Source organism: Oratosquilla oratoria, chromosome 39 (genome assembly GCF_046742065.1).
Source record: "Oratosquilla oratoria isolate Oo_2021 chromosome 39, ASM4674206v1, whole genome shotgun sequence".
Classification (NCBI taxonomy): Eukaryota; Metazoa; Arthropoda; class Malacostraca; order Stomatopoda; family Squillidae; genus Oratosquilla; species Oratosquilla oratoria.
The window spans coordinates 32,078,051-32,198,050 of NC_134815.1; the positions used below are offsets into that span (position 1 = coordinate 32,078,051).

At 38.9% G+C, this 120,000-nt stretch overlaps 3 protein-coding genes across 12 annotated transcripts in view; 1 reads left to right on the forward strand and 2 right to left on the reverse strand.

The window, feature by feature from the left end:
- The first annotated feature begins 17,077 nt into the window (after positions 1-17,077).
- LOC143020335 (uncharacterized) lies at positions 17,078-49,613 on the forward strand. Of its 2 annotated transcripts, XM_076176657.1 has the most exons (8): positions 17,078-17,440; positions 21,612-22,784; positions 24,175-24,362; positions 28,611-28,715; positions 30,658-30,810; positions 31,029-31,241; positions 33,650-33,846; positions 44,790-49,613. In XM_076176657.1, exons 2-8 carry the CDS (start codon positions 21,674-21,676, stop codon positions 45,055-45,057), a joined length of 2,235 nt encoding a protein of 744 aa, XP_076032772.1. In that variant the 5' UTR covers positions 17,078-17,440; positions 21,612-21,673; the 3' UTR covers positions 45,058-49,613. The 2 variants fall into 2 exon arrangements, with proteins under 2 accessions (XP_076032772.1, XP_076032773.1); XM_076176658.1 differs by lacking the exon at positions 33,650-33,846.
- Positions 49,614-51,539: 1,926 nt separating this feature from the next.
- On the reverse strand, positions 51,540-77,812 carry LOC143020336 (hydroxyacyl-coenzyme A dehydrogenase, mitochondrial-like). Of its 2 annotated transcripts, XM_076176660.1 has the most exons (8): positions 77,610-77,812; positions 68,821-69,096; positions 67,256-67,393; positions 58,766-58,928; positions 57,218-57,334; positions 56,802-56,919; positions 51,901-51,925; positions 51,540-51,864 (listed from the first exon to the last, which is right to left on the reverse strand). In XM_076176660.1, the coding sequence occupies exons 1-7, from the start codon at positions 77,724-77,726 to the stop codon at positions 51,916-51,918; spliced, it is 939 nt and encodes a 312-aa protein (XP_076032775.1). In that variant the 5' UTR covers positions 77,727-77,812; the 3' UTR covers positions 51,540-51,864; positions 51,901-51,915. The 2 variants fall into 2 exon arrangements, with proteins under 2 accessions (XP_076032775.1, XP_076032774.1); XM_076176659.1 differs by having other exon boundaries at positions 51,540-51,925.
- Positions 77,813-108,594: 30,782 nt separating this feature from the next.
- LOC143020338 (uncharacterized) overlaps positions 108,595-120,000 on the reverse strand; it is a 98,084-nt gene continuing 86,678 nt past the window's right edge. For all 8 annotated transcript variants that reach the window (XM_076176669.1, XM_076176670.1, XM_076176665.1 and 5 more), the window contains 5 exons: positions 119,403-119,729; positions 114,929-115,004; positions 114,529-114,611; positions 112,024-112,275; positions 108,595-109,306 (listed from right to left, as the gene is read on the reverse strand). In XM_076176669.1, coding sequence (XP_076032784.1) covers positions 109,142-109,306; positions 112,024-112,275; positions 114,529-114,611; positions 114,929-115,004; positions 119,403-119,729 — 903 coding nt within the window. In that variant the 3' untranslated portion in view covers positions 108,595-109,141. The remainder of the gene's footprint in view (positions 109,307-112,023; positions 112,276-114,528; positions 114,612-114,928; positions 115,005-119,402; positions 119,730-120,000) is intronic.

A 120,000-nucleotide genomic window follows, 5' to 3' on the forward strand; every position in this document is an offset into this window, starting at 1 on the left:
TTGTCTCCGTATTTATTTGCATTTATATTGTATCCCTCATATTTTACTTGCACACAATTATCATTTTTACTATATTTATGTAATTTTTTTTATTTTTGTCACCATTATTGTAACTATATAATTTTTGTTATTTCAGTTTACTCTTGAAAATGTCTTCTTCAAGACGAAACGTTGAGCTCAAATAAGAAAAAATGGAAGAATATAGAGATTTCGTTTCAATTCACCCGGTTAATGGTAAATCTCTAATCAGGAAAATCGAGAATACCAAGAAAAAACTGAATAACTACAACAATGCTGTCGTTTTTAACTCCACGTGTATTACTGAGAACCTGCTCCCCTCCTTTACTAATATATATATATATATATATATATATATATATATATATATGTGTGTGTGTGTGTGTGTGTGTGTGTGTGTGTGTGTGTGTGTGTGTGTGTGTATGTGTATGTGTGTGTGTATGTGTGTGTGTGTGTGTGTGTGTGTGTGTGTGTGTGTGTGTGTGTGTGTGTGTGTGTGTGTGTGTGTGTGTGTGTGTGTATACTTTTTCCAAATAAATTATGCTACATTTTTTTTTATGTTGAAGTCCCCTTCCCACTTCTGACTCCATTTCCAAACCTTGTTCAGATCTCTCTGCAGTGATTCACAATCCGTTTCAGTATTCATTTTCCTCGGTAATTTTGCGTCATCTGCAAAGAAGATCATGTAACATTCTATATCTTCATCCATATCATTCACATAAATAACAAATATTATTGGAGCCAATACTGATCCCTGTGGAACTCCACTAATCACCTCTTCCCAGGTTAAACTCTTTTCTCTGAGCACTACCCTCATTTTCCTTCCATGCAGAAATCCTCCATCCAGTTCAGTAGTTTACCTTGTATCCCTCCTATGGTTTCCAGTTTTCTCAATAGAATTTTATGTGGTACTTTGTCGAAGGCTTTTTCTAAGTCTAGGAAATCACAATCAGCCCATCCATTCCTTTCTTGCATTATATCTATCATTCTTGAGTAGAAACAAATCATATATGTGGCAGATGATCTTCCCTGTCTAAATCCAAATTGTCTCGGGTTTAGTATATTGTTTTCTTCCAGATGTTTTATCTATCTACTCTTAATAGCTTTTTCACAAATTTTGGCTACAGTGCTTGTAAGGGAAACCGGTCTGTAATTTGTTGGGTCTTCATTGTTTCCTCCTATACATATTGGTGTTTTTCCTTCTTTGAGTGAGAAACTTATTATATTATATATTTTGTCCATTAGCTCTTTTTACATTCTTTTAATATCCAATTTGCAATTCCGTCTGGGCCGTGTAGTTCTCTGACGTCAAGGTTCTTTAATTGATCCATTATTTCTTTTTGTGTTATTATGATTTCCTTCGTGGGGAGGGGGGGGGTCCCACTTCACGCCCTTCATCCCAATGCTGTACGTGTGTGTGTGAGTGTGTGTGTGTGTGTGTGTGTGTGTGTGTGTGTGTGTGTGTGTGTGTGTGTGTGTGTGTGTGTGTGTGTATGTGTGTGTGTGTGTGTGATTCACCATGGTCTTGGATCACGTGTTGGACTCATGATCGACAGCTATTTCCCTCCCGGAAGAGAGCTCAAAGCTCATATATGACCAATCTATATATGACACACACACACATATACACACACAACTCCCCGCCCACGAGAGTTGGAGTAACAACTCGCAGCGGAAGGGTACTGAAATTATTTCAGCCCTAGGCGGAATTCGAGCCCGGACCGCCGTATTGGCGGCCGGGAACTCTACCGCTGCTCCATCTAGTAGAGTGTCTGTGTGTGTGTGTGTGTGTGTGTGTGTGTGTGTGTGTGTGTGTGTGTGTGTGTGTGTGTGTGTGTGTGTGTGTGTGTGTGTGTGTGTGTGTGTGTGTGTGTGTGTGTGTGTGTGTGTGTGTATTTACCTAGTTGTATTTTACGGGAAGGGGAGCTATGCTCATGGTGTCCCGTCTTCATATCTCATTTTATCTAGACTGTTTTTAAATTCGTGTATCGTTTTTGCACACACCTCATTTTCATCAAACTTATTCCAAACGTCTATTACCCTGTGGGGGAAGCTGTTCTTTTTCAGGTCTCTTCTATAACTATCTTGATATTTTTTCCGTGTCCTCTTGTATCTCTACTATCCCATTTTATTAGATCCTCTCTATCAATAGTTTCTATGCCTTTCATAAATATATAAATAGTTATCAAGTCTCCTATCTCTCTCTTCTTAGCTCTAATGTCTGTGGCTCAAGTTTTGCTAGTCTCTCTTCATATGATAGTTTTGAGAGTGTTGGTGCCAATTTCGTAATTACTCTTTGCATTCTTTCAAGTTTTGTTATACTTTTTTTTTTTCTTTTTTTTTACTTGGTGACCACGTCGTCGCTGCATACTCCAATCTTGGTCTTATCAAAGTGATTAGTATTTTCTTCACCATTTCTTCGTCCAGGTATGTAAATGCCACTTTGATTGTTCTTATTAAATTATAAGTTTCTCCAAAAATTTTGTTTCTATGTTTCTCAGGTGACATATTATTCATAATAATGACGCCCAGGTCCTTCTCATTTTCTACTTTTTTAATTTCTTCCTCTCCCAATTTATATGATCCCACTATTCTTTTTTGCTTCTTCCAAATTCCATTATACTACACTTCTTAGTATTGAATTCTATCTCCCACTTCCTACTCCATTCCCATACTTTATTGAGATTACTCTGCAGCGACTCATAATCTTCTACAGTGTTCACTTTTTCAACAGTTTTGCATCATCCGCAAAGAAGTTCATATAACTCTCAATTCCTTTATCCATATCATTGATATATATAGCAAACATTATTGGGGCCAGAATTGTTCCTTGTGGAACTCCACTTATCACTTTCTCCCATTTTGAGTGTTTGTCTCTTATCACCTCTCTCATTTTTCTTTCAAGCAGAAAGCCTTCCATCCACTTCAGCAGTTTGCCCTATATTCCTCCTGCAGTTTCTAATTTCTTTAGCAATTTCTTATGTGGCACCTTATCAAAAGTTATTTCAGGTCTAGAAGTGCACAATCAGCCCATCCATCTCTTTCTTGTATTACATCTATTAGCCTTGAATAGAAACACATTAAGTTTGTGACGCATGATCTCCCTTGTCTAAATCCAAATTGTCTTGGATTTAGTACTTTTTTTTTTTTTTTTTTTAATACCTTACCCATCTAATTTTGATCATTCTTTCACAAATTTTTGCTATCGTACTTGTAAGAGAGACTGGTCTATAATTAGTAGGGTCTTCCTTGTTTTCCCCTTTATATATTGGTACTATATTTGTTCTTTTCCAATCTTCAGGAACTTTTCCTTCTTTCAATGAACTACTTATTAGACTATGTATTTTGTATGTTAGTTTATTCCTGCATTCTCTCAAAACCCAGTTTGTCATTCCATCTGGTCCATGCGATTTTCTGACATCGAGATTACTCAAGTGATTCATTATTTCTTTCCTTGTTACTTCTATCTCTTTCATAGGGGGGACTTTCTCCTCCCACTTGACATCTCTAAGTTGTATGTTCTCCCTCATAAACACCGATTTATTATGCTTATTCATAATTTCTGCCATTTCTATTTCATTTGTGTATTCAACTCCTCCCTGTCGTAGTTTCTCTAATTCTTGTTTGTTTTTCAGTTTGTTGTTTACAAATCTGTGAAATAGTTTTGGTTGATCTTTATATTTTTCTCTGACATGTTTTTCGTATTTTCTCTTTTCTTCTCTGCACACTTGTACATATTGATTTTTATAACTAGTATATATTTTCCATTTTTCAGGCGTTTTGTCTTTTTTTCCATTTTATCCAAGCTTTATCCCTTTTGTCTTTTCACTCCCTACAACTTTTGTTGTACAAACACTTTACATATCCATTTTTTTTTTTTCTTGGAACATACTTTTTCACTCTTTTTTTATTCTTGTCAAAATATTCCATTTCTCTTCTACTGTTGTTTCCTCCTTGTGTATCCTTTCCCAGTCTGCTTTTTGAAAGAATTCTCTTATTTTATAAAAAAAAAAAAAAAATCCATACATCAATCTTCCCTTTCTATATTGTTCGTTTTTTCCATGTATTTTTCCTCATTTAGTTCCAGTTCAACCAATATGTGGTCACTTTTACTTATTGGTGTCTTATATTCAATCTTGTCCATTGTTTCAGGTTCTGATGTGATTATTAAGTCCAGTCTCGATGGTTCTTCCTCATTTCTATACCTAGTACTCTCTTGTGTTCATCTCGTCATTGTATGTTCTATAATCATATCAAGTAGTACATTTCCCCATAGATCGTCTCCACCCTTCACTGTCATCTCTTCCCAACAGACTCCTTTACAATTAAAGTCACCCATTATAACTATTCTTCTTCCATCTTCCATTATCTTATTTAGTGTTATCTTTGTGTCTTCTAACATATTTTTGTGTTCTCTCTCTTCCCATGAAACTGTTTTAGGAGGCACATAATTTACTACAAACTTCCTGCTCTTCCCATCCTTGTCCTCCACTTCCATCATAATCATCTCTACTCTATTCTGTCCGTATGTGATATTCCTCACGTTTATATCCTTTTTGGTCAGGAACATAGCTCCACTCCCTTTTTTTACCTCTCTGTTTCTAATCCAATGATTATATGCACCATGTCCTACACTGTTGGGTGGTAGTGGACCTTTCAATTTTGTCTCTACACTTCCCATTATGTCCGGTTCTTTTTCCTTCAGGTAATCATTCAGTTCGTTCAAGCCTGTTATTAAGCCATCTATATTTGTGTAAGACACTTAATAATTTGCTACTTCCATCGTGTTTTCTGTTCCCCTTCCGTTTTCCTCTGCTATGAACTATTTCCTCACTTTCATATCCACTACTCTCCAATAGAATTTCTCTTTGTCTAACTCTGTTCTGTTCTCGTTTTTTTTCCTTGGTTTCTATTCTTTTTGTTTTCTTCCTCCGTCTTCCATTATCTTATTTAGTGTTATCCTTGTGTCTTCCAACATATTTTGTGTTCTCTCTCTTCCCACGAAGCCCTTTTTAGGAGGCACATAATTTACTACAAACTTCCTGCTCTCCCCATCCTTGTCCTCCACTTCCTTCATAATCATCTCTACTCTATTCTTTCCATATGTAACATTCCTCACATTTATATCCTTCTTAGTCAGGAACATAGCTTCACTCCCTTGTTTTACTTCTCTTATTCTAATCCAATAAATATATGCACTATGTCCTATGCTGTTGGGTGGTAGTGGACCTTTCAATTTTGTCTCTATACTTCCCATTATGTCCGGTTCCTTTTTCCTTCAGGTAATCATTCAGTTCATTCAAGCCTGTTATTAAGCTATCTATATTTGTGTAAGACACTTTTAATTTTCTGCTACCTCCATCGCGTTTTCTGTTTCCTTCCGTTTTCCTCTGCTATGAACTATTTCCTCACTTTCATATCCACTACTCTCCAATAGAATTTCTCTTTTTCTGACTCTGTTCTGTTCTCGTTTTTTTTCCCTTAGCTTCTATTATTTTTGTTTTCTCTTCCTCTCTTTCCTCTTTATTTATCTCTCTTTTTATCTATACCTATTTATATAGATCACTTTTTGCTAGTTTCCCTGTTTTTTATAAAATAATCTCTGTTGCTGTTTTTTACCTGAATTTAACCTTAATTGGTCTGGTCTTATCTATATCGTATTTCCTTAGTCTATATATTTCTTCAATTTCTTTTCCTGTTTCTTGATCATCTTCTTGAACTATTTTTAATATCTTGTTTGCTTTTTCCTTCTCCTCCTTTCCTCGTGTAGTCATATTTGGATTATGCTTCTATTCCATCCCTAATATAATTATAATTTTTTTATCCGCTAAGTCTCTTACTATATTATCCTTCTCTCTCATCACTTTAATAACTGTGTCCTTAGTTTGTTCTTTCATCTGTTGTTTCACCATATCTCTAATTCAGTTTTGTTGTTCTCTTGGACTTTTCTCTCAACTCTGTACCTCTTTTGCTATGGACTCTTTATTCTTTTTATTATTATTCTTTAATTCCTCATTCTCATCCCTTACTTCTTTTAACTATCTTTTTAATTCTTCTTTTTTTTTAGGTTTTGGTTCTTCTTCTTTAGTTCTTCCAATTTATCAACTCCTTGTGTAATCCATGTAAGTTAACTGAACCTATCCTCACACTGTTCGTTAATTTACGCTATTTTTTCCTCTAGACTTGCTAATCGGGGGAGGTTGTCATCTCCTCCCTCATTAAATCTATGGAAATAATTATCTTCACTTTCCATTGCTCTGTTTTTATATATATTTCTATTTTTTACATTTTTACTAATCTCTTCGACTTCACCTCTGTCGTCTACGCATCTCTTGTTGACATTCCTTCTGACTGCCGGGGCCCGTTCGTCCCCTTCCTCATTTCCCTCTATTTTCCTCAGTAATCCCTCCCCTTCTCCTTTTCTTCACCTTCCCACTACACCACGAGCTTTCCCCTTCCCTACTAATACAACACAGGTACTCCCTCGTCGTTGGTATCCACGAAATTTGTAGTTTTTTTCTGGAGCCCAATCTTCGCTGTCACTTCGACTGTCGTCTGTGTGTGTGTGTATTTACCTAGTTGTATTTTACGGGAAGGGGAGCTATGCTCGTGATGTGTCCCGTCTTCATATCTCATTTTATCTAAACTGTTTTTAGATTCATGTATTGTTTTTGCACACACCACTTTCTCATCTAACTTGTTCCAAATGTCTATTACTCTGTGGGGAAAGCTGTTCTTTTTCAGATCTCTTCTATAACTGTCTTGATTTTCTTTCCATGTCCTCTTGTATTTCTACTATCCCATTTTATTAGATCCTCTCTATCAATAGTTTCTATGCCTTTTATGATTCTATAAATAGTTATGAAATCTCCTCTCTCTCTTCTTTGCTCTAATGTCTGTAGCTCAAGTTTTGCTAGTCTCTCTTCATATGATAGTTCTGAGGGTGTTGGTGCCAATTTTGTAATTGCTCCTTGTATTCTTTCAAGTTTTGTTATACATTTTTTTTGTACTTGGTGACCACATTGTCGCTGCATATTCCAATCTTGGTCTTATCAAAATGATCAGTATCTTCTTCACAATTTCTTCATCCAGGTATTTAGATGTCACTTTGATTGTTCTTATCAAATTATAAGTTTCTCCAAAAATTTTGTTTATATGTTTCTCAGGTGACATTTTATTCATAATAATGACTCCCAAGTCCTTCTCATTTTCTACTTATTTATTCCTTCTTCTCCCAAATTTTATGATCATATTATTCTTTTTTTGCTTCTCCCAAATTCCATTATACTACACTTCTTAGTATTGAAATCCATCTCCCACTTCCTACTCCATTCCCATACTTTATTGAGATCACTCTGTAGTGACTCACAATCTTCTTCAGTGTTCACTTTTTTCAACAGTTTTGCATCATCCGCAAAGAAGCTCATATAACTTTCAATTCCTTCATCCATATCATTAATATATACATAGCAAACATTATTGGGGCCAGAACTGTTCCTTGTGGAACACCACTTATTACTTCATCCCAATTAGAGTGTTTGTCTCTTATCACCACTCTCATTTTTTTTTCATGCAAAAAGTCTTCCATTCATTTAAGCAGTTTGCCCTGTATTCCTCCTGTAGTTTCTAAATTCTTAAGCAACTTCATATGTGGTACTTTGTCAAAAGCTTAAAAGGTCTAGAAATGCACAGTCAGCCCATCCATCTCTTTCTTGTATTATATATATTAGCCTTGAATAGAAACATATTAAGTTTGTGACGCATGATCGTCCTTGTCTGAATCTAAATTGCCTTGGATTTAGTACGTTTACGTTTACGTTTTTTTTTTTTTTTTTAATGCCTTACCCATCTACTTTTGATAATTCTTTCACAAATGTTTGCTGTCGTGCTTGTTAGAGAGACTGGTCTATAGTTTGTAAGGTCTTTTTTGTTTCCCCTTTTATATATAGGTACTATATATGCTCTTCTCCACTCTTTTGGAACTTTTCCTTCTTTCAATGAATTGATTATTAGGCTATGTATTTTGTCTGTCAGTTCATTCCTGCATTCCGTCAAAATCCAGTTTGCTATTTCATCTGGACCATGCGATTTTCTGACATCATGATTACTCAAGTGTTTCATTATTTCATTCCTTGTTACTTTTATTTCTTTCATAGGGGGCACTTTCTCCTCCCATTCGATATCACTAGGTTGTATGTTCTCCCTTGTAAAAACTGATTTAAAATGCTTGTTCATAATTTCTGCCATTTCTATTTCCTCTGTGCATCCAACTCCTCCTTGTCGTAGTTTCTCTAAATCTTGTTTGTTTTTCACTTTGTTATTTACAAATCTGTAAAATAGTTTTGGTTGGTCTTTACATTTTTCTATGACATCTTTTTTGTATTTTCTTTTTTCTTCTCTGCACACTTGTACATATTCATTTCTATAACTAGTATATATTTTCCATTTTTCAGGCCTTTTGTCTTTTTTCAATTTTTTCCAAGCTTTATCTCTTTTGTCTTTTAACTCCCTACAACTTTTGTTGTACCAGCACTTTACATATTCTTTTTCTTGCTTTTGTCTTGGGACATACTTTTCCACTCCTTCTTTATAAATTCTTGTCAAAATATTCCATTTCTCTTCCACTGTTGTTTCCTCTTTGTATATTCTTTCCCAGTCTTCTTTTTGAAAGAATTCTCTTATTCTATCAAAGTTTGTTTTTTCATACATCAATCTTCCTTTTCAATTAATTTCTTTTTATGTATTTTCATCATTTAGTTCCATTTCAACCAATATGTGGTCACTTTTACTTATTGGTGTCTTATATTCAATCTTTCCACTATTTCAGGTTCTGATGTGACTATTAGGTCCAGTCTCGATGGTTCTTCTTCATTTCTATACCTAGTGTTCTCTTGAATCCATTGCGTCATTGTATGGTCAACAATCATATCAAGTAGTACATTTCCCCATGAGTTGTCTCCACCCTTCACTGTCATCTCTTCCCAGCAGACTTCTTTACAATTAAAGTCACCCATTATAACTATTCTTCCTCCATCTTCCATTATCTTATTTAATGTTATCCTTGTGTCTTCTAACATACTTTTATGTTCTATATCTTCCCACGAGGCTGTTTTAGGAGGCACATAATTTATTACAAACTTTCTGCTCTTCCTATCTTTGTCCTCCACTTCCATCATAATCATCTCTACTCTATTCTTTCCATATGTGACCTTCCTCACGTTTATATCCTTCTTAGTCATGAGCATAACTCCACCCCCTTGTTTTGCCTCTCTGTTTCTAATCCAATAAATATATGCACCATGTCCTACACTGTTGGGTGGTAGTGGACCTTTCAATTTTGTCTCTACACTTCCCATTATGTCCGGTTCTTTTTCCCTCAGGTAATCATTCAGTTCATTCAAGCCTGTTATTAAGCCATCTATATTTGTGTAAGACATTTTCAATTTTCTGTTACTTCCATCGTGTTTCTGTTCCCCTTCCGTTTTCCTCTGCTATGTACCATTTCCTCACTTTCATATCCACTACTCTCCAATAGAATTTATTTTTCTGCCTCTGTTCTTTTCTCGTTTTTTCCTTAGCTTCTTGTCTTTTTGCTTTCTCATCCTCTCTTTCCTCTTTATTCATTTATCTTTGTATCCATATCTGTTTAAATTGTTCACTGTTTGCTAGTTTCCCTGTTTTTGATAGGATATTCTCTGCTGCTGTTTGTGACCTGAATTTGATCTTAATTGGTCTGGTCTTATCTGTATTGTATTTCCCTAGTCTATATCTTCTTCTATTTCTTTCCCTGTTTCTGTTCCGTCTTCTTGAACTACTTCCAATATCTTATTTACATTCTCCTTCTCCTCCTTTATTCTTGTAGTCCAATTTGTATTATACTTCTCTTCCATCCCCAATATAATTATACATTTCTTTTTATCCGCTAAGTCTCTCACTATATTCTCTTCTACCCTCATCACTTTAATAATTGTGTCTTTATTTTTATCTTTCATCTGTTGTGCCACTATATCCTTAAATACAGTTTTATCATTCTCTTGGATTTTTTCCAACCCTGTACTTCTTTTGTTATGGACTCTTTATTCTCTTTATTATTCCTCTTTATTTCTTCATTCTCATCCTTTACTTCTTTTAACTGTCTTTTTAATTCTTCTATTTCTTTAGTTAGGGTTTGGTTCTCCTTCTTTAACTCTTCCAATTCATCAACTCTCTATGCTATCCGTGTAAGTTGACCGAACCTACTCTCCCAGTGTTCGGTCATTTTCTCTAGTTTTTCTTCTAGACTTGCTAATCGTGGTAGGTTGGCATCCCCTCCTCATTAAATCCATGGAAATTATCATTTTCACTTACCATTGTGTTGCTCTTATCTATATTTCTAGCCTTAATGCTTTTACTGATATTTTCGATTTCCTCTGTGTCGTCAGCAGACCTCTTGTTTATATTTTTTCTGCTGTCAGGGGGAGCCCGTTCGTCTCCCTCCTCATTTCCTTCCATTTCCCTCAGTTATCCCTCCCCTTCTCCCCTCTCATCACCTTTCTACTACACCACGAGCTTTCCCCTTCCCTACTAATACAAAAAAGTACTCCCTCTTAGTTGAAATCCACGAAAATTGCGTTTTTTCCGGAGTTCCAATCTTCGCCGTCAATCCGACGATTATGTGTATTTACCTAGTTGTATTTTACGGGAAGGGGAGCTATGCTCGTAGTGTCCCGTCTTCATATCTCATTTTATCTAAACTGCTTTTAAATTCGTGTATTGTTTTTGCACACACCATTTTCTCATCTAACTTGTTCCAAACGTCTATTACCCTGTGAGGAAAGCTGCTCTTTTTCAGGTCTCTTCTATTACTGTCTTTTTTTTATTTTCTTTCCGTGTCCTCTTGTATTTCTACTATCCCATTTTATTAGATCTTCTCTATCAATAGTTTCTATGCCTTTCATGATTCTATAGATATTTATCAAGTCTCCTCTCTCTCTTCTTTGCTCTAATGTCTGTAGTTCAAGTTTTGCTAGTCTCTCTTCATATGATAGTTCTGAGAGTGTTGGTGCCAATTTCGTAATTGCTACTTGTATTCTTTCAAGTTTTGTTATACATTTTTTTTTTTTTTTTTGTACTTGGTGACCACGTCGTCGCTGCATACTCCAATCTTGGTCTTATCAAAGTGACTAGTATTTTCTTCACCATTTCTTCATCCAGGTATGTAAATGCCACTTTGATTGTTCTTATTAAATAATGAGTTTCTCCAAAAATCTTGTTTATATGTTTCTCAGGTGACATAGTATTAATAATGACTCCCAGGTCCTTCTCATTTCCTACTTTTTTAATTTCTTCTTCTCCCAATTTATATGATCCTATTATTCTTTTTTTGCTTCTTCCAAATCCCTTTATACTACACTTCTTAATATTGAATTCCATCTCCCACTTCCTACTCCATTCCCATACTTTATTGAGATTACACTGTAACGACTCACAATCTTCAATGTTCACTTTTTTCAACAATTTTGCATCATCCGCAAAGAAGCTCATATAACTTTCAATTCCTTTATCCATATCATTAATTTATATAGCAAACATTATTGGGGCCAGAACTGTTCCTTGTGGAACTCCACTTATCACTTTCTCCCAATTTGAGTGTTTGTCTCTAATCACCACTCTCATTTTTCTTTCATGCAAGAAGTCTTCCATCCACTTTAGTACTTTGCCCTGTATTCCTCCTGCAATTTCTAATTTCTTAAGCAACTTCTTATGTGTCACCTTATCAAAAGCTTTTTTCAAGTCTAGAAATGCACAATCAGCCCATCCATCTCTTTCTTGCATTACATCTATTAGCCTTGAATAGAAACACATTAAGTTTGTGACGCATGATCGTCCTTGTCTAAATCCAAATTGCCTTGGATTTAGTACGCTTTTTCTCGAATGCCTTACCCATCTAATTTTGACCATTCTTTCACAAATTTTAGCTATCGTACGTGTAAGAAAGACCGGTCTATAGTTAGTAGGGTCTTCCTTGTTTCCCCCTTTATATATTGGTACTATATTTCTTCTTTTCCAATATTCTGGAACTTTTCCTTCTTTCAGTGAACTGTTTATTAGACTATGTATTTTGTCTGTTAGTTCATTCCTGTATTCTCTCAAAATCCAGTTTGCCATTTCATCTGGACCATACGATTTTCTGACATCATGATTACTCAAGTGTTTCATTATTTCATTCCTTGATACTTCTATCTCTTTCATAGGGGGGACTTTCTCCTCCCATTCGATATCTCTAGGTTGTATATTCTCCCTTGTAAACACCGATTTAAAATGCTTGTTCATAATTTCTGTCATTTCTATTTCCTCTGTGCATTCAATTGCTCCTTATCGTAGTTTATCTAATTCTTTTTTGTTTTTCAGTTTGTTGTTTACAAATCTATGAAATAGTTTTTGTTGATCTTTACATTTTCTATGACATCTTTTTCGTATTTTTTCTTTTCTTCTCTGTACACTTGTACATATTGATTTCTATAACTAGTATATATTTTCCATTTTTCAGGTCTTTTGTGTTTTTTTTTTTTTTTCATTTTATCCAAGCTTTATCCCTTTTGTCTTTTAACTCCCCACAACTTTTGTCGTACCAGCACTTTACATACTCTTTTTCTTGTTTTTGTCTTGGGACATACTTTTCAACTCCTTCTTCATAAATATTTGTCAAAATATTCCATTTCTCTTCCACTGTTGTTTCCTCTTTGTGTATTTTTCCAGTCAGCTTTTTGAAAGAATTCTCTTATCTTATCAATCTTTTTCATGCATCAGGGGTGAATGGAGAATGGTTGTATATGGATGATGTTGTGATAGCATGAGGTGGAATGGGCGGGTGGATGGGAGGTGAGGTAGTATGTGTGAGCAAAATTTGACGCAGCCCGAAGGGATTTCTCCCCGTCCTCTCATTTTATGCAATGGGGGGACGGAGGGGGGGGGGGTCGCCGATTTAATGAAGCGGCCTTGCTGTGGATGTGCTGTGTCTTGCGACACTGCTTCTGACCCAGGGCAGTGGACAAGGTGCAGGGATGACCCGTCATTCAGGAGGTGCTAAGATAAGAGGGAGGGTGGAGGGGTGTGGAGTGTATTCAGGGGTGGAATGGGTGGGATTGATTTTGTGCCTTTTTCTTTTTGGCTACCACCCTTGTAAGGGGGAAAAAGCCTTGGTATATGTATGTATGTAGTTCCATTTCAACCAATATGTGGTCACTTTTACTTATTGGTGTCTTATATTCAATCTTGTCCACTATTTCGGATTCTGATGTGATTATTAAGTCCAGTCTCGATGGTTCTTCTTCATTTCTATACCTAGTATTCTCTTGTGTCCATTGCGTCATTGTATGTTCTATAACCATATCAAGTAATATATTTCCCCATAGGTCGTCTCCACCCTTTACTGTCATCTCTTCCCAGCAGATTTCTTTACAATTAAAGTCACCCATTATAACTATTCTTCCTCCATCTTCCATTATCTTATTTAGTGTTATCTTTGTGTCTTTTAACATATATTTGTGTTCTCTCTCTTCCCACGAAGTCGTTTTAGGAGGCACATAATTCACTACAATCTTCCTGCTCTTCCTATCCTTGTCCTCCACTTCCATCATAATCATCTCTATTCTTTCCATATGTGACATTCCTCAGATTTATATCCTTCTTAGTCATGAGCATAACTCCTCCCCCTTGTTTTACCTCTCTGTTTCCAATCCAATGATTATATGCACCATGTCCTACACTGTTGGGTGGTAGTTGACCTTTCAGTTTTGTCTCTACAATTACCATTATGTCCGGTTCTTTTTCTTTCCGGTAATCATTCAATTCGTTCAACCCTGTTATTAAGCCATATATATTTGTGGAAGACTATTTCAATTTTCTGATACTTCCATTGTGTTTTCTATTTCCCTTCTGTTTTTCTCTGTTATGAACCATTTCCTCACTTTCATATTCACTACTCTCCAATAGAATTTCTCTTTTTCTGACTGTTCTTTTCTTGTTTTTTTCCTTAGCTTCTATTCTTGTTTGTTTTTTCTCCTCTCTAACTCTATTTCCTCTTTATTCATTTCTCTTTTTATCTATACCTGTTTGTATCGATCACTATCTGATAGTTTCCCTGTTTTTGCTAAGATATTCTCTGCTGTCGTTTGTGACCTGAATTTAACCTTAATTGGTCTGGTCTTATCTGCATTGTACTTCCCTAGTCTATAAAATTCTTCTATTTGTTTCCCTGTTTCTGGTTCATCTTCTTGAACTACTTCTAATATCTTATTCACTTTTTCCTTTTCCTCCTCTATTCTTGTAGTCCTTTTTAGATTATACTTCTCTTCCACCCCTACATTTCTTTTTATCTGCTAAGTCTCTTACTATATTTTCCTTCTCCCTCATCACTTTAATAATTGTCTCCTTAGTTTGTTTTTTCATCTGCTGTTCCATTATTCCTCTAAATTCCATTTTATTGTTCTCTTGTACTTTTTCCAACCACTTACCTCTTTTGCTATGGACTCTTTATTACTCCTCTTCAATTCCTTATTTTCATTCATTACTTCTATTAACTGTCGTTTTAATTCTACTGTTTCTTTAGTTAGGTTTTGATTTTCCTTCTTTAGCTCTTCCAGTTTATCAACTCTTTGAGTAATCGACTTTATTTGGTTAAACTTAGCTTCCCAATTTTCATTCATTTCTTTTAGTTTCTCCTCTAGATTTACTAGTCGGGGGAGGTTGTCATTTCCTCCCTCACTAAATCCATGGAAATAGTTATCTTCACCTTCCATTGCGCTGTTCTTATCTATATTTCTAATTTTTACATTTTTACTAATCACATCGACTTCACCATTATCGTCAGGCCGTCTTTTGATGACATGCCGTCTGACTTCCTGTGCCCTATCTCCCCCTTCCTCATTTCCTTCCATTTTCCTCAGTAATCCCTCCCCTTCTCCTTTTTCTTCACCTTCACACTACACCACGAGCTTTCCCCTTTCCTATTAATACAACACAGGTACTTCCTTCTCGTTGTGATCCTCGAAATTTGAAAATATCACCGGAGTCCAGACTTCGCTGCCACCCCGACCGACGTGTGTGTGTGTGCGTGTGTAGTGTACATGAAAGGAGCAAAGCTCGTTGAGTCCCGTCTCCTGTTCTCTGTTCTTTATCATACCTAGCCTCAAATTCATATACAGTTTCAACTTAATATATATTCTTGATTTCCAATTATCACACGATAGATCAGGGAACTGCTTCAAGGTGAAAAGTTTGATGAAAAAAATAAATGTAGTTGCAATAGAAATAAATGCATGACTGTCATTTGAGTGTGCAAAGATGCCCTTGGATGTTAAAAGATAGAACGACTGATATTGCAAAATGTTCATATCAAATAAAATTGTGACTTTGTGGGTTGTAATACGAATCTATTTTTTTTTACTCACATAGACATGAGAAAGCGATACCAAGGAAAGTTGATCTTATTTATTTACCTAACTGTAGTTTTCAGATTCTTGCTAAATAAAAAGGCGAGAATATGCCTAAGGCCGAATGTAATCTAGAATTATAGGCTACAGTTCTGTATCTTAAATATACATTTTATGTGCAGTCCCATAATAGCCTTATTTGCCAATGAATAGTATGACCTATGAAATAAAACACTACAAAAGTTGTAGTGACGACTTTTAGTTTTCAAATATAGCAGACTGGAGATCGTGGGTTCCAGGGTCGGCGACTGCTGGATTTGATTACTAATTTGAAATAGTATAAATTTATTGTAATTTTTTGCCTCTTATTACTTAATAAACAAAACTGGTAAAATATCTTAGATACATATGAATTATCGTAAGGCAAAAGAAAAGAATAAGAAAAAAATGTTTGATAATTAACTATTGAACGCGAAGTCGCAGTCATTGACAGAAAACAGGATTCGGAAAAGTGCAGTATTTGTTTACTAATGACAAGGTAAGGAAGCATCGACAACATTTTATAAATATAATGAAAAATACATAATTCAGCAACTTGTCAATATTACATGTTATTAACTTTTTGGTAGATAAGCCCACATTGATTTCAAAACTCGTGTTCAATTTTACAAACATATTTCTATAGCAGAGAATTGCAATAGAATAGGCTCCCCACAACTTGTGGCACAAGATAAGTTAAGTAAATGGTAGATAGATAGATAGACTTTATTTGGCAAAGAATCAATATACATGAAGTGCAGATAATGACAAGAACACATAGTTCGAAATAATAATTGCAAATTGCTGAGGATAACACAAAAACCATGTACGCTTATTTCCATTGTGGTCCTCATTAGATTGTTATTCTACACAAGTCACACAGACAACATTATTATACATACGTAGGGGGTTAAGGGGACCAGAGACAATCATGAGTAATACCAGTCAGTACACATATGACACATAAACATTGTTATAGTTTTGCTAGTATTACTAAATGTTCGTAACACATAGGATATTCATATTGATTATTGAGACCAAAAATTGAGCACCATCACAATAAGGAACATTGCATTAAGTAAAGGAACAACAAAATAACATTAAATTGTAACAAAACAGTATGAGTGAGTACTATATCAGAGTAGTACCATTAATGATATACTACATTATTCTACAGCTGTATCAACATGTTATAGTGAATGCTACATTGCAGCTAGGGTCACCTATTAATTAATTCTAAAATTTTACCTGAATCTTAGGATGGAGTGGGCAATTAGTATGAGCACTAGGAAGTAGTACATTATAACCTGAAGCACCAGAAGTAGGGTGCTGGGGACCAGTACTCGTATGAGTAAAACAACAAGGAGAAAGAGGAAAAAGTCCAATTATCTCGTTGCCTGGTGCCCTTATTCACCAGGCTTGTATTATGGTCAGATCATAACTGTTCTCAGACCCTACTTAAGACATATGCCATACTATGACCGGCAAAACAAAGTTGGAAACCAATTTGTAATATCAAACATTGTTATACTAAACTAAATTTCTGAAGGACAAAAAAAAAAAAAAAAAAAAAAGGGAGGGAGGTCAGAACAGTTATGAGTGAACACAGATTTGGATGGTATTACTCATGGAGTCAGGTATCCCTCACTAAGCTAGTAGTACATAAAATCAAGGCTGTTCTCTGCCCATAGCTGAGACATATAGTAACCCTTGACTTTTTTCATGAAAGTAACCTTGCTATTTGACTTCTTAATGGACACAGGTAGTGAGTTCCATAGTTGAGCACCTGTGAAGTGAAAGCTGTTTTTGGTGAAGAGACCTGCATAAGATACAATAAAAGACCCTTGACTGTTCCAGATTCGGTTCTCAGCCGATAACATAGAATTACAGCTCACATATATGGGAGCAGAATTATGAACGACATTTGTAAACCTGGTTTAGTTTCAGCTGCTGGACACAATATTTTACAGGTAACATTCCTACCTTGCTAAATTCTTCTATACCAATATGACTACGTTGAGGTAAATTTAGCATGAATCTAATGATCTTATTTTGTGCAACCTGTAGCCGAGACTGTTTTTTTCTGCTCAGACTACTGTACCAAGAGCTACAAGCGTAATCAAAGTGATGCTGTAACAAGGCTGAGACCAGAAGCTTCTTTGTTTCCAAATCCAAATTTCTTGCTTTTCTGTACAAAAATTTGACTTTATGTGAACACTTGGATACAGTCTTATCCGTTATGGCATTCCCTGAGTCACTAGTGCTAGTCATATATTTATTTTTGATTATATATAATTTCACATTTTATTTCTATTTCTTGTTTCATGGGTGATAGAAAATTCAAGTAGTTTTATTAACCTAAACTTACAGCTGCTGATTTTAATGATTTATTCAGGGTGATTGAGGATGGTAGATGATAACATATCATGATTAGGGTATCAAAATAATTTTTTCATCCATAATAAAGCAAGTTTGATTACAGCAAGTTATATAATGAGTACTTTAACTCATAACTCAAGGACATCAGTGTGTCTACTTTTTCTGATCATTTTAGTGTTCATAATTTGAAAGTTCATTTACCTGAAAGATACTGGTGAATTTTTATATCCATCAATCATAATACTTAATGACTTTAGACCATGGTGTAATCCCAATTGTTCTGATATTTGTTTCTAGTAGAATCCAGAATTTCCAGGTTATAGGATTTTGGACCATAGTCAGTGTCGTGTGTACAAAAAAAAAAAATTCACACAGGTCCCAAGATAAGCACTCAACAGTGTAGGGTCAGCTTGGCCTATCTACTTGACCAAGTTGGCCCACCACAGTGAGGTTAGGTTAGAATAGATGAAGTTATCATAATTCCATTTCTTCAACCTCCACATCTATCAAAACAAAGATGGGTGTCTCAAGCAGCCACTGGGCTGATTTGGTGATGTGCTGAGCTGGCCAGCAAGTCGCTCAACATATTTACTTGATATTTGATCATTCTTATTCTAGCTGAGGTAAATCCCTATATTGGAGTGCCATCATACCTTCACTTGATTGTATCCTTCATTCTTGATGTGAGAATTTTTTTTATCAATCAGTAGATCCGTTTTAGTAGGTCTCTTCGAGAAGACCCACAGCCTTCAGATAATTGCTGGGAACAGTTTCCAGGAAGGTCCATAAATCATTCTAGGAAGATATATTATGTTTTTATGTTGTTATCTAGAGATAGTATGGGGCACTGTAGTAGGCATTTGTATTTTTTGTGTGAATGTTGGATCTGGGCCAGTTTGAATCTATGGCAAGGCCTATTCTATGTAGGTACAGTTACAATGCTAGATGGTGTCCTAAGTGCAATTGTGCCAGTGTGGTTCTTACTAGATGTGGGAGGGTTTTGATTGTGATTATATTGGGGTTGTTGGAGTATTGAGTTTGGTGGTCTGTCTTGAAGGGCTTGTTTAGTGATGTGAGTGCATGTGTTTTTGTATGACACAGGTGGTAGATTGGATTGTTATAAGTGTATGGATAGTGTGGTGCTGATATAGTTTATTTTGTTGTGTTCAGTTGGTAGTGTTTGTGATATGTAGTGTGATAAATATTGAGGGTTCTCGCATAGAGTTGTGCTCCTGTTGTCTTCTTGTGGTGTAATATAAGGAGTATTTTGTTTTCTATATGCAGATGTCCAAAAATTTCAATAGCCCTCCCCCCCCCCAAACTCTCAAGCTCATGAATTTGGATTTTTTACAATGATTGTCAGAACAACACTGCAAATTAGTTTGCAGTTTGATGGAAACTGATGGGTTTTGAAAATATTATTTGCTGCAAACATACCTCCTTAATTTATTATCTTGCAACTTGGCACCACTTGCACATATTCGTACTGCATGACCCATTTGTGATGTACAGTGCACTGTTGGCCCTGACTGATGATCATAGTCAGTGTCTGAAGGTTCAGCATTGGTGTCACAACACTGCTGTGTTACTGTTTCCATATGTCCTATACAAGGTTAGTCATTGTTATTATGTTCAGCCCCCCAAATGATATATTCACCCCCCCACCCCCCCAATATGCAGGAAGCCCCTCACCCTTTTCAAAAGTTCTGGCTACAGGCCTGCTCTGGAGTAAGTCTATTCTGTTATTTTTGAGCCACTTTTTCTAGTTTATTCATGTTACTGTTGATTTCTAGAATGAGACTTACAATCTATCATTTCTGAAAGTACATTGAGTTCTAGTTCAGGGGTTGGGAGATCTTTTGTGAAGAAATTGAATGGCATAGGTGAGAGTATTGTTCCCTGGATGACTCTGGTATAATGTCTTTTTGTCCCCAAGATTTTTTTTTATTTTGGGATACTTTGTACTATCTTCCTACCACAAAGTTGGTTAATCACTTCTTGTCATTGTTATGAATGTGTCTCGTGACCTTATCAAATACTTTGTTTACGCCAATGGACACCATGACCTGTTTTCTGGTGGTGCTTTCTTGTTGAAGCTTTCCAGCACTTATTTGTGAGTAGTATTTACCTAGTTGTATTATACGGGAAGGGGAGCTATGCTCGTGGTGACCCTTTTTTGTATCTCGCAAGATCAAGTTTGCTCTTAAGTTGTTGTATTGTGTTTGCACACACTATTTCTTCATCCAATTTGTTCCATACATCTATCACTCTATGTGGGAAGCTGTTTTTTTCAGGTCTCTTCTATAGTTATCCTTCTTGAGTTTCATTGCATGTCCTCTTGTTTTTCCTCTGTGTGTGGTAGTGGATTAGCTTTCCTTGCAACTTTTTATTCTTCATGCTACTAATCTTTCCCTCATCTTGAATATTGTGGATAGTAATGAGAATGGTCTGTATGATGCAGGGTTTTCAAGAGGTTTGTTTTTAATATAGGAATTATGTGACCTTTTCGAAATGGTTAGTATTTTGTAGTGCTGCCAGTAGTTGAAAAAGTTAAGGATCTTATAGCTGTTGGGCCAAGGTGTTTGAGGTGAATGTTTAAATTCTATTTTGGCCCTTCAGCAGAGTGATTTATGGGCTGACCTGGTGGTCATGGCTAGCTTCCTTTGGGCTGTGGGCATTTTGCAAGAGAGAACAAGGCCAACAGATTGATGGCCTAAGTAAGATGCTGTAATGATTATAATTTATCTTATATTATTTGTTTTTGTTTTGTTATAATTTGCCTGTCTGATTTTCATTTATTATTAGTTATATGTCAATTTATTATTGTTTACTATTTACCTGTTTGTTTATTATTTGAATATACCTATGCATTTATTTATGTATTTTATTTGTTATTTACATTATTATAGTTTTTATTTAATATTTTATTATTAATATGATTTTTTTTTTTCGCATCCGACCTAGATATGGATCAAAAGGTCTCCTGTCGGCATGCTCCGCCTTTGTAATCCTTTGTAATCCTTTGGATTGATAAAATCATATTGTTGCCAAAACCACTTGATTGATTCAGTTTAATGTCGCAAACTCCCCCTATCAGGAAGCTAGGACAGTGCTCCATTATGGAGAATTTGTAGTGTGGAATTTAATACACAATACCCTTGGTCCAACTTGCTGGTGGCAGTGTTCGAACTGCCATTACTCTGACCTACGCTGCAAGTAGTGACACTCCAACCCTTTTTATTTTGACTAATGCCAGGTAATGGGCATACATAATTTTTACACCAATTCATCCCAGTATTTTATTATCTAATATACATACATATACCAAAGGCTTTTTCCCCTTTATAAAGGAGGTAGCCAAAAAACAAAGGCATAAAATCCACTCCCACCCATTCCATTCTTACTTACTCCACTCCCATTTACCCCCCTCCCTCCCTCTTATCTTGGCTCCTCTTGGAGGATGGGTCATCCCTGCATCTTGCCCACTGCCCTGAGTCAGAAGCAGTGACGCAAGACACAGCACATCCACAGCAATGCCGCTTCATTAAATCAGTGACCCCCTCCCTGTCCCCTCATTACCTGATATAAGAAGCTGAATTTCTTAGCATCCATCTTTTCTGTTTTCTTTCAGGAGGGATTATTTATTTATCATGTAATACCTCCTTACAAGGGCGAATAATCTTTTGGTATATAAATAGTAATACACAAACCTGCCTGCAGTTAGTTTGCAAATATTACCCACTTTTTCTTTTCTTTTTTCAGGTTCAATAGGAAGAAACTGCTACCACATTTATTGAAAATATGTTGATGTATTAATATTAACTATGTATCAGTGCTCAAAGAGTGAATCACTGAACCCTGATGTTTTAGCTGAGGCAATTGTCCAAACTGGAGTATCAGAAAACGTTACCATTAATACTTCAGAAGGCAATAGAAATGCATCCAACTCACAGCCTTTACTTGCCTCGGTGCAATCACCAGTAAAAAATATCAAGATTATAAAACTGAAAGAAGAACCTCATACTGGCAAACTGATATTAACTCCAGAATTACAACAGTTGTTGAAGCCCAACATAAAATGTGTAGGATCCCCTGTATTTGAAAAAAGCTCATTGAAGGGAGAAACTGAAATCTCAGAAAATGATCATCAGGATGAGTGTTCTAAAGGCATTCCAAAGCCAAGTGATCTGTCAGACTCACAGACGAACTTAAGTTGTGGTTTTGCTGTGAATGAGTGTAAAAAAACAGTGGATGATGAAAATACATATGTACAAAGTTGTATAAGTGATGGAAAAGAAGTGTGGATTGAGAATAGATATGCAGGAGAAAGTAGTAATAGTTGTAGTACCAGAGAAAATTCAAGTGTTACAGAAAAAAAGGAAGACAAGCAATATTCAAGCGTATATGAAAAGAAAAGTGGACAGAAAAGGAAAGAAAGATTATCTGTTGTTGAAGATGGCATTACACATATTTGTGAAAGAGTTGTGAAAACAAAAACACGGACAGTGCTCCTCAAAGGGGAATGTGAATGCATCCCTCTGGAGTCCGAGGATGAAGGCAGTGATGTGTTTATGGAGGATAGAGAAGGCGAGGAAATTCCCAAAAAGAAGAAGAGACCTATTACCATAAGAAGAGTTGGAAAGAGAAAGCCTTATGAAGGTAACATGGACATGATCGATGATTATGTGACACAGTCATGTCGAATCCGTAATCGATACAAGCGGTGGAGGAAAAATCGGGTTGTCGATGGCAAAGAAGTTCTGCCAGATTACAAAGTGAAAGAAAAAGAAAGAAGAAAACAGCAGAAACAGTTGCGTGAAAAACAGTTTCGTTGCACTTTTCGCTCCTGGGATGATGTAATGAATTGCAAAGAACAAGTGGAAGTTGAAACAAGAACAAAGTTTATTTTATACTCACGAAGCCCAGGGTTTAATGGTATGTTGTGTTACGACATTTTGCAAAAGTGGTTATTTGTTTGAACATAGAAGTAGAGTACAGCTTTACTTTTTCATGGTCCTGTATTTGACTCAGTGACCTATTTGTTATGTAGTGTTTATATGCTCAAAATTGTTTTACCAAAGATACATGCTTGTTGTAGTGGTATCTCAATATTTAATTTAATTCCTGGAGGCCATTCAAGTTCTAAAATGTTTCATTTATAATATAATAATACAGGTATCATAGTAATACACCAACAAAAAAGTAGTTACCTAATATAGATTCCTAAAAACTTTAATTGTTTAAAACCTATGGGGTTCCTCAAAGCTTACGCATTAACTAGAACAAAATCTGTAAATTACCAGTACTTTGTAGTACAAAAAGAGTTAATCAAAATAGTTTTTAACCTCTTTGGACCCAAGGGTTCATCTAAGCTGAATAAAGAATCGTCTGACATTAGCCAGGACAAAATATTTAAATATATGAACTCTATATATCCAAGAGATTTAGACCTAGAAGTCAGTAGGTATTGGGGAATGGCTTATGGGCCTATGGATAGTCTTAACCAAAGTATCTGACATTGCAGTCACTAGTGTAAGAGGACAAAGGACTATTTTCAAGGCTCTTGTGATCCCCGTCCTGCTATATTAATGTGAGACTAGGACCATCATATCTGAGTGCCTTCAGCACAGTCTCTCAGCAGGGGATCAAGGTGTATCATTAAAGAGATAACTTTTTTCAATAAAGACATACTTGATGGTGCCAACATGAAACAAGTAAATGCCATTGTACAGGGTGTCTCAGAAAAATGTACTCATTCCATGACATCACGAGTAACTGATATTGGATATACGCAGGGGGTGAGGGAACTAGACTGGAGTAAGGGGAAAGACTAAACTTTTCTTTAATTTCATCACATTCTTTAACTCAAAGCCTTAATCTTGTACTAATGTAAAAAAAAAAATACTGGACTTACTGTCTTTCAAAGTGTGTGTACATTTTAATGATACACCCTGTATGTCCAACAAAGACTTTGTCCTCAAATGGTGTTTATTTTGTCAAAATTGTTAGTAGTTGCCATTTTCAAATATGGTACAAGTAACCTACCTTTCCACCAATGTGATTTTTTATCGCTAGCATGATTGTTGACCATTAGTTGTTCTCGATTAATAGAGGGAGGTAATTTTTTTTTCTATGGAATGAAGTAAATTAACAAACCAAAATAAAATTTTCAAGGAATTGCTTATTAATGCATGACACCTTCAGTGTTATGATTTCTGAATGAAATCACCATGTGTTTGTCTCAACCAAAGCTGCACTGTGTCATTGTGTACAAGGTTAATCAAGACCGTTTTGAACCCTTCATTTACTTTTCCAATCATTGCAGACAAAGAACCACCCAAAAAGAAGAAGATTGTGTTTGAATTGAGACGTTCAAAGGGCAGTGCTGCCATAGTGCCCTACAATGGAATACCCCTCATGTGGCTCGGGCAAGTTCATTATCGCTGTCATCTGGGGAAGGACAACAATAGAGCCAAAAAAGAGAAATATAAAATGCAGAGGCTCTATCTGGAGGTTTGGCTTAGCATGTATATACACATATATGTATTGTACACTGGGGTATTGACTGCTTTTATATCCAGTCAATACTTTAGGGATTTCATCGAGACCTGTATGTGCTGGTGGCGTAATCAGAAGCATGCTGATTTCACATTTGCATAGTTGTGGGTTCAAATCCTGCACTTCTGTCCAGTTCCCAGGAGTGACTGTTATGTGCTTCAAAAGTCCAAGTGCATAATGCAAAGATGAAGGCTTTGGCTACAGCTATGCTGCTCCTGGTATAGGCTCCTAACTACCTAATGGACCAGAGCCACTCAGAACACTTTTATATCAGAGACTAATCTTCACTCACCAAGGAATGGTGAGCCACTTTTTTACTTTTGCTGCCTATCCTTTCAACTGAACCCTGTAAATCTCACCTTTATGATACTACAGGTCATGATCGACTTATAACTGCAATCGGTTCCAACCAACCGGTTGTAAGTCGGCATATGTTAAAATTAGCATACATATATTACACTGTGTAATGAAATCATAATCATCTTTGAGTGATATTTTATTACTATTTTCTTTGTTCATTATTGTTAAAACCATTGTATCACCTCTGTCTTACTACTGTTTTTTTAGTTAATGAATCTTGCAATCTTTTAATCTTTAGACGTTACTGTATTTTTCTGATTTTTACAGTTTCTTTACATTTTATACAATTTGTACCATCTCTACACATAGTTTTGTTTTTTATTTTTTGTTTGTCAGGTTTAAATCAAATACTGGTACAGCTGGTTTAATACTTTATTTACAAAATATACAAAAATACAAAGTGGCTTAGTACTTCAGGTGCAAAACACACAAAAATACAAATACAAAACCTCTTATTGGCCACAGTTACCTCCTGTGCTTGAATGTGGGTAATGCAATAACTTCAGATCATGTGCGATCACTTTGACTTTGTTTCCTCCGTTGTACTGCTTAATGACCATCATTTTTGTGTTGTTGTCGTTCCCTAGACTGTCTGTCCGAGCAGTCCCGTCTCCCCAAGGAAGGCCACAGCCGAAACTGGGTTTTCCCACAAATCCTTTATAGAGTGTATGTTGTGTTGTTTGCATGCATGATTGTGTATAATGCAGTCTTCCATTATGTGTTGTATGGTATGGGGTGAAGTGTTACATCCTGGGCAGCTGTTCACAACACGGTCGTCCAGCCTCTTCTGGTAGCTTAGAAGTGCTGGGTGGTGACCGCATCGCAGTCTGGCCAAGTGGACTCTGTCCTTTCGTGGGAGAGAGGATTGAGAAGGGTGGATATCAGGGGGTCTGGCATGCAGCAGTGTGTTGTCTTTCAGTGTGTTAATGGAGCGGTGAGTGATATGATTATGAATATGTTTCCGGAGGCTGGTATTTGGTGGTTGTGGAGGAAGAGAAGAGAGTATCTGTGCATAATAAAGGTCTTTGGGTGTAGTTTTAATGTTTCTTGGTGTGTGTGGGTGTTCTGCTATGTAGTGTAGCGGGTGTGATGTGTTTGTGGTGGCTGCAGCAAGTGTTTGTGTGCCTCTCATGTCGAGGTGGTCCTTGACTTTGAGGACTTTTGTTTCATGGTGTAAATGGTCTGTAGGTGTTGTATTTGTGCAGCCTGTAATTGTTTTTAGGGCTTTGTTTTGTATGATTTGAAGGGTGTTGTGGTGTGTCTCACTGAGATTAGGAGCCCATGCAGGACTCGCATAATTCATCACTGAGCGTATGCATTGTTTGTATATTGTTATATTAGTTTCTTTGTTTTGTCCAAATGTTGTTCCAGTGATTGACTTATGTGCGTTAAGTCTAGGTGTGCATTTGTTTTTTATGTTTGTGAGGTGTTGTTTGAAAGACATGGATGTATCGTATTCATTTTTGTGTTGAGATCGATGGCCTTTCTTTCTCTTTTGGGAGGTTGAGGAGTTGACAGATAGATATCTGCAGTGGGGGATGTGAAGAAAATTTTTTAAGACACATGACACAAATGGACACAGGAAATATGCTGTTCTGATGAGAAAGCTGCTAACACTGAGCTTGGGTGCGTGAGTGCAGGAATGCCAGTGCTGCTGGGGTGAGAACTGTCATATGCCTAGCTGCCAGCTGGACAACACTTACACAGATTAGACAACAAAACAGTATGTGCAAACACTATACAAGATTTTAAGATAAAACTTGATGCGGAGAGATACAAAGACGGGTCACCACGAGCATAGCTCCCCTCCCGTATATTACAACTAGGTAAATACTACCAGGCACAAAGCAGTCATGGCTAGACATGACATTCATAGTTGTGGTTGTAAAGTCAATCAGTTGTAGGTCACATAGGTTGTAAGTTGATCACAACCTGTACCTGTAAGTCTCCGTGTCTATTTTCCTATGCCCCTGTGTTGGAGGATGAGAATGCTGCAACCCTGTCCCATGTATGTTATGAACAGCAACTTAATGGAAGAGAGATCCCCCTGTCAATGATTTTTTCAAGTGAAGAGTTAAGGTAAAAGAGGCATCTGGGAGGAAAACCCCAACCAGAAACTTAATGATTGAGTCCTGTAATGTGTATGGATGTAGTAAAAGCAAGAGCAAAATGAAGAAGATTGGTGGTATATATATATACATATATCTATATATATATATCTATATCTATATATATATATATATATCACTGGATGAGTCCCAGTGAACAGATATACATTTTTATCAACCACAATACACTTTAATTCTAAGCCATCAACATCGAGAGAGTCGCGGAGGCCAACATGCAGAAATTGAAACGTAGTACAGCCAGAATTAAGATGTATTGTGGTTGATAATATATATATATATATAATATATATATATATATATATAATATATATATATATATATATGTGTACAAAGAAAGGTGGATGTGTTGGCAGTGAGTGAGACTAAAGCTAAAAGAAACAATGAATTTGGGATCAAAATGGATGTATCAGGAGTGAAGAGAGGGTAAGGGAGATAATGAATGAAACTTTTGCTGAGTGGTGAGAATTGTTTGTGCATGGAGGTCATATCAAGGATAGTGTGGGTAAAAAAGAGAATATCTCAAAGAGGTATGAGTGTTTGTTAGAGAATCTGACCCTAATAGCAAGAAAAGCAAGGAGAAACAAGAGAGTTAGAATAAACTGAACGAGTGCATGGAGAATTTTGGAAGGAATGGGAATGTAGTGGTGTTGGGGGATCTAAGTAGGAGATAAACCAGTGGATAGAATAATTTGGAAATATGGTTTGCCAGGAGCTAAGATGGAAGTGAAATGGGTGACAGATGGGTGGGGGTGGGTGTATGTTCTGGCTAGCTACATCCCTCATAAGGGGGAAGAAGCCTATGGTAGATAGATAGATGGTATGCCAAGTAGGAATGAAATTAGAGAAAATATTGGAAGATCTATACTGAAAGAGAATTGATGATAGTGAATACAGTGTTATGAAGGAGGATGTATATAAGTATACATAGGCCCGGGTGGGTGGTGGAAAAGTAATGAATAGAGCATTAATGAATTATGAAATAATGCCAAGAGGGTGATTGGAAGAGTATTGAATGTAAGTTGGGAAAAGAAAGAAGTAGGAGGAAGACTGAGAGTGAGTGTAAAGTTGAAATAAGAGAAGGTAGAGGCTGAGTTGCTGACAGTGAGAGAGAGTTGTGATTTGAGGGAGATGGAGAAAGAATGAATGCATTATTGTGTTGTCGTCAAGGGATTGTAAGTACAGGGTATTATAGTATGAGGTGTTCTGGTCCTCTTTGTGGTGGTTGCATCTGGAGCAGTTTGAATCTATGGCCAAAGCTATTCTGTGTTGGTACTGTTTTAATGCTGGAAGGTATCCTAAGTGGTGGTACCCTATGAGCACAGTTCCTGACCATACTAAAGCTACATACATAGACAACCTTTCTTCATGAATTAGGTTGGTAGCCCACCCCACAAGGGAAATATCATGTTCTCATTATGAACTGTCTTTATAAGGGCAGTCTTAATATAATTTTCATGGCTAATTTTATCAGAATATTGAATTTTGTAGAAAAAAAAATGGTTTCTTTAGAAATACTCATTTACAGAGATTAATATTCCCTCTGTTCACTTACATTTAATTTACTGAAATCATACAATGGACTTCGCAAGTTAAAGATAGATGGTATACAAACAATAGCTATTATGTCTAATATGTAGAAAATGTGTGTGAATATCAGTATTTTAGAAATGTGTAAATACTAATAATGAATTTATGTGGCATATTTTTGAAAAAGGAACACGGAGTTGTTATGAAGAGGCGCAAATCACAAGCTTCAAAGAAGATTGGATGTCCAGCAACTTTTGCCATCACTAAAGTTGCCAGATTTCCTGACTTTCGAGTAAGTTTGGTGAGGATTTCAGGACATGACTAGGAAAAGTTGCCAAGTGTTATAAGGAGTGTCTGAAAAATAAGGGTGCAGTAGGAACAAAACCAGGATACATATCTAGGAGTAAACATTTGAATAAAATAGTTTGAGAAACTCCTTTGAAGTAGCAGTATGTAGATTAGTTTTTGCAGAGCACTGATTTATTTGATGTATTATGCAATATTATAAACACACATAACTCAATTTATGCAATAATTGTGCCTAGGGGGCTTATGTAGGTGGTATATAAATGTTTGTAATGTAAGTCACCATTATCTAATTCCCACCCAAAGCAAAGGCATTATCTGTGTACTATGATGATATCAGCTGTAGTGTATGTATTTATATAGTATCTTTTATTGGAAAAGATTATACTGTTGTGTATTAGTGTTATTAGTCTACCTTTTCTATTCATTGAATATAGTTATTCTGGATTGTGGAAATGGGTGGGAGTGGGTACTTGCCTTTTGACTTGGCTACCTCCCTTGTAAGGGGGGAAAAGCCCTTGTTATGACGGTAGATAGATGGTTAGATAGTGAATATTGTGAGTGAAACATCAGCATTTAATGCCCTGTCTTTTTTGGTAATGTAAGTTCTTAATAGTATCCCTGTATCCCAGATAAATTAATTTCTGCATGAGGGAACGGAGAGGGGAGGTTGCTGATTTAATGAAGCGGCCTTGCTGTGGATGTGCTGTGTCTTGCGACATTGCTGCTGACCCAAGGCAGTGGATGAGATGGAGGAATCACACTTCATCCAGGAGGAGCCAAGCTGGTGGTGATGGGGGCAGTGGGGGTGGGGGGTTGATGTTGGGGATGGAAGGGGTTTTTATGCCTTTGTGTTTTGGCTACCTCCCTTGTAAGGGGGAAAAAGCCTTTGGTATATGTATGTATGTATGTATGAAGGTGGAGGTAGAATGTAGATTGAGAGAAGCGAGTAAATGCCTTGGTGGATTAAAAAGTGTAATAAGGAATAGACATTTGGGAATGGATGGTAAGAGGAAACATGGGGCAGAAACATGGAACATAAGAGAGGAAGAGAGAAGGTGTTTGAATGTGTTTGAGATGAGGTGTCTGAGAAGTATGATGGGGGTTACTAGGCTAGATAGAGTGAGAAATGAGGAGGTAAGGAGGAGAACAGGGGCGGAGAGGGAGTTGGGAGATAGGGTTGATGAAAGAGTATTAGGATGGTTTGGACACATGGAAAGAATGAGTGAAGAAAGACTAGTAAAAGAAGTGTGGAAGGCAGATGTGGAGGGAGTGAACATGAAGGGACGTCCTAGGATGAGGTGGATGGATGGGGTGAAGGGGACTTTGGGGAAGAGGGGAATGTCTGTTGAGGAAGGACAGGAGAGGACAGAAGACGGGTGAATGGAGAATGGTTGTATATGGAAGATGTTGTGATGCATGAGGTGGAATGGGTGGGGGGATGGGGGGGGTGAGGTAGTATGTGTGAGCAAAAATTGACGCAGCCCGAAGGGATTTATTCCCTGTCTTCTCCTTTTATGCATGGGGGGATGGAGGGGGGGGGGGTCGCCGATTTAATGAAGCAGCCTTGCTGTGGATGTGCTGTAAGACGTCTTGCAACACTGCTTCTGACCCAGGGCAGTGGACAAAGTGCAGGGATGACCCGTCATCCAGGAGGTGCTAAGATAAGAGGGAGGGTGGAGGGGTGTGGAGTGTATTCAGGGATGGAATGGGTGGGAATGATTTTATGCCTTTTCCTTTTTGGCTACCTCCCATGCAAGGGGGAAAAAGCCTTGTTATATGTATGTATGTATGTAATATCTAATAGTGCTTGGCAACTTTTTTTTGGCATGTTTACCCATATTGTGTGTTATAAAACCATATATATTATACACATTCATATGAATCCATTATATTTTCATTTTACTATATGTTGAATGGCCCTTCAGATTGATCAGGATGTTGGGAGAGGTCAGAAGGCTGTGTCACAGGAACTTAGGAAGGCCTGGACTGAAGATGCAAGTCGTGTTCGTTATTACATTGAGTATCATGTGAAAGTACCAACATTAGAGGATCACAAAGGCCATGACTGGGAGGAAAAGGTAACTGATATTGAAGTTTGAAGAGCATATTTCAAACAAAGATTTTAAAAAGATCTGTTCAGCACAAATTGAAAAAACTGTTACCTTGTACTTACTGTCATGTTCAGAAACACTAGAATATCTTCTGTAAGATTGTAGATTAACTCTACCAGTTTGTGGGATTCTCTTCAATAGAAACCTGGGGAAATGGATTGATTATTGATTGTTTTTTGTTACAGGATGGGTGTGATAAATTCAAAGAGCCAGTGGATCCCATGCTCCTGGAGAAAATTTATGACTTAACCCGGAAAGGCATTGTAGGAATGAAAACTATGAAGGAAGAGTTAGCGGCTTATGTTAGAAATGATTTGTTTAAAGGACAGGAGCCACCAACACATGATAGGAGAAGATACTACCCAAGTGATTCAGATATCCGTAATGCTATGCAGAAAGTAAGTACATACATACATATACCAAAGGCTTTTTCCCCCTGACAAGGGAAGTAGCCAAGAAAGCAAAGGCTTAAAGGCTTAAAAACCACTCCCACCCATTTCATCCCCACACACTCCACCCCCATCCATCCCCTCCCTCCCTCTTTTCTTGGCTCCTCCTGGATGACGGGTCATCCCTGCATCTCGCCCACTGCCCTGGGTCAGAAATTAAGTACAGTATAATAATTGTATTTTCTTTATCACTGGCCAGATTTATTTATATAAGACATCTGTATGATTCATATATTCATTATCCTGAGCATAAAATATACCTCTCATAGATTTTGTCTTTGTGATTGATCTTTATTTGTTTATATGAAATGTTACCTGTGCCCTATTCATAATGATAAATTCTGAAAAAACCTAACTGAAGCACATTAAAGGCCTGACTATTGTCAACCAATCCTGGTAACAAAGTTCCAATAATCTGGAAAAGAGCATACAATACCCATATTAAAACCAAACAAATGATTGATGATTCAGTTTAATGTTGCAAACTCCTCCTATCAGGAGGTGAGGACAGAGTAACTCAAAACCGCCAAATCTCTAAGACCAAAAGACTGCACAATGGAATATCCCAAGGGGACAATACTCTCTCCTACATTGTTTAACTTCTTCATAAATGGTCTCCCAATACCAGATCCAGAACATAACACCAAAGCACTTATCTATGCAAATGACCTGGCCATGATAACCTAACAAAGCAACTTTGAAATAGGTACTAAGAACACCCAAGCATACTTAGACAAACTAGAACAATGGATTAGAAATAATAGAATGGAAACCTCTCAAAATTCATCAGTAACATTACTCTGTTGCCCACTCTTTCATTAGTATACAAAGCCCTCTGTGAGGGGCACCATCCTAGCCTCCCGATAGGAGGGGGAGTGTGTGACGTTAAACCATATCATCATCAACATTACTCACTCCATATAACCATGAAACAAAGAAGCATACATGCATACATATACCAAAGGCCTTTTCCCCCTTACAAGGGAAGTAGCCAAAGTCAAAGGCATAAATCCACTCCCATCCATTTCATCCCCACATACAGTGGTAACAACCCAAAGAAAGAAGCATCCAGTAATAAAACTGAATGGCCAAACCCTTCCCTTGGAAAGGAACCTAAAAATCTTGGACCTCATGTCTGATACATGATCTGACAATGAAAATCAGTAAGAAAATAGATATATTAAAGTCATGGGCATTGAACAGCAGCAGAAAGCTCCATCACCATCTACAAACATATCTTAAGAACCATAATTTACTACACTTTCACAACATGGTACCCAACAGTTAGAAAAACAAAGATAGCCTCCATATAAACAATACAAAATAAAGCATTGAGAATAATAACAGAAACCAAAATCCCCCCATAGGACATCACATGAAAATGTATGCAATTCTATGCAAGAGCCTTCAGTACCACTCACCCATCTCATTACATCAAACAAGCATGACCAGTTGAACACAACAGAAACTACACAAGCAGCAGCATGCTACTTAAATATCTACAACAACTTCCAGTGACACCACACAACTCGTCTACCTAAAAGCTCATTCACACTCGATCACAAACCAATCATTCCAAAATCAAACCTGTTGCCCCTGCTCTCTCTTGCAGAAGACATTTAGCCAACACCAGCCTCCAGGTAGGTCCATGAATCATTCAGAGAAGATATATTGTGTTGTTGTGTAGGGATTTTTAGTATGAGGGGCTCTGCATCCTCTGTGGTTGTTGCAAGTGGGGAAGTTTGAATCTCACTCCAAGCACACTTCAGGACTGACCATTAAACACCCTCCTTCATCAAACTCTTCCAAACATTAGTCCCACAAAAAAAAATCCCTCCCAAGAGAAGAACCACACTAGCCTGACTGCATTTAGGTCATTATTCTTTTTTTAAATCATACCAACATAGAATAGGCCTGGCCACAGAAACAATCTGCCCGAAATGCAACGTCACACAGAAGATGCTGAACACATCCTACACTGCCCCATTCTGTCTCTACCCAGGCAACAACAGCATATTTCTTCCTTGAATGATTTATGGACCATTTTGTACAAGGTTTGCTTGTTACCAGAATGAAGTTGCCTGGCAATAGTCAAAGTGATAATTTTAAAGTTGTTGTTGTGGTTATTGTTGTGGTTGTTGTTGCTCCCTAGACTAGTCAAGCAGACCACTTTCCCTGAGGAATCTGTACCATCCAGAGGGATGGCAAGGGCTTTTCGTGATGGTTTGGCCACAATTCCTTCCATGCTGGGGGTTGGGGGATGGTCCCACAACATAGATGCCACCACACCAGGATCTAGTTTTAGAGTATTTCACTGTGCTGGAGTATACTGGTGACTTAGCAGGACATCTTTTCAGGTCCGCCAGGAATTCAAGAAAGAAGGAAAGAGTCTTTTGCAGCATCAGTGTAGTTCCCTTATAAAAGAAATCACAGATGTTGTATTTTCAACTGGAAATGAAGAATATTTAAAATATTTAAGAGACCACTTGTCAGAGGTAGCTTCTGCCATAAAGAAAACATTACCCATAAAAAATTCTTCTCTGAAATGGCTTAGGTAAATTCATCTCTGCTTATACTTTGTTGTTTGTTTTTCTTATATTTGTAGACATTAAGATGTAGTTCTATAGTTTACATACTTTCATGCATTTGTATTTACCTACATGCACATACATACAAATACCAAGGGTACTTTCCCACCTTACAAGGGAGGTAGCCAAAGTCAAAGGCATAAATTCACTCCCACCCATTTCATCCCCACCCACTCCACTCCCAGTCACCATCCCTCCTTCCCTCTTTTCTGGGTTCCTCCTGAATGATGGGTCATCCCTGCATCTCACCCACTGCCCTGGGTGAGAATCAATGCAGTAATTACCTAGGTGTATTTAACCTAATTGTAAATGCATACATAAGTACCAGAGGGCATTTTGCCCCTTATAAGAGGATGTTCAAGTCATAGCACACATCCACCACATGTAGCCAACCCTCCCATTTTAACACCTGATGGATGAAGGGTTATTTCTGCCTTCCCATTGCACTGTTCAAGTCAAAGGCAGTGTAGTGATACAGTGAAAAACAAATGCATTAAAGAATGTAAATTAGATAATTACTTGGACCAGTGACAAGCACCTGCATGAAGTGGTCCTGCAAAAAGGACAGAGTCTTCCTGCCACTTATCTTCTAATTCCATAAACTTCCTCACTCATATTTGGAGGCATAACTCTGAAGGGTTGACATAGTCTTCAGACAGGGCCCAGAATATATATCAATTTTGTGTTTCTTTCACCTTTGAATAAAAGGTTTGTTTATTCCTATTTTATAAATGTAAAGATTTTTTTTTTCTCTCTCATACTTCCAGTAGTATTCATGATTTTCTCCCAGTCTTCTCCCACTCGCTGTCTCTACTTTGATTATGTAATTCATTTCTTTCCTCTATTTCCCCATTTACTGTGTTTCTGCATGTTTTTGTGTACACACATACACACATCTCATGGCGTAGTGGTTAGAGTTCCTGGCTGCCACTACGGTGGTCCAGGTTCAAAGCCTGCCCAGGGCTAAAATAATTTCAGTATTGCTGTGATGCGAATCGTTACTCCAACTCTTGTGTGTGTGCGTGTAAGGTCACAGCATTACCCATAGATCAGTCATATTTGAGCTCTGAGCTCTCTTCCAGGAGGGAAGTAGCTGTTGATCACAAATCCAACATGTGATCCAAGACCATGGTGACTCACACATGGAAATTAGTTGTTATTGTGTGGGATGTGTAAGCTATGATTCTCGTGTGACCAATAAGGTAAAATCCAGTTCTTGAAATAAGTATAGTTGGCACAATGGAAAAAGAAAAAGACGAAAGAATATTAAACGAACCAACGAAGAGAGGCCTGGACATAAGTAAGGTAGAAATTGATATCCTCAAAAGAGAAAATGAAAGAATGAAAAATGAGGACAAAAATAAAAATGAAGAGCTGAAGAAGGTCAAAGAGCAATTACAGGTAATGACCGGAAATGTGGAAGAGTCAATTAAAGAAACAGATCTCATTGAAATGAAAAATCAATGGAAACAAAAACAGGAAAATAGAAAAATATCTTTTAGAGAAATAGTACAAAAGCAGATGGAGGAAAATACAAAAGAAACAGTTATGAAAGTAATTAAAGAAAAGGAAAACTGTGTGAGGGATACAGTTGACAAAGGTAAATGCATTGTGGTCCATGGTATCCAGGAAAAACATGATATGTATAAATACCAAAGAGGAAATGGAAATAGGTAAGGAAATTATGAAAGAAATACAGGACGAAGGGCAAAATTTTGATAAAGAAATTGACAAAATTCACAGGATAGGCAAATATTCAAAAGAAAAACAACATAGACCTCTGAAAATAAAACTAAGAACTCAAATGATAGCCGAGGAGGTATAATCAAAAGCAGTCAAATTAACAAAGAGCAAGAAATTCAAACATATATGGATAAAAAAGGAAATGAGTGATGAGGAAAAAGAGAAAGACAAGGCTTTCAGAATTAAAGCAAATTATAAAAATGAGAAAAGAACAGAGACGGAAAAGTTTTTTTTGGAGAGTACTGGACTTGAGACTGAAAAAATGGTACATCAGAAAAATGGAAACTTAAATAAAAAAAGAGAAGAAAATATGAAACTAAAAGTGGCATACACAAATATTGATGGTATGATCTCTGGAATTAATGAACTAAATGACTATCTAGAAATGGAGAAACCTGACATGGGAATTGTGTAGACAAAACTAAAAGGACCTCTATCAACAGGTATAGTGGGACAAGGTCTATACAACCACTGGGTGAAAAATAGAACAGACAAGCAGGGAGGTGTCATGATATTGACCAAAAAGGGTTTAAATGTGACAAAGATAAATGAAGGCAAAGATAATGTGGAATTAATTATGATTAAAATTGTAAACAAAAATATGAAAAGCAGAAAATTTGTAGCAGTGTATGTGCCACCAAAAACACAGGCTTGGTCTGATAGTGATCATTCTAAATTACTGGAAGACACAATGAATGTGCTAAATGAGTTACTGAAAGAGGGTGGTAACATAGTAATTATGGGTGATTTTAATGCAAAGGATATAATCTGGGAAGAAATGATAGTAAAAGGGGGAGAACTTTGGAGCAATATTCTACTGGATATGACCATTGAATACACCTTAACACAATGGGTTAAGGAAAATACTAGATATAGAAACACTGAGGAACCGTCAAAACTAGACCTAATATTAACTTCTGAACCAGATATTGTGAACAAAATGGAGTATAAAACACCAATTGGAAAGAGCGACTATATACTAATAGAGTTTGAATTAAAAGAACAAAACAAGGTAGAAAGGAATGATAAACATAGAGAAGAAAGATTAATGGACAACAAGACGGATTTTGTAAAACTAATTTTTTTTTTCCAAAATACAAAAGTACAAGGAAGGAATTGATAAATATGTACCAAAGAAGAACCAAAAAGAGATTTATATAAAGTGTTGGTATAATAAAAGATGCAGTGAGGCTAAAGACAGAAGAGACAAAGCCTGGAAAAGATGGAAAAGAGACAAAAAAACATCCAAATGGCAAACATAAAACTCAGGAACAAATATGTGAATATATGCAGGAAAGAAAAAAGAAATTATGAAAAAGATATTATAGACAAATGTAAGGATCAACCTAAACACTTTTACAGATATGTAAATGACATATTAAAGGATAAACATGAAATTGTAAAACTGCATGAAGGAGATAAAGAATATATGGACAACACAGAAATGGCAGAAGTTATGATCAGACATTTCAGGTCTGTTTTTACAGTTGAGAACTCACAAATTTGGGAAGATGGACTACAAGAAAGACCCCCCCCTAAAATGAAAGCAATAAAGGTAACACAGAAAGAAATAAGAAACCAAATAAAAAACCTAGATGATAGGAAATCACATGGTCTGGATGGAATTGCAAATTGGATACTGAAAGTGTGTATAGATGAACTGATGGACAAATTATACTAGATAATAGACTTTTCACTCAAAGAAGGAAAGGTACTGCAAGATTGGAAAGATGCAAACATAGTACCAATATATAAAGGAGGAAACAAAAAATATTCTCCAAACTTCAGACCAGTATTCCTTACAAGCACACTAGCAAAAATATGCAAAAAAGTTATCAGAAACAAATGTATCAGACACTTGGAAGAGAATAAAATATTAACCCTAAACAATTTGGCTTTAGAAGTGGAAGATCGCGTACCACAAACTTAATATGCTTTTACTCGAGATTAATTGAGATAATACAAGAAAGATGGCTAGGCAGATTGTGCCTTCTTGGACTTGCAGAAGACTTTTGACAAAGTACCAAGAAAAATTGAAATGATAGGAATACAAGGTAAGCTACTGGAATGGAAGAAGGATTTCTTAAGTGGGAGAAAAATGAGAGTGGTACTTAGAGACAAAAATTTGAACTGGGAAGTTGTGAAGAGTGGCGTCCCGCAAGGCTCTGTATTGGCTCCTTTAATGTTTTCCATATACAAAAACGATATGGATAAGGGAGTGAATTGTTACATGAACTTCTTTGCTGACGATGCCAAATTACTCAAGAGAGTAAGCACAGAAGATTGCAGATCGCTACAAGAAGACCTGGACAAAATATGGGAATGGAGTCAGAGATGTGAAATGAACTTTAACATTAAGAAATGTAGCATAATGGAATTTGGAAAAAGCAAAAATAGAATATCGGGTCAATATAAAATTGGAAACAAGGAAGTAAAAAAAGTCAATTCAGAAAGGGACCTGGGAGTGATTATCTCAAGTGACTTGACACCTGATAAACATGTCAATAAATTATTTGGAGAGACTTTTAACTCATTAAGATCAATGAAAGTGGCCTTCAACTACATGGATGAAGAAATGGTAAAGATGCTGTAACACTATGGGCACCTAGCAAAATATATATATATATATATATATATAGAAAGAATGTCAAATTTGACATATGAACAAAGATTGGAGAAATTACATCTATGGACACTGGAACACAGAAGAGAAAGAGATGATTTGTTGACTATTTACAGAATTATGAAAGGGATGGAAATTCTTGATAGAGATGACTTATTAAAATGGGACAGAAGAGAAACAAGAGGACATGAAAAGAAGCAAAAGAAGGACAGTTGCACAAGAGATTTGAAAAAGAATAGCTTCCCACATAGTGATTGATGTCTGGAACAAACTAAATGGAGAAACAGTGAGTGCCAAAGCTATACAAGATTTTAAGAATAAACTGGATGCTGAGAGATATGAAAACAGGTCACCACGAGCATAGCTCTCATCCTATAAGATACAACTAGGTAAATGCACATTCAGTATTGCTGCGCTGTGAGTCGTTACTCCAACTCTCATGGACAGGGAGTTTGGGTGTGTGTGTGTGTGTAAGGTCACAAAATTACCCATAGATCAGTCATGTATGAGCTCTGAGCTGTCTTCCAGAAGGGTAATAGCTGTCAGTCATGAGTCTATCACATGACCTAAGACCATGGTGAATCACATATACACTCTATGTATGTGTGTATGTATATATATATATATATATATATATATGAATAGTATATATATATATATTTATATATATATATGTGTATATATATGTATATATATTTATATATATATATGTGTATATATATATATATATATATATACACACACATATATATATATAAATATATATATATATATATATTAATTATGGGTGTGTGTGTGTATTTACCTAGTTGTATTTTACAGGAAGAGAGCTATGCTCATAGTGACCCACTTTTGTATCTTTCTGCATCCAGTTTGTTCTTAAAATCTTGGATAGTTTTAGCACTCACTGTTTCCTCATTCAGCTTGTGTGGGAAGCTATTCTTTTTCAAATCTCTTCTGTAACTGTCCTGTTTCTTCTCGTGTCCTCTTGTTTTTCTTCTATCCCACTTTAGTAAGTCATCTCTATCAAGAATTTCCATCCCTTTCATAATTCTGTAGAAGGTTAGCAAATCACCTCTTTCTCTTCTTTGTTCCAGGGTTGGTAGATTTAGTTTATCCAATCTTTGTTCATATGCTAAATTAGAGAGTGTTCATGCCATCTTCATCATTGCTCTTTGAATTCTTTCGAGTTTCTTTATGTTTTTTAGAACTAGGTATCCATAGTGTCACAGTGTATTCCAATTTTGGTCTTATCTGTATAACTAATATTTTCTTTACCATTTCTTCATCCATGTAGTCAAAGGCTACTTCCATTGATCTTACATACATATACATATGCCAAAGGCTTTTTCCCCCTTATAAAGGAGGTAGCCAAAAAACAAAGGCATAAAAACCATTCCCACCCATTCATACCTATCACACTCCACTCCCCTCCACCCTCTTCCCTCCCTCTTATCTTGGCACCTCCTGGATGATGGGTCATCCCTGCATCTTGTCCACTGCCCTGGGTCAGAAGCAGTGTCGCAAGACACAGCACATCCACAGCAAGGCCACTTCATTAAATCAGTGACCCCCCTCTCTGTCCCCTCATGCAGAAAAGGAGAAGATGGGGAGAAATCCCTTCGGGCTGTGTCAAATTTTTCTCACACATACTCCCTCACCCCCCATCCCCCACCCATTCCACCCCATGGATCACATCATCCATATACAACCATTCTCTATTCACCCCTGTCTTCTATCCTCTCCCATCCTTCCTCAACAGACATTCCCCTCTCCCCCAAAGCCCCTTTTACCCCATCCATCCATCCCATCCTAGGTCGCCCCCCTCATGTTCACTCCTTCCATATCTACCTTCCACACCTCTTTTACTAGTCTTTCTTCACTCATTCTTTCCATGTGTCCAAACCATCCCAATACTCTTTCATCCACCTTATCTCCCAACTTCCTTTCCACCCCCGTTCTCTTCCTCACTTCATTTCTCACCCTATCCAGCCTAGTACCCCCTATTATACTTCTCAGACACCTCATCTCAAACACATTCAAACTCCTTCTCTCTTCCTCTCTTATATTCCATGTTTCTGCCCCATACAGTGCTGTTGGCACAATCACTCCTTCATACAGTCTCCTCTTAGCATCCATTCCCAAATGTCTATTTCTCATTATACTTTTTAATCCACCAAGACATTTACTCGCTTCTCTCAATCTACATTCTACCTCCACCTCCACTCCTCCCTTTCCTGCCACATTTACACCCAAGTATCTAAAACTATCTACTTCCTCCTTTCTCTCTCCCTTAATGCTCACTTCCAATCTACTGCCACGTTCATCCCTTGTACATCTCATCACCTTACTTTTACCCACATGTATCTTCAACTTCCTTCTTTCACCCACTTTCCCAAACTCTTTCATTAACTTCCTCAGTCCCTCCTCTGATCCTGCTACAAGCGCAGTGTCATCCACAAATAACAGCTGGCTTATCTTCCACTTTTCTCCATTTTCTTTAATCTTCCCCAATCCCTGACAATTGATCTTAGTAAGTTAAAAGTTTCTCCAACTAATTTGTTGACATGTTTGTCTGGTGTCATGTCATTAGAGATAGTTACTCCTAGGTCCCTTTCAAAGTTGACTTTTTAATTTTCTTTTATATTGTGTGTGTGTATTTACTTAGTTGTATTTACCTAGTTGTATTTTGCAGGAAAAGAGCTATGCTCGTGGTGACTTGTTTTTGTATCTTTCCGCATCCAGTTTTTTCTTAAAATCTTGTATAGTTTTAGCACTCACTATTTCCTCATTCAGTTTGTTCCAGATATCTGTCACTCTGCTTGGGAAGCTATTTTTCAGATCTCTTCTGTAACTGCCCTTCTTGAGTTTCTTCTCGTGTCCTATTATATTTCTTCTGTCCCATTTTAGTAAGTCATCTCTATCAAGAACTTCCCTCCCTTTCATAATTTTGTAGATGGTTAGCAAATCACCTCTTTCTCTTCTTTGTTCCAGGGTTGGTAGATTTAGTTTATCCAACCTTTGTTCGTATGTCAAATTGCAAAGTGTTGGTGCCATCTTTGTTGTTGCTCTTTGAATTCTTTCTAGTTTCTTTATATTTTTTTTGGAACTAGGTGTCCATAGTGACGCTGTGTATTCCAATTTTGGTCTTATCAGTGTAACTAGTATTTTCTTTACCATTTCTTCATCCATATAGTCAAAGGCTACTTCATTGATCTTAATAAGTTGTGTATGTATTTACCTAGTTGTAGTTATACGGGAAGGGGAGCTATGCTTGTGGTGACCCATTTTTGTATCTCACAAGATCAAGTTTGTTCTTAAATTCTTGTATTGTGTTTGCACACACAGTTTTTTCATCCAATTTGTTCCATATATCTATCACTCTGTGTGGGAAACTGTTCTTTTTCAAGTCTCTTCTGTAGTTTATCTTTTTTGAGTTTCATTGCATGTCCTTTTGTTTTTCCTCTGTACCACTTTAATAGGTCCTCTCTACCAAGGCATTCTTTACCTTTCATAATTCTGTATATGGTTATTAGGTCCCCTCATTCTCTTCTTTGTTCCAGGGTTGGCAATTCTAGTTCAGCCAGTCTTTGTTCATATCTCAGGTTTGAAAGTGTTGGGGCCATCTTTGTCATTGTTCTTTGTATTCTTTCTAATTTTCTTATATTCTTTTTTGTACTGGGTGACCATATCAGTGCTGCATATTCCAGTTTTGGCCTTATCAGTGTTTGTAATATTTTCTTAATCATTTCATTATCCAGGTATTTAAAGGCCACCTTTATTGATCTCAGCAAATTGTATGTTTCTCCAACTATTTTATTTATATGTTTATCTCGCAACATGTCTTTGGTGATGATTACTCCTAGGTCCCTTTCAGAATTTACTTTCTTTACTTCTTTTCCATCAATTTTATACATACATATACCAAGGCTTTTTCCCCCTTACAAGGGAGGTAGCCAAAAAGGGAAAGGCATAAAATCATTCCCACCCATTCCATCCCTGAAAACACTCCACATCCCTCCACCCTCCATCTTATCTTAGCACCTCCTGAATGACAGGTCATCCCTGCACCTTGTCCACTGCCCTGGGTCAGAAGCAGTGCCGCAAGACACAGCACATCCACAGCAAGGCCGCTTCATTAAATTGGCGACCCCCCCCTCTCCGTCCCCCCATGCATAAAAGGAGAAGACGGGGAGAAATCCCTTCAGGCTGCGTCAAATTTTGCTCACACATACTACCTCACCCCCCATCCCCCCACCCATTCCACCTCATGCATTACAACATCATCCATATACAACCATTCTCCATTCACCCCTGTCTTCTGTCCTCTCCCATCCTTCTTCAATAGACATTCCCCTTTTCCCCAAAGCCCCTTTCACCCCATCCATCCACCTCATCCTAGGACATCCCTTCATGTTCACTCCCTCCACATCTGCCTTCCATACCTCTTTTACTAGTCTTTCTTCACTCATTCTTTCCATGTGTCCAAACCATCCTAATACTCTTTCATCAACCCTATCTCCCAACCCCCTTTCCACCCCTGTTCTCCTCCTCACCTCCTCATTTCTCACTCTATCCAGCCTAGTAACCCCCATCATACTTCTCAGACACCTCATCTCAAACACATTCAAACTCCTCTCTTCCTCTCTTATGTTCCATGTTTCTGCCCCATACAGTGCTGTTGGCACAATCTCTCCTTCATACAGTCTCCTCTTAGCATCCATTCCCAAATGTCTATTCCTCATTACACTTTTTAATCCACCAAGGTATTTACTGGCTTCTCTCAATCTACATTCTACCTCCACCTTCACTCCACCTTTTCCTGCCACATTTGCACCCAAGTATCTAAAACTATCCACTTCCTCCAGTCACTCTCCCTTAATGCTCACTTCCAGTCTACTGCCACTTTCACCCCTTGTACATCTCATCACCTTACTTTTACCCACATTTATCTTCAGCTTTCTTCTACCACACACTCTCCCAAACTCTGTCACCAACTCCCCCAATCCCCCCTCTGATCTCGCCACAAGCACAGTGTCGTCCATAAACAACAGCTGGCTCACCTCCCACTCCTCTCCATTTTCCTTAACCATCTCCATTCCCCAACCCACCACCCCATCCATGTATAAGTTGAACAGCCAGGGTGACATAACGCATCCTTGACGAAGTCCCACCTTTACCTCAAACCACCCACTCTCCCCACTTCCAATCCTGACACAAGCTCCACTACTCTCATAAAAACTCTTGACAGCTCCTAGAAGCTTACCTCCTATCCCGTATATCCGCAAAACCTCCCACAGTGCCCCCCTGTCCACCCCGTCGCAAGCCCCCTCCAGATCTACAAAAGCCCAAAAAACATCCTTCCCCCTTCCCATAGCTTTCTCACATATCTATCTTACCACAAAAATTTTACCACATCAATTTTATACTGTCCTGATATTCTCTTCTTGCTTTTTCCAAATTCAATTATACTGCACTTCTTAATGTTGAATTCTACCTCCCATCTCTTGCTCCACTCTGAGACTTTGTTCAGATCACTCTGTAATGAGTCAGTCTATTTCGGAGTTTATTCTCTTTAATAATTTTGTCGTCCGCAAAGCAGTTCATGTAACTTTCAATGCCTTCATCCATGTCATTTACACATATACATACATACATATACCAAGGGCTTTTTCCCCCTACATGGGGATAGCCAAAAAGAAAAAGGCATAGAAACCACTCCCACCCATTCCATTTCCTATATATTCCACTCCCCTCCACCCTCCTCCCTCCCTCTTATCTTGGCACCTCCTGGATGATGGGTCATCCCTGCATCCTGTCCACTGCCCTGGGTTAGAAGCAGTGTTGCAAGAGACAGCACATCCACAGCAAGGCTGCTTCATAAATTTGGCAACCCCCCCTCTCCGTCCCCTCATGCAAACATTATCGGAGCTAGTACTGACCCCTGTGGGACGCCACTACTCATTTCTTCCCATTTTGAATATTTGTCTCTTAGCACCACTCTCATTTTTCTTCCCTGTAGGAAGTCCTCCATCCAATTCAATAGTTTTCCATGTATGCCTCCTATTGTTTCCATTTTATATAGTAATTTTCTGTGTGGTACCTTATAAAATGCCTTTTATAAGTCCAGGAAGGCACAGTCTGCCCAGCCATCTCTTTCTTGCAATATATCTATCAATCTTGAATAGAAACAAATTGAATTAGTGGTACATAATCTTCCTTGTCTAAATCCAAATTGCCTCGTGTTCAGTATATTATTCTCCTCCAGATATTTTGTCCATCTATCTTTGATGATTCTCTCACAAATTTTAACTATTTTACTCGTTAGGGACACTGGTCTATAATTTGTTGGGTCTTCTTTATTTCCTTATATATTGGCACTATATTGGCATTTTTCCAGTCTCCTGGTAGTTTTCCTTCTTTGAGTGAACAATCAATTATTTTGTATATTTTTCCTGTTAGTTTGTCTATACATTCCTTCAGTATCCAGTTTATGTGTGTCCATCCTATATCTTTTTTTCAGTTCAGCCTTGTATATTTCAGATTAACGAAGAAGCCAGAGGAGAACAAGGATTTCCAGTATGGTGACACAGAAGGTTTGATGGAACAACAGCAAATGAATGAACAAATTCTTGCACTACAGCCTGAACAACAGCAACAGTTGGAGGCTGTTGATGCAAATCCACCTCAGCAGATGACAGAAGTTTATTACTACAGACCAGCAGGTTACAGTGAACAGGGGGAAGAGATTTTTGCCACAGAAGTAGTATATTCTGTAGAGGGACAAGTTGTAGAATCAACCTGTAAATGAGTAATTATGGATACTCATATATACCCTGTGTATTGCTGCATTGCTTCTGACCCAGGGCAGTGGGCGAGATGCAGGGATGACCTGTCATCCAGAAGGAGCCAAGAAAAGAGGAAGGGAATGGTGATGAATGGGAATGGAGTATGTGGGGATGAAATGGAAGTGGATTTATGCCTCTGACTTTGGCTACCTCCCTTGTAAGGGGGAAAAATCCTTGGTATATGTATGTTTGTATATATACCCTACATACATGCATACTGAATGGCCTTTTCCCTCTTGTAGGGAGGGTGACCAAGTCAAAATGTACGCATCCCACATACCTCCAAAATCCTTTCATTGCTCTTACCATCTTAGCATTTTGTGGATGAAGAATCATCAAACCCCTCCAAACATTGATTCAACAGAAAATTTTCTCCCACTAGAAGCCAGAACCACACTAGCATCACTGCATTCAGGTCACCATACAGTACTTAAGACAATACCAACACAGAATAGGCCTGGCTACATAAATAAACTGCCCTAGATGCAACCACAACACAGATGATATTGAACACATCTTACACTACCCTACCCTAGCCATACCCAGACAACACAATATTTATTCCTTGAGTGACTTATGGGCGAGTCTGGTGGTTGTTATTGGTTATCTGGGAGCTGTGAGTCTCCCACAAGGGTGACCTAGGGCAGCTGATTAATAGATTCAGCCATTCAGAAACTCTACAGTCTCGTATCTTTTGCTCTCTCTTTTCTGTTTTCCAGACCATTCTTTTGGATCCAGTGCCCCTCTATATTCTGTCTATCCACCTCATTCTTGGTCTTCCTCTCAGGTTTAGTCCATCTACTTTGCTTCCCATACTCTCTTTATTAGTCTTTCCTCATACATTCCATGTGCCCAGACCACCTCTTTAATCTAATTCAACAGCCTCTTTCCACCATGCTTCTCTGCCTCACCTACAAATTTCTTACTATATTCACTCATATAATACATGTGCCCAGACCACCTCTTTGATCTAATTCAACAGCCTCTTTCCACCACCCTTCTTTACCTCTCCTACACATTTCTTACTATATACATTCTTGTAATACATACCAAACTTTTCAAATGCTTCAACCCAAATATACTGAGGGTCTTCCTTTCTGCCTATTCATCTATTCACTTTCAACTCTGCTGCCTCTCTCACTTTTCTTTCTTTGTACATCTGCTAGTTAAAAAGTGTAATATTCATATGGATTTAAGATACTCATATTGATTAAAGTGTAATGAAAAATATACATTTGGGAATGGGTGCTAAGAGGAGATTGCATGAAGGGGTGATTGTGCCGACAGCACTGTACAGGGCAGAAACATGGAACATAAGAGAGGAAGAGATTAAATGTTTGAGAAGTATGGTAGGGGTTACTATGATGGATAGATTGAGAAATGAGGAGAGTGGGAGTGGAAAAGGAGTTGGGAGATAAGATGGATGAAAGAGTATTGGAATGGTTTGGACACATTGAAAAAAGAGTGAAGAAAGATTAGTAAAAAAAGTGTTGAAGGCAGAAGTGGATGGAGTGAACAGGAGGGGCGATTGAGGATGAGATAGAAGGTATAAAAGGGGTGCTGAGAAAGAGGGGGATGTCTTCTGAGGAAGGAAGGAAGGAAGGGAGAAGAAAAGATAGGGGTGAGTGGAGAATGGTTGTATATGCATGGAAGGGAGTAGGGGGGAGGGATTGGGGATTGGTTGTGTGTGAATGATATTTTGATGCAACCTGAAGGGATTTCTCTCCATCTCTTTTTCTGCATGAGGGGATGGAGAGGGGGCATCACCGATTAAATGAAGTGGCTTTGCTGTGGATGTGCTGTGTCTTGCTGCATTGCATCTGACCCAGGACAGTGGGCAAGATGCAGGGATAACCTGTCATCCAGGAAGAGCCAAGAAAAGAGGGAGGGAGGGGTTGTGAATGGAGTGGGTGGGAATGAAATGGGTGGGAGTGGAATTATGCCTTTTGACTTTGGACACCTCCTTTGCAAAGGGGGAAAAAAGCTCTTGGTATATGTATGTACATCTGCTCATCATTTCCTTTCCACCAAATAATGATAGTTACATTCCATCACATACTCCGTAACACCCATATTTCCACCCACATTATCCTTAACAACACTTCCACTCAACCACACAACTCAATGGCACAGATTTTAGAGTTCCTGGCTGCCACTACAGAGGTCCAGGTTTGAATCCTGCCCAAGGCTGAAATAAGTTCATTATTGCTGTGCAGCAAGTCATTACTCTAACTCTCATGGGTGGGGAGATGGGGGTATGTGTGCATGTGAGGTCATAGCATTACCCATAGATTGGTCATATATGAGCTCTGAGCTCTTCCAGGAGGGAAATAGCTGTTGATCATGAGTCCAACATGTGATCATAGACCATGGTGAATCACACACTTGCCTATCTGGTCACCAACAGAGCCACTCCCTCCTTACCTCACTTTCTCACAACTTCTGACATCTTACCTACCACATTCCCAAACTCCAACTTGTAGCTCCTCTTGGGGATCGGTGCCACCTGCGTAGAGCCGGTGGCCAGGGCTGGTTACCGCCGTTTGGCCCCCAACAATCATGCATCATGCATGCACACAATCAACACAACATACATTCTATAAAGGATTTGTGGGAAAACCCAGTTTCGGCTGTGGCATTCCTTGGGGAGACGGGACTGCTCGGACAGACAGTCTAGGGAACGACAACAACAACAACAACAACTCCAACTTGTCTTTCCATTTGTTTCATTTCACTCAATACCAGCACATCCATCATTCTTCTCATAAATATACTACCAACGTCTTCCCATGTGCTCTCAGCCGTTTTGCATCAACACACATTCAATGACCCAATTTCTAGGGTTCAGGTTATAGTCCTCACAGACTGCCTTGATTTTTTAAGTGAAAAATTCAGATCCCTTGTCCCCATACTACTGCCCATCTAGTCACCTTTTATGGTACTTGTGAAAACATGATAGCATCATACCCCCACAATAGAGGACAATCAGAAAAGGAACACTTAGATTTAATAAAGAATAGATTCAGAGACATCACAAAAGGAATGGCAGCTGTATTAAATAGTATCTTATCAATCTGAAATGAGTAGAAATTTTTCTCATCATGAATAATGTACAGTATGCCTCTGGTCTCATGTGGTACCCAAGAAACTGTACTTAAGGTATTGATTCCATCTAACCATGCAGTCCATGCCCAAGTAATGGAACTCAATAATAGTAGTGCTAAATTTACTTCAATTTTATAATGAACATATGACAGACAAATGAAACAGTTTTCATAGTATCAGTGACTTTTTCCCCCTTATAAGGGAGGTAGCCAAAACCAAAGGCATAAGTCCACTCCCACCCATATCATCCCCACATACTCCACACCTCCCTCCCTCTTTTCTTGACTCCTCCCAGATGATGGGTCATCCCTGCATCTTGCCCACTGCCCTGAATCAGAAGCAATGCAGCAAGGCACAGCACATCCACAGCATGGCCACTTCATTTAATCAGCAAACCCCCCTCTCTGTCCCCACATGCTGAAAAAGATGAGAAATCCCTACAGGCTGCATCAAAATATCATTCAAACATGCTCCCCCCCCACTCCTTTCCATGCATCACAGCATCATCCATACACAACCATTCTCCACTCACCCCTATCTTCTGTCTTCTCCCTTCCTTCCCCAACAGACATTCCCCTCTTTCCCAATGCCCCTTTTACCCCATCCATCCATCTCATCCTTGGTTGCCCCCTCATGTTCACTCCTTCCACCTCTGCCTTCCACACCTCTTTTACTAATCTTTCTTCACTCATTCTTTCCATGTGTCCAAGCCATCCTAATACTCTTTTGTCAACCCTGTCTCCCAACTCCCTTTCCACCCCTAGTCTTCGCACCGCATTTCTCACTCCATCTAGCCTAGTAACCCCTATCATACTTCTCAGGCATTTCAATTTGCTGCCATCCTCTTCTCTTGTACATCTCATCACTTTTTACCCACAATTATCTTTAACTTCCCTCTTTCACACACCTTCATAAATTCCATCACTAACTTCCTTAATCCCTCCTCTGATCCTGCTACAAGCACAGTGTCGTCGGCAAACAACTGTCTTATCCCCCATTTTCATTAACCATCTCCAATCCTTGCATTTACCTCTTGCACCACCCCATCTATGTATAAATTGAACAGCCATGGAAACATGACACATCCCTGGTGAAGCCCCACCTTTACCTCAAACCACTTGCTCTCTCCATTTCTAATTCTAACACAGGCTCTACTACTCTCATAAAAACTTGATTGCTTTCAACAGCTTTCCTCCTATCCCATATATCTGCAATACCTCCCACGGTGCCTTCCTGTCTACCTTATAAACCTTTTCCAAATCCATAAAGGCCCAAATAACATCCTTACCTTTCTCTAAAGCTTTTTTACATATCTGCCTTATATGGGCAGGAGGTCTTCTCTCAAACATGTTTCATAAAAAGTGATAGATAATTCAATATGTTGTATTTTCTTTAGGATATTCTCCCTATTACACAAGATAGACTTGTTCTCTCTTGCAAGATATGAGATGATTTCTCTGTAGTAGGTCATCTGGACTGCCATATAGCGATTTTGAGTCACATTGACTCTTCTTCAGTGGCATGGAAATGGACCTTGTCTTCACAGCGGGAGAGATCGGAATGTTGGCCTTTTGGGAATCTGGCCGATATTTAAGGCGTTCTTGCACTGTCTGTCTTATTTCTCCTAGTTGCAGATTGGCTGGTACCAGGGGCTGTGTTCCTTCTCATGCTTGGTAATGCTTGCAGGTCTAATGATTGTGAGTTAAGATTAGGGTCCAATTCTTTAATATTTAAGTCTTCAAGTATGGGGAGATGGTGTACGTCTGGGCATGTTGTGATGATCTTGGTGTTCTCTGTGAGCAATTGTCTTATTATGTTCTTGTGATAATCCTGGCATAAGTGGGTTTTTGGGTCTCCAGACGAAAGGTGGTAACTAAGACATCTGCTCAACTTCATAGTCATCATGCCAATATAGGTGGATGGGAGGGTTGTACAGTTCACTCATTTGCAAGTGAACCTATAGATGACATGCAACTGTCGAGTTGGCTCTTTAATTATGTTTGGAATGTTTTGTAGTAACAGAAAACCAGCCACCTGTTACTACAAAACAGTCCAATCATAATTAAAGAGCCAACTCAACAATTGCATGTCATCTATAGGTTCACTTGCAAACGAGAGAACTGTGCAACCCTCCCATCCACCTATGTTGGCATGACAACTATGAAGTTGAGCAGACATAGTTACCACATTTTGTCTGGAGCCCCAAAAACCCACTTACGCCAGGAACATCATGAGAACATAACAAGACAATTACTCACAGAGAACACCAAGATCATCACAACATGCCCAGACACACACCATCTCCCCATACTTGAAGCCTTAAATATTAAAGAATTAGACCTTAATCTCAACTCACAGATTCCCAAAAAGCCAATATTCCGATTTCTTCCACTGTGAAGACAAGATCCACTTCCACACCACTGTAGAAGAGTCAATATGACTCAAAATCGCGATATGGCAGCCCAGATAACCTCCTACGGAGAAATCATCTCACATCTTGCAAGAGAGAACAAGTCTATCTTGTGTAATAAGGAGAATATCCTAAAAAATAATACATGTTGAATTATCTATCACTTTTAATGAAACATATCTGCCACACAACCCCTACCTGTCCTAAACCCACAGTTCCTCACCAATTACTCTCTTCTTATCCTAATCCTCCCAATCAAACCATAAGCCTTCCCAACTACACTAAAAAAAACTGATCCCTGTGAAACTACTACACTCACTTGTCCCCTTTTCCCTTGTAAAGCAGAACTATACAGGCACTCTTCCAATCCTCTACCCTCTTTTAGACAAACATTAAACCTCATCAGCCAGTCCACCATCATTTTATCTCCCTTTTTAAGACACCACACAACACCCATCTAACCCAGGTGCCTCACCTGCTTTCATTTTAATAACTTTCATCTCGCCTTTTATTTCTCATCAGTCATTTTCTTAGCGCTTCCCACTGCAACTCCCTAAAATACATTGCCAGTCTTCCTTTTACTGCAGTCTCTTCCATTATCTTCTATGCATCTTTTACCTTTTTTTCTCTACTTGATTTGCCTCTCCTTGCTCTCTTAATTTCTTTTTAAACCATCTTTTTATTACTTTTAAAAATTTGTCATACTCTTACCCAATTTCACATCTGCTCTCATTTATCTTATGCTTTACTTCTCTTCTACAACCTTATTTGCTTCATCATCTTGCTATTCACTACCCTTCCTTCTATTTCCTCCATTCCTCCTTGTTCCACACACCATCTTTCCACACCCCCTGACTCCTTCCTTGAAACATCCCCGTTCCTCCTCCACTCTAGTTCTGCCCAAGTATAGGAACTCAATAATAATACTGCTAAATTCATTTAAATTTTATTATGAATATATGACAGACACTTGAAATACAGTTTTCATGATCAGTAACATTATATAAATACTACATGAATTCAAGATACAAATTCAACAACAGATGTTTACAGTAAAGTAATATAATTTATTACATTTAATACCTACCATATCTTGAATATAAAATTGCATTGATAAGGCACTTTTCCAATGGAGGAAAATTATGTCCAATTTACTAAGAGCTAGCTTGACTGGGCTCCTGCAGCTTCCCAATGGACAAACAGTTTACATCTTTCATCCAAAGGTCTTGCCACTTTCCTTATTCCGGTTATATGTTGCCCAGAACGAAAGCTGAATACCCAGGTTCTGCTAAATGACGGGGCCAAGTTACTTGGACCTGAAAAGTTGGTATGTTAGTAGTAGCTGCTTTTGCTTTCCACACAAATTCTTCCCCCTTCATTCTTTCTAAATGCCCAAACTATCACATCATTCAGATCTACCTTATATGACAGCTCCTTTCCCACTCACCCCAGTTTCATTTTCTGCCCCACCTTCACACTCACTTTATCCATTCTTATTACACCTGTATGAGGAAGGAAGTTTAATCAACTTCAGGCTGTCACATCCTGCTATATCTTGTTACAACACTTCTGACCCAGGTAGTGGGCAGGAAATTGATGACACTTCATCCACAAGGCACCAACATACAACCACCAACAGGGGATGTCGGTTGAGGAAGGACGGGAGAGGACAGAAGACGGGTGAATGGAGAATGGTTATAAATGGAAAATGTTGTGATGCATGAGGTGGATTGGACGGGGGAATGGGGATGAGGTAGTGTGTGTGAGCAGAAATTTTTGACGCAGCCCGAAGGGATTTCTCCCCGTCCTCTCCTTTATATGGGGGGATGGAGAGGGGGGGGTCACCGATTTAATGAAGCGGCCTTGCTGTGGATGTGCTGTGTCCTGCGACACTGCTTCTGACCCAGGGCAGTGGACAGGGTGCAGGGATGACCCGTCATCTAGGAGGTGCTAAGATGGGAGGGAGGGTGGAGGGGTGTGGAGTGTTTTCAGGGATGAAATGGGTGGGAATGTTTTTGTGCCTTGTCCTTTTTGGCTACCCCCCTGGTAAGGGGGAAAAAAGCCTTGGTATATGTATAATGTAATGTACAAGGGGGGAAAGTAAGGAAGATAAGTTGAGAGTGGAAGATAGATGGAGAAAGAGGAAGAAGACAGTAGGGAGGTGCTTAGAGTAAACTGCTTAAATGAGAAAGAAAAGGAGAAATACAAGAAGCTGTGAAAAGAGTGGGAGGGAGTGAAGGATAGAGTAGAACTAGGAGTGGAGGAGGAATGGGTATGTTTCAAGGAGGTAGTCACAAGGTATGCAAAGATGGTAACAAGGAGGGAATAAATAGAAGGAAGGGTAGCGAGTGGTGGGATGAAGAAGTAGAAGGTTATAGGAGAGAAGAAACGATCATTCACAGATTTATTACAAAATAGGATGAGAGAATCATATGAACAGTACAAAGAAAAGAAGTAAAGCATAGATAAAGGAGACAAAAAGGAGAGATGTGAAATGGGGTAAGAGTATGACAACATTTGAAAGTAATAAAAAGATGTTTTGGAAGGAAATTAAGAGAGGAAGAGGAGGTGAATCAAGTACAGAGGAAAAGGTAAAAGGTTCAGACATAGAGATGACAACAGAAGAGAGAGTAAGAGGAAGATGGGCAGAGTATTTTAGGGAGTTGCTAAATGTGAAGGATAGGGAGGGAAAGGTAGTTGCAGTGGGAAGCACTAAGAAAACGAGTGATGAAGGAGGAAATGAGAGACGAGGTGAAGGCAGTTATTAAAATGATGAGAGTAGGTAAAGCACTTGGGTTGGATGGGTGCCATGCAGAGTGGGAGGTACAGTGATGGTGGACTGAATGGTGAGGTTGTTTAATGTTTGAAAGAAGGTAAAGTCCCACTTTACAAGGGAAAAAGGAACAAGTGTGAGTGTAGTAGTTTCAGAGGATCAGTTTCTTGAGTGTAGTTGGGAAGGCTTATGGGAGTGTTTTGATTGAGAGAATTAGGAGAGGAACAGAGGGAGTAATTGGTGAGGAACAGTGTGAGTTTAGGACATGTATGGGTTGTGTGAATCAGATTTTTGTAGTAAGGTAGATATGTGAAAGTTTTAGGAAAAGTTAAGGATTTTTTTTTCTTTATTGATTTGGAAAAGGCTTATGACAGGGTAGACAGGAAGGCACCATGGGAAGTATTGCAGATATATGGGATAGGAGGAAAGCTGTTAAAAGCAGTCAAGAGTTTTTACAAGAGTAGTAGAGCCTGTGTTAGAACTAGAAATAGAGAAAGTGAGGGGTTTGAGGTAAAAGTGGGACTTCTCCAGGGGTGTGTTGCCACTTTGGTGGTGCGAGAGGTAAATGCAAGGGATTGGAGATGGTTAAAGAAAATGAAGAAAAATAGGAGATAAGCCAGTTGTTGTTTCCAGACGACGCTGTACTGGTAGTGGGATCAGAGGAGGGATTAAGGAAGTTAGTGACAGAGTTTGGGAAGGTGTGGGAAAGAAGGAATTTGAAGATAACTGGGTAGAAGTAAGATGATGAGATGTACAAGAGGAGAGGATGGCAGCAAATTGGAAAAGAGACTGGAGGAAGTGGATAGCTTTAGATACTTGGGTGCAAATGTGGCAGGAAAGGGAGTAGATGTGGAGTCTCTCTCCCTTAATACTCACTTCCAATCTGCTGCCATCCTCTCTCCATGCACATCTCATCACCTTACTTTTACCCACAGTTACAGTTATCTTCAACTTCCTTCTTTCCCACACCTTCCCAAACTCCATCACTAACTTCCTTAATCCCTCCTCTGATCATGCCACAAGTGCAGTGCTGTCAGCAAACAACAACTGGCTTATCTCCCACTTTTCTCCATTTTCTTTAACCATCTCCAATCCCCAGGCCATTACCCTTGCAATTACCTTTTGTACCACCCCATCCATGTATAAATTGAACAACCAAGGCAACATTACACATCCCTGGCAAAGTCCCACCTTTATCTCAAACAACTCCCTCCATTTCCAATTCTAACACAGGCTATACTACTCTCACACACTCTCTTGACTGCTCTTTAGCAGCTTTCTTCCTATCCCATATATCTACAATAACTCCCAAGGTGCCTTCCTGTCTACCCTGTCATAAGCCTTCCCAAATCCATAAGGGCCCAAAAAACATCCTTACCTTTTTCCAACGCTTTCTCACATATCTGCCTTGCTACAAAATTCTGATCCATGCAACCCCTACTTGTCCACCCACTTACCAATTACTTTCTGTTCCTCTCCTAATCCTCTCAGTCAAAACACTTCCCAACTACACTTACATACATACATATACCAAGGCTTTTTCCCCCTTCCAAAGGAGGTAGCCAAAAAGGGAAAGGCATAAAAACACTCCCACCCATTTCATCCCTAAATACACTCCACACCCCTCCCACCCTCCCTCTCATCTGAGCACCTCCTGGATGACGGGTCATCCCTGCACCCTGCCCACCGCCCTGGGTCAGAAGCTGTGTCGCAAGAGACAGCACATCCACAGCAAGGCCGCTTCATTTAATCGGCAACCCCCCCCTTGCATATAAGGAGAGGACGGGGAGAAAAATTTCTCCCCAACTACACTTAACAAACTGATACCTCTGATACTACTACACTCACACTTGAAAAATTTTCACTTGTAAAGTGGAACTATACAGGCACTCCTCCAGTCCTCTGGTACTCTACTCTCTTTTAGACATACATTAAACCTCACCAGTCAGTCCATCATGGTACCTCCCTCTTTTAGACACTCCACATGACACCCATCTAATCCAGGTGCCTTACCTGCTCTCATCATTTTAATAACCTCTTTCTCCTCATCTTCCCTTATTTCTCCTCCATTTTCCTCATTTATTACTGTCATTTGCTTGGCACTTCCCATTACAACTACCTTTCCCTCTCTATCCTCTTTCACACTTAGCAACTCCCTAAAATATTCTGCTCATCTTCCTCTTACTGCCATCTCTTCCATTAACATCTCTCCATCTGCACTTTTTACCTTTTCTTTGTACCTCTCATATGATTCTCGTGTCCTATTTTGTAACCAATCTGTGAATGCTCGTTTCTTCTCATCTAAAACCTTCTTTGCTTCATCATCCAATCACTCACTACCTTTCCTTCTTTTACCTCCCATCCTCCTTGTTCCTCACACCATCTTCGCACACCCTGTGACTCCTCCTTGAAACATTCCCATTCCTCCTCTACTCCCTCCCACTCTTCTCTCAGCTTCTTCTTGTACTCCTCCTTTTCTTTCTCATTTAAGCAGTTTACTCTAAACACCTCCCTACCTTCTGTCCTTTTCCTCTTTCTCCATCTATCCTCCAATCTTAACTTGCCTTCCATCAAAAAATTATCTGACATTACCCCACTCTCTACCCTTAGAATATGTACATCCTTAACTCTTCCTACTATACTCCTGGTTACCAGTATATAGTCCATTAATGCTCTACCACTCTTCTATCCACCACCCTCTCCCATGTGTACTTATACTCTACTTTCTAAACACTGTATATGCTATCATCAACTCTCCACTGATTTTTCCCCAGAACTCCATACTTACCAACCACTCCGTCTATTGGTTCATTTCCTACCCCAGCATTAATGTCTCCCAATACCACTACATTGACTTTTTTCCTTAATCTTTCTATGCACTCATTTAAATCTATCCAAAAAGCCTCCCTTTCCTCTACACTCTTCTCACTACCAGGCCTATTTGCACTTACACTCGGAAAATAAATGGCTACCTCCCATATAAGGGGGGAAATAAGCCTTTTTGTATACAGATTATTAACACTTACAACATTTTTGAAGCTTTGCATCTCGAAAAAGATTCTTTCTCTCTGCCTCCCTCACACTTTGTGTACACTACAACCTTCTCATTGCATTCATCCCCAGATACCCATTTCTCAAAATACTTTTCATTTTACCCATTTACTTGCTTCCTTCTAACATGTAATTCACTTCTGTATCTACTACTACATTCATCACCATATGCAACCACTGCAGGTTTTCTGCAGGGGAGACCAAGGACAAGGGATTGATTGATCAATTGCAACCAAATACTTAAATCACACCACTTCCTCCAACATCTTGCCCTTTACACACTCATTGATGAGCTGACATAATAAGAGCTTAAACAGTACAAAAATCAACTATGGCATACAGGCTTTCCATGGAAGACCAATTCTTACTTGTTATATACGTAGAAACCCTCGCCAGATTTTACGCCCAATTTGCCTTCAGCCACCTTCTGTTCCACAATAGGAGATGATCCAAACAGAGGGTTCTCGGGGTCACCCTTTGCCCAACCTAGGGATATTAAGAATTATATTGTACAAACAATTATCACAATTAGGAATTAAAATTAGGAACCTATTGACAATAAAACTTATTAAGTTTCTCTGGCTGCTTTCATGCAATTTCATTCATCTAAAGGAACTCCGAACCACTCACTATACAACAAAAGGGTTAACCCCATCTCTAAAAACCTTTCAGCTAAATTAGGGTTAAGTGCAAAATCTACCGAGTAAACTTATGCCAAGTGGGTTGAAGATCAATTTGTTAAATAATAGATCTCCCTCACTAAGATCTAAAAAAAAATACTTACCATTGACAATGAAACTTGCAGTATCAAGTCCAACATAATCAGCAAGTTCAAAGGGACCCATTGGGTAGCCAGCACCAAGCTTCATTGCTGTATCAATATCACGGGCACTTGCATCACCTAACAAAGCACACAATAATGCAACCAAAATTAAAATAGGAAGTACTAACACTTGGTAGACATCATAGAATAAATCCACATTTGGAAAAAAAATAGACATACGCAATGAGTAATTTATATATTTCCATCTTCACACCAAGACCCTCTTTAGTAGCCCAAGTACGAAACGGATATGCATCAAGGTTGATCAGATCACATGATCTAACTGTCCTGATTCACCCTAAGGAACATGTCCTGGTTAATGAAGTCCAATAGTCAGTGACCTTGTGACAAATCATTTGTTTTGGAGATAAGCATTGCTTCTACAACTTTTCATGTAAAAACTACTTAAACTTTTCAGGCCATGACATCCATTCAATCACCCTACCTTCACTCCTATTTATTGCACTATTTTCCCTGCTCAACACACACTATTATATACAAAACATAACTATCTTCAATCACATTCAGAAAGAAAATCATACCCTTGACTGGCATGGTACTTCCATCCCATATAAATCTAATTGTAATTTTAAAAGAAAATGTGTCATATTTGTTGTATCATGCATGTATACTAGATTGCTTATTTGCATGAACTTGTCCATGTTTATGTAAAAATACTACCATTTTGATTAAAAGTTGCTGGATGTCAGCACTTGTCTAGAAATTTGAGATAAATTCAGTAGTCAGCTGACAGAGGGAGACTTAGGCATGGTCAAAAACCCAAGAGACTGTACCTCCAGATGGGTGTTGTCAGTTTTGAAAATGAGCAACAGGTAGACTATTCCCTGTGATGTCCATCTCAAAGGAGCATAGTCTGCAGGTTCTTGTCATTGATCACTTGCTGATCCAATCAACATAAGAGACTTGTTATACTATGTTCTTTGTGGGATCATGTATATACACAGTTTTCATTATATGTGTAAACAAAATAATCAACTTCTGTCAACTACACGAAACTTTGGGTACGTTGTTACAAGCAGTTCAACAAGTTGGAAAGTGTAAAAAAAAAATTCAATCTGCAAAAGTTGTAAAAATCTACCTAATGGTAGGACTTAAGGTATTAAATAAACTTAAACTTTAAATACAACCAATAATATTATCATCAAGCTCTGCTTGCTCATCCCATTTTCAATATCAGGTGTAAATTCCTCACCTTCCTACAACTGTTCCCCAAAGTCAGGCATTACCCAGTCAGTCAAATTATACATTTCAAAATGACATTTGACATGCTAACGGTTTTCCAATTTTGTAGATTCAATTAACTCTAATACAATGGCACAAGTTGTTCTGCTTGCTACTGAAAAGTGCAGCCACCTGTCTGAATAATGTTTCAAGCAAAAAAGACCTATTGTTAGGGTTCTTGTTGAATAAAATACTATTTCATTTATATAAAAGAGAAAAAAGTGCACCATGGTACTTAGATGTCACCAGTCACCTTGGGTCACTTACCTCTCTCGAGCATTCTGATTGCTTCAAATAAATATGGCACTAACAGTCTGTTGACAATGAAACCTGGAGTGTCCTTGCATTCCACAGTTGCCTTGCCCATAGCTTTTCCCCAGGCACACATTGCCTCATAGGTTGCCTGAGAGGTTTCAGGGATGCGAACCACCTATACGGAAATGTAAAGAACAATATTATAATAACTACACTTTCATGTATGTATAATTACATACATATACCATGGGTTTTTCCCCCTAACAATGGAGGTAGTCAAAGTCAAAGGCATAAATCCACTCCCTCCCATTTCATCCCTACATACTCCACTTCCTTTTACCTACCACCCCTCCCTCCATCTTTTCTTGGTTCCACCTAGATGACTGGTCATCCCTGCATCTCACCCACTGCCTTGGGTCAGAAGCAATGCAGCAAGACACAGCACATCCATAGCAAGGCTGCTTCATTTAATCAGCAACACCCCCCTCCATCCTCTCATCCAGATAAAGAGAAGATGGGGAGAAATCCCTTTGGGCTGTGTCAAAACATCATTCACACATACTCCCCCCCCACAACTCCCTTCCATACATCACAGCATCATCCATGCACAACCATTCTCCACTCACCTCTGTCTTCCGTCTTCTCCCTACCTTCCTCAACAAACATTCCCCTCTTTCTCAATGCCCCTTTTACTCCATCCATCCATCTCATCCTTGGTCGCCCCCTCATGTTCACTCCCTCTACCTCTGCCTTCCACACTCATTTACTAATCTTTCTTCACTCATTCTTTCCATGTGTCCAAACCATCCCAATAGTCTTTCTTCACTCAGTCTTTCCATGTGTCCAAACCATCCCAATAGTCTTTCTTCAACCCTATCTCCCAACTCCCTTTCCAACCCTGCTCTCCTCCTCACCACCTTGTTTCTCACTCTATCCAGCCTAGTAATCCCTACCATACTTCTCAGGCCTTTCACCTCTTATGTTCCATGTTTCTGCCTCATTGAGTGCTGTCGGCACAATCATCCCTTTGTACAATCTCCTCTTAGCATCCATTCCCAAATGTCTATGCATACATAAATGTACATATATGTACATAAATATATAACTTTTGTCTCTCATAAATAGGGGTTTACCATCAGTCACTAAGATTTTTTTTTTCTTTTAGGTTCCAAAAAGTTGAAGAAATGCATGAAAAATATTAATTCACATTGTTTAGAATACAAACTTTATTCCATTGTTTCTATAGCATAATGTCTATATATACATTTTTGCAGAATAAATAATAAATAACCATGAGTTTTCCTGTTACCTTGAAAGAAAACAAAAAGAAAAACGTTGTACACCACTATCTTAAGTACATCATAGCTCTTTCACAGTCACTGAGCCCAACAACTGAAGCTAGTTTATGAAATATAGACAGGGGCGTCGAGTAAATGGGAATTGTCTGTTGTACAGGAAAGGGAGAGGGCAAAGCATAAATGTGGGTGGAGAATAGTTGTGAATGGGCAATAAATTGATGATGTCCTAAGGAATTTCACCTTATCTTCTCTATTTTTTGCACGAGGGGATAAGGAGCAAGTGTTATCTGATAAAAGAAGCAGTATGGCCCTGCTGTGGATGTGCTGTCTTACTGCATTTGTTTCTCATCTGAGCAGTGGGTAGGAGGCAGAGATGACCCCTCATCCATGAGGAGCTAAGATGACAGAGAAACAAATGGGTGACAGATGGAGTAGGATGGGTGGGAGTATGTGCATGCCCTGGCTGGCTGGCTACCCCCCATAAAAGAGGGATAATGATATGTTGTAACACAACAACATATACTCATCCAGGAGGTGCCAAGATAGGAGGGTGGAGGGGAGTGGAATATATGGGAAATGAAATGGGTGGGAGTGATTTCTATGCCTTTTTTTTTTTTTGGCTACCCCCCCATATAAGGGGAAAAAAGCCTTTGGTATATGTATGTATGTATGAGTATATGTTGTGTTGTTGGCATGCATAATTGTGTACAATGTAGTCTTCAATAAATTGGAGAGGAGACAGAACCCAATTAACAATGCTCCTTTCCTGTATACTACATATAAGTACTGCAGCCAGCCAATCATCTCTCGGCACAAGCTGCAGTGCAGCCTGTCAACCAGCTCCTTGCTCACGTACAAACTCCTTGCATATATGGAAGTAGCAACCGCCTGCTCAATGCACAAGCCACTGCCTACCAACATACCCATGCCAAGGAGACAGTACAGGCTCCAAGCCATGACAATAATGCCCAGGTCATTGCTGCAGCTTCAGATAGCAGGTACTGGCACTGGCAGCCTCCTTCAGCCATGGAGCAACAAGCCCAGAGGCCCTGGACACAAAAGCTATGTTTCTACCACACACGCTTCAGAGCGAACACCTATAAATCCCCTGCTGCCCCTATGCAAAAAACCAATAGAGCAGCCACCTAAGCACACTTCAGCAGCCAACCCACATATTGCAGAAACCCTATCAACCAATAAGTGTCTTTTTTATTTACAGTGCCCTTCCACAAAGATGCAGTTCCTGGTTGACACCAGTGATATCCTTTCCCTGCTACCTGCTCACAGATGGAAGCCAACATGATCAATGGTCAACACTGTGCACCTCCGCACCACCAACAGTTCACTGATTCCCACCCAGGGCCACAAACACATACTGATCAGTAACTATGCTTATGGGTGGGATTTCACCAGCACTGATATTGAACTGCCATTCCTTGGTGTGGACTTCCTCACTCACTACAGGCTCCTAATGGATGTGGGCTAAGGCTCTCACTGGACTCCTCTTTTGCTGTCACATCCATCACTACCACACCAGCCAAACTCGCCAAAGATGAATTCCCAAACCTTCAAGAGAGCTATCCAGATATCTTCAAGTCAGAACTGTGGCAATACCTGCAGACACCCACCAAGCATGGATTATATCACAGCATAAAGACCTCAGGCTCCCTCCACCATTTTCTCCACGTTCCACCAGCTATCACCAGATAAACTCATCACAGCGAAAAACACGTTTGCTGAGCTTTAGTGCCTAGGCATTTGCCAGAAGGCAGTAACCCACTGGGCCTCCCCTCTGCACATCATCATCAAGAAGGACAGATCACTCAGGCCCTGCAGAAACTACAGATGCTTGAACATGATTACAAACCTAATCACTATCCCCTTCCAAACCTCTCCGATGTCATATCATTCCTGGATGGAGCCAAATATTTTACCAAGTTAGATCTGCTGATGGGCTCCTATTAAGTACCAATGCATCCCAACGACATCATAAAGACCACCACAATCACACCATTTGGAACATTCACATTGAGTACTGTAAAGCCTCAGCACAGGCCTGCACAGCTGCCAACCAATCATCCCCCAGCACAGGCCTACACTGCAGTCAACCAACCAGCTCCTTGCATACATAGAAGTAGCGACCACCTCCATGAGATGATACTCACCAAAGCTCACAAACTCTCTCAACCCACAAGCGAGCTGAGTGGTCAACTGTGATCCCACCCATGGACAAGCTATTGGTCAACTGCATTCCCGGCTGAGCTTCACGTTTTGTATACCAGTCTTGTGTAAACCCAATAAAATCCATTCCAACTTTGTTTGTCATTTGATCCACACCTCACTTGCCACAAGCCCTAACTGCCATCTCCTTTTCCACCCCAACTCTTCTCTTCATCTTCTTAGTTCTCACTCTATCCAACCTTGTATCTAATACATTTTATCTTTTCCTTCCTGCCTCTCTTAAATTCTGAGTCTCCCCAAAATACAGTGCCATTGGCAGTCACTCCTTCATATAATCTCCACTTTGCATCCATTCCCAAATGCCTATTTCTCATGACACTTTTTAATCCCCCAAGGAATTTACTTGCTACTCTCAAGTCTACAACTTATTTCTAAAACTGTCCACTCCCTCCAGCTTCTCTCCTTTAAGGCTTACTTCCAACTCACTCTCATCCTCTCCCCTCATACATCTCACCACCTTATTTTTAGACAGGAGGGTGGAGGGGAGTGGAATATATGGGAAATGAAATGGGTGGGAGTGATTTCTATGCCTTTTTCTTTTTGGATACCCCCCGTGTAAAAGGGAAAAAGCCTTTGGTATACGTATGACAGAAAATTTTGAAAGTAATAAAAAGATGTTTTGGAAAGAAATTAAGAGAGGAAGAGGAGGCAAATCAAGTAGAGAAGAAAAGGTAAAAGGTGCAGATGGAGAGATGATAATGGAGAAGGCAGTAAGGGGAAGATGGGCAGAATATTTGAGGGAGTTGCTTAACCCCTTCCATACGGTGCCGCACACGTAGGCGTCATGAGGAGCAAGTGGATTCGCGATGCTGCCATATCGGCGTCTTGATTATATTTATTGTAGTCGCCCCTGTGTTTTTACATAATGTGAAGGAGGATAGGGAGGGAAAGATAGCTGCAGTGGGAAATGCTAGGAAAATCAGAGTGATGAGAGAGGAAAATGGAGGAGAAATAAGGAAGGATGAAGTGAAGGCAGCAGTTAAGATGATGAAAGCAGGTAAGGCACCTGGTATGGATGGATGCCATGCAGAATGTCTTAAAAAAGGAGGTATAGTGATGGTGGACTGGCTGGTGAGGTTATTTAATGTTTGCTGGAGAGAAGGTAGAGTGCCAGAGGACTGGAGGAGTGCTTGTATAGTTCCACTTTACAAGGGAAAAGGGGACAAGTGTGAATGTAGTAGTTTCAGAGGGATTAGCTTGTTAAGTGTAGTTGGGAAGGTTTATGGGAGGATCTTGATTGAGAGGATTAGGAGAGGAACAGAGGGAGTAATTGGTGAGGAACAGTGTGGGTTTAGGACAGGTAGAGGTTGTGTAGATCAGATTTTTGTGGTAAGACAGATATGTGAGAAAGCTATAGGAAAGGGGAAGGATGTTTTCTGGGCCTTTATGGATCTGGAAAAGGCTTACGACAGGGTAGACAGAAAGGCACTGTGGGAGGTTATGCAGATATACAGGATAAGAGGAAAGCTTCTGGGAGCTGTCAAGAGGAAAGTGGGAGGTGAGCCAGCTGTTGTTTGCGGACGACACTGAGCTTGTGGCAGGGTCGGAGGAGGGATTGAGGAAGCTGGTGGCAGAGTTTGGGAGAGTATGTGATAGAAGAAAGCTAAAGATAAATGTGGGTAAAAGTAAGGTGATGAGATGTACAAGGCGTAAAAGTGGCAGTAGAATGGAAGTAAACATTAAGGGAGAGCGACTGGAGGAAGTGGATAGTTTTAGATACTTGGGTACAAGTGTAGCAGGAAAAGGTGGAGTGAAGGTGGAGGTAGAATGTAGATTGAGAGAAGCGAGTAAATGGCTTGGTGGATTAAAGAGTGTAATGAGGAATAGACATTTAGGAATGGATGCGAAGAGGAGACTGTATGAAGGAGTGATTGTGCCAATAGCACTGTATGGGGCAGAAACGTGGAACATAAGAGAAGAAGAGAGAAGGAGTTTGAATGTGTTTGAGATGAGGTGTCTGAGAAGTATGGTGGGGGTTACTAGGCTGGATAGAGTGAGAAATGAGGAGGTGAGGAGGAGAATAGGGGTGAAAAAGGAGCTGGGAGATAGGGTTGATGAAAGAATATTAGGATGGTTTGGACACATGGAAAGAATGAGTGAAGAAAGACTAGTAAAAGAGGTATGGAAGGCAGATGTGGAGGGAGTGAACATGAGGGGACGTCCTAGGATGAGGTGGATGGATGGGGTGAAGGGGGCTTTGGGGAAGAGGGGAATGTCTGTTGAGGAAGGAAGGGAGAGGACGGAAGACAGAGGTGAGTGGAGAATGGTTGTATATGGATGATGTTGTGATTTCATGAGGAGGAATGGGCGGGGGGTGGGGGGGGTGTAGTATGTGTGAGTAAATTTTGACGCAGCCCGAAGGGATTTCTCCCTGTCCTCTCCTTATATGCAAGGGGGGACGGAGAGGGGGGGTCGCCGATTAAATGAAGCGGCCTTGCTGTGGATGTGCTGTGTTTTGCGACACTGCTTCTGACCCAGGGCGGTGGGCAAGGTGCAGGGATGACCCGTCATCCAGGAGGTGCTCAGATGAGAGGGAGGGTGGGAGGGGTGTGGAGTGTATTTAGGGATGAAATGGGTGGGAGTGTTTTTGTGCCTTTCCCTTTTTGGCTACCTCCCTTGTAAGGGGGAAAAAGCCTTGGTATATGTATGTATATGTATGTAGTAGAGCTTGTGTCAGGATTAGAAATGGAGAGAGTGTGTGTTTTGAGGTAAAGGTGGGACTTCGTCAGGGATGCGTTATGTCACCCTGGCTGTTCAACTTATACATGGATCCTTTTTGGCTACCTCCCTTGGAAGGGGGAAAAAGCCTTGGTATATGTATGTATGTATGTAGTAGAGCTTGTGTCAGGATTAGAAATGGAGAGAGTGAGTGGTTTGAGGTAAAGGTGGGACTTCGTCAGGGATGCGTTATGTCACCCTGGCTGTTCAACTTATACATGGATGGGGTGGTGCGAGAGGTGAATGCAAGGGTAGTGGGTCAGGGATTGGAGATGGTTAAGGAAAATGGAGAAAAGTGGGAGGTGAGCCAGCTGTTGTTTGCGGACGACACTGCGCTTGTGGCAGGATCGGAGGAGGGATTGAGGAAGTTGGTGACAGAGTTTGGGAGAGTGTGTGATAGAAGAAAGCTGAAGATAAATGTGGGTAAAAGTAAGGTGATGAAAGGGGTGAAAGTGGCAGTAATCTGGAAGTGAGCATTAAGGGAGAGCAACTGGAGGAAGTGGATAGTTTTAGATATTTGGGTGCAAATGTGGCAGGAAAAGGTGGAGGTAGAATGTAGATTGAGAGAAGCGAGTAAATGCCTTGGTGGTTTAAAAAGTGTAATGAGGAATAGAAATTTGGGAATGGATGCGAAGAGGAGACTGTATGAAGGAGTGATTGTGCCAACAGCACTGTATGGAGCAGAAACATGGAACATAAGAGAGGAAGAGAGAAGGAACTTGAATGTGTTTGAGATTAAGTGTCTGAGAAGTATGATGGGGGTTACTAGGCTAGATAGAGTGAGAAATGAGGAGGTGAGGAGGAGAACAGGGGTGGAAAGGGAGTTGGGAGATAGGGTTGATGAAAGAGTATTAGGATGGTTTGGACACATGGAAAGAATGAATGAAGACTAGTAAAAGAGGTATGGAAGGCAGATGTGGAGGGAGTGAACATGAGGGGACGTCCTAGGATGAGATGGATGGATGGGGTGAAGGGGGCTTTGGGGAAGAGGGGAATGTCTGTTGAGGAAGGACGGGAGAGGACAGAAGACAGGGGTGAATGGAGAATGGTTGTATATGGAAAATGTTGTGATGCATGAGGTGGAATGGACGGGGGAATGGGGGGTGAGGTAGTGTGTGTGAGCAAAAATTTTTGACGCAGCCCGAAGGGATTTCTCCCCGTCCTTTCCTTTATATGGGGGGACGGAGAGGGGGGGGTCGCCGATTTAATGAAGCGGCCTTGCTGTGGATGTGCTGTGTCCTGCGACACTGCTTCTGACCCAGGGCAGTGGACAGGGTGCAGGGATGACCCGTCATCTAGGAGGTGCTAAGATGGGAGGGAGGGTGGAGGGGTGTGGAGTGTTTTCGGGGATGAAATGGGTGGGAATGATTTTATGCCTTTTCCTTTTTGGCTACCTCCCTGGTAAGGGGGAAAAAAGCCTTGGTATATGTATGTATGTATGTATGTATTTACTTTCAAATTTCTTCTCTCACATACCCTCCCAAACTCCATCACTAACTCCTTTAATCCCTCCTCTGACCCTTACACTTTTCTCCACTTTCTTTAACCACCTCCAGTCCCCTGCCCATTACCCTTGCATTTACTTCCTGCACCACCCTATCTATATACACACTGAACAGCCAGGGCAATTTAACGCATCCCTGATGCAGCCTTACCTTTGCCTCAAACCACTTGCTCTCTCCTTTGCAAAACCTCTTTACTGCTCTCGACAGCTTTTCCACCAGTTCCATATATCTGCAAAACCCCTCTCAGTGTCTTTCTGTCTATCCTGCCATAAGCCTTTTCCAAATTCATAAAGGCCCATAAAACCTTTCTACCTTTTCCTAAAGCTTTCTCACATATCTGCCTTACCACAAAAATCTGATCCATGCAACCCCTACCTTTCCTAAACCCACACTGTTCCTCGCCAATTACTCCCTCTGTTCCTCTCCTAATCCTCTCAATCAAAACTCTCTCATAAGTCTTCCCAATTATATCAACAAATTAAACCCTCTAAAACTACTTCAATCAAATTTATCCCCTTTTCCCTTATAAAGTGGAACTATACAGACACTCCTCCAGTCCTCCAGCACTCTACCCTTCCTTAAACAATCTCACTTACCAGTCCACTACTACTGAACTTCCCCTTCTTCAGACAGTACGAGTATGAGACCCATCCAACCCAGGTACCTTACCTGATCATATAAATTTTCATAATATGCTTAGGGACAATGAAAACTACCAGCAAACACAAGTGGCCACTAACCTCAAGAAGTTTCATGACTGGGACTGGATTGAAGAAGTGGAGTCCTCCAAATCGATCCTTTCTGTTCGTGGCTTCCGCAATGGATGAAATGGCCAATGAAGATGTATTTGAGGCAAAGATGGTATGTTCTGGGGCAACCTGGTAAAATAATTATGAAAACAGTTATCATAGCAATGTCAGTGTGTGTCTTCACATAATCAATTTAATCAATCTGCTGATCCAGTTCTCTCTTGCAGGAGACCTGTGCCCCCTAAAGAACCAGCAACAACTGCTAATTCAAACTATAACTCACAAAGTCATGTTGGGTGATCTTGATTGCAGTTAGTACACCTGGCTGAGTTTGAGCACAGGGCACCATGTGCAGGGGCTAAGCAATGTACACATACATCTAGGTTGTGACATCACTGCCTAGTATGTCCAAAAAGCTGGCAGTTCAAGCAGTAGCACAAATATGGATAATATATATTTCATATCCTAGGTAACCTACAGTTAGGAAGTGGTTAATGGACTATGTAGTAGTACCCAAAGGTATGAATATTGGGTAATTTTGAGTGATCAGTATCAGGAAACTCAGATGAACAAGTGAACTTCAAATCAACAATTTTCTGTACAGTAGCATGTCAATATCAACTGAGCTATTGAATTATTTTGTTTCATTATATTACATTTATAGTAAATCATTCACAAATATTCTTGAACTGAATTTCTGCATCAATGTCAATGCTATATTTTCTTTCACTTTTCATCACAAAGATTAATGTTACATAACAATAGCATGACTAGAAGAGTGGTTCGACATGTCACCAATTGTCTTTATTGAGCATATTTTTTTTCTCTATTTGACCTGAATTATCATACAATTTGGGCTCTATTTCAACTTTCACTTTCCAGTCCAGGATGCATTATGCAGTTTATGAGTTCAAAATGTTAAATCTTATTCTGGCTTACATATGAATATATTCAAATCCAAGGAACCTCTGGTTAGTCATAAAATAGTCCTGAATCAGCTAAAATATATAATCTTTACATACAAGATCTGCATTTCTAGAGATTGCAATGGTTATATTTTTCAAAACCCAACAAACTGTGAACTGTGCCTCACTTGCAATACTTTAGGAGTTGCAACTATCTATATATCAAGGGCTTCTTTCCCCTTATAAGAGAGGTAGACAGTCAAGGCAAACACCCACTCCTATCCACAACCCTTTGTTTCCCTTGTGGATGAAAAGTTGTCCTTGTCTCCTGCCCACTGCCTGGGTTAGAAGCAATGCAACAAGACAGTACATCCACAGTAGAGGCACTTCAATGGCAACCCTCCCTCCTTGTCTCCTCGTGTGGAAAATAAAGAGAGTGGGGGAGAAGTCCCTTTGGGCTGTGTCAAAACATCATCCATACACAACCATTCTCCACTCACTCCTATCCACTGCCTCCCCCCCAAAAAAGTTGTGACTAAAACATAATAAACCTTGGAAAAATGCCCAAAATCCCATGGTACATTAAACAACCCTTACTTCTATGTAATGTATATAAAAAAAAATTGCATAACAACATTAACATAACCATACCTTATCCAATTCACCAAAGAGCTTTTTCTTGACATCAAGATTCTCGACAATTGCTTCCACTACCAAGTCGGCAGAGGTCACAGACTCTGCTGCATTTGTTGAAGTTGTCAATCTCTCCATTGCCTCTTTGATGAAGGTTTCTGCAGCACTTTCATCCTCCTTGAATTTCTTTTTAGCAACACGCTGAATAGAGGCACCAATCCTTTTCTGAGCTTTCTCTACAGCTGCACCATCTATATCCACCATGGTCACATTATGGCCTGTTTGAGCAGCCACCTGTAAAAGAATTATAACTAAAGATATTATCCAGTACAATCAATTAATTATCAGCCAGATGGAGTCTACTGCTGGACAAACCACTTTGTTATGATGAGACCTACGTAGGCGTCATGAGCCGCAAGTGGGTACATGAGGATGCAGACATCAGTATTTTGATTATATATATTTTTTGTAGTTGTATTATAAAAATTATGGTTTAACAAATTCATTGAAAAATGTTCAAGAATCTACTGGATGCAGTTTTCAACTTGGTTGGGTTCTCAAACAGTGGTGTTTGAAATTAACCCCTTCCATACGGTGCCGCACACGTAGGCGTCATGGACTTAGATCTCGGTGGCAGCAGCCAATGCCAGCCGTACGACGTGTCGTAATAATACTCGGATCATAAAATATAGTCACCGCTTATATCGATCGTTCTCTCTTCACCCGTGAATTTTGATAACCATAGAAAATGCGATTACAAAAGAATTAGAAAGAATGTCATTATGGAGGGGTGACTACAATAAATATAATCAAGACGCCGATATGGCAGCCTCGCGAATACACTCGCTCCCCATGACGCCTACGTGTGCGGCACCGTATGGAAGGGGTTAAAAGGTTAAGGCTTTTCAGTATTGAACTTTTGAAGACATAGGTCCCTTGCCTTGACATTTCTAGTCAAGACGTCCATTAGGTACCAGAGCTCTGGGTTCTGTCCCGAATGTTAATGTGGACTGTTTATTCAGCATGTCTCATGAGTTCAAAATGCTCAAAAGGCCATGGGTTTATATTGACTTTTTAAGTAAATTCTCAATGTTCAATCCCCAATTTTAAACCAATATTCATTACATAAAAGGAGATTTAACAAGCAAATAAAAGAGGAGGGGAGTTAAATCATATCTTATTTAAAGTTACGATCAGCACGGTTCGAAGCTTCAGGAAATGCTCCCGATTCAAAAGTTGTAAACAACAACAATTACTTGAGTGAAAGTTTCCCGAATGTAAAGGTAGCCACTGATAAAGATTCCTGATAATAAGGAAGATGCCTATTTAAATAGGTAACAATTACCACAGTACAGTATATGAGTTACCCCTGGATTCTGTGAACTGGTTTGATCATATTTTCTATGTTTATTATTACTCAGTAAAAGAGAATGAATAATACAGCTGTGACTTTATATTATATAATGCGGGTAGTGTGATGAATCATACATATGGCAGCCAATGCTGCACGCGAAAATTTTACTCGTACTGAAGTGGTTGACATCTTCCAAGAGTTGCACAACTGCATCCTCTTCTGTCATATTCCTCCTACAAGCTTCTCTATCATCCCCTCTTTCTGGTCTCCTCTTTCACACTTGCCACCTTGTGATGTCCAGTCAGTAATGCATTTCATCTGCCACCCTCCTTTCTGACTACCTGCCCCACCCAAATAAATTGACACTTCTTTATCACCCACTTAATATTTTTCACACCAAACTTCTCTTACCCAACTTGCCCTCTTTTTGTCCAAGATGTAATAGCATATAGATTCAAACAAACCACACCAGCAACATTGCTGTGTCCTTGGGAAGGTGGGAACCCCAAAGGCTTCACTGAGAAATAAGATAAAAAAGAAAGCAGCCATGTCAAGTGGAATAAAGTGACAAAAAGAACAAGTATATGCTGAGAACCCTGAGATACAAAAGGACCCAGTCCCCTCACTCCATGCTTTTAAATTGCCTTCTATGACACAAGAACATGGTACCAACATTCTTATCCCTACCACAACAGCAAAGGAAAATGAAGATATGGACACTTAGAACAGATTAAAAAGGAACAGCTGCAGGGAGGAGAGGGCTAGCAAAAATCAATAAGAAGCTCAGTGTAAGAGATCTGACAAAAAATACTGTCTGGCTCTAGTTAGAAAACAACTACACCACTATGGCAATACTAGATCTAGAGTGAACCTGATTTCCTATAGTCTTGTTATGTTTTTGTCAATGTTGTGAAATACGTATGTGCCAAAGGCCACACCAATTTATCATCCATTCACAACCACTCTCCACTTACAGATCTTTTGCCCTCTCCCTTCCCTACTCAAGCCATTCCCCTTTTACTCTAGACCCACTTCACCCTATCCATCCCATTCTTGGTTGTTTCCTCATTTCCATTTCATCCACTTCTGCTTTCCATTCTTTTTGCTAGTCTTTCCTACTTCATTCTTTCCATATGCCCAAACCAGTATTCTTTGATCAACCCTATCTGATAGCTCCCTTTCCATCCCTGCTCTCCACTTCACCTCCCCACTTTTCAATCTATCCATCCTTGTAACCCCAACCATACTTCACACACATCATGTCAAAACACATTTAACTCCTCCTTTCACCCTCATTTATATTTCAAATCTGACCCAGAGTGTTAAGAGGCACAATCACCCTTTCATATAGTCTTCTCTTTACATTCATCCCCATATATTTCATGTTGTCCCATAGAAAGGATTTTGGTTTCAGTGTGCTGATATTCTATTGGGATGGTTTGGGTGAATCATGTCATTCTTAATGCTTTGTTTTGTATAGTTTGAAAGGTGTATGTCTTTTTCTTGACTGTTGAGAACCATGTCCTTGAGATATTGTTGAGTATGATTTTAAAGAACTGTTTAAAGACCATGTTATTATTCTGCTGACCATAAGCAGCTATTGATTTTAATATGTTTATTTTCTGGTTGATTTTCACTGTTAGGTCCTTGATGTGTGGGCTGAAGGACATGTATAAGAAGTGAAACCCAAGATTTTTGGGTTCTTGCGTGATGGGAGAAACTGACCATTCAATTCTATATATGAATACTTCTTTGCTTCATGGTTATCTGGGGTGAGCAATGCCACTGATGATTTCTGAAAAGAGTTTCATTCTATTTTGTCTTAGCTACTGTTTTAGTTTGACATTAACATGTTTGAGTGTTCATAGCAGTATTATATACCTAATTGTAGTAATCTGGAAAGGAGCAATGTTCGTTGGGTCCAGTCTCCTGTTCTCTAATATTCTAACATACCTAGACTCAAATTTATGTGCAGTTCCAACTTAATCTACATCTTTGATTCCCAATTATCATATCTAGATTTGAACCTGTGTATTGTTTCAGCTTGGGCTATATCACCTTCTAAGCTATTCCACATATTTATGCATCTATATGGAAAACTGTTTCTTTACATCCTTTCAACATGTGGTCTTTAATTTATTTCCATGACCTCATAAAGCCCTCCCATCTTTAATCAGGAGATCTCTTATATCAATGCAATCTTTCAACATTTAGTGATGTGAATACTGTAATCATGTCACCTCTTTCTCTTTGAGTTATTTACCTAATTGTATCTTACAGGAAGGAGAGCTACACTTGTGGTGTCCTGTCCGTATCTTGCAGTATCTAAATTGTTCTTAAATTCATGTATGGTTCTTGCACATACTATAATTTTGTCCAGTTTGTTCCATATATCCACCACACTGTGGGGAAAGCTGTTCTCTTTCAGATCTCTTCTATAACTGTCCTTTTCGAGTTTCCTTCCATGTCCTCTTTATTTCTCATATCCTGATTTAGCAAGTCTTCTCTATCAAGACTTCAATACCTTTCATGATTCTACAGATGCTCAACTAGTCTCCTCTTTCTCTTCTTTGTTCCAGGGTCAGTAACTCTAGTTTTGACAATCTCTCTTTATATCATAGTTCTGAAAGTGTGGGGGCCATCTTTGTAGTTGCTCTTTGGATTCTTTCAATTTTCCTTATATTCTTTTTGGTACTGGGTGACCATAGTGTCACTATGTACTCCAGTCTTGGTCTTATCAGTGTGACTAGTATTTTCTTCACCATTTCTTTGTCCAAGTAAATAAATGTTCTTTTTATTGATCTCAGCAAGTTGTAGATTTCTCTGACAATTTCGTTTATCCATTTATTTGGGGACATGTCCTTTGGGATGATTACTCCCAGGTCTGTGATATTACAATTAACGTAATGCTTGAAATCAAAGAGGGCACCAAGCCAGGAAAATATATTACTGCAACAATTTTGAAGGAACTCAAACATATCATTTGTAGAATGTTTGTGAATCTATATAAAACACCATTAACTGCATAGAGGCTGCCTGAAGATTAGAAATCAGCAAATGTCAGGGCTATCTAAAGGGTAGGAGATAAAACTGATTAGAGTAACTATCGCCCAGCGAGTCCCACACATATCACCTGTTTAGTCCTAGAATCTTTAACTGATTATCTCGTGCAGATAGTTGTGTAACGGACTACATGTCTCCTATGATATACATCAATATGCAATATTTCATGGATACAATTGCTCTACGTTAACACCATTACATCATTGTGGATTTGGCCAATGACAGGTCCCTGCATGTGGTGGTTCAGCAAGATGAGCACCAAAGCTTAACATTCTTAAAACCTGTCAACCCACACGTTCATCAGGAGGTGCAGCCCTGAGGTGCTGGCACTCTGTCTTCAGGCTGGGCCCAAGATATCTCTATCAACTCCAGCAGTACTTTTTATACTTTCTCACACAGAGAGAGCTGGCAACAAACAACTGCTCTCCTCTTCCTACAACTTTTTGTTAGTGACAAAGAAATAGCCCCACTGATACAACAGTCTACAGTTTCTTCCAAGAGATCTATGGGAGGTTCTATGGAACACTGTCAGCCACTGTGGAGCTGCTAGTTTTCCATTTAGTGAAACTTGAGGCAACAAGTGATTGACATTTGGCCAGTTTCACTTTTAAAATCGACCAGGCTAGGCACACAGTCATTTTCAGCTTAAAATTCTAAGGTGATACATTTCCTCTATTTTACCAAGGCTCACTCTATGACTAACCAATAAACACTTGGGTTCAATTTTCAATTTCAATAAGTTTATTGTTGATATACAAAAAAGGAGAGAGTTGGGTCTTGCCAATACATTGCCTATACATTTTATATCCAATTTTTATATTAGTTTTGCCAAAATAAATGTTTACATGAAATATCACTCATATCCTTTACTGTATATTACAATATCACAGTACTACATTTACCATCTGAAAGCAAACATTGGATGTTTTTTAATAATTTTAGTTAAGATATCATTATCTATGAAATAGCATATGAGCTCAATGAGGTTCCACTGTCCCTGTGGTCTAAATTCAACGATTACTGGGCAATACTGTACATAATGTTGTAGTGAATGTCCTCCCAGCCTTGCACATAAAGTACAGGGCTCAGGTTCAGCTCCTCTGTACACCTCCAAGTAATATTTATATCCAAGCCTGAGTCTCATAGTGACTAAATCCATTTGGGAACTATGTCTACTATGTCTATGGATATTCCTCTGTATTATTTAATATTGCCTTATAATGCTTGCTACTTACACTACCCATCTCACAACATTTATCTACTAGGTCAATATCCATGCTAGCAATAACATTTTATCTTATTATTGACCTTATATGTCTATATGTGCATTCATTACCAGGTACATTGTTAACATCTCTAATTGCACATCGAGCAAGACTATCTGCTTTTTCATTAAAATACAATCCTATATGGGATGGTACATACATACATATACCAAGGCTTTTTCCCCCTTCCAAGGGAGGTAGCCAAAAAGGGAAAGGCACAAAAACACTCCCACCCATTTCATCCCTAAATACACTCCACACCCCTCCCACCCTTCCTCTCATCTGAGCACCTCCTGGATGACGGGTCATCCCTGCACCCTGCCCACCGCCCTGGGTCAGAAGCAGTGTCGCAAGACACAGTACATCCACAGCGAGGCCGCTTCATTTAATCGGCGACCCCCCCTCTCCGTCCCCCTTTGCATATAAGGCGAGGACGGGGAGAAATCCCTTCGGGCTGCGTCAAAATTTACTCACATACTACACCACCCCCCACTTCCCCGCCCATTCCTCCTCATGCAGTCACAACATCATCCATATACAACCATTCTCCACTCACCTCTGTCTTCCATTCTCTCCCTTCCTTCCTCAACAGACATTCCCCTCTTCCCCAAAGCCCCCTTCACCCCATCCATCCACCTCATCCTAGGACGTCCCCTCATGTTCACTCCCTCCACATCTGCCTTCCATGCCTCTTTTACTAGTCTTTCTTCACTCATTCTTTCCATGTGTCCAAACCATCCTAATATTCTTTCATCAACCCTATCTCCCAAATCCTTTTTCACCCCTATTCTCCTCCTCACCTCCTCATTTCTCACTCTATCTAGCCTAGTAACCCCCACCATACTTCTCAGACACCTCATCTCAAACACATTCAAACTCCTTCTCTCTTCTTCTCTTATGTTCCACGTTTCTGCCCCATACAGTGCTGTTGGCACAATCACTCCTTCATACAGTCTCCTCTTCGCATCCATTCCCAAATGTCTATTCCTCATTACACTCTTTAAACCACCAAGGCATTTACTCGCTTCTCTCAATCTACATTCTACCTCCACCTTCATTCCACCTTTTCCTGCTACACTTGCACCCAAATATCTAAAACTATCCACTTCCTCCAGTCGCTCTCCATTAATGTTCACTTCCAGTCTACTGCCACTTTCACCCCTTGTACATCTCATCACCTTACTTTTACCCACATTTATCTTTAGCTTTCTTCTATCACATACTCTCCCAAACAAAATAAACACTTGGGTTTTCACTAATCATATAATGAGAAACCCTGAACTATCAACCATCTTGAAGCTGCTCATGCACTCACCCTGACTGTGAGTGAAGAAACTAGAGGTCCTATACAAGGATTACTGAATACCCTTGACAATTTTCCCTATCAACAACTGTTGAGGAAGCTGACTAGTTATGGAGTTGGTGGTAGTCTTTGAATGGATAACTTTATTCTTGATGGAAAGTAGGCAATGAGTTCAAGTGAATGGAACGGCCTCAAGTGAAATCCCAAAATGAAATATCACCCACTGATTGGCTGGCTGTAACATCACACAAATCAAAGATATTCATAAAAAAGAAACATTTATTTATGATATGGTTTAACGTCACAAACTCCTCCCATTGAAAGGCTAGGATGGTGCCCCTTACAGAGGACTTTGTAGAGTGGAATTTAATGAACCATGCCATTGGTTCAACATCGCTGGTGGCAGGATTCAAACCGCCATCCCCCTCGACCTTCGCTGCAAGTAACAACACCCTTACCCACTCAGCCAGTAACATTTATTTGTACAAAACAAAATACATAATAATTATATAATAATAAATATGTGACTGCTTTGTTGTCACATTCTTATTTTCTAAAACATACTTTTCCTAAATCATTTACAGCCAGTAAGGGGATATTCTTTATGATTTTTTTTTTTTTTTTTGTAAAAGAATTTTGCTATGTTTAGGATAGGACGGGTGGAGGAGGAAATTGTGTTTGGATATTTAAAGAGATATTTGCCAGTCTCTGCTGCAATTCTTACCTATATAATCAGCTAGTTCTTATCCTGAGTACAATTAATAGAAACATCAGTACCAATTTTCAAAAAAACTGAGATGGGCAAACATCTTCAGATTTACCAAGAGTTAGATTATGTTAGGTTAGGTTTCACAGCTATAATTCTCACCTATACCATCAGCTAGCTCTCATAATTTTAGGTACTTTGAACCCCATATATAAATACCACAAATAAACAGACATGGAAGTGATTTTTCAAAAATTTGGATGGCGATTATCTTGATTATCATATAGATGGTTCAACAGTCTCATAGCTGCAATTCTTCCCTATATCATCCACTCGCTCTTATTATTCAGAGTATTTTGAACCCCATATATAAGTAACCAAATATTAGCAGTAACACCAACAGATCTTTAAAAAACTAAGACCGGCAAACATCTTTATATTTCACCTGTGTTTATAGATGAGATCTCCAGGATTTCCTGTATGAACAATTACCTAAAATACATGTTTTATTCCAGTATCACGGAAACACATTTTCCATTTTTGCATCTGAATGATCTAGTTTTTTCTATCAAGTGGTTACATTAGATTAGGTTAAGTTAATTAAGGGCTATTGAACAACATAAGTTTCATGTTAAATACCCATGCTTGCGTGATTCTGAAATTTTACTAAAATACAGTCATTCATTCATTATGATGCCACAAATCCACTGGGTACTGTAGGAAAGCCTACTAGATGTTTTAAAATCAAATACTGTCCTGTAATTGCCTGGCTGTGTGCCATCACAGAAATATATATTAATTTGCAATATATATATACACGAAATGAATAAGATAAAATATTGGCATATACTATAATTATAATGTCACAAATACTTTGGCTATGGGAAGATTGCCTGCTAAAGAAAGACAACAAATTAGATAAATACGCTCCTATCATCCCATTTAATTAGACGTGAGATTGTCCACAATTTGTTCTTATATAATATGATAGACGTAACCCATCTTGTTATTCCCTTCCTTATCACCCATACTTATGATACTATTTCTGGTTAAATTTGGTAAAACCTTCATTGAGAATTATGAAGAGGAACATTAATGGATAAAAACATTTCTTACCTGTGCAATCCCAGCACCCATTAGGCCACTCCCAATAATTGTAACCTGCTTTATTGCTGATGACATTACTGCCGAGTGACTTAGAGTCCTCTTCAATACAACAGACGCAAACGCCATGTCTACCTAGGCCTGACGGTCAGCGACACAGAACCGGTATTGAATGTGGAGTAAGTACTAGGCAGTAGGCACAGTTGCCCCTGAAATGTTGCCAGTTTGTATTTATAACAATAATAATTTTATTTGGCAATAAATGAAATTACATCAAATACAGATAATGAAAAAACATATAGTTCGAAATTATTGTTGCCGAGGATAACAAATAAGCATGAGCTTTCCCTTGTCATATGCATATATACAAATGAATATATACATGTGTGTATACATATATATATATATATATGTATACATATATATATATATATATGTATACATATATATATATACATATATATATACATATATATATACATATATATATACATATATATACATATATATATACATATATATATACATATATACATATTTATGCATATATATGTATATATATATATATATATATATATATATTGCTTTGGTTTAACGTCACACACTTCCTCCTATCGGGAGACAAGGACGGTGCCCATTACAGTGGACTTTGTATCGTAGAATTTAATGAACCATGCCCTTAGTTCAACTTGCCCCGAGCGGGATTCGAATTGTCATCATCTCGATCTCCGTACCCTTCAGCTTGACCCCCTCTGTTTCTTTACTAGTTTGATTTCCGAATTCTTAAATTACTTCCCTCTTTCTGGTGTCGTGGACTTAAGGCTAATTTTGGAGAAATGCTTGTTGATGAAGTTGCATTGCTGTTTTGGTAATGGTATTTTACCCTGAGTTGCATGGGGGATAGGTTCCTGGATTTACTGATGTCGTCTTTCTTCAACTTTTCCATGAAGAAACTGAGAAGAAAACAAGTGGGATCCCATGTTAACACCATTGATTTGCCTAAACCGGTCATACAAAAGGCACTTTCGATGTGCAGTTTTCAACAAATTGTTGAGAGCCAGTCTCGATAATTCAGCTTTAGGAACGTTGTTTTTCTGGGCAAGTCTCCTTCAGAATGTAATCTATACTATGATTAATTGACATCAGTAAAGAAAAGGCTTTCGATGTCCAAAGAAACATACACTATATCTGTGTCAGAGTTACTGAGAAATCAGTAACGGAAGTCACGTGATAACCTGGACTAAGCGGGTAAGGGGACTCATTTAAATTTGCAAGCAACAATGTAATATCATATTACTAGAATGATAACTAAAGCCACTGTATGAATAAAAAGAAAATCTTTTGGCATTTGATTTGGTTATCATTCTAATAATGTGATACTACATCGTTTTCTTGCTCTCTCATTTAACTTGCCAAAGAACAATGTATAGTATTAGAATGATAACTAAATCCACTGAATAGACTTTTTTTTATTTCGAGAATTGATTTGGTTATCATTCTAATACTGTGGTACATCGTTTTCTCCCTCCCCCCCTCTCTCTCTCTCTCCTTTCTCCGCTCTAAAGATAACTATCATATCACCTCTTTCTCTTCACTTTTCTAGTGGGAAATCCTAGCTTTTCTAATCTCTCCTTATGTCTTATTTTCCAGTCTAAACATCTTTCTAGTTGCCATCTTTTGTTTTCTCTCTTTTTTTATTTAACTTTTTTATGTGCTGGCCATATCACCACCGTATATTCAAATTTGGGATGAGTCTGATTATAAATAATTGTTTTCATAATTTCTTCATCCATATAATGGTCTGTTATTCTCATATGACAAAGGTTTATACACCTCTCCCGTTATTCAATTTATATGTTTTCCGGGAAAAGATTATTCCTACTTGAAATCCAATTCTTTGTTTAGCTCGGTATTTGTTTCATCTTCCATTGTGTAGTTTCATAACAATCTCTTCCTGTTTTCGTTTATTTCCAGAATTTTGTATTTCTTTGCATTGAACATCATCTTCTACTCCTGCCTTCATTCATGAACTTCATCTAAGGCTTAATAATGGCATCGTCAACAAATGAAGAAAGCATCATTATCTACTGTACATGCAATCGCCATTTTGTCGATGTATATGACGAACAATCAAGATTCCAGCGCCGTGTCCTGCAGTATCTCACCTGTCACCCTTTTTCCAATTTATAAATCTACATCTCATTCCTCACAATTGACAATCTCCACAAATGGGGATTTAACACCAACACTGAATGTCCATGTGGAGAAATACTGACATTGAGTCACATTCTCCAAGAATGCCAAATGCGTCTTCACTGCTCCGACCAAGACCATAAGGAAGCAAGTGAGACTGGTGCACACTGTATACGGTTATGGTGCGATAAGATATGATAATGACTATTGTTTTCACCCACTTATCTTTGAGGAAAACCTTCATCCATTCCAATATGCTCCCTTTAAAGTTGTTGATTATTTTTCCAACTTCCATATTATTTGTGTGGCATCTCAACCTTCTATTTCATATTTCACAGAACTTTCCTTTTTCTTCAGTTGAATCATTGTCTAGTAGGAATCCCTTCTCATCCAAGTACTCGATGCGGCTAACTTTCTAATACTTTCATATATTTTGGCTACGATAATTGACATTGTATCTCTCCACTTCATCTCTGTAGATTGGTACCACATTTGCGATGCTCCAGTCCAAAAGCAACCTTCCTTTTTCCATGGTGCATACCACCAGCTGCCGTATTTTGTTCATCAATTGCTCTCTACATTTCTTGAATTTCTGTTTGGAGTTCCTATGTAGCATCAAAGCCTTTCTCACTTTTAACTTTTCGAGAAATTTATACACTCTGTGCTCTTCCACTTTTATATTGATTATTGCATCTTTTAGTTCCTCCCTTCTCTTCTTTGAAGTTCTTTTCCTTAGTGATACGATTATAAACTTATTCATTATGTCAGCATGCATTTTTGCTTTCTCATATACGATTTCTTCAAAATTTAGGTTGTCGTTTACATACACGTAAGTGTATGTGTGTGCGTGTGTGTATTTACCTAGTTGTATTTTACGGGAAGGGGAGCTGCGCGTGGGGTCCCGCCTTTGTATCTCGCAGTGTCTAGTTTGCTCTTAAATTCGTGAATGGTTTTTGCACACACTATTGTTTCGTCCAGTTTGTTCCAAGTGTCCACCACTCTGTGTGGAAAACTGTTCTTCTTCAGATCTCTTCTATAACTATCTTTTTTGAGTTTCTTTCCATGTCCTCTTGTGTTTCTCTTGTCCCAATTTAACAAGTCCTCTCTATCGAGTATTTCTGTGCCCTTCATGATTCTATAGATGGTCAGTAGGTCGCCTCTCTCTCTTCTTTGCTCCAAAGTCGGTAACTCCAATTTAGCCAGTCTCTCTTCATATGACAAGTTTGAAAGTGCTGGAGCCATTTTTGTGGTTGCTCTCTGGATTCTTTCAATTTTCTTTATATTCTTTTTGGTACTGGGTGACCACAATGTCGCCGCATATTCTAGTCTAGGCCTTATCAGTGTGACTAATATTTTTTAATAATTTCTTCGTCCAAATAGGTAAATGCCACTTTTATTGATCTTAGCAAGTTATAGGATTCTCCGACAATTTTGTTTGTTTATCATAGGAGAAATCGTTTGAGATAATTACTCCCAGATCTTTTTCAGATCCCACTTTCTTTACCTCCTTAGTTCTAATTTTATTTTGTCCTGATATTCTATTTCTATTTTTCCGAACTCCATTATGCTGCACTTATTAATGTTGAAGTCCTCTTCCCATCTCTGACTCCACTTACAAACCTTATTCAGGTCTTCCTGTAGTGATTCGCACTCCGTTTCAATTTTTACTTTCCTCAACAATTTAGCGTCGTCTGCAAAGAAGCTCATGTAACGTTCCACATCATCATCCATGACATTCACATAAATAGCAAACATTATTGAGGGCAATACAGATCCTTGCGGAACTCCACTAATTACCTCCTTCCAACCTGAACATTTTTCTCTGAGTACTACTCTCATCTTTCTACCATTCAGGAAGTCCTCCACCCAGTTTAGCGGGTTGCTTTGTATCCCTCCTATATTTTCCAGTTTTGAAATCATTTTTTTTTTGTGGTACCTTGTCGAAAGCTTTTTGCAAGTCCAAGAGAGCACAATCAGCCCATTCATCCCTTTATTATATTATATCTATTACTCTTGAGTAAAAACAGATTAAGTTTGTGGTGCATGATCTTCCCTGTCTGAACCCAAACTGTCTTGGGTTTATCATATTATTTTCTTCTAGGTTTCCTCCTTTATATATTGGTACAATGCTGGTATTTTTCCAGTCTTTTGGTGTTTTTCCTTCTTTAAGTGATCAACTTATTATGTTATATATTTTGACCATTAGTTCTTCTTTGCGACACTGCTTCTGACCCAGGGCAGTGGACAAGGTGCAGGGATGACCCGTCATTCAGGAGGTGCTAAGATAAGAGGGAGGGTGGAGGGGTGTGGAGTGTATTCAGGGATGGAATGGGTGGGAATGATTTTATGCCTTTTTCTTTTTGGCTACCCCCCTTGTAAGGGGGAAAAAGCCTTGGTATATGTATGTATGTAGTTCTTCTTTGCATTCTTTTAAGACTCCAATTTGCAATTCCGTCCGGGCTATGCGATTCCCTAGCATCAATGTTTGTTAAATGCTCCATTGTTTCTTTTTGTGTTATTATTTCGCTCATGGAGGGAGATTGCACTTCACTTCCTTCGTCCCAATACTGTACATTCTCTCTAGTGAAAACCGACTTGAAGTGATTATTCATGACTTCAGCCATTTCTAGATCTTCTGTGTATTCTGTATTTCATTGGCGTAGTTTCACCATTTCCTGTTTAGTTTTAAGTTTACCATCCATATATCTATAGAACAGTTTGGGTTGCTCTTTGCATTTTTCTATAATGTCTTTTTCATAGTTCCTTTTTTCCTCTCTTCGCACTTTTACATACTCATTTCTATAGTTTATATATATTTGCCATTTTCCAGGTTTTTATCTTTTCTCCATCTTTTCCAAGCTTTGTCTCTTCTATCTTTTGCCTCACTGCATCTTCTGTTGAACCAGCATTTAATGTACACTCTTGTTTCTGTCTTGGTACGTACCTATTCACTCCTTCATTATAGTTATCCATCAAGATCTCCCATTTCTCTTCCACTTTTGTCTCTTCCATGTAGAATTTTTCCCAATTTGCATTTTGAAAGAATTTCTTTAATTTTCCAAAGTCCGTTTTGTTGTACATCAATCTTCCTTTCCTATACTTTTCATTTCTCTCCATATATATTTCTTCTTTTAGTTCAGTCTCTATAAGTATATGGTCACTCTTTCCAAGTGGTGTCTTGTATTCAATTTTATCCACAATTTCAGGTTCTGTTGTAAATATTAAATCCAGTCTCGATGGTTCCTCATTACTTCTGTATCTGGTGTTTTCATTGACCCATTGTGTCATTGTATATTCCATGGTCATGTCCAGTAATACATTACCCCACAGATCCTCTCTGCCTTTCACTGTCATTTCCTCCCAACAAATTTCTTTGCAGTTAAAGTCCCCCATAATTACCAGGTTACCTCCGCCCATTAGTATCTCATTTAATGAATGCCTTGTATCTTCTAGCATTTTCACATACTCGTTCTCTTTCCAAGAGCTCGTTTTTGGGGCACATAGATAACCACAAACTTTCTACTTTTCATGTCCTTATCTTCGACTTTTATCATGATCAGTTCTACATTGTTTTTACCCTCCGTAATATTTGTCACATTAAAGTTTTTCTTGGCCAAGAACATGGTTCTCCTCCCTGTTTCTCGTTTCTGTTTTTAATCCAGTAATTGTATAACCGTTGTCCAACACTAATGGGTGGTATTGAACCCCTTATTTTTTTTTTCTTTTTCCTAACAGGTAATCATTTAGTTCATTCAGTCCTGAAATTAATCCGCCAATGTTAGTATGGTGTGTGTGTGTGTGTGTGTGTGTGTGTGTATTTACCTAGTTGTATTTTTTACGGGAAGGGGAGCTATGCTCGTGAGGTCCCGTCTTCATATCTCATTTTATCTAAACTATTTTTAAATTCATGTATTGTTTTTGCACACACCACTTTCTCATCTAACTTGTTCCAACTGTCTATTGCTCTGTGAGGAAAGCTGTTCTTTTTCAAATCTCTTCTATAGTTGTCTTTTTTTATTTTCTTTCCGTGTCCTCTTGTATTTCTGTCATCCCATTTTATCAGATTCTCTCTATCAGTAATTTCTATGCCTTTCATGATTCTGTAAATAGCTATCAAATCTCCTCTCTCTCTTCTTTGCTCTAGTGTCTGTAGTTTAAGTTTTTGTAGTCTCTCTTCATATGATAGTTTTGAGTGTTGGTGCCAGTTTAGTAATTGCTCTTTGTATTCTTTCAAGTTTTTTTATACATTTTTTTGTACCTGGTGACCATATCGTTGCTGCATATTCCAATCTTGGTCTTATCAGGGTGATTAGGATTTTCCTCACCATTTCTTCATCCAGGTATGTAAATGCCACTTTGATTGTTCTTATTAAATTATAAGTTTCTCCAAAAATCTTATTTATATGTTTCTCAGGTGACATATTATTCATAACAATGACTCCCAGGTCCCTCTCATTTTCTACTCTTTTTATTCCTTCTTCTCCCAAATTATATGATCCTGTTATTCTGTTTTTGCTTTTTCCAAATTCCATTATACTACACTTTTTTGTATTGAACTCCATCTCCCACTTCCTACTCCATTCTTGTACTTTATTTAGATCTCTCTGTAGTGATTCACAATCCTCTTCAGTTTTCACTCTTTTCAGTAATTTTGCATCATCTGCAAAGAAGCTCATATAGCTTTTAATTCCTTCATCCATATCATTAATATATATAGCAAACATTATTGGGGCCAGAACTGTTCCCTGCGGGACACCGCTTATTACTTCATTCCATTTTGAGTGCTGATCTCTTATCACTACTCTCATTTTTCTTTCTTACAAAAAGTCTTCCATCCAATTTAGCAATTTACCTTGTATTCCTCCTTCATATTCTAATTTCTTAAGCAACTTCTTATGTGGTACTTTGTCAAAAGCTTTTTTTAGGTCTAGAAATGCACAATCAGCCCATCCATCTCTTTCTTGTATTATATCTATTAGTCTTGAATAGAAACATATTAAATTGGTGACGCATGATCGTCCTTGTCTGAATCCAAATTGCCTTGGATTTAGTACGTTGTTTTTTTCCAAGTATTTTACCCATCTACTTTTGATAATTCTTTCACATATTTTTGCTATTGTACTTGTTAGAGAGACTGGTCTATAGTTGGTAGGTTCTTCTTTATTTCCTCCTTTATATATAGGTACTATATTTGCTTTTTTCCAATCTTCTGGAACTTTTCCTTCTTTTAAGGAACTGCTTATTATGCTATGTATTTTGTCTGCCAGTTCATTCCTACATTCTTTCAGAATCCAGTTTGCTATTTCATCTGGCCCATGCGATTTTCTGACATCAAAATTACCCAAGTGTGTCAATATTTCATTCTTCGTTACTTCTATTTCTTCCATAGGGGGGACTTTTTCCTTCCACTCAATCTCTTCAGGTTGTATATTTTCCCTTGTAAACACTGATTTAAAATGTTTGTTCATAATTTCTGCCATTTCCATTTCCTCAGTGTATTCAACTCCTCCTTGTCTTAATTTCTCCAAGTCTTGTTTGTTTTTCAGTTTATTGTTTACAAATCTGTAGAATAGTTTTGGTTGATCTTTACACTTTTCTATAACATCTTTTTCATATTTTCTTTTTTCCTCTCTGCACTTTTGTACATATTCATTTCTATAACCAGTATATATTTTCCATTTTTCAGGTCTTCTGTCTTTTTTCCATCCGGTCCAGGCTTTGTCTCTTTTGTCTTTTAACTCCCTACAACTTTTGTTGTACCAGCATTTTACATATTCTTTTTCTTGTTTTTGTCTTGGGACATACTTTTCCACTCCTTTGTAAATTTTTGTCAAAATATTCCATTTCTCTTCCACTGATGTTTCTTCTTTGTATATTTCTTCCCAGTTTTCTTGTTGGAAGAATTCTCTTATTTTATCAAAGTTTGTTTTTTCATACATCATTCTTCCTTTTCTATATTGTTCATTTCTTTTCATATATTTTTCTTCATTAAGTTCCAGTTCAATCAATATGTGGTCACTTTTACCTATTGGTGTTTTATATTCAATCTTGTCCACTATTCTAGGTTCAGATGTAATTATTAAGTCTAGCCTCGATGGTTCTTCTTCATTTCTATACCTAGTGTTCTCTTGTATCCATTGTGTCATTGAATGGTCAGTAATCATCTCAAGTAGAGCATTTCCCCATGAGTCATCACCACTCTTTACTGTCATTTCTTCCCAGCAGATTTCTTTGCAATTAAAGTCGCCCATCATAACTATTCTTCCTCCGTCTTCCATTATTTTAGTTAATGCTATCTTTGTGTCCTCTAACATACTTTTATGTTCACTCTCCTCCCATGAGGCTGTTTTCGGAGGCACATAATTGATCACAAATTTTCTGCTCTTCTTATCTCGGTCTTCCACTTCTATCATAATCATCTCTACTGTATTCTTTCCATATATGACACCTTTCACGTTTATATCCTTCTTTGTCAGGAACATAACTCCACCCCCTTGTTTTTTCTCTCTGTTTCTAATCCAATAATTGTATGTATCATGTCCTACACTGTTGGGTGGTAGTGGGCCTTTTAATTTTGTTTCTACAATTCCCATTATGTCCGGTTCTTTTTCTTTCAAATAATCATTCAGTTCATTCAATCCTGTTATCAATCCATCTATATTTGTGTAAGACACTCTTAGTTTTCTGCCACTTCCATTGTGTTCTCTGTTTCCCTTATGTTTTTCTTTAGTATGTCGAACTGCTTTATTTTCATGTTCACTACTCTCCAATAGAATCTCTCTTTCTCTGACTCCGTTCTGTTCTCGTTTTTTGCCTTAGCTTCAATTCTTTTCTGCTTTTCTGCCTCTCTTTCCTCCTTATTCATTTCTCTTTTTATCCATACCTTTTTATATTGATCATTTGTTGCTAGTTTCCCTGTCTTGGATAGAATTTTCTCTGCCGTTGTTTGTGACCTGAATTTAATCTTAATTGGTCTGGTCTTATCTGTACTATATTTTCCGAGTCTGAATTTTTCCTCAATTTCCTTTATAATTTCTGGTTCATCTTCCTGGACTAATTTTAATAAACTGCTTACCCTTTCATTTTCCTCCTTGATTCTTGCGGTTCTATCTGGGTTATGTTTCTCTTCCATTCCTAATATAATTATACATTTCTTTTTGTCAGCTAATTCTCTTACTATATTCTCCTTCTTTCTCATCACTTTAATAACTGAGTCTTCATTATGTTCTTTCAATTGCTGTTTGACTATGTCAGTGAATGAAACCTTATTCCCTTCTTGAGTTATTCTCCAATTTTTAGCTTCTGTAGCTATTTTCTCACTGTTTTCATTACTATTCTTCTTCAATTTCTCATTCTCCTCCTTTACATTTCCTAACTGTCTTTTTAGGTCCTCTACTTCTTCAGTTAAGTTTCTGTTAGCCTTCTCTAGTTGTTCCAATCTTTCAATTCTCTGGAAGATGGAGTCTACCTTACCTAACTTACGTTCCAAGTCCTCGATCACCTTATCAACTCTCTCCTCTAGTCTTATCAGTCGGGGGGGGGGTTGTGTCCCCCCCACCCTCTTTAAATCCCTGGAACATATTCTCGTCACTTTCTACTGTATTTCTCCTCTCTATACTTCTAATCTTTACATTTTTATTTGCCATTTCGTCATCCGGTGGTCGTTTCATGTTGACCTTACGCCCGTCTGCCTGGGCCAAGTCCTCCACATCCTCATTTCCTTCCATTTCCCCAGCAATCCCTCCCCTTCTCCTCTTTTCCTACTTACCTACTGCCTCACGAGCAATTTCCCCCCCCCCCCCTGCAAACACAAAAAGGCACTTCTCTTTGCGTTGGTATCCACAATCTGCACTTTTCTTCAGAGCGTTCGTCAAGCCGTCCGTTCGTTGAAAGTGTGTGTGTGTGTGTGTGTGTGTGTGTGTGTGTGTGTGTGTGTGTGTGTGTGTGTGTGTAAAACAACATAGGCTTATTTTCATGTTTTTCAGTCATACCCCTTTCAATTTTTTCTTCCGCTTTCGTGATTTTCGTTTATTCATATTTGGTACTTTTGTATTCATCTTTCGTGTTTTTCTGCCCCTACTTATCTCATGACTTGGCTCTTTTGTTTTGCCTTTTCACATCTTTTGTTGTACTTGTTATTTTCTCTTTAATACACTCATTCGGTTTTTTTTTCACATATTTTCCAAAGGAAAAAAATCCAGAAGACTTCCTTGACTTGCCCTTTCCACCTTATCAGGAGAGGAGGTGGCCGTGTTTATGCGCACAACCACTCAATACGCATCAAAACATGTAATGCTCCTCCCACCTCAGAACCTTGTGGGTAAATGGTTATCACTATGTCCGTTACAAAGCTCTGGTCGAGGGCAATGCAGCGAGGCACAGCAGGACACGGAAGTTAATTGGCCCTTGCCAGTTCATCAAGTCATGATTCCCCTTCTCTTCTCGAAATTATTAACGGAGTAAGGAAACCATACCTTCTGGCCACGTCATCCCTTCATGTATTCACAATCTCCCTCTATTCACTCCTATCTGTTGCACTCTCCCTCCCCTGTTCGACAGACATTCTTTGTGCATCCAAGGCTTCTTTCGCTTTGTCCCTCCACTTCATTCTTGGTCTTCCTCTCAAGTCCACTCCACCCACTTCAACCTCGTTTGCTTTTAACACTCTTCCCTCAAAACTTTTTTATCTATCCTACCCGACAGCTCTCTACCATCATTCTGTTCTTTGGCTCCACATTTTTCGCTCTTTTCCATTCTTGGAACACCTGTCATAACCTCACACACTGTTGTTTTTTCCCGCCAATGTATTATGGGTCACTTTCTCTCCTTCATTTGGCTCTTGAGCAGCGACACACAAGTAATCTTCAATACGCGCTCATTAGCAACAGTCTCTTTTATACCAAACTTTACTACTATTTTCCTGCAGACTTTTCTTCCTCTCCCATAACAACCGATCTCGTGAAAGCGGGTATCTAGATGTTCCTCATCCTTATCCATATAAACAAACGAAGTCAAAATCACTGCCATACAGGGAAGGAAAAGAGAACTAATAATCACTGATGAGGTTGTCCACGGCTACATCTGGTCAGGTTAAGAAGTTTAGATGGACGGTCAACACATTTGGTAGGGCGGTACACATGCGTAACAAGACACCTCTCGGTTTGCAAAGGCTGTAGAGATTCAAAGATCATTCTACGAAACAAGAAAACCCTGTATCTCGCACTGGTTCGGAGTACACTGACATACCCTAAAATACCTCTGCACACAGTAACAAAACGTCCAGACTGACGCTGCAAGCAGTCTATAACGAATCACTCAAATTCACGCACTACCCGAATATTAAAACAGGACAGGATACACCATGAGGTTGACTTCCCCACAAAGAACACATTTTTACATAAATAAGCTGCTCTTATTTGGGACAGGCATTTACAGGTAAACAACGAGACAGCACACTAACAGACAACCCAATACCACAGCGCCAGGAAACACGTTTGGTTTCCGTTACGCTTCGAGAAAACCCACAGCGGCGATCAGCCTACGACATGGTACACTAGAATGGAAGATCATAAGGCCTCTCTTTCCTTTGCATCTGTTTATTTCAACAAGGGAAATCATGGGCAAATTTATAACTAGTTATTGACTAGGTATTAGTGCAAAACAAAAATCAAACATACAAAAGTAATAAATCTAGGAAATAGAAAATAAATACAGTAAATAATAATCATAATAATCATGTCAATGATAATAATGATGATGGTGATGATAATGGTTGTAATAATAATAATAATAATGTTGATAATAATAGCAATAATAATAATTATAATAATAATAATAATAATAATGCTAATAATAATAATGATAATAATGTTAATAATGCTAATAATAATGCTAATAATAATAATAATGATAATAATGATAATAATAGTAATAATGATAATGATAATAATGATAATGACAATAATAATGATTAATAATAAAAACCTCACGGAGTTCCGCATGGCAACAACGCACAATCACCTCTTATCTTTCTTCTCACTTGAGCGATATTCATGTCTAACAAAATACTTCATATCTTGTAGACCACAATACCGGATAGCTTTACTTCTCTTCTCCTCTTTTCTTCCTTATTTTTCATTTGCCCCCTCTCCACCCCAAACCTCTTCCTCCGTGATGCTTGGATTAGATGATGTGTGGGGAGGTGAACTTTTATCGTGCCTCTGCCAACCAGCGGACATGGAAGCATTTAAACTAGGATTTTATTCTTTTTGCTTTTCGTTTTGGAACTATTGTGAAATAAATCACTTGTTGCAGAGATATCTCTTAAATGATATAATCAACTGCTGCAGTCACGGAGTTTCGAACTCGGGTCTTTAAGGCATGAATGGAGTTCGCTTCTGTGTTACCACGAAGAGAAGTGTAATATGCTTCGAACTGTAGGCTGGGAAGCAGTAACGACCGTGGCTGCGATCCGTGCACCTGACGTTTCAGCAATTAAATGACTTTAATTCGCTTTGCTATTGCAATTAGAATGGAATAAATCACTTGCGGCAATGATGTCGTTCAAGTAATCAATTGCAGCTGTCTTGCTAAGAGACTTTTCATCTACTTAAAATATAACATTTCCAAAACTAACACTTTTTCAAAATGTCACATGTCGGACAGGGTCTGTGTAAGTAAAGACAAAGTCCATAAAGACTTCACGGGCTCTTCAAGACCCAAAAGAAATTCTTCGGGGTCTCCAAGACCATCGTGGTTTCTCATGGGTCTCTGAAGATGGTCCGTGAGCTCTCTTAGGCCCTTATGGAACTCTACCTACGATCTCTTCGTATGTCTGAGGACTTTTAATGTTTCCTTGAATCGCTTCAAGCTTCTCTGGCAGCCGTCGTACTGAGAAGAACTCTTCATCTACTAAGTAAATAAATAAACACTTTCAAAACTGACTTTTTTTTTCAAAATGTCACATGTCGGAGGGCAGGGTCTTTGTAAGTAAAGACAAAGTCGTTAAAGACTTCATGAGCTCTCCAAGACCCAAAAGAAAGTCCTGGGGTCTCCAAGACCATCGTGGTTTCTCGTGGGTCTTCTGAAGACTTCGTTAGATTGCAGAAGGTCTGTGAACTCTCTTAGGACCTTATGGGACTCTCCTTACGATCTGTTCGTGTACCTGAGGACTAGGAATGCTCCCTTGAGTCGCTTCAAGCTTCTCTGTATTTTTCAGGACATCAAGAGGTAGTTGGTGTTGACGTTTGGCTAGATATATTCGAACTGTGTTGTTTATCACCATCAGCCTGAATTTGGGTTTCTTTATGTATTCATTTATCTATTTACTTATCATTTATCTATTTATTTACCTATTTATTTGTTTATCTATTTGTCATATCTATCAATTATCATCTATTCATTTGTATACTTATTCATTTAATATATATTTACTTAAAAGCCGCGGGCTTCGCCGTCGCCGGGGGTCCTGGGCTGGAGTTCCTCGCCATCCTCCTCGGGCTCGGAAGCCCAGTTCAGAGCGAGCGCTATGTGCGAAGCCAAATCCCGGGCAGAGCCAGGGAAGGACGAAGTCTCCGGCTTGTTAATTTTTTATATAACAATATAACTCTTTCAAAATTATTCTGAAATGACCTCAGCGGTGGGGGACAATTCCATAAGGGTGATTGGCTGTACAATACCGACTACCGATACGTGGTGACGTCACGGCAACGGGGACGATTGATTGGCCGAGAGTGGTGACGCCACCGCAACGGAGACGACTGGTTGGCCGAGAACGCTGACGTCACGGCAACGGAGACGATTGATTGGCCGTGAGCGAAAGGCAGGGCGCGAAGCTCCCGGTCGCGAAGAGAGTAGCGCCACAGGCCAAACGCCCATGCCAAGCCATGGCGGCGAAGCCGGCGCTTGTAAATGAATAAGAAATTAACATGTCTGTTTTTTGCAAAATGATCTAGCCGGCGACGGTGATTTGGTAACAGTCCACGAGAACCTGATTGGCTGAGTGAGTGGTGACGTCACGGCCACGGAGACAACTGATTGGCCGTGGTGACGTCACGGCAACGGAGACGATTGATTGGCCGCGCGCGAAGGAAGCTCCCCCTAAGGGCCGAGCCTCCCGAAGGGCAGGGCGCGAAGCAGCGCCGCAGGCCAAGCGCCCATGGCGAAGCCATGGCGGCAAAGCCGGCGTTTGTTTAAAAAAAAAAAAAAAAAAAAAACGAAACTTAGGCCCGCCCACCAAAGCCGACCGCTTAGCCCCGCCCTCCACCGAAAAAAAAAAAAAAAAAAAAAAAAAAAAAATATAAGGCCCCGACAGTCGGCCCGCCCTCCGCTGGTTGCCAAGGCCCTCAGGGACCAGACCTCAGGACGTTCTTCACCTAAAGGCGGAAAGGACTTCCTCACTGACTGCCGAGACACGTTCTGGCACGTTTCACGGTGTAGTAAGCGCCCCTCCCCAATCTCGAGAGTCAGTTAGACAATGAGTTCCCAAGGTTTTATGCTGTTTAGTGGTCGAGCGGTCTAAGGCGTGTGTGCGTCTTGGGAGTTTACTTCCAAGCGCATCGGGTTCGAGTCCCGTGCGCTACTGTCAAAGAGATTATCTGATTATCTGATTGATGTCGCTGTCCAATAGCGAATTTCTCGAATGGTTACGTTGGCGACATGCGTGAAGGGATTCGAACCGGCCCTTACAACTCCCACTTGATGCAGCGGCCTTGGTGGTGAAACGGGTGGTTAATGGGTGTAGTAAGCGCCCTCCCCAATCTCGAGAGTCAGTTAGACAATGAGTTCCCAAGGATTTATGCTGTTTAGTGGTCGAGCGGTCTAAGGCGTGTGTGCGTCTTGGGAGTTTACTTCCAAGCGCATCGGGTTCGAGTCCCGTGCGCTACTGCCAAAGAGATTATCTGATTGATGTCGCTGTCCAATAGCGAATTTCTCGAATATGTACATATATATACACATATACATACATACATATATATACAAACATATAGTGGGAAAGTAACAGCCAATACTGGATAGAGCGGTCGAACAAGTTGACTTTCCACGTCCCTTCCTTAGAGCTATCTCTTGTAATCATAATATAAAAAAGAGGGGGTCAAAATAATTGGTGATGCACTACCTGTTATTTCCAGATCTACACAATTAGCAACAACTCTTTCACCAAGGGCCGACAACGTTAAGAGAGACGTGGATAGCTTAAGCACCAGTCACACATACACAACTGGAGTGTGTTCGTTTGACCAGAAACGACTTCGTTTGCATTGTTTAATTTTTCGAATCTCCAGCTGTCATATTACCTTTGCGTCATACGTTGAGAAGCTGAATGACGAACTAAAAGAAGTTAAACCTATGCGAATATTAGACACATTGTTGAATTGTCCTTGGGGAAGTCTAGAAAATAGTAGGCGAAGTCGTCCTGCGTCTTTTCAAATTCACAACATTTGACGAGAATCGTGACAGTGTGACTAGGGCTTTACTAGTTCGAACACACTGCCCAGTAGTGACTGTCGCTCTCCCCACTACCTGCTCACGAACTTTCAGCCATGGCTGTACGTGTGTGGAGTTAATTAAGCATTGCAATGTTGTTTAATGGGTGACGATAGGTCGGTATATCCGTTTAATTATTATCAGTTATTAATAGTTAATGTTCACATTGTCACGTTATACAGAGGATGTTTGATAGCATGTGTTATGTGGATGGCTTTTATGATATTAAATCAGTTGTTACTGATTTGGTTAATTAATCCAACCCTTTATTCTTGGAGCATTTGTAAGTTTTATATTTTTATCTTGTATACATAGACATGACATGTATTTTAAATTCTTGAGAAAAATGACTGCCATAGAACTAAATATATCCATAGATAATTGCCCTTTGGACAACGCACGCGCGCGCGCACACACACACACACACACACACACACACACACACACACTGAACTGCCACCATAGTGGCCCGCAGTTCTTGGTTCGAATCCTGCCCAGGGCCGAAATTATTTCGGTACCGCTGCGCTTCGGGTCGTTACTCTGACTCTCGTGGGCGGGGAGTTGGGTGTGTGTGTGTGCAAGGTCATAGCATTACCCATAGATCAGACCTACGAGCTCTGAGCTCTCTTCCAGGAGGGAAATAGCTGTCGATCACGAGTCCAACACGTGATCCAAAGACCAAGTGAATACACACACACACACACACAAGAGCAAACTGGATATGGAGAGATACAAAGACTAGACACCACGAGCTTAGCTCCCCTTTCCCGTAAGATACAACTAGGTAAATACAATTAGGTAAATAGGTAAATACACACACGCAGACACACACACACACACGCACACACACACACACACACACAGGTCGATAGCGCAGTGGTAAAGTTGGCGACCGCTTCTCCAGGAGTCTGAGTTCAATTCCCGCCTGGGAATGAAATAATTTCAGCATCTGTGAGACAGCACTTCAGCTCTCGTGGGCAGAGGTGTGTGTGTGTGTGTGTGTGTGTGTGTGTGTGTGTGTGTGTGTGTGTGTGTAAGGTACATTACCCAGAGATCGGGCATATGTGAGCTCTGAGCTCTCATCCGGGAGGGTGATATCTGTTGATCAATAGTTCAACACGTGATCCAAGACCATAGTGAATCACACAATCATACAGTCACGGTCCGGGTTGGAGAGCCTCGTCTCTACGTCAGCAGCTACAGGAGAGAAAACAAAAGTTTCTCCCTTTCTATCCAGCAGGTTGAACTCGAAATAAATCAACAATTATATATATTACATTTTTCACGGCTGCCTCTTCACAGAATTGAAATTGAACTATGAAAAAGGACCTCTGTAATTTTGAGCGATCGAGTACACAGATCGCGAGAACGTCAGTGGCTCTGTCCAGTTTGATAAGAGTTGTATTATTACACAATGTAACACATGTTTTGTTCATTTGTATTTTTTCTTGTTTATATATGTATTTCGTGTCACTGAATCCAAATATCACATTAGTTTTGACGTAACATCGATATTTCTTTATTTATTCTTGATTTTTTATTTATTGTTATATACGCAACCTTTCTCTAGTAGTTAATTGATTCAATCTACTTTAGCATTCTAAGGATAATTATACAACATCTAGTATTTTTTCATAATATGAAGTGTATTTAAGAGCTACAATATTAGTAAGAACAAAATAAACAACACAACTTTGCACTGCAAGTGTTTTGATGACTCTTCTCATGATTAGAAGTGCTTTGACGATCGAGATTTTCTAGAATGCATGCTTTCGTCTTTTCTGACTAGTGACCATATGTAATCTCCCATCATAGCAGTATTCCATCGTCCTTGATATCTTCTTTCCATAGTTGCGATATCCTGATGAAATCTCTCTCCATGCTCCTCACTGACAGCCCCCAAGTTTTCGGGGGAAGAAATCTAGGTGAGAATGCAAGAAATGTATCTTCAAGGACATACGACAACCCAGTTTCTTGAAGTTTTCAATAAGCTTTGCTATCAGTTTTTTATAATTAGGACCCTTGTGATTTCCTAAGAATCCCAAACTACATCACGAAATGCACACCAAGCTTTTTTTTTCAACTGTTGTCACCGCTCTTTCCAGTTTCTCCGACTTCAGCATTGCATTTACTTGGAATCCAACAAATATGTCACCCTTAATCTTAGCTTCAGATAGCTTTGGAAACATGAGACGAATTTCTTGAAAAGTTTCTCCCCCAAAATCTAAAGCCTTCATAAACTGTTTAATTAACCCTAGCTTGATGTGAAGGGGGGGTAAAAAAGATTTTTTCGAATCTACTAGAGGCTGTCTGAGAACATTTAACATTCCTGGCTGCAGTTCAACTCTTGGGGGCCAATGAACTTTATCATAATGATCATCATCAGCCCTGCTGTCCCATAAACAAAGAAAACAGGAATACTTTGTGTATCCCCCTTGTAAGCCAAGCAAAAAGGCTAGCATCTTGAAATCACCACAAACATCCCATTTGAATTCAGCATAATTGATTTTTTCAAGAAGCTGTTTGACATTATGATAGTTTTCTTTCTTCTGTACTGAGTGTGCAAGAGGCAAAGATGGGTTTTTATTTCCATTGTGGAGCAATACTGCTTTGAGACTTCGTGTTGAGCTATCTATGAACAGTCGCCATTCTGCAGGATCATGTTCGAGTCCAAGGGCTGTAAACAAACCAGTAACATCCTTACAATAACACATATCATCACTAAAAAAAATTAAATTCTTCATGTCGTTTCCGGTACACAGATGCCCTGCAGTCTTCTCCTAGTAGATTCCATTCTTTCATCCTTGATGTAAGAAGCTCAGCTCCTGACTTAGTAAGACCTAAGTCTCTGATTAAGTCATCTAGCTCACTCTGACTTGGAAAGTGAGGCTCCGAAGTCGTTCTTGGTGCGAAATCTTCGTCTCCCATTTCATGGCTGCTGCTACCTGCTGACCCTTCAGATGAAATTTCCATTGCATCTTCCATCTGGAAAGAAAGAAATAACTAAATATAGCAACTTCAACAAAGACGAATAGCATTAGTATTCCATATATCTTTAGGAAAGTGAATGTATATTAAGTACTTAATATTGAAGTTAATTAAAAGTAAAGAGAGTATGATAAAAATAAACTTGCATTTTCTGGTGGTTGTGGTACTGGTAAGCTATCATCATGTGGGACAGGTGCTCTAGATGATGGTATGTCTGGATACTGCAGAGCTTGTCTTCCTTTCACTTTCCTGTACTTCGTCACATCAATCATACAAAAGTAGCAGTCGTCGTGATGGTTCTTCGGCTCTCTCCATATTCTAGGAATGGCAAAAGGCATTGCCCTTCCTGTACCTCTCAGCCATCATTCTAGAGTAGATCGGCAGCTTCCACATATCACATGAGGTGCCCATGGCTTGTCCTGGTCACCCATGGGCATTCCGAAATAGAGTCTGTACGCTATCCACACTTTAGCACCTCTCACGATCTTATGTAGTACATATTTTTCCCAATATAATAACCACACACATAACAAAATGTATCAGGAGAATTTTCACATCCTCTAGTAGCCATCTTAACAGGTAAATAGTTCAGTCATTGATCTGAAAGAAAAAATTAGATAAACATTTAGTAGCAGACCACATAACAAGTCCAAAATATACATGGTTCTGTATCATAACGGTCGATGATACAGAAAATATAATTGCATATTTGAAATCAGCAGGAAAAATTGATTAATAAACTCTAAAAAACATACAATAAACAAAAATTTTGAAAAAAAAAAATGTTACGTTGTGTTATTATTATCGTTGTTGTTATTATTATTTGTATCATTATTACAATTATTATTACTATTAATAAATATATTTTTTCGGAGGGAATATTTTCTTTGGTAATTTAAGGTCCCATTGAGGGTTCCTTGGGTGTGGTCATAAATCAGTTTAGGTGAGGTTAAGTTAGATAAATCTGGGTCAGGTTAGGTAGGGTTAGATTTAGATAAAGTTAGAATTGGTTAGGTTAGGCTAGCTTAAATTAGGTTAGGTTGAATTAGGTTAGATTTAGCTAAATTAGGTTAGGTTAGGCTCAGTTTTGTTTTCAGTTGTTAAATTTGGTTATTTCAGCGGTTCCGAAGTGCAAAGAAAAAAAATCTTCATTTTAAATACACAACAAAGTCAATAAAACACAACGAAAATGTTCCTTCTTTTAGAATACCACCTCCCAGTTGAAAACGTCACCTGGCGTTAGCTAAGTTACAACTTATTATTCTATTTGGATTCTTCGCCAGGCATCTTCATTCAGCTGAGGGAGACCTACCTTAGCCTAAAGGCTATACAATGCGTCACTATAAATCGTGGCGAAACGTCAAATATGTTTAATTACGTCCCGTCACGTCGTGCACTTCAAATAACTAATTACTGGGAGGGTTGGTGGTGTTTTCATCGACAACAAAAATATTTGCCCATCATATTTTTCTGTCGTGTGTTATCTTGCATAGGCGAAGTAACTTTATTCTTTTGTATAATATTTTTTGCTTCAGGTAGAATAAACTAAAAAAAAGAAAAAAAAATCCGACAGTGTTGCGAAATATTCGTTCTAGTATCGAATGTTGTGTTCGTTTTCTTGCAGATGTCCGGTAAGTACATAACAAATGCAGGATTTGGTATGACAAGCATTTTGATGGTCGCGAATTGTTAATGCGGCTTCTTCATATACATCATATTTAAACCTGTATAAGAGGTGCCAAGATGAGAGGGAGGGTGGAGGGGAGTGGAATATATAGGAAATGAAATGGGTGGGAGTGGTTTCTATGCCTTTTTCTTTTTAGCTAACCCCCGTGTAGGGTGAAAAAGCCTTTGGTATATGTATGTATGTATATAAGATTTTTTATTTGTATAAAAAATTGTCATAGGCACTCCTTATAGTCGAACTTCCTCCATTCAAGATTTGTCTTTACTAGTTGAGTCAATTGTAGGCCTTACCACTACTCGCTGATTGGCTGAAAGAATGTGGCTTGATTTTGGCGCGTGTGCACACCAATTACAATAGAATACTCACTGTTTCCATTCCAACCAATCACATAAATACCTTCATATCACCCCCAGAACGTCCACCTGAAGAATCACACCCCAGGATAGCCTACCTGAAGAATTGTCACCACAACCAACAATACCTGAGGAATCGACACCCCAGTTGGGTTAAGGTAGGTTAGGTTAAACGTGGTTAAGTTGGGTCAAGTTAGGTTTGCTTAGGTTATGTTATGTTAAGCGTGGTGAAGTTGGGTCAAGTTAGGTTTGGTAAGCTTAGGTAAAGTTGGGTTAAGTTTGCGTTAGGTTAGGTTAAGTTAGGATAAGTTTGGATAGGTTAGGTTAGGATAAATTAGGTTAGGAATCGTCACCCCTGGATAGCCAACCTGAATGATTGTCACCCACAGAATAGCCCACCTAAAGAATTATTACCCTTGTCAATGTTTGGGGTGACAGTTCTTCTGGTGATCCCATTTTTTTTTTAAGCTAACTATTGTAGCATTCACCACGTAAACAAAAATTTAAGCCACGACACTGTTCACCCGGGAGGGCCAACAATGGCCAAAAATATATCTTCCTTCCAGGTTGTATATTTCAGTCTGAAGTCAATAAATACAACATATGTCGACATATATTTGGTTCCATAACGAGGGCGGGTACAGGAAAAACGAAATTAATAGATTATCGGAGTAAAAAAGAACATAACCGTGCAAATAAACAAGCACATGAAATAATTCGTTGGCCGGAGTCACAACATGTGTAATCATATATGGTTGATTACCTCTGAAACCCAGGGTGGAGAGCGAATTATTTTTGTACGGTATCACCCTTGAAACCCAGGACAGAGTTAATTATATCCACACCGTTGTTTACAACGTTCTCGAATGCATTGACCGGGTCTGTTTTGTAACGGTCGCTTGATGACTGAATACCAGCTCTTGTCAATTTTTATTACTGAATCATTGAATGAAACGATAATGTCTTCGAAAGTCAATGTTTGTAATTACGAAATTACAGGGTAATTTTCATGGTTATGGCATGTCAATTCTGGAAAGGTTATTTGCCCGCTGTATATTTATGACGATCAATCATCGAATGTCCATGGAATTCTTCTTGAAAATGCTTCAGTCTTGAATCGTTGCCTTACTGCAGAACAGTCGCTGTCGTGCTGGCGTTTGATTCAGAGTGCTATAGAGATAAATACACCCGAACATAATCCAAAACCAAGAAAGATTACTACAGTTCGTTTAGAAAAAAAGAAGATAAACTAAATGAAATTTATTTGCGTTAATATACTTTGCCAATAAACAGACATGCTACCTAATTTGAAATATTAAAGATGATGGTTTAAGACAGCATATCGCAAATCCGTAGTAATTACCCCAAAGTGAGCCAAACACAGCTTCTGGAACAACTATGGTTCTTAACCCATTCAACTCATGTCAGCCGCTTGTGGTGTAGATACGAAAAAGCGGATATGGTAGGCCTCGCGCCGGCCCGTACATCCGAATATCATCTGATGCGGCTTGACCACGCGAGGACTGACGTCATATTTTTCTGGTGCTTGATCAAACATTTTGGTGTTTTATGATTTTTTGTTTTATTTGACCAAATGACAAGAATCTTGTCATCGGAGTTTAAAGGGTTAAAACCATACATGTTTTACAGTAGCGTTACTTATAGCAAAAATTTGTGACAAAATATTGTATCGCTGCATCACTTATACACACATTGAAGGCGTAAGTGACCAAATATTTTCCCGAGAAAGTGAGGCTATGGAGAGGAACACAGCATAGTTGAAACAACAGTCATTTCTCTTAGTCGAAGATGCTATTTCTGACAAGCCCCCCAGAGATGACGTATTTTTGAGTTTGGAAAACAATTCCACGAGCAGTGGCAGTTTTGATGCTGTGTCTAGCTTACAACGGGGACAGTGAAATATCAGACTCTTATGACTGTTAGTTGCCCCACAGTGTTTCTTCAATTTCTCACGTCCTAAATACACGCGACCTTTGGGTTTCTGTAGTACATCACTTGAAGTCCAAGAATAAAAAGAAACCTGCCCGTTCCGATCTCAGATGTGAAATCAATGGCTCTGACAAAGACTAAGCCCGTACGTATCCGAAATTTGGTGCTGAAAAATCATACTTCACACTAGTGAGTCTAACTTGGTAGCACTGTGACTGTAGCCTGTTATTGCTATGTAACACACATTAGAATATGTACATGCAAGTTGATGTTTTATATAAGAGAAAAAAATGTGCGTTGAGGTAATGTGAACCTTTCAGAATTTGAATTTGGGTAAAATCGAAAAAAAAGAGAACCATTGGATTGGAAAAAAAAATCATAAGTTTCGAAATGTCAGACATCGATCACATATTTCATTTGTGTTCCTTGAGTTTGTGGCTCATCTCCTTGTGGCTCTTTGCAGTTCAGATTAGCAATAATATCCAAGAATATCTTCAACACCGTACGACGGTCAGCGTTACAACGCAGCGGATTTCAGACGTCTTCCTCCCCGCTATAACGGTCTGCCCGACAACTCCATTTCATCCTCTGCGACTTCGAAACCTCGGACTCAACGACTCAGTCGAGGACATATGGCAACTGGAAGATCGCGTGGACCATCTTCAAGGACTAGATCTCAATACACCAGTTCGGGAATTGTTGTACAAGGCTGGATGGCGGCTTGGGGAGTTGGTGGAGGAAGTAAGCTATGGTGAAGTTCATGAGGTATACAACTTGACCACGACATCGTCGTACCTTTGGCGTCGATCTTTTACCTATTTGGGTTCTTGCTTCACCTTAGGACCACTTCCTGTTCTAATGCCTGCGTCTGGCCGGAATCTATCCATCATGTTACGCACGAACATGGGAATACAAATGTGTGACTTGGGGCTAAAATTGAATACAACTATGCAAGTAATCACCAAAGAAATATGTCACTTAATTGAGGAGATCTGTAACCTGTCATGTGCCTGGTATTCCTACATTTTGAGCTGGCACAAAAAAGAAGCATATATTTTTTTTGAATCAACATCAAACTCATACAATCTTTTCAGCTTCATCCCTCGTGCCTTGATTTCGAATATTGACGCCTTTGGTAGGATTTTTCTTCTTCAGGAGTACGACGTCATCCGGCCATCTCTGGCTCCTGTTTCTGAAGATCCCCAATTACACTTTGATAAATGTCTAGTTCGTGTGCTTGAAGCTCAGAGGAATTGTACGTATATTTCCCACGCCACTGTTGACAGGGCGGTGAATGAGATTTGCGTCGATCACGCGTCTTTAGGCTTGACAATTACCTTTGGCAAAAATTTCCCATCTCAAGTGGCAGTTTGTGCTCAGACGATAGCAATTGCTCCAGTATCAAGGTGGTACATTGTTAAAGAAGCTCTTTCTCCGGAGGGTTGGAACAAGAGGAGAGTTGTCGTTAAGTTTGACTCAGTAATGAAGAAGTTCTTGGAAGTTGCTATTTACCCTTTGAGTAATTTACTCATTGACATAGGAGGGAGTCTAGGCCTCTTCCTTGGATTGTCATTACTAACTCTGTGGGAAAAAGGCGCCAAGATGGTCTGGTCTTGTTTACAGCCAGGAGAACACAGACCCTTATTGCGAACTTTGATCCATGCAGGATTAGTGCTACTAATCTCTATTGCTGCCGGTCTCCACTTTTTACTTTTGATATTGAAATACTGGTATGCTGGCCAGACCACGTCAGTTGCCATGGACAAGGAAATTTCGACTCTTCCTACAATAACATTGCCTGGTGACAGTTTCCTTAATAAGACAACAGTGCAGCAAATGGTTGCCTACCGCGTAGCCAGCCGATCTCTGCACTGTCTCGTCAAAGCGAAAATTTCAACCCTACATAAATGTCAGGTAGACTGTCTTCTCACAACAAAGTCTGAGGAAATAGTCGAGATCCTCCCATTTGCTTCCATTGATGACTTATCACCTTGTGGTGACCGAAGACGCTCATTCCCTCGCACCAAGTTTGACATTCCTGATTATATTATGAATGTAGCGAAGGACTTCGAAGCTCTTCAGGAGTGTGCAGAGAAGTGCCGAAATCTAAGAACGAACAACTCATCAACCATCTTACACCTCGAAATAAAGACTAGTCTGCGCTTTCGACCGGCCAAATTTAGTTGCGAGTTTGGAGGAATGGTTGGTCTGTACTTTGGGTGGTCTTTTTTAGGGGCCACCGATATTTTGCGTAGGGGAAACAGGATATCTCATAAAGGTTATATAATTATTCGTCTTATCCTGATGGCCCTCACGGTACTGATGGGGATATGGTTGTGCGGATGGCAGCTATTAACGTATTTGTGGAACCATCCGGTCACTTTCAGTACGTCGATTTTGCCTGTGGAGATCAAGGACATTCCGGCTGTGACTGTATGTCGGTGGCCACCTTTCAACCTAGACAAGTTAAGATCAACCGTCACGGGCGCGTTATCTTATTCTTTTGAGTCCCAATCGACGGTCACTAATATTCAACAGTTGACTGGCATGATAGCGACCTCACAGGTCCCGTTAGACGTTCTCTGGTCCGAAACTTCTTGGACGCAAGATGATATAACCAAAACCCCCATTTGGGAGGACTTAATGGGTGAGAAACATGACATGCAGGTGATTGGCGCCCGAGGCCTCTTCAATAATTGTGTTACTCTTAGAGTTGACCCTGTCCTGAAAAAACTGCCGACCTATTATCTAGTCGCCCCTCCATCCGTTTTAGGTAGCCCTCTTCCCGGGGGCCGTTCACCCAGTAATCTTCTCCCTTGGGGTCGTCCTCCCGGTGGCCGTTTTCCAGGCGGACCACCAATTAACCCGTTCATGATAACAGAAGCCCCTAAGTACGAAGTTTCCCTTCATGATCCAGAGGATGAAGCTTTCCCGACAGAGACCTCCTTATGGACGGACACAGTGTGGCTCTTTTTTGTGGCTGTCTCAGGTATGGCCAAATGGTCGGGTCGTGGACAAACAGGGACACAGCATGGACACTGCTTCTCTCGATGCCTCAACACCGCTCTAGCCAGAGGCTTTCGTTGTCGATTGCCTTCAATGATTAATTTGGATCTTGATCAAACCCTTCCAAAATGTAATACCAGTGACTTTGCTACGCTTTTGCTGGATGTCTGGGAGTTTGATCCCGTTCAAGGTGACATTTACAGTGCACTCTTGGCAAGTATATCCTTGAGCAACAAAGGTACTCGATCTAGGTGTGCAAGAACTTGCCAAGGGCATAAGCAAACATTTTACAGATTCTATCGGGGCAGTGAACGAGTTTCTCTCACTTCACTTAGAACTGTTCCTTCAACGAAAATGCGTAGAAAAAGAGAAATGACTGGCGGCATGCACGCGGCCATCACACCAGAGCTTGCGGTCCAGACCCCCAAGAAGGGCAATGCATCATCGTCGTCGGCATACAGTTCCGATACTGAAAATTTGCTCCAGCCAGTTTTCAGCAAAAGAAATAATAATACAGATGAGAATTCAAATAAAATAGTCATGAATCGACGAGTTTATCGGTATGTCCCATCAGCTGACTTGTCAACCTGGATGTAAGTATTCTAGACTAGTTTATCTTTATTAATAAAAAATTGAAAACCCTGGCCTACATATAATCTTTTGATTGAATTTCCAGTTTAAAATTAATTTCACTTTCGTTTTGATATTATTCGAGTGGTTCTTAAGACATTTTTTCATTTTAGTTTCAGGATTGATTTATTTGGCGGGAAGTTCATCCTGGAAGAATATGATGCTTACCCTATGTCGCAGCTGCTCAGTGACCTTGGAGGTGTTGGCGGGATAACAGCGGGGGTTTCCCTGTTGACCGTCCTGCTCTTCGGTCTGCAGGCGCTACGGAAGCTGTCTAGAAAATTTTAATTTGTTATTTGCAATTTTAGTCTTTACTGCAACTCAAATGTAACTTGTACCCACTAGGTGTATAAGTCTAGTATAATACGATCTTACAAATGTTTCCTTTTTATTATTGAGGGGTTCCAAAGATGAGAAAAGAACACATTGAAATATGTTAAAATAACACCGCCAAGAACGTAGATGATTGACGGAATAAATACAGACTTCCTATACCCTAGAGGTGACCGTATGTAGTAGAAATCCTTGAGGATGTTTTAAGATTCATCTAGAGAAACACTCAAGCAACAGTTTGTAATTCAGTTCAAAATGCTCCTTTATCAGTTATCTTCATTTATCTATCTATTCACTGACCTATTTATTTATTTGTTTATATATTCATACATTTACCTATTTACTTACTTATCTATTCATTCATTTTTATCTATTTATTTACTTATTTATCTATTATTTATGTATTCATTTATCTATCTATTTATATATTCACTCATTTACTTATTTATCTATTTATTTATTATATATTTTATTAACTTATCTACTTTTATATATGGGAAAAGGTAGTGAAGGGAAGGATGATTGATAAGGAATTAATGGAATATGTAGTGGTACCCAAAAGAAGGATTGGAGGAGTTCTGGGCATTCATATTTTCAGAGAGAGAATGGAAGAGTGTCAGATAATTTTTCTGGTAGGAGAAAAATTGAAAGAGGAAAAGTGGAGAAAGAGAAAGTTGGGAGGTAGTGAGGTGCCAAGGAATAACAAATTGAATGAAAGGAAAAAGAGAAAGAATAGAAAAAGTTGAGAGAAGTGTGGGAGATAGTGAGAGATGAAAAGGAAGTGGGAGTAGAAGAAAAATGCTTCAGGGAGGAAATAACAATGTGCGCAAAGATGGTATGCGGAACAAGGAGGATGAGAGGAAACAGAAGGAAATGTAGCGGATACTTGGAGGTTGAGATGAAGGAGGTTGTAGAAGTTAAGAAGAAGCGAGCGTATGACGATTGTTTGCAAGGCAGATATAGGGAAGCATATGAAAGGTACAAGAAAAAAGGGGAGAAGCAGAACATAATGTGAGGAGGGCAAAGAGGAAGAAGAGAATAAAACGGTATAGGAATTTGATAGAAATTATTTTACATAAAAGCGAGGTGTTTTGGAAGGACATTTAAGAAATTGAGGGGGGGGGAGTCAGGTAGAGAGGAAAAAGCAAAGGATGCAGTGGACAGATGATAATGGAAGTGAAGGCGGTAAGGAGAAAATGGGGAGAGTATTTTACAGAGTTCTTGAATGTGGAGGAGTTATGGAAGTGACTGATTGTGGCAGTAACTAGGAAAGTGAATGTGATGTGAAAGGAAAATGACAGGGCTATAGGAAAAGAGGATGTATAAAGAGCGTTGAAAGTGATGAAAGCTGGTAAACGCCTAGGCTAGATGGGTGACATGCAGTTATAGTGGTTTGGCTAGTGAGGTCGTCTAATGTATAAGGAAGTGGGATGTGCCGGAGGAATGGAGGAGTGCTTATGTAGTTCTATTTTATAAAAAGGGAAGGGAACAAATGTAAATACATTAGTTTTAGAGGGATCAGTCTGTTGAGTGTAACTGGAAAGTCATGTGGGAGGGTGTTAGATGAGAGGATTAAGAGAGGAACAGAGGGAGTAATTAGGGAGGAAGAACGTGGGTTAAAAAAAGGTAGATGACGTGGGAATCAAACTGTTGTGGTAAGGCAGATATGCGAGAAGTTACTGACAAAGTGTAAGGACTTTTTGGGGGGCTGTTATGATCCTAGAGAAGACTTATGATAAAGTCGACAAGAAAGCATTGCAAGAAGTGTCACAGGTGCTGCAGACATATGGAATAGGAGGAAAGCTATCAAGGGTAGTCAAAGGCTTTCATACGAGTAGCAGAACTTGTTAGGGTTGGGAATGGTGAGAGTAAGTGGTTTGAAGTGAAAGTAGTGTTGCGCCAGGGTTGTGTTATGTCACTAAGTCTGTTTAATGTGTGCATGAGTAGGGTAATACGGAAGGTAAATGCAAGGGTGATGAGTTATGGATTGGAGATGGTTGATGAGAATAGATGGAAGTGGGAGGTGAGCTAGTTGTAGTATGGTGATGACACTGCGCGTGTGGCTGGGTCATGTGAGTCTAAGGCAGAGACAGAGTTTAGGAAAGTATGTCATATGGGGAAGTTGGGAGTAAATGTATGTACAAAAATATGATAACATGTAGAAGTGGTGAAGGTAGCAGTGAGTTCGAAGTCTTAGAAGACAGAGGCCAGAGGAGGTGGACAGTTTTAAGTGTTTAGGACCACGTGTAGCAGGGAATGGAATGGAGGATGTGGAGGTAAATTGTAGAATGAGGGAAGCAAGTATGTGTGTTTGGGGGATGAAAAGTGTCATGGGTTTGGACACAAAAAGAAGAATATATAAATGAGCCATGCGATTGTACCTACGACATTCTATGGAAAGAGACTTGGAATATAAGAGGCAGAAAATAAGAGTTTAAATGTGTAATAAATGAAGTGTTTTAGAAGTATGGTGGGGTTACGAATATGGATAGTGTGCGAAATGAGGAGATGAGGAGGAGAGCGGGGGTGAAAGGGAACTAGCAGATACGGTTGATGAAAGAATAATGGGATGATTTGAGCACATGGGAAGAATGAGTGAAGAAAGAATGGCAAAAAGAGTGGAAAACATAGGTGAATGGGGTGAACTTAAGGGGAAGACCGAGAAAGAGAGAGCTGGACGGGGTGAAGGAAGCTTTGGGCGTGGGAAGGAGAGGGCACGAGGTAGGTGTGAGTGGGAAAATGGTTGTGATTGGATGATGAATTGAAATATCCCAAAGGGATTTCTCCTCGTCTTCTTCATTTTCGCGCCCTGTAAACGAAGCGGTTGCGGTAAACCAGATTGGGCTGCCGGTCCCCTGCTGTGGGTGTTCTGCGCCCTGTTGCATTACTTCTGACCCGGGCAGTGGGCAGGAGACAAGGATGACCTTTCATCCATAAGGAACCAAGATAAAAGGGAAACAAACAAATGTTGGATGGGTGAGGTGTGGGTGCATACCTTGGCCGGCTAACACCTTTGTAAGTTGGAAGAAGTCTGAAGGTATATAGATAGACAGATAGATGGATAGACAGATAGATATACAGATAGATAGGTCGATGGATGGATAAATGGATAGGTTGATAGATAGAAAGATTAAACTACTCATCGAAAAGGGGTGGGGTGCCGCCATGTAAATAAATGTATTTAACTTCTTCCTTGTCAAAGGGCTGCATTATAGATGTAACAACAAAGGCCTGGGGGCAACAGCCAGTCTAGAACATAAGTAAATAATTGAGTGAATAGATGAATAAACAAATGAACAGATAGATACACAGATAATTGAATAAATGAATATATGAATAGGTAAGTGAACAAATAAGTAAATAGGTAAATAAATACACAAGTAGATAAATGAATAGATAAATAAAGTAATCAAGAAATAAGTAAAAACTAAATAAACACATAAGTGAATGAATAAACAAACAAATAAATAAATAAATAATCAGATAAGTAAATAAATGAATAAATAGATAAATAAATAATAATAGATAAATGAATATATAAACAATGAATACATGAATAAATGAATGAATAGAATAGTATAAAGAAGCGAATATACGAATAGATAAATAGATAAATAAATTAATTAGTCAATAATCAAAGTCTAGTACAGAATAGGTTAACCAAAACACGAGGTGAAGTCCCCTTGCATGTTCCTACCGAAGGGCTTCTACAAAAAGGTGAGGAGCCTACGCCAGGAGACGCTGAGTAGCTGCGCCCGAAGCCTTCACCTTTGCCCTACGCGCTTTGGGGGACTGTTGGGATAGGTAGCGGTCACTGTTGGGAATTGGAGAGGAGCGTGGGTTCGAACCCACAACTAAGCGAATGCGAGGACAGCAGCACGATTCCGAACACTCCACCAGGGTGGGTAATAATATTGCCTCAATGTCAAAGACGTCGCCCTATAATATAAGGGGACCAGTCGAAGTAGTTTAACCCTTTTGTTACAGTGACGTCCCCTGAGGGAAATGAAATGGTCAGATGATCCGATGGTAGGTAGAACAAGGCATTTTTAAAGGGCGCCTCAAAACAGAAATGTGAATTTAAATCTCGGAAATATTAATGGAATATTCGTATATTTGGGATTAGAAAATTCATGTACGGAAAAGAGGGGGAAATCTCCCCATATAAAATATATATATATATATATATATATATACACATATATAAGTGGCTCAAGGTGTGAGAAAAATGCAAAACGAGGGAAGGAGGCTTCTAGTCCTCCATTTCCTCGATTTAATCCATTTAGTTACCTTCGGCACTTAGGGGACATAATGGCAGTATTCTTGTTCCCCGTCGCAGGGTAATATTTGGTTGTGAAGTTAACTCATTACATCAAAATTATCTCCTTTATTTACATTTGACTTCTGCTTTTTGTCTCAGCATGTCGTCTCATCGTAATACATTCTTGTATCTCATTTTTTTTTTCACTCTCCCGTTTCTTTTTTAATGTCCAAGTTTATCTAGCTGCCAATAGCCTTTCCTTATTGATAGCCTCTAAACTTTTCCTTTCAGTTATAAAGTCATTCAATATCATCTCCATCACAAACATCGTCATCATTACCTTTACCATCACATTATCATCGTCGTTGCCATCACCCTTATGGCAAGGGTGATGGCAACTACGATCATCGTCATCGCTATCGTTAACATCACACGATCGCCATCATTGTCAACATTATCATCACATAATCATTATAATTATAACTACTTCTTTGCTTTTCTAGCTCACTTTTATCATTCTGTTCTGATTATTAATTTCAAGTGACCTTCGACCGGTTTTCACACGATCTACAAACGACTTTCAAACAACCATCAGTCGATCTTCAAGCAACCTTCAAACGACCTTGACAACGGGCCTCAGACGACTTTCAGATGACCTTCAGGCGACTGTGACAGGCATATCTGGAGGTCGAAGAATACTTGTTGACGGGAGACGTCCCAGGCGTCGGCGACGAATGTCTTGGCTTTGGTCCTGGTCCTGGTCCTGGTCCTGGCTCTGTGGCGCGGGCATCATTTCAAGATCAGCCAGGACAATTCGGTGGCTCTGTTGGGGAATGGATACATATATATACATACATATATGATACACATATCTACTGTATATACTACACAAATTCATAAATAATAGAAAAGCAGCTTTTCTTGAAGATATATTCTGTAAAATAGACCAAAAACTTCAATATTGATTAATCTCTTCTGTTTCATCAATTTGTTTACATAGGATTACAAAGGCGGAGCATGCCGACAGGAGACCTTTTGGTCCATATCTAGGTCGGATGCGAAATTTTTTTTTAATAAATGAAAACTATAGTAATGTAAATAACAAATAAAATACATAAATTAATGCATAGGTATAGTTAAACAATAAACAAACAGGTAGATAGTAAATGATAATAAATTGACATATACCTAATAATAAATGAGAATCAAACAGAAAAATGATAACAAAACAAAAACAAATAATACAAGAGATTATGATCATTACAGCATCTTCCTTGGGTGTTTATTTTTCTCCTTTGATTTTTTCTTTAAGGAGTTGGGGAAAGGGTATAAAGAAGACTCCCATAGGTGTCGACGTATCTTGAATCAATTTGTGCAATATCGAGACAGGTTTCAGAATGTAGACTGGAGAACGTATGCAGTGGAATCAAAAACCTTATTTTTACGATTCAAGATCTATTGCCCGTTTCATTGACGACATATTCATCGTAGTTAAAGATTCCTCTCAGCCTCTGCAGTTAAAGGACGCATTTGAATCTTCTTTGGTATTCGGAGTCATCCATGAAAACATCTATCTATACACCAAGAGCTTTTTCCCCCTTATAAGGGAGGTAGCCAAGTCAAAGGCACGTACCTACTCCCACCCACTCCACTCCCATCCACCACCCTTTCCTCCCTCTCATCTTAGCTCCTCGTGGATGACGGGTCATCCCTGTATCCCGCCCACTGCTCTGGGTCAGAAGCAATGTAGCAAGACACAGTACATCCACAGCAAGGCCGCTTCACTTAATCGGCGACCACCCTCTCTCCGTTCCCTCATGCAGAACAAGAGAAGACGGGGAGAAATCCCTTCGGGCTGCGTCAAAATATCATTCACACATAAGCACCCTTTCCTCGATATAATAGTATATGGAAGTACAGGAGCATACACCACTTTAACATATAGGACCTAATAAATGCCTGTATGCTATAAAACGCACCTTATAAAACGGGTCATTCGAGCCTTTCCCTATTACGCTTATAAAGCAGCTTCAGACTGGAACATTTTTCTCAATGACACATTTTTCTCAATGACATGCTCTGATGAACAATGGTCACAAGAAGTCCAACTCTGATAATCAATTAAAAAAATCCTGATTAAAATAATGTCCGAATCTCTCCCACACACACAAATAATTCTCACACTACTGTTGTAACCAAAAATCCACGGCCTGCAAAACTGACGAACGGTTAATGAAGGAAATGATAACAAAATTACTAGTATAACAAAGAGAAACATAAAATGCATTACACCAGAAGATGCAATTGAATTTATAATCTATTATAGAAATTGAAAGACCATAAACCTATTTATGTCGAACATCAATGGACCTAGACCAAATCTTGTTAAACAATCCAATGTAATCTATGAATCTAAAGACAATAAAGGAAGCTGTAAACTTCTCAGTAACGTGAATTACATTTGAACTATAACACAACTCCTTTCAAGATTTACAACGCACCCGCAAAATGTTCCATCGAACAACACATGAAAGCAGCTCAAAATAAAGATATCACCCTACAACAAATAATAAAATCCACCTGTATCCTCCGCCATCTCCATATCAAAAGAATCTTATTCATAACAGAAACACTCATAACAAAAGAACAGTATACCATAAAAAAAAAATAAATAAAAAATAAATCCGACAAAACGCTGAGGCACGTCATAAGTGTCTTCCCTTTGTACTCCAGTTTATGTTCTCCAGTCTCCATTCTTGATAATGCGCAAATGGAAGCGTGAAATGCCTACTACTATGGATGTCTTCTCCAACACCAGAAAAAATAAGGTAATATGAAAAAAAAACAGAAGAATTTAATCAATAAGGAAGTTTCAGGTCTATTCAAGAGAATATACATACACATACACACATACATACATACATTACATACGTTCATTACATACATACGTACGTACTTTTTGCACTGAAGATATGATATACGAAAGTGCTCTGCTTCGTTGGTTTCTGTTTTCCAAGTGGTCTACTTTGCATACATACATACATACATACATACATACATACATACATACATATATACATACATACGAAATGTAGAGTACGTTATGACTGCAGTGCGTGTGGGAACTGGGAGTTAATTACCACAAGGAAAAAAGTGGAACCACTATTTTCTCATTAACGCGTTTCTTCTTTTCATACTATGTTTATGTATAAAAACCTTCTTATCGTCATCCAATCTTTCATTCTTTCAGCCCCAGTCTACTTACGTTCTACTTGTCATTCGCACACACACGTACACATACTACCAGCATAGCTCCCTTCCCGTGTGATACAACTAGGTAAATGCACATGTACGCACGCGCACAACCACACACGCACGCACGCACACACACACACACACACACACACACACACACACACACACACACACACACACACACACACACACACACACACACACACACACACACACACACACACACACACACACACACACACACACACACAAGCACAAAAAAGAAAACATTAATAAGAAAAAAACCTTCTCCACTCCGAGAGTCCTGAGAAGGACGACCCAGAAGACGACGTAGAACGCGGCCGAGATCGCCGAGACCAGCATAGGGATATCGTCCCGGATGACGAAGCCCCACCAGACGCAAAGGCCGATGTTGATGAGGGACACCAGGAGACTCAGGATGCTGTAGGTCCACCAGAAGCTTCGCCAAGCGCGACCCTCCCACAGCGAGGCCGTCAGGAAGAGAGATGGGCAGCAGCAGAGGCAGAGATCCAGGTTCTGTCAATGATTCGCTCGTGAAACTTCCGAAGTCAGACAATTTTGTTCATGTAAGGGTTTGAGGATTTCACAATGTCTTTGCAGCGATCTCACCTTTATAGACTGGGTTTAACCTAACGCCAGACGGTTTTGTTTAGCTGAGGAGGTCAGGACACCTGATGACGAAAAGAGGCCACGGCGTGGGGTGGGGGTGGGGGTGGGTATGGGGTGTGTGGGTTTGCGTTCTCTGCTTCTTTCCTCACCAAACCAAATGATATGTCAAATTCATTTTTCAGTGCCCAATTGTTTTGCACTGTGTGTGTGCGTGCGTGTGTGTGTGCGCGCGCGCGCGCGCGTGTGTGTGCGTGCGTGCGCGCCCGCGTGTGTGTGTGTGTGCGCGTGTGTGTGTATGTGCGTGCGCACCCGCGTGTTTGTGTGTATGAGTTTGCGTTCGTGTTTGGGTATATGCATATGTATATGTTTGTTTATGTGTGTGTATGTTTATCTATTTTCTTATATTTTTATTAGCTCAATGTTTAATTATCTATATTTTTGTCTTTGTAATTTTTTATTATCTATCAATTTCTTTACTTGTTTATTTTGTCCACTTTCACCTTGTATCCAGCCTTAATATGAATCTCAAACTCCCCTGTTGGGATACTATTCGGTTGCAAGCACTTGCAATCCATTTCATCTACTTAAGTTGAATTATCAGAAACCCACTAAAATTAGAAAACTAGATAAGTATATGGCTACCCCCGTGTAAGGGGGAAAAAGCCTTTGGTATATGTATGTAGATAAGTGTATAACAGGAGTAGGATTAGTTGTGAAATGCACAAATTAGCTATAATAAAGAAGAGAATAGGAAATATCAAAGAGAAAGATAGGATTTTATTCAGAGTGACTTAATATCTAATGTTGTTTAGAAATAACAGGCTAACTGTTTTTAGCAGTAGCTCCTTCTGTTTTAAACCATACTTTGTGCTTTACTCTAGCTGACGTCATATTATCTTATCGATCTGTATCCTATTCTCTCTTTAGTGAAGGAGTAGAGGAGAATCTCAGAAATCTTCAGCTGGTTTACTTTGTAGGATATAGGTTTAAATGTTTTTATTTCGTAATAGACATTCCTGCACAAAATGATAATTTAATGATAAAAGTTTGATGACTATGTAAGTTAAAGTTTGAATTTTGTGTGAAATTTCATCTTATGAAAAAAATATAGTGCAATGGTATAAAATTCATAATTACATACAACGGTTTTCAAAATGCTTTAGATTAGAAATGCAATCACAATGTAAATGGATGATTTAGAAAAAGTAATAATATATCGTAAAATTAGTTTATGAAAATATATTCTAGATTACTTTAGTGAAGAATATTGAAAACTGTAACTGATTCAGAAAGTACGATATACAGTGCTAAATAAGTTTATGAAAATGCAGTTCGTAATTTGAAAAATCGGATATTATGGGTTCCGCTGTTTGGTGTCAAAGGTCTCAGACGATCTGTTCAGTGAGGATAACTCACAAACCACACTGGTAAGATGAAATATCAAATTATAGTGAAAAATACAAAAATGAAGAGAATCTACAAACAGGAAAAATACTGGAAGAATGCAGAAATATTGTTCCTTTTAAGAGATGGATGATGATTAGGATAGAGGAAATAAAAAGAAAAAAATTCTATAAGAGGTGAATAGTTTGGTTTCATGTCGAAAGGTGACAACAAAAGCAATATTTGGGGTTAGACAGACAGTGGAACATCACCTGGAAAAAAACAGACGGGGAAGGGACTGCATTTAGTACATCCCTGATCAAAGACGGAGGTTTTAGGGAAGGGGTTCTTCTCTTTCAACCAGGGAGTGACTTTTTAGGGATTCACTTTAGGTGGAGATGGAGAGCATAGATTTTCCGAATTTATCTCCCAAACAAGTGATCTTTATACAGCCTACGATTCTACAGTCAGCTGTCTACTTCATCTATAAAACATCATGCATTTTAAATGTCACAGACTGAGTAAAGAATAAAAATGATTATTCCGGGTTTTGATTCAGAAAAAAACGAGACTGCCATTCTACAGGGTCTACGATCTACTTCATCTATCACACATTATAAATGTCACAGATTGAATAAAGAATAAAAAAATAATTTCGAGTTTTGATTAAAAAAAAAGAAAAACAGGTAAAGGAAGGATGCCATTTTGACATAGGTTGAGTTACCAGCGATTGATTGACAAATGGATGGAAGGATTGGTGGACTGGAATGGAGTTACCTGGAAAGTGTGGAAGGTGATGGCAAAAGTAGACAAGCTGTAGAGAAGGGCCACAGCCAGGCAGCCGCCACTGCTCGCCGCCACTGGAACAGAAAAGTCCACGCTGATATGTTCGTACGTAAAATTGTTAAACTTCTACACTAATTTTACTAAAGAATACCTATGATTTTTTCTCATTGTTGCTTGTGGTGTACTTGCCACACTGACAACTTTCAATAAATTAACGATGATAATAGGTAGAATAAGACAGTAACGATAACAACAATAATTACAATTTCGTGTTTTCATACGCATTTCTTTTAAATATGACTACCAACCCCATGACGAAGACGGTAAGGTCGACGAAGTCCTCGCATTGCATACCTAAGTAAACTTGAACTAACTTTCTTCTCGAACTCACCGATTTTGTCCTCATCGAACTGCCAGGCATTCTTCATGACGAAGACGAAGAAGGAGGCTTGCAGGAGGGACCAAGTCTGAAACAATATGACTCCATAGTTATGAGAACAGGTTTTATGGTAAAAAATGAATATGTGTAAAGAGTTTACTCCAGGTAGCTCTTACTGCATTTATGACCAAATTCACCGACGATGCCTTTGTCCTTTGTACTGTGTGTGTGTGTGTGTGTGTGTGTGTGTGTGTGTGTGTGTGTGTGTGTGTGTGTGTGTGTGTGTGTGTGTGTGTGTGTGTGTGTGTGTGTATTTACCTAGTTGTATTTACCTAGTTGTATTTTACGGAAAGGGGAGCTATGCTCGTGTGTCCCGTCTTCATATCTCATTTTATCTAAACTGTTTTTAAATTCATGTATTGTTTTTGCACACACCACTTTCTCATCTAGCTTGTTCCAAATGTCTATTACTCTGTGAGGAAAGCTGTTCTTTTTCACATCTCTTCTATAGCTGTCTTTCTTGATTTTCTTTCCGTGTCCTCTTGTATTTCTATCATCCCATTTTATTAGATCCTCTTTATCAATAGTTTCTATGCCTTTCATGATTCTGTAAATAGTTATCAAATCTCCTCTCTCTCTTCTTTGCTCTAATGTCTGTAGCTCAAGTTTTGCTAGCCTCTCTTCATATGATAGTTTTGAGAGTGTTGGTGCCAATTTTGTAATTGCTCTTTGTATTCTTTCAAGTTTTGTTATACATTTTTTTGTACTTGGTGACCACATCGTTGCTGCATATTCCAACCTTGGTCTTATCAAAGTGATTAGTATTTTCTTCACCATTTCTTCATCCAGGTATGTAAATGCCACTTTGATTGTTCTTACTAAATTATAAGTTTCTCCAAAAATCTTATTTATATGTCTCTCAGGTGACATATTATTCATAATAATGACTCCCAGATCCTTCTCATTTTCTATTTTTTTTATTCCTTCTCCTCCCAATTTATATAATCCTATTATTCTTTTTTTGCTTTTTCCAAATTCCATTATACTACACTTCTTAGTATTGAACTTCATCTCCCACTTCCTACTCCATTCCCTTACTTTATTGAGATCCCTCTGTAGTGACTCACAATCTTCTTCCGTGTTCACTTTTTTTTTAGCAGTTATGCATCATCTGCAAAGAAGCTCATATAACTTTCAATTTCTTCATTCATACCATTAATATATATAACAAACATTATTGGGGCCAGAACTGTTCCTTGTGGAACACCACTTATTACTTCATCCCAATTAGTGTTTGTCTTTTATCACTACTCTCATATTTCTTGCAAAAAGTCTTCCATCCATTTAAGCAGTTTGCCCTGTATTCCTCCTTCAGTTTCTAATTTCTTAAGCAACTTCTTATGTGGTACTTTGTCAAAAGCTTTTTTCAGGTCTAGAAATGCACAATCAGCCCATCCATCTCTTTCTTGTATTATATCTATTAGCCTTGAATAGAAACATATTAAATTGGTGACGCATGATCGTCCTTGTCTGAATCCAAATTGCCTTGGATTTAGCACGTTTTTTTCTAAATACTTTACCCATCTACTTTTGATAATTCTTTCACAAATTTTGGCTATTGTACTTGTTAGAGAGACTGGTCTATAGTTGGTAGGGTCTTCTTTATTTCCCCCTTTATATATAGGTACTATATTTGCTTTTTTCCAATCTTCTGGAACTTTTCCTTCTTTCAAGGAACTGTTTATTATGCTATTTATTTTGTCTGCCAGTTCATTCTTGCATTCTTTCAAAATCCAATTTGCTATTTCATCTGGTGCATGCGATTTTCTGACATCAAGATTACTCAAGTGTTTCATTATTTCATTATTTGTTACTTCTATTTCTTTCATAGGGGGGACTTTCTCTTCTCATTCGATCTCTCCAGGTTGTATGTTCTCCCTTGTAAACACCGATTTAAAATGCTTGTCATAATTTCTGCCATTTCTATTTCCTCTGTGTATTCAACTCCTTGTCTTAATTTCTCTAAATCTTGTTTGTTTTTCATTTTGTTGTTTACAAATCTGTAAAATAGATTTGGTTGATCTTTACATTTTCTATGACATCTTTTTTATATTTTCTTTTTTCGTCTCTGCACACTATACTTTCTATAACAAGTATATATTTTTCCATTTTTCAGGTCTTTTGTGTTTCTTCCATTTGGTCCAAGCTTTGTCTCTTTTGTCTTTTAACTCCCTACAACTTTTGTTGTACCAGCACTTTACATATTCTTTTTCTTGCTTTTGTCTTGAGACTTTTCCACTCCTTTTTTTATATATAAATTTTTGTCAAAATATTCCATTTCTCTTCCACTGTTGTTTCCTCTTTGTATATTCTTTGCCAGTTTTCTTTTTGAAAGAACTTATTTTATAAAAAAAAAAAAAAAATCATACATCATTCTTCCTTTTCTGTATTGTTCATTTCTTTTCATGTATTTTTCCTCATTTAGTTCCAGTTCAATCGATATGTGGTCACTTTTACTTATTGGTGTCTTATATTCAATCTTTCCCACTATTTCAGGTTCAAATGTGATTATTAGGTCTAGTCTCGATGGTTCTTCTTCATTTCCATACCTAGTGTTCTCTTGAATCCATTGTGTCATTGTATGGTCAATAATCATCTCAAGTAGAACATTTCCCCATGAGTCGTCTCCATCCTTTACTGTCATTTCTTCCCAGCAGACTTCTTTGCAATTAAAGTCGCCCATCATAGCTATTCTTCCTCCATCTTCCATTATCTTATTTAATGTTATCCTTGTGTCTTCTAATATACTTTTATGTTCACTCTCTTCTCTATCGAGGCTGTTTTTGGAGACACATAATTTATTATAAACTTTCTGCTCTTCTTATCTATGTCTTCCACATCGATCATAATCATCTCTACTGTATTCTTTCCATATGTGACACTCATGTTTATATCCTTCTTAGTCAGGAACATAACTCCACCCCCTTGTTTTGCCTCTCTGTTTCTAATCCAATAATTATATGCATCATGTCCTACACTGTTGGGTGGTAGTGGACCTTTTAATTTTGTCTCTACAATTCCCATTATGTCCGGTTTTTTTTTCCCTTCAGATAATCGTTCGGTTCATTCAATCCTGTTATTAATCCATCTATATTTGTGTAAGGCACTCTTAATTTTCTGCTACTTACATTGTATTTTCTGTTTTCCTTTTGTTTTTCTCTGGTATGGCCCATTTCCTCACTTTCATATTCACTACTCTCCAATAGAATTTCTCTTTTTCTGACTGTTCTGTTCTCGTTTTTTCCTTAGCTTCTTGTCTTTTCATTTTTCCTCCTCTCTTTCCTCTTTATTCATTTCTCTTTTTATCTATACCTTTTCATATTGTTCACTGTTGCTAGTTTCCCTGAATGTAACCTTAATTAGTCTGGTCTTATCTGTACTATATTTCCCAAGGCTATACATTTCTTCAATTTGTTTCCCGATTTCAGGTTCACCTTCCTGAGCTAATTCTAGTAAACTGCTTACTTTTTCTTTTTCCTCTTTGATTCTTGTGGTTCTATTTAGATTATACTTCTCTTTCATTCCTAATATAATTATACATTTCTTTTTATCTGCTAAGTCTCTTACTATATTCTCCTTCTGTCTCATCACTTTAATAACTGTGTCTTCAATTTGTTCTGTCATCTGTTGTTTTACTATATCATTAAATGCAATTTTGCTGTTCTCTTGGATTTTTTTCCAACCCTGTGCTTCTTTTGCTATGGAATCTTTATTCTCTTTATTCTTCTTCTTTAATTTCTCATTCTCATCTTTTACTTCTTTTAACTGTCTTTTTAATACTTCTATTTCTTTAGTTTTTGGTTCACCTTCTCTAATTCTTCCAATTTTTCAACTCTCTGCGTGACCTTCGTGAGTTCACCGAACCTATCCTCCCAATGTTTAATAGTTTTCTCAAGTTTTTCTTCTAGGCTTGCTAATCGGGGAGGGTTGGCTTCCCCCCCCCCCCACACACACATTAAATCCTTGGAAATTGTTATTTTCCCTTTCTATTGTGCTGCTCTTATCTATTTTTCTAATCTTTACATTTTTGTTAGTCCCTTCATCGTCACTAAATTGATCTGGCCCGCGTTTGTTTATATGGCGTCTGCCTGCCTGGACCAAGTCCTCTCCTTCCTCATTTCCTTCCATTTCCCTCAGTAATCTCTCCCCTTCTCCTTTTTCATCATCATCGTGGATCTCAACGTCAAGGAAGTACCTTTTTGTATTTACAGGGAAGAGGAAAGCTCGTGGTGTAAATACAAAAAGGTACTTCCTTGACGTTGAGATCCACGAAAATTTCGCTTTTTCTTCGGAGCTCCAATCTTTGCCGTCAATCCGACGAATGTGTGTGTGTGTGTGTGTGTGTGTGCATACATATATATAATCCTTTTTCTGATAATGAGCAAATTAAAATGATAATAATTAAGGAAGAAAAGGTTAAACTTACGAAGCAGATAAACCCAAAGAGCGCAATCCAGATTTCCGGATCACAACACCAGTGATGCAAGTCTATGTCATCACCGTCAGTGTCGTCGTCATCGCCGTCGATGACGTCTACTCGTATATCTTCTGAGACTTCACGTGAAGCTATAGATTTCTCTGGCAGCACCAGCGGCGACGTCTGGTTGTCTTTTGGTTCAAAATTTCTACAATTCGTCTCTTCTTCCCTTTTTTCAAAGTCAATGACTACCTTCCGTGTGTTATTCTTTTCTTCAGGCGACTGACTAACCGCAACGTCTTTGGGCGACATTGCATGCGACTTGACGTCATCACCCTGAAAGACAAAATTTTACCGTGTGTAAACGTCGACTTGTCACTTTGGCGTTGTTATTCTCCTTTTCTTTTTATCTACGCAGACAGATCTACACTTATAATCTATATCTTAAGTTAATGAAAACCGCTGTCATTATCTCTACGGATGTGAAAGTGGTAGACAGAGTTCCTATGAGAAAAGCAACGAGGAACCACCAAAATCGGTGAGGTATCGATTGTTATTAGTTTGCACCACCACCACCACCACCACCACCACCACCACCACCACCACC

Excerpts from the sequence above, each read along its gene's own strand:
- LOC143020335 (XM_076176657.1), top strand. The coding sequence starts at position 21,674 with ATGTATCAGTGCTCAAAGAGTGAATCACTGAACCCTGATGTTTTAGCT. Across the intron at positions 28,716-30,657 it reads CCAGATTTCCTGACTTTCGA|ATTGATCAGGATGTTGGGAG; the intron begins GTAAGTTTGGTG and ends ATGGCCCTTCAG. Across the intron at positions 33,847-44,789 it reads TCTTCTCTGAAATGGCTTAG|ATTAACGAAGAAGCCAGAGG; the intron begins GTAAATTCATCT and ends TGTATATTTCAG.
- LOC143020336 (XM_076176660.1), bottom strand. The coding sequence starts at position 77,726 with ATGGCGTTTGCGTCTGTTGTATTGAAGAGGACTCTAAGTCACTCGGCA. Across the intron at positions 69,097-77,609 it reads TGGGTGCTGGGATTGCACAG|GTGGCTGCTCAAACAGGCCA; the intron begins GTAAGAAATGTT and ends ATTCTTTTACAG. Across the intron at positions 57,335-58,765 it reads AATCAGAATGCTCGAGAGAG|GTGATGCAAGTGCCCGTGAT; the intron begins GTAAGTGACCCA and ends GTGCTTTGTTAG.